Here is a 144,179-nt window from a genome sequence, read left to right as displayed (position 1 = left end):
GTGGGGGAAGGAAAAATAGTGGCTATTAATGTAGGAAAATGTATGACTTTCATAGAAGGTAATAGTAGTCAGTTTAAAGCAGCAAAGCATGTTATGCACAGCATCAATCCTGTATGCGCTGATGGCACAATAAATAGAACAGGCTGAAGGTTCCACCAAACCAGCATTCTAGTGGCCCGGAGGGTGCTATTTTTAGTATCAAGTAGACGTATGGCCTGAAAAGGGCCTGAAATTTCTTTTTTTTGTATCGGCCCAGAGCTCTTAGTAGCCAGCCAAGAACCTTCCCTAGCTAGTTAGAGTGGGAAGAGTATTTATGAAAGGATATTTGGTAGCTCACAGGATTAGGGGAGCCAGCAGAACAGTTTTGGAGCCTATATGCCAAGAACTATACCCAAATTGCCTGCAAGATCGCTCCCACCAGGCACGCTGAACACAGGCCTGAGGCTCAAACTGCTGCTGCAGGACTGAGGCGACCATCAGGACCCCTGTCTGCCTCCTTTGGAAGCTTCACACCTCTCCCCTATCTTTGCCAAAATTGAACTTTTTAAAACATTTTTTAAAAACTAAAGAGTACCCTGGGCAGGTGGCTCGGTTGGTCAGAGCATCGTGCAGATGCGCCGAGGTTGCGGGTCCCATCGCTGGTCAGAGCGCATACAACGAGCAACCCATGCTTGCAGGGCTGTGCCACCAAATCAATGTTTCCCTCTCTCCCCCCCCTTCTGTCTCTAAAATCAACTTAAAAAAATAAAAAATAAAGAATAACACATATGCAAAAAATGCACAAAGCATAAAATAATTACTGTATAGCAAGCTTCCATATAACTACCACTTGGGTCAAGACACAGAAATTTAAAGCACCTAGAGTTTCCTCCCCCTGCAGTCCCTACCTCTCCTCAGAGGCACAGTAGCTCTTCCTGTCCTCCTCTGAGTCAAAAATCTTACATCTGGTTGGAGGAAGCTGGGTCAAAGTTATATATTCGAGTCTCAAGCAAATCTGGGAAAGTGAGTTTTTGACATTATACCAGGGAGATCAGGATTTAAGAGATGGAAATTTCCACCAGTACTGGAAAGGTTTACACAGGTTCGAATAGCCTCACAGTGTGACAAATGGTTGCCATGTTCCCCAATGGGTAAATAAACACACTTTAGGTTCAACCAGCTGCGACTTCCACTTTTGTAGGTCAATGGTGGTTACTGTCAGCAGGTCCTGTGGTTCAACCTGATAGAAAGGCAGTGTCAGTTCACGAGCAGGAAATGAAAAGGCATCTGGAAATGGAGCAAGAATTGCTCAGGAAAGCTGAGAAGCGCTTCAAGCCAGCATCAGTTAGTAATGCGGGGCTTCGAACCTGTGATTTACCGTTGTTGCCCCAGCTTCTCTCAGGGCCAACTTAGAAGTTTGTCGCAGTAAGACAAGTGGCTCTGTGTGTGCACACAGGTGTGTTGTTCAGTAGTGAATGCTGCCAGGAAGTAGCACAGTGGCGATTTCACAGATGTGCTGTGACACTGCAAGACAGGAAATTCAACACCTGGGTAGTTGCCAGAGGAGCTGCAGCTCTGTGTGGGGCGGCCCGCCCTAAAGGCAGGAGGGAGGGCAGCCCTACATTTTATGACAGTTCTAAGTGCCTGTGGTTAAAATGCACACCCTTAATTCAAGGAAATCATCAAATGGCTCAAAGATAGGCTATAATTAGAATCAGCTCAGTGTTGCTTAATAGGGGATAAATAGAAATGACTTAGCTGTCCATTTAAAGGAGATTTGTTAAATAAAGTATTATTTATCCATGCACTGGAATGTTATGTTGTGCCTCATCATGATGTCATGAAGAATATGATCAAAATTGAATGAAATCACATGTATAAATTAAATTTCTCTATTTTATTAGTTACTCAAATATCCAGCAGGATCTCAAGAGGACCCAGTTACTTCTCCTTTCATTCCTCTAGCATCTTGTATGCACAGAAAAAAATAAATCATAAGATAATGATAAAATTATCAATAGTTTCAAACAATCTGTTTTGCCCCCCTTAACCAGAAGTTTCATATCAAATCAATTTTGAGAGTTTGATTTTCCAAAATTACTCTGTCAATTCTCCACTTCACTTCTTTACATTCCTTTTTCCAAAGAGAATACTCCGGCCAAGAACAGAAGGGAAGGTTAGAGGGGGAAATCCAAAATCACACCTTTAGGGTGCATAGGTGATGTGTAAACAACAGGAAATGGGTCTGTTATAGGCAGGCCATCTCTCTGGTGTGTATTTTTCTTGGCAGTCTTGGATTACAGTGTAATCTGAAGCTATATAAATCTGTCACCAACGCTCTTGATGGGAATGTAATTTGTGAGAGTATTATAGATAAAATGCAAGGTACACTCAGGGTTTTATAAATAACAAGATTGCAATCTGGTAGCTAACTTACATTCAGCTGTTCTTATGTGTCAGCACTAGTAAGAGTTTTATATACATGCTCTTATTTAATACTCATTTAATAGGAGTACTATTGTTACTTCATTTTACAGAAAACCAAAGCCAAAGAGTAACTTGCATAGCTCTTGCAGCTAGTAAATGATGGATGTGTATTGAAATTAATTGATAGTGATGATGCAATTTCATTGAGGCAAATCACTTCCTGAAAAAGATGCTGAAATATTTTCAGAAACAGACTTTATATTGCTGCCCTCATTTCTCTTTCTCTTCTCTCTTCTTTCTCATTGTCTTCTCTTATCTCTTCTCGCTTTCCTTGGGGTGAGGTGGGGGGTGCACTACAGGCATTTGATGGTTTCTCACCTGAAAAAAAAATGTGTCCTTAAATCCTCATCTGGAAGTGTGGTGATAGATTGATGATGCCATTGGCGCTGAAAGTTTTAGGAAAATCTTTGGGTTGCTATCTGTGTCTCAACTTTCACTGCATGCCCTCTAATTTCAGCTCTATCCTGGACAGATGGATAGAAGGCTCTTTGCAACAGGCATCATATAATGTAAAAGATACTTTCCTGCCAACGCAGGTCAGTGTGGTGTCTGTCCTCTTCAGCGTACTCCAGCATGCTAATGACTTTCTTTGTAAACAGCTATTGAATTTTGTTCCTGCTAAGCTGCCCCACCCCCCGGAAATAATTTCCTGAATTATATTCTGCTCTGTGGTATTTCACAATGTGCTGATTCTGTACACTGTATCAGACATTTGGACACATCTTAGTGACAGCTTGGTGGATGAGTGCTGGTTATTGTTGAACTTTGCTTCTACTTTACTTGGCTGCCAAGAAACTTTTAGGTCTTACATGCCTAAAATTGTAGTGAATCTGACTGAAGAAATACTTATGTAATGGAAAAGTAGCGAAGTGCCAGGTAATTGTCATTGACAATGTGACAACCACAATGGAGGCTATAAATACTTTAGAAACCACAGGCACATGCTCTTCTGTTTATAGCCTTCAGAAAATAATTATAACACTGAGTAAGGTAGCAGGTCTTAGCAGTGAACAGGAAGAAAGTGGGCTCCTCCTGTCAGTTCTTCCTCCAGTCCACCTGAATGCAGGGGAACTGGGAGCTGCCATGCCGTGGACACATGCATCTTGTTGACTTGAGATTGAAATAGAAGATACTCAGTGTTAAAGCAGCTATTTGAACAAATGCAGTTCTTTTTAAAAAACCCTCACCCAAGGATATGTTCATTGATTTTTGGAGAGAAAGGGAGAGAAAGAGAGAGAAACATTGATCAGTTGCTTCCCATACACAAGCGAGCGGGGACTGAACCCACAACCTTTCGGTGTACAGGATGCTGCTCCAACCAACTGAGCCACCTGACCAGGGCTGAACAAATGCAATCTTAAATCGACCTTAATATGTAACATATTCAGCCCAGCCGGACCAAAATTCGCTAAATTGATATGATTGGTTTTCTATAAGGAACTTCGTACCTAGAATTTACTACAGCTTAAGCAAGTTGAAAAAAATATTTTGTGTTCAACTATTAAAAAGTATGCCAGTACACAGCATCATTTTGACAAGATTCCATTTTTTTGACCTCGATAGACTGAAAGTTATAGTGTTGTCTTCTTAAGGCAGTTTTGAAAATTCCGCCGTTTTGAAGTTGGATTACTAGAAACAACATACTTGATTACCAGAAATATTTCTCCTCTTCTTTATGTGCTTTTTCTCTTTATTCTGACTGAATAAAAGATGACTTATTATGCACACTGTAGTTCAGAATTTATAGTTTTTTTCTTTCTTGGAAAACTTTTAAGTGGTGAACTTATTATTCTGCTTCCTATTCATTTTCACAACATGTGAGCAATTCACAAATAAAATATTTTCTTGAAAGACTCATGGCCTACATGGAATTAAATAACTAAAAATTAAGTATAACTTCTCTGATTTATTTTGTCTGACATTACAAATATATGTGGACCCAATAGTTGCACAAAGCTTGGAACTATACATTTCTATTATTCAGCATCACACTATGACTGGAATTCTCATATGTATTTGTTGTTTCTAAAAGGATATATTTTGCTCCAGCTAACCCATCTTCTCTCAATATCCACATCAACTGTTACCCGATTTCCCTGTATATTTAACTTTTTGAAATTTCTTACTTCTTTTGTCCATAAAATGAAAGCTTTCACAATCATTAATTACTGTAGAATTTGCTTTTGCAGTAATAAACATGCATACATACTGTGGTAAACTTAGAGAATTTCAATATACAGGTGCTCCTCTACTTATGATGGGGTCGACCTCTCGATAAGACCATTATAAGTTGAAAGTATCATAAGGTGAAAAAGCATTTAATGCGACCAACCTACCAAACATCTTAGTTCGGCCTGCCTGCCATGAGCATGCTCAGAACGCTTGCATCGGCCCGCAGTTGGGCAAAACTGTCCTTGGCTGCTGCCCCGCATCATCACAGAGTATTGGGCGGCGTATCGCTAGCCTAGGAAAATATCAAACTCCAAGTTCAGAGTATGGTTTTTACTGAATGCTTCCACACTATCGTAAAGTCGAAAAATCATAAGTTGAACCATCATCATTTAGGGACTGTGTATAAAGTACATAAGGAAATTTGGTACCTCAAGTTACATCTACATATTTTAAAGTGAATATTCAGATATTAACAATACATTGTAATGACCAGTCTTATGTTACTAACATGATTAATCTCATCTGATATGATGGTACCTTTTTCAGTCACCTGGTCATTGATCATATACAGGCTGAGAGGACAGAAATTGTGTTGACATAGTTGTTTGGATTTTTGTCTTTTCAAAAGTCAGGACTAAAGCCAAACAGTAGTTTTTTTGTTTTGTTTTGTTTTTAATTAATTTATTTTTAAGAGAGAGGGGGAAGGAGGGAGAAAGAGTGGGAGAGAAACATCAATGTGTGGTTTCCTATTGAGAGCCATGTTGTGGGGACCTGGCCTACAACCCAGGCACGTGCCCCGATTGGGAAACGTACTGGCGACCCTTTGGTTCACAGGCCGGCACTCAATCCACTGAGCCACACCAGCCAGGGCCAAACAGTAGATTTTGATAAACAGCAAAGGTGAAGATAAAGTTCAACATATTGCTAAGGAGATCTGAAGACTAGAAAACAGTGGATGGGAAATGGAAAGGCTTGTGGAGAGGTGGCTGATAGAGCGATGCAGAGGAATTGAGTACCTAAGTGCCTACAGAGGACATACGAGGGGGACAAGGCACATAGCCTTACGGATTCCTGGACAGATTCAGAGCCTGGAGACACCTGCAGTACTGCAGAAGGTGGTGGTAGCGTGAGAGGCTGACAACAAGAAGAGAGCGCCAAGTACTTATGGGGTGACCATCCCTGGTCTCCACTGGCCCTGCAGTGGGAAACGCTCCTGCCCCCCCCACATCCTTCTCCACCTACCTTCTCCAGGGGATTAGACATTTATTTGCTTGTGTGTGTGTGTGACGTGTAGACAGTAAGACTAAAGAACTGCAAATTCCAGGTATAGCCGAGTAGAGGAGTAAGGAACAAAACTGAAAAAAAAAAACTTTAAAGAGTAGGAAGTTCTCTCTAACCCCCAACACACACACCACCAGCACAAGCAGCCCTTTCCCTTTCCTGCCTTCCGTGGGCCAGGCATACCGCTTTTCTCCTAAAGAGAAGGGTGAGGGTGCACTCTCGGGAGAAAGCATGTTTAGGCACTGACCTTTGCGGGTCCCCAAGTGCAAAAGCCCGTTTGTCAGCCAGCACCTCACAGCAAAGGCAGGCAGTTGACAAGCCCCAGCCTCACGCACAGAGGTAGCACTTAGCTTTTCAGGTCTCTGTCTTAAACGTGAAGAGTCTGGCAAATCTCCCCAGACTTTTGAGGAAAGACTCCATCCAAAACATATTAAAACAGGAAGGACACAAAACCCTTCAGGAGAAAAAGTGACGCAGAGAGCAGAAGAAAACCTGCCTCCCCGCGTGTTACTCGACCTGCTCCCCCCACTGTGTCTTCCCACCGTTACCTGCGGATGGCGTGCTTTCAGATTCCCCTGGAGCGTCCTAGCTCTCTCCCATCATTCCTGACGAGATTCCGTCCTGCCTCGGCATATACCAAAATTCAAGTTAGGCTCAGCTAAACTAGGGATTATTTGTTTTATGACTTTATCATGAAGAAGAAAAGACAAAAACTGGCAGAAGCTTTGAAACTGCAGTCGTTCTTTATAATATAGTCCAGGATCAAATTCCTAGGCACACAGTCTACCCACAGAGGCCGCAAGGGGCGGGCTGTTTCCGTCTCCTAGATGATTATCTTACAAACTTTGAAGTGATTGTGATTTTGTTTGCTCAGCTGTCCCCACTGCTGCCACACGTGCACTGCGGCCGCTGGGCTGAGGGGAGGCTTTTCTCTGGGCCTCAGAGCTCTTTTGGTTAACCTCCGGCTCTCTTGATTGCTAAGTGCTTCGAGAGCTTTGATGCCCCGGTTCCACGATCTCCTCCTCCCTTGAGGACATCCACAGAGCTCCACCATCCTTGGGCCAAGAGCCGCCGGAGGTCCGCCCTGCTAGCTCACCACTCCAAAGGTGAACCGAAGAGTCTGAGTGACGATGTAGGGCCACCTCTCATTATCACGGTCACGAACAGGTCTCTGGAGGCAGCACGCTGGTGGTTGATTCAGAGCTAGACCCCAGAATTCCTGGCCTTGATGCCATTATTCTCTCTACTCCATAAAATAAAGGGGCAAAAGGAGAGTCAAGGAGGCGGGAGACGTACCTAAAGGCAGCGGAATAGCACAGTTCTGGCTGAAAAGGGCAGTGAATCCAGAGGGAGCCTGAAGGGCTTCTGGTTTTAGGATTGGTGGGCAGATTCCTGCTGTGAGGATGAAAGGTGCCACCAGGAGCCTGAGGACTTGTCTGAAGATTGTCTCACAAGCCACAGCCTCTTCTGACCCACAGCCCATTTCTCACGGCTAGACATAACTTCTGGGCAAGGAGGGTGATCCAGAAGGAGAGCTCACTTCTCTAGGAACCATGAGCTTGGATTTGCAACTTCTTCTTCTTATATTTTTTTCATCCTCACCTGAGGACATGTCTATTGATTTTAAAGAAGTGGAAAGGGTAATAGAGAGGGGGAAGAGAAACGTTAATGTGAGAGAGAAACATTGTCCCCTGCCGGGGACAGAACTGCAACCTAGGTAGGTGTCCTGACCCAGGATCAAATCCACGACTTTTTGGTCTGTGGAAGATGTACCAACCAACCAACTGAGCTATACCAGCCAGAGCTGGCACTTCTTCTTTATCACTGTTATCAGCTGCCAGGTTTCCCCAAGCAGAGCTGTGGCTTCAGAGACACAGAGATCCATGAAGCAAAGAAGCCAGGACTGCAATGAGCCATCCTCCCAGGCAGGCAGGAGAGGGAGGAGGGGCCTGTAAAGGAGAAGGTGCAGCCATAGGGAGGCAGGACTTGACCAAGCACTGTGCTGTGGCAAACTAAGAACCTCAAAAACTAGAGTCAAACATGCCAAATGCTGCAGAAATCAGAGGTGAGGACTGTGGAAGCTTAGAAAAGGTTGTTCTTTCAAAGAAGTAGTTTGTTGTGCTGGAAGAATATTCTGATTGCAAAGAAAGAAGTGAGGTGGGGATTGGAGGGGCAGCAAGAATTTACTACTATAAGAGCCTGGTGTTGAAAGGAAGTAGAGAGACATTTAAGAAGGGTTGACAGATAACCTTGGTGTGCTTACCAATGACAGTTCAGTGTATGATATTTGATATATATGACACATGGCCTGGGAAAGCTTGTCCCTTTGAGGAAAGGTTTTAGAGAAAAACCTTCAAGATTGGGGAAGAAGTCTCTGCTGGTCTACTTACAAAAGGTGGGACACCAAGTGCACTATTTCGTGTAGAGCTGCTCTTGCAATATCCACACCTGAGGCTCGGCCAAAGGACCGAGCTTTGAGAGGGACAGCCACACTCTTCTCCCCGGGGGCTGCAGCCCCCGCCCCCTTCTCCCTCCCTTCCTTCAGGCCATCAGTACATCTCTACCTTCAAGGCCCAGGGGTGCAAGAGGCACATTACCTAGACCGCCTCCTCTCCGCTCATGCTGCAGAGGGTCTGGGAGAGAGCAGGGACTCTTTGGTAACCCTCCTTATTTTAGGCTTGTCTACCCTTTAGCAGGGGATTGGCACCTGCTCTTTTATTTCCATAAAGGAATAAATAAATTAAAACTTGCAATGACATTTCTGAAAGGTTAACAACTCCTGATATAAATCCTATAAGGGGTGGTCTGTGATGGAATGGCCAGGGTAGGGAGGAGAAGAGGTGAAGGGAGAGCTGAGGGTTGGTTTCTCAGCTCTTGTAAGGTCTTAGAATTGAAGTGAGACTGGAATTGAACTCTCCACTGGCAGAGGCCTCTGAATTCTCTGCCTTGGGAATGTGCTTCAGTTTCTATAGCAACCTATGCTTTGTGTCTTCAGGTGGGCCCAGCAAGGCATAGAAATGTCCCTGTGAAAACACTCTGCTGAGATTTGATCTTCCACAGACGGAAACTGGAAGAAACTAGACGGCTCTGCCAGCGGTGGAAATTTCCAGATGTTTGACATGGGCTGTCTTTCGCTGTCCAATTTGATAGGTGCCACCAACAGTACAAGCAGAACTGAAGCCTTCTGGGTAGAGACTCAGGCCTGTTTTTTTTCCTTAGGCAGGGCACCCTGTCTTATTCAGGTCTTCCAACCCAAGCATAGCCCAAGCATCACTGGTTAGCCTGATGATGATGAGGAGGAGGAGGAGGAGGAGGAGGAGCAGGAGGGGGATGCTGCTGCTCATAATGAGAACTTGACCGTGTGTCAGGCACTGTCCCGAGAGCTTTGCAAATATTGCCTCACTGCACCCTTCCACAGCCCAACGGGATAGCAGCACTGTCATTTCCATTCCGTGGCCATAAAAGGGGCGGTGGTAAAAGTAGGCCTCCACCACTTACATTAGCTATATGTCAGCTTATGTTAACATGGCATCTGCTCTGCTCAGTAACTCTGCCAGATGCTGGAGACCAGAGGAATGTGTGCAATGTGTTATAGGTGGTATGATGCGCATGGGGTCGTGTGCGGGTGTTGTAGCGGTTGAGCGCAAGCTTTCTTATGGGAATCCCTGGGTTAGACTCCTGACCCCACCCCCTTGGGTAGCTGACTTAACTTTTCTGTGCGTCTCTGTCTTCATCTGAATCAAGGAAATAATAGTGCTTTCCTCATAGGAGAGTTGGGAGGATGAAGGGAAACAATCAGTGTATAGCATTTAGCACAGCACACAGTAAATTCACTAGATATCAGTCATTATAACCACAGTTCAAGTAAACTATGCATTTGTTAGAAAGACACCACGGAGTTAGTGGTCTCCAGGACCTTGGGAGATAAGAAGGTGGAACATTCTGGACATGCCTTGAAAACCAAGAACTGAAACATAATTAATTCAGAGTGGTTGTAGTGTGCATCTCTTGTTTTTGCCTGCACCGCACATACTCTCTCTTCCTCTGCTGAAACGACCCAGCTTTACTTTGGGAAATGGGTCTTCCCAGTTCTGTGGGGTTCTGACCTGGTTCCTCCCCATCAGGCTACATGGGCTCTTTTCCGTTTCCCTCCTGATTTTCTGAGCTCCTGGGATGGCAGCTGGGCTGCTGACAGTCCTCTTCCCCGAGCTATGAGGAGAGCCTGCTCGAGGCGGCAAAGCGAGTCAGAGCTCTGAGGAGGTCATTCGCACCTCTGCCTCCAGATGTGCCCGAACCTGGATGCACACCAGGTGCCCCTGACTTGCGATTTTGATAGTCCTCTTTTTCCCTTAACCTATTTGAACTCAGTTTCCATCTTCGTAATTCAAAGGATACTCCAGATATAGTTATAAATCTGTTTGAATATATCCCTAAGTCCTAGGTAGAGTGCAATTTTATGTTTTATTACTTACAGAATATTTTTGTATGCACACAGCTTACAAAAAGGTAATAATAATTCCACCTATCCCTGATCTCTCTGCCAGCCGGACACAAGGTTGATTAGGTTAAGTAATTTGTTCAAGGAATAAAAAAGTAGAGGTGGGACTCAAACTCAAGTGTTCTGGCTGTAAAAGCTATGATTTTTCTACTATGCCAAGCTTCCACTTCACCAGTGGTAAAATTGTTTCCATCTGAATGAATTTTTGACATTATTACAATATAAAAGCCAGTGAATAAATAGATTAATTTAGCAAAATTCATTTTAAATGTCTTTTGTGGATTATTCTTTTTGAGAATGACAATTGGAAGTGGTGCTTTCTATTGTACTACTCAAGTCCAACCTGCCTACCCGTGCATCACACAAGCCTTGGTTCCAAGGGAAGAGCTTGATTTCCTCTTCTGGGAAACATGAAATTAATACGTAGTTTACAGTTACCTCTGTGTGACGTAAACTATGAGGAAATGGGGCTGAGAGTGGCCTTTACCTTCAAGTAGCTTGGTCTCCAGTGGGGAAGATACAAATGCAGTGAACTGAATCTCTTGCAAGCCAGTTAGATTTGTGCTGCTAGTCAGTACAAACAAAGGGCTGTAGCCACAGAGGAAGTTCCAAGTATTGGTGGGAATGGGTCCATCAGGGAAGAAAGGCTTCCTGGAAGGGAAGTATTGAGCAATGTCTTGAAGCATGAAAGAATTCCTCAGAAGAATGTATACTCAGGTGATCTAAGAGGTTTACAAAGCTGGATCCTAGAACACTCTATGGTTTCATTGTTGGCCAGCTACCTGCAGGCATTGGGCTGGGAGCCTGGAATGCAACAGGGATATAGATGAAGTCCCCCCGCCCCCCGCCGCCCCCGTCACAGCGCTTATAGTTGGGTGGAGAGGACCAGCAAGGGGATACAGTAAAAGGCAGTGGGAGTAAAACTTGAGCGAATGCAGGGTGCTGGGAGCACACAGCAATGGCCCTGTCTTCCAGGTCAGTCCTGGATACTTGTGGTAAGATGACTCGTTTAGGGAATGAATAGCAGGTGGTTTGCTGGAGCGTTTCTACAGGGGCTGGAAGCAGGAGTTGAAGTGAGAGCCTATGTAGGGACCAGATGGAGACAGGAGAACTCAGGGAGGAGCTGGGATTGTCCCTAACCCCACCCTCTGTCACTGACGTTAGGTAAATGTGAAGGACTCCCTTCCAGTAGCATGGATTAGGGGCTTGTAACAGAGAACTCTAGTTGTTTCTCTAGCTCTCATTATTTAATCCTTCCTTCCTCAGCTCATCCTCACAAAGAGTTTCCGCCTCCTTCTACCTTATTTGTTACACACAGGCCCAAACCGGCATTCCTTACCTGTGAATAACATCACAGGAATGGCCCCCTGGAGATGGCAAAGCAAATATCTTTCCTCTACCCCAGCCCCATGGCATTTCTTCCCTTTTCTCTGAGCCCCCTGTGGAAGACAGGGATTAAGAAGTACAAAAACTAGTCATGGGAATGTCAAGCACAGCATAGGGAATATAATCAATAATATTGAGATAACTATGTACGGTGCCAGGTGAGTACTAGACTTATGGGGAATCACCTCCTAGTTATAGAAATGTCTAACCTTTAGCTTATATACCTGAAACTAATATTAAATATTGAATGTCAACTGTAGTTGAAAAATAAAAACAAACTTTACAAAAGAAATTGTTAAGCTATTTACACCAAATAGGATTTGTTTATTCTCCTGTGCAAATTAAAATTAAAATGGGATTAAAAGAAATTAATGCCACTGCTACATCAAGAAGGAAACCATATTCCTCCTTTGTCTCACGTAGGAAAAGGCCTGCTGTGTGTCGGCTGTAGTGTTTGAGATTTACCACTAGGTGGCAGAAGGGGATAAAAGTTTTCCTCAAAAGGACCCTTGTCAGGTGGCGTTTTAGACCTACCTTCCTGGTTCTCTTCTAGCTTTGCCTCTCCCGGTTAGTTTCAGGCTCTCAGGAGAGGTTTGGGAGGAAAATACGGTGCAATCTTTGAGACAGAACGGTCGTCTAGGTCAATGATTCTCAAACTGTGGTTCTCAGATTCCTGGGGGTCACTGAGACCCTTTCAGGACGACCATGAAGTCAAACTCTTTTTGGACTAATACAAAGACATTATTTGTCTTTTCCCATGGTTAATATAGCTGCACCAATGGTACAAAAACATGGTGGTTTAAACTGCTGACATCTTAGCGTGAAGCAAGATGCTGGCACCAAACTATCGGTAGTATTCTTCACCATCGCACATTTGTAATAAAAATAAAATAAAATGCCAGTTTCACCTAAGAATGTCTTTGATCAAGCAGTACAATTATTCATTTTACTAAATCTCAATCCTTTGATGGGGGGCTCAAATGTTGGAGAAATTTTATTCAGGTAATAGTTAATAAGCTTAGCAATCAATGCATGTAAAAAGCTATTGTCCCGGGGTGGGGTGGAGGGATGGGGAGAAAAGGCATACAACTGTAATTGAATAACAATAAAAATTTTTTAAAAAAAGCTATTGTCCCAGGAACTGAAGGGATGACCCACCCTGACCAGGAGACCATAAGCAGCTCCACCTTTGTGCCTCAGGAGAGCTGCAAGCAATTCAAGGTGGTATCTGAGCCACTGTACTCCAGGATAAGACACCCACCACCCAGGGCACAGATAAAGAGACCATTGCCCAGGGAATGAATGAAAGAATGCTGCAGCCTTTTATCTGATTGACTTTTTCCCTGAATTCCAAACTGCTTACCTATACTTTCCTTCTCCTCATAAGAAGGGTTGGTTTGAAATGGAATTTAAGATGGTGTGTTAGGGTTCAAACCTGCCATCTTCTAAGGTCGCTGGCCATCTGAATAAAGTGCCCATAAAGATTCAACCCCTGTCTCTGCTTATTGGGTCCGGTAGGTGACAGGCAGCAGGAAAAGTGGCTTTCCTGGTTTCACCTTGAATTCATGTCCTTTTAATGTTTAGTGAGACAAAGTCGAAGTACAAGAAAAGCAGTTCTGCATATCAAAGTAGGATGGTTGTCTTGGAGAAAAACATTTGTACAACTTCAACAAGATTCCCTTTCATGAACACTTAAAGAAAAAAACACAGTCTGGCAAACAAATTATAGTTTCTCATACTCCAGGTGTTTGGCAGATATTTATTCAAAAGTAAGGTGAGCTAATCCCTTTGAGAAAAACAACACTATTTCTGCCAATAATAAATTTTGAGCTTTCTAGTGAAAATGAGAAATTTGGAAAACTTGGATCTAGCACAGTGAGCTTCACAAGTTTTCTATACTTGAAACTTTCTGATAAATTTGGTGGTAACATTAATGAATTTGATATATTTGAATATTGTATGATGAAATGTGTCAAAAATCTGATTTGCATAACCCATTGAATCCTGAGTAAAAGATCTATTCAAAGCGCAAGAAAGATCAATATATTTTAATGTAACAGAATACAAAAAGTTCATCAATGTGGTTTCAGATTCCATGTTGTTACTAATCTTTAAGAAACTAATATTAGTAGTTTGGTATTGTACCAATAGTTGCAAGCTTATCTGAAACACCTCACCCTTTTCCAGCTACTTATCCATGTGAGGCTGGATTTTCTTCACATGCTTCTAACCACCAACTCTACCATGTTGGAGGAAGTGAATGTCTTGATTTGTCCCCCTTGTCCTTTAACTACCGCAGATAAACATGCCTTCCTCCTTTGTCTACAAAGTCTTCTTTAGAAAATAAGATCTTGACCAAGATAATCTCACTTGGCTGTTTATGCTTTGCCAACAGCAATCTGATCCTATCCCCTTGTATTATAAATATTTTGCAGTTTACAAACACCATATGGCCCACTCATATACCCTAAGGAAGATGAGGTTGAAAGGGTATTTACCCACAGCCATACTAACTCTGGCTTTTGGATTCAAGGTCATTTGCAGCCCCATTACACCATTGTCTTTGGTAAGCATTTCTCCTCTTGAGCGGTTAGAGGAGGGAGGGAAGAAATTGGAGACCAATCAATTCTGCATTTTGTAAAGACCTAATCTGTGTCGATTAGGCAGGACTGACAAGGGTGAGCTTCTTGTTTGTGGTGGTAATGGTCCCAACTATACCCAAATTCTCCTCTTGAGCGGTTAGAGGAGGGAGGGAAGAAATTGGAGACCAATCAATTCTGCATTTTGTAAAGACCTAATCTGTGTCGATTAGGCAGGACTGACAAGGGTGAGCTTCTTGTTTGTGGTGGTAATGGTCCCAACTATACCCAAATTCAGATTCTTCATTCAAGTGGCAGGGAGCCCTGGAAATAGGGAGAAAATCCAATTTGCTTCAGAATGAAAGGCAGTGCTCCTGCCAGTTGAACCCTCAAGGGGGCACTAGAGGGTTTAATCTGTCTGTGCAAGTGAAGTGGCCTGATACTGGCCGTGGGGTAGGCGGCTCTCTTCTAAATTTCAGTATCTTCACTTCATCCATTGTTACATCTTTGCTTCAAGTATAAGCAGAGCCGCAGAATAACCTCAAGTGAGGGAAGCTAGGAATACAGTCAAAAGGATGATTTCTTCAGAAACCAAGAGTAGTTTATGTAATCTGTCATCAGCGCCTCTTCCGTTTATTCTGTTTTCCTCCTTTAGACAACTCCTCTCTACACTTGGCAACTTTAGCAATATTTACATTTGTATGGCCCCTCTCAGTTTTCAAAGTATTTACACAATCATTAGGAGACAGGACAGTGAGAAGCTAGGAAAATTCCTTGGCAAGTGGAATAGGGAAACTGAGACAGACAGCTGAAACAATGGCAGAGCAAACTATAGCCAGGTGCAGATGGTCATCAGGGCTGAGGAGCCCTGAGTGCCTGGCAGGGGGCAAAACTGGGGAAACAAGGACCTCAACCCCATGGTAACCTTTCCTCCCCTGGCCTTTCCTCCCTGGAGATAACATCTAGGCCTCAGTGGCATTTCACTCCAGGCCCAAAAAAGCAGCAAAACTGGGCAGGTGATGCCATGACCCCTGCAAGGAATAAAGACCCACTCCCCACCTGCCCTGGAATGGAACAATCAGTGGAGACCACCATCCTAAAAGAGCACACCTGGAGAACTAATTAATATTCTACTGAAAGCCTCCTTTGAGGTCTCCCTTAAGATTCCGGCCTGCGAGAGAGAGATAAAAACCCTTAAGACAAAGGACCCAGAATGCACTCTCCCTCAGGGGAGCAGCCCGTGCCATTCCTTTCCCTCCTTCTTCCCCCACTTCTTTCCCCACAGGCACGTGTCTCCTAAATCCTCAGGCAATGGGCAGCTGGCAGTTTGTCCCAGGCTAATCCCCTGAACCTGTCCCTAAGGCCCCCTTTTCTCTGACTTCCCAGTGAGCTAAGGCAGCCCTGCCCAGGCTGTCCCATTGCTTCTTCCATGCTAAGCCCTTCCTTGTCTTACTATCCCCAGTTTTAATAAATGTACCCTCATAGTTCCCTGGACTCATGTTGTGAAATCTTTCCTACAGGAAGTCAAGAACCCACTTGCTACAGGCTGGCCCTAGGCAGACCTGCTCAGGGCCAGGTCCCTGTCCAGTAACAATTATGTTCCATGAACTTGAGAACAGAGCCTTACCTCTGTGAGGAAAGTCAGCTAGGTGTTATTGGCCTGTGGTGCCTTGGTTTTAAAATAATATACAAGATCACTCTAGACTTGCCTGGACAATAAGCTGGTAGGATGAGGAGGAACTACCCCAATGTAGCTTCCCACAGGCCCAGCACCACCTCCCACTTAGAGAAGAGAAAGCGCCAGAACCCAACATTCCCCAGTATTTCCGATTCACTCAGATCAGGGTGGGGCCTGAGAATGAGCATGTCTATCAAATTCTCAACAGATGCACGAATTGGCAGTTACAAAATAGTCACAGAGATGTAGCATACAGCATAGGGAATGTAGTCAGTGATGTTGTGGTGGCTATGTACAGCGCCAGGTCGGTGCTGGGGATGTTGGGGGAGCACTCTGTGAAGCGTATAATTGTCTGCCACCGTACTGTACACCTGAGACCAACACAAAGTAATGTTGAAGGTGAACTGTTATTGAAAACAAATTCCCAATGGCCTGGGGACTACACTCGGACAACCACTGCTTGAACTCACACCACATAGGTTTGGGGAGTTGGTTTACACCCTTGTTGCTATGTGGGTGGCAGCCATGTTTGTGAAAGAAGCCATCTTTTTTTAAAAGATTTTATTTATTTATTTTTAGAGAGAGGGGAAGGGAGGGAGAAAGAGAGGGAGATAAACATCAATGTGTGGTTGCCTCTCCCACGCCCCCTACTGGGAACCTGGCCTGAAATCCAGGCATGTGCCCTGTCTGGGAAATGAGCCCGTGACCCTTTGGTTCACAGACTAGCGCTCAATCCACTGAACCACACCAGCCAGGACTGAAAGAACCCATCTTTTATGAATAGCCCTTTTTACTGATGAGGAAGATGAATAGGGATTGTTATTTGTCCAAGGTCACATTGATAAAAATTTGGTATTCTGAAGTAGACCCAAGACCTTCTGATTCCTAATCAAAGGTAGTTCCTAAAACCATTGGCCTGGTATAACTTTATAGCAGACAGAGATGACTGGTAATTATTACTCAGTGATCAATAAATATATGTCTAGTTGGACTTTCTGCCAAGCATGATCTAAGAAAATAGCAAAGGAAAAATAATCCTCCCTGTTTTTACTCATGGCACATTGTAAGAGATAAAAATGTCCTTTGGTACAATTAGGAAGATCAGGCCTGGACACATGTAAAATACTTAATTTCAGCTCTTTAAAATCACATGTCTAAATGCTGTTGGATATCCAAAGATACTTATTTTAACCCAATTTAATACAATTTTTTTTATGTTTACTCTGAGCAAATAACTCTGCTGAGCTGTAAACGAGAACTGGTCATTGTCTTAAAGAAATGTATCATCTAGTGGGAAGAAGCAGAATGTTCATAGTTAATGGCAGTGTTACCGCAGGTGGAGAGCAGCGTCTACTAGAGCAGAGGCCCGCAGTACACAGTCCAGGGAGACGAGGTGGGGAACAGCCTTCACTTAGGAGAGTTAATGAAGGATTTGTGGAGGCAGTGGCATCTAAACTGCTTCTAGAAGGTAGGAGCATGTTGCCTGGTAAACCAAGAGGAAGTATCTTCTAGGCAGAAAAAACTGCCCAGGAAAAGATACAAGTAAACACAGGGCTTGCGTGGGGAGCAGCTGCTTTTCCACGTGGTCTGGGAAGAACACATGAGTGCAATGTGAGGTACAGCGGGAATATCATCGGGAACAGCCAAGAACTATTGAACAGTTCTGAGCCAGGAGAGATGAGCTCAGATGTGTGCTGCCGAGGAGGTGGCTGTGGCAGGCAGCTGTATGAAGGACAAGTGAAAGGGATGGGAAGAGACTAGTGAGGAGGACACTTTGGAAGTTGACATGAGTGAGAGAATGGGTGTTGAGTCTTTCACAGAAAATCTGTTTTTGAACGTGGTTTCACTTACCTCTCTGACTCCAGCAAAATACAACTGTCTTTGAGCTTTAATTTTCTCACCTGTGAAGAGGGAGGGTAGATGTCAGCTAATGTCAGAAATCCCCAACATTCTGGGATGCTGAGACCCTATTTGCCCTCTGCTAGAAATCTACTTCTGGATGGCTTAGGTAAATTTTTCATACTTTAACTTTGCTAAAATTAAGTGTGGTTCCAGTTAAAATCACAAGGTGAAATAAGATGCAATTGGAGGTCCCATAGATCTGGCCATACTCTGGGGTAGAGAAGAAAAGATAAAATTCTTGTGTTAGAAGGTATTCAAACCTGCCTTATTAGACTTATTTCAACTATACCAACTTTTCAAGCATGGTGGATTTGCAATAGAGAATATTTTATCTTGCTGAGTTCACAAACTCATGGGATGGGAAGCATGATTTCAGCTTTAAAGATGTGGTAAATTACTTAGGTTACTTATAAACACAAGGGTTTACATCAGGGGTAGAGGTCAGTCAGACTTCATGACTATAACTGGAAATCTTAGGGAATAGATGAGTCATATAACCCATCACTTCAACCGGAAAGTGAATGTATCCTACTGTTAGAGATCATCTCAAAGTGCTGTGTGAAATCCAGGGGAGCTGGCAGAACTCTCGGCCCACCCCATGTACGGGGTGTGATGGTCTAGCACAGACTCCAGCCAGAATACCGAATATTGCCTTTTGTTCTTTCCTAGGGGGTGGAAGGATATGGAAAACAATGCTCTGGCCATGGAGAAGATTCAAGGGAATAAAAATGAGTCATCACTGGCCGCCAGGAAACACCAGGAGTTCTCTAAATGGAATAAAGTCCTCCTGTACCTTGGGTGGGAGGAGAGGGACGGAGGGGAAACAGCAGCTGGCAGGGAAGGCACAGCTGGAGAAAGGGCCGATGCAGCCGGACAGGCTCACGACTGTGGGGCAGGAACAGACCCGAAGGGATGTAGCTTATCCTGGTTTCCTGTGGGTCCCTTAGGGAGATTTTTTTTTCCTGAGCTGCCCTTGTGATTTCCTAATCAACTGCCCCAGCCTCCACCCTCCACCCTATGCAGTGTCATCTGCATGAAAATGTAGAGAATGTGACCAACTATTCACGGGGATCCAAAGGGCTCTGTGAATTATGAGGCTGCCTGTGCAGCCTGCTACACAAAGGGCCTGGCGCAAGCTGCAGCCCTACGGCCCTAGGCAAGAAAGGCCTGAGGTCAAGAGACATCTGGAGTCGCTTCCAGGCCTTGAAGCAGGGATTTGGGGGAATTTCAGGCACATCCTGCTGCTTGCTGGAGCTGGGACATGGGGTTTGAGTTGGATTCTTTCTTGCTTTCTTGTGCTCCATTAATTAATTGCTTTTTTTTTTTTTTAGCATCCTATATCTCTCCGTTTACTTGGGTATTTAGTATTTCTAGAGAAAGTCTTTTTAAAAAAAACTTTCTTAGTAAGGACATTTTCAAACAGACAGAAAATTGACAGGATAGTATGATAGTTTGAAGAGCATAACTGTAGGACTATCACATACAATAAAATCAGCAATTGTTAACGTCACATAATACCCAGTGTTCTGCTTTCTCCAGTTGTCTGAATATGTCTTTTATAAAGTTGGTTTGAGTGGCGGTCTCAGATATGTGTTTGTTTTTCCAACATTACCAAGGAATTCTCCAGTTCTCAGCAGACATTGAATGGGAATCTTACACTTTCCACTCAACCTGACACTATCTTTCTGGAAACAGCATCAGATCCCACAGGGTAAGGGCTCAGTCCCACAAGACTGCCCCAATTCAGATGCCAATTGCAAGTCCAGGTTGTTACCTGCGCTCCGGACTGTCTATAGATTGGAGGTTTCTACCACTCCCTCTTCAGGTTGGATTAATTTGCCAGAGCGGGTGATAGAACTCAGAGAAATGTTTCGTTTTGTTTACCAGTTTATTGTGAGGGATACAGATGATGAACAGCCCAATGCAGAGATATGTAAGGCAGGGTCCAGATAGCCCCAAAAGCAGGAGCTTCTGTCCCAGTGGAACTGGAGTGCACCACCCTGCAACAGGGTGCAGCCAAGAGGAGGACCTCAAATAGGGATTTGTAATGGGGTCCAGAACTCAAGGTGTCCAGGAAATATTAGAAAAATATATCTAGGATGTCCTCACCCCCACAAGCCTGAGCTGGGGGAAGGGACACATGGAGCAGGGCCATTCAGAGCTATTTTGTATAGCAACAGCTTTGCAGCTAACCCCTGGCATGGTCATTTAACATATCTATGACCTTTGACTGGTTTCATAGGTATGTTAAATACCTGTGGCTATGCTTTGAGCCAGGGGGATGGGAGTGACTTGCACCCAAGACATAACTGGGAAGCAACTCCCCCTGGTTACAGGGCCTGCGTGAGAGCTTGGAGATGATTGGCTCTACACCATGGGGCCACACCTGCCCAGACTTACTATGGCAGCGCAGTAAAGCTGGAAGAATACGGGGATGCTGGCAGGTGTAACTGATTGTAGGAGGAGTCAGAAATGGGGCTGCAGAGGAAGACTGGCGCTGGGATTTAAACCTAGGCATGGCAGTCATAGAGAGAGAGGACCACGAGGTTTTGGGGGAGAAGGGAGAGGACCACGAGGCTTTGGCGGAGTGAAGAGAGAACCATGAGGCTTTTCCAGAGAAGGGGGAGAGGATCACACAGCTTTCACAGAGTGAATAGGAGAGGACCACGCGGTTTGGGGGGAGAAGAGAGAGGACCATGTGATTCGTGGGGAGAAGAGAGAGGACCACTTGGTTTTGGAGTGCTCCTTTTTGCCACGCAGATTAGGCAGGAGAGACTTTGTCGGGAAGAAAAGGGGAGAAAGGACTCTTGCTGATGGGCCGTGAGAAGGTGCCACATGGCTTTGGATTAACTGGAGATTTTGGCAACCACACAGCTGATGGTGCCGGGAGCCTGAATCACGGACTTCTATTTCTTTTTCTGAGATACAGTACCCCCGACTGGGCAGAGGGAGAGGGAAGGACTGTGCATCTGTGGGTATTCTAAAGGACTTTAGTATCTTATTGAAGACATTAAGTCATTACTCTAAATCTGTGTAACTTAAATAATTTCTTTCCTTTTCACCAGTCTCTGGCATTGAGAGACGTCTTTCCTCTGGCTGCTGGCATTGAGAACCTAGTAGGTGTGTGTGTATGGGGGGGAACCCCCAGAGAGAGAAAGGGGGGATCCTTTCCATAATAGTATATTGGGACCCCACCCCCCGTTGGCTCTGTAACAACCCTCCTGACGTAGGGATGTTTTCACTGGTCTGAAAACTTACCAATTTTTGTTGTTCAAGAGTCTTTATAAAACTTAATTTGTAGCCCAACCTCCCCTCCCCTGTCCCTTTCCCAGAGCTGGGTGGGTGTGGCTGAAAGTTCCAACCCCCTAATCACTAGGTCTTCCTGGTGACCATCCCCATCCTAGGGCTACCTACAGGCCCCCACGGTAAGTCACCTCATTTAGCATAAACTCAGTTATGCTCTAAAATGTTTCCTTAGAATGATAAAAGATACAAGCATCCAGGAAATTCCAACAGTTTTAGGAGCTCTGTGTCTGTAACCATGGACAAAGACCAAGTAGTGTATTTCTTACTATGCCGCAGAATATAAACAGGATCTACACTCAACACACTCTTTTTTTTTCATGACATTTATTTGTAGATGAAATTAGGTCATAAGTTTCCATAGAATTTCCCACATTCTAGATTTGGTTTTAATGCATCTGTGGGTGAAAAAGAGGCCTCATACTAAACCTGACAAGCTCAGGGGAGGCCTGCTTGGTGGGCCTTACAAACCCAGAGACAGAAAGTAACCACATAGAATGGTCTGGACCTAAAAATTCCGAAGTAAAAGTAGGTCAAAGTGGGTAGTCACGTCCTCAGCCTGTAGCTTCCTTGACAAAGGTCAGTCTTTACCGTGGGTGAGATTGTCTATTGTCTCTTTGCAGCTAAGATAACATACCTTTCGAATGTAAGTCTTGTGCAGACCCCTCAGGGCACACCCACTCCGCCAGGGCATGGACCACAGAGCCCCTCGTTGTTCTCTTGCTCCCCACATACCATCTCCATGTGCTATAAGTATTAATTATTAACTATCCTATACCCACCAATGTAAAAGAAGAATGTGTCTCTCTGTTTTACCTTTTATCCAACCCCAGAGATTTCCCCACTTTGCTCCCTCCCGCCCCCTTAATCTACACCAATGGATTTCATGTAATCCTCCTTTCACCTCCTTCTTTCAGTCTGATGTATAAAATGAGCTACAAAACTGTTCTTCTCCAGAACATTTTCTCAACCCGTGGTCTTATTGGTTCAAATAAATGCATACAAATCCTCTACCGGCTTAGACCTTTCTTACATCGACACATCCTTGTGATATTTTTTCAAGAATCAATAGTTTCTTTTAATTGGGAAAAGGTATTTAGAGATTACCTTGTAGATAGAAGTGACATTCTTTGCTACCCAACTGTCTTCGTTTTTGGATTTCTCAGAGTAAACAGTGAAGAAATATACCTTTGAAAAGGAGAAAGACTGAGTTCCTATTGATATTTCCAATTTATGATTACAGAATTTTAACTTCATTTATTTGGTTTTATATTTGTATCTTGTTTTTTCCTGTGCTAACCAACTTGACTTCTATGATGATAACAATTACTTATTAGTTGTAGTTTGCAACATTACAGAATGTGGGTTGAGATTTCTTTGCAACAATTATATGGAGGCAATGTCTCTTATGCTTCTGAAGATATAGTTCCTTTCTACACTGATGTTTTCTTTTATTCCCTTTATTATTTCTGTTTTCATGGTTCAGATTTTCTTAAATATCTAGTGAAATTTTGGCTGTTGCTTCAAAAATAAGAGATACTAAATCATAGTATTACTGATATTAGTAAGGTTTACTAAGGGAATAAAATCAAAGAAGCTAAATGAAAACCCCATAATCTCCCATATGAAAAGTAAGTATCAGTATGAACTATTCACCTAAAGATAAAAGGCCAAAGTGAGAGGCCATGAGCATTTATTTGAGATCTAAATGAATAGCTCTTTGGGAAGGACTGATTCAGGCAGAAACCCAAATAGTGCTCCAATTAGGAGGTGAAGGCAAGGGGTATGGGAAAGGGAAGGGGAACAATTATGTAAATAGAAAAGATTGCTATAGGTACAGATAAGCTAACATAGTAATGCTAATTCTAAAGAATGCCTTTAATTTTCAGCTTGTGGTCATAATGTCTGCTTTCCTGTTAGCTTTGCCAAGAGTCGTTTTGAGTACAATGCTGCTTTAGGCCCAGTCGAAGGTTACTTTGCCCAGTTTTAACATCCCAAAGGTTTGAGGAGTAAGACATGCAAGGCAGTTCCTTTGGAATGGCAGCTCCAACTCCATTTTGAGATGGCTTCATTTATATTATTTTTATACAGAACTCATTTTTTCTCTTAAAATAAATAAAAAATACATATTCCATTACTCTGCCCCTTGAAAAGGCCTAGATATAATGACAAACCAGTAGTAATAAGCACAGCAAACATTTAGGTTGTGGTATCTACTTACATTCCTCACTAAGAGAAACTGGAACTTTCTGGAAAAATGCCTGATTCCAAGTCTAGGGCAAGAAATTAAAGAGTAAGTCTGGGACATTGTCTTCTGTCAAAGAAGAAACGAGGAATCCTTTCCAAACAAATGGGGTCACATCAAAAGCCACAAAAGCCAACGTTGAGGCTCCCATGGACCAGAGATGAGGAAAGTTGAGCATGAAAAGAATTAGAATATGTCAGATACCTAAAGATTCATAAATTTATTCATTTTTTAAAAAAATATTTCATTAGTTGTCTTTGGAGATTGCCTAGGCACCAACTCATTTCTTAAAAATGTATTGAAAAGGAAAATATTAAGAATTTGTCCTGCCTTTTTGTATGTACTGTATGTCAGGATAACCAAATTGTTGATGAGGAAAAGTACTTTATAGAAGAATTCCAACCAGTACACGCAGAAGGAATGAGAGAATTTTAAAAATCATTCTGTAGCACCTACTGAAATAATGAATCTAGGCAACAGCAATCAGTGTTTGATGAAACTGTTAGGTTAAAAGCCAATGAAGAACTTTGTAATTGAACTATTCGACTGCTGTCACTGGAGCCTACCGATCAATCTTGTTACCTTTATAACAACTGAACTAGGTGACCATGTCTACAATAGAAAAAGCCCAACACACCACAGGAAGTATTCTTGCCTAAAAAAATTAAACCTGAATCTTATCAAGTCAGTAGATTTAGCTATCTCTAAATAGGCAGAGTTTTTTTTTAAAGATTTTATTTATTTATTTTTAGAGAGAGGGGAAGGGAGGGAGAAAGAGAGAAAGAGAAACATCAGTGTGTGGTTGCCTCTCACGCACCCCCCACTGGGGACCTGGCCCACAACCCAGGCATGTGCCCTGACTGGGAATCGAAAGGAACCAGCTACACTTCGGTTCTCAGACCGTGTAAATAAGCAGAGTTTTAAAGACAACAGAAAAAAAAAATCTTGGTAAACATAAAATAAGGAAAAAAAGGATACTGGATGTTTCCAAAAGAAAATTTAAACGAACACAATAATCTGGTGAGCTACCCAGCTCCTTCACAGAGCTCCGGTTCTCCCTACACTGTCACTAGCAGGGCTAACTACCCCTCTTCCACATGACTCCGGTAACACACAAATATTTGATTTTTGTGACTCTTTTTTTTATGGCTATTTTCCTCCTGCTTGAATTTGTAATGCCACCTACTCCATGCCATGATAAAAACCTCATGATCAATACGATGTACAGGACTCCGGTTTGCTTTATGTAGTTGACACCAGATTTATGTTTCCGGACGTCACTAAAGGGGGAATTGCACAGGGAAGCCCTGTCTGAACCCCAGTGCCGGTGGGGCTTTGCTCGATCCTCCTAAGCCGGGTTGGTTCTTCTCCACTGGCAGGTCCTGGCGTTGCCACTGAATTCCTGACAGCAAATCGGGGACTCGTTTTTCTCCCCAGCCTATTACCCACCATCCACTTACTACAGTGACTATAAGCAGAAATTTTTTTTTTTTTTGGTTTTTAAAAACTAGCCTATTTCACAACACAGCTAACAACTAGCTTGATTCAAGAATTAAACCTCTCCCAGTACAGACTTCTCCTTCTCCTGAGAGGCAAGGGCTGGGAGGAAACAAATGAGCCTTGTGCTCTGCCCTCAAGGTCAGTAGATTGAATGTGGCCTTGTGTGCGTTGTGAATGTACAGTACATGACATCATGCATATTCAGTGGGCTTTTCCAACCGCCCATCTCACAAATGACCAAAATCTCTCTTTTTCGAGGAGCACTCATCTTTGCCTTCTGAGATGATTTTACTATCCTGGGACTTTTACCTTTTTTTTCTGTCTTAACCATGATTCTTCTTCTTCTTCCTGACTTGCTCCTTCTTCTTTCTTCTCCTCCTTTCCTCTGCTCTTCTTTTTTCTTCTTTTCTCTCCTTTCCTTCCCCCCTGTCTGCCCTGTTCTCTCCTCCCTTCCCTTTTCCCTCCACTCCTTTCCCCATCCTTTCTCCCTCTTGCCCTCTCCAGTCTGCCTGTATAAAACTAATAAAGATGTCTGACCTCAGCAATTCATTTCAGGTGGATAAATGGAAGCTTTGTATATCACTTTCACCAAGTTCCAATCCTGCCTCTCCACCAGACTACTAAACACTTGTATTTGGATATCCCATTATGAAATCTAAAGTAAAATTTACAGTCTCCCCAAAAGACCCTCCCTCCCGTTTTCTTTGACGTTGTGAACAACGTTTGGTCTCCAAGCTGCCCAGACTTGGAGCCTCATAGCTATCTCTTGTTCTTTCACTCTGTGAGTCAGGCAATGAATTCTGTTCTTTCAGTCTTTAAAATGCATCCTCCCCCCTCCCCCCCTCTCCACTTCTACCATCACCAGGTAGTCTGGGCCTTGTCATGCTGAATTATATAGACCCCTTATGCTCTTCCACCTTCTACTCATTTTTGTCCTTGGGTCCCCAAGACCCACTGCTCCCTACCCCCAGATGATTCTCACTTGAACACTGCTTAACTCATGTCACATCTAAAACCTTGGGGAAATGTCTAACGAAACCTTCTCTTCAGCAGTCCAAGTCGTCAGGCTGGCATTTGACTTTTCCTACTCATTTCTACCAGATCTGTTCACCCTTCTTTCCATCCAGATTCTGTATATACAATACTTATTTCCTGACCAAATCTCACCTTGTACTTTTATTCTCATTTAAGATGCCACACTGCTTCTTCTCCAATGTCTATGACCTGTCTATTCTGTCGGTCCACACAAAACCCTCTGCCTTCAGAAAGGATTTATGGAGGAAATGACTGATGTTTGGTTTTGCTTTAAAATAATCCCATGGGCAGTGGAAAAAAACAAAACAAAACATGACTTGGCCGTGTGTTGATGTGTTAGGTATACAGGGGTTCATTATCCTATTCTCTCTACTTTTTTATATGTTTGAAGTCTTCATTATTAAAAAATTTAAATGAAAAATGAAACATGGATACGAACCTGGTATTCTATACCAGCAGGACTTAGCAACTGGCAGATTCCAGCAGAATGGCAAGTCGGTCGTGAGGAGGGTTGGTGGAAAAGAGGTGGCTGATGGCCATGTAATTTCCTATAACATTAAATCCTACAGGATTTGTGGCTATTCTTTTATTGCATATGGAATATTCCTAGCCCTCCAGAGTATTTGTTGGATGAATTTATTGAATGAATAGACGATCTATAAATCAAGGTAGGCCTGCCAACAATGTGCAAATCCACTCTGTAAAAGAAAATGGCCATGTTTCCCTCGGGCTCCGAATTGTATCGCAGCATGCCACCAAACCGCAGGTAAAGGCACCAGGCAGCCCGCCTATTTGGAAGGTTGGCATTATGTTCTCTTTCTTCACGTGTGAATAAAACAGAGAACAAAGGAGTCTCTGCACTCTGGGGCTTATGTAGTAGAGGAGACACAGACAAGAATACCCATGGTCTAGAGAGATAATGCAGAGTGAGACCCTTAGAGCCACAGGAGCACAGAAGAGGCACTGCTGACCCTGGAGCCCCAGAAGGGCTTTGCAGAGCTGAAACCTGAGGCATAAGAAGGGGTCGGCCTTGTGAAAAGAAAAGAAAAAACTCTTTCTAGCAGAAAAAAAGAAAAGCTTGGAGAAGAGAGGAAGAGATGAAAGAATTTTGCCATGGATGAGTCACAGAACAAAGAGGATGGGGTGGGGTGGTTGTGGTGTGTCAAGAGAAACTGGACAAAAATGCAGGGACCAGGTCCTGTAGGGCCTTGTAGGTCACTTTAGAAAATGTGAACCTTGTATAAAGAGCTCAGAAAAGACATTCCGAAGTTTTGGAGCAGTCGGAGGGAGTCACTGGATTTTGCATTTCAGATAGTTTCGTCACTCTGAAAGTGCAGTGGACAGATACAAGGGTGGGGAGTAGACCCCGAAGAAAGGAACAAGAGTTCGACACGGCAATCATTTTAGGAGATTAGGGTGTCCACCTGTGCGTAGAGTGGGAGTGCAGACATTTTAGGGTGCATGGTGAACCCCACCTTCGAAGTAGAAAATGAGGAAATGGAGTAGGTATCTATTTGTTTGGACCTTCCTCACCCATGCAAGTTTTTTCCCAAATTTTTTATTTGGGAAAGTAAAGAAATGTCTCTAAAATGTTCATACTATCTAGGAAGCACCCAGTTTAGGAATGGCTTGCAATGAGAAGCAGGGGAGGGACTGGTGGCCTGAGGGTAAGGAAACTGGGTTCTGGTCTTTAAGGCCTGTTTAGATTGTTCCACTAACTTTGTTGTATCACGTAAGTTCCTCCACTTCTTTTCTTCATTGTCTCCATTTGTGGAGGTTGATTTTCTTAAATACTCCATATGTCTTGGCCGTGGGCTTATTTTTGTGGTTGAGAGATTCCCTGTTGGATTCTCCGCCACATCTGTCACATGGTCGGCTTGGGATAGAAGCAAGAGTTGCCCTTGTAACTTGCCTTCTGCCCTGCTTTCAGTAAGAGGAAGGACAGGCTGTCATCTGGCAGTGTACCTTGCTGGTTGGTCTCTTAGATGTTGGTACTCACCATTCCCTCCTAAGGTCACATGAGCTACCTGCTGCCCTGTCTCTGACCTGATGGAGCCTGGAGGCAAACATCCTACCATTGCTGCCTGGCTGCTGTTGCTATGGTATCTACACTCTGTCTGCTGCCCTGGACTCCTTTCTGCTGCAGGTTTACAGAGCCTCCAGGTGTACATTCCCATAGTCCGCTCCCACCTCTCAGATGGGTCTGGACTACAGATATTCAATCCAACCTTCTCAAATTTCATTTTTTTTAAGTTATTTATAACCAAACTCTTTTAAAAAAGGCTTTACTTATTTAGTTTTAGAGAGATGGGAAGGGAAGGAAATAAACATGGATGTCTGAGAGATACATCAACCGATCGCCTCTCACATGCCCCGAATCAAGGACCTGGCTCACAGCCCAGGCATGGCCCTGACCAGGAATTGAACCTGCAACCCTTTGATTCGCAGGTGGGCGCTCAATCCATTGAGCCACACCAGCCAGGGCCAAACTCTTAATCTAGTTTTTAAGCACAACAATTTCTAAGATTTTCTTTTTGAAATGAAAGTCTTAGTTCTCACTAAACCATCCAGGTATCTCAGAAGCCAACCCCGAGATGGTCATTGGGATTAGTGTTTATTCCTTCATCTTTGCTGTTAAGAAGAGGACTGACAGTCTGCTTGGGGAGCAGGGAGAATTTATTTTCTCAATGCTGACTTCTTCTTAATACTTGAGTGGGAAGTTAGAAGTTTGAATCCAAAAGAATATCCTTAGGTTGTTGGGAAATGGGTCAGTCAACATCAGAAACACACTCAGTGTCAGAAAGAAAGACTTCTGCTTGCTTTTTGGAGTTTGGAATTATATAATCCCCAGGTGAGTGAATTTCAAGCCCCTGGTTCTGGCAGAGCTGCCTCCTCTGGGCTGAGAAGCACTTTAGTTTGGGCAGCTGGAGAATTTATGGACCCCTGTGTCCAATCCAACTGAGCAGGAGAGGAGCCAGCCCCGTACACAACCTGGTCAGGCTACAGCTGGGAAGGAGGGATTCCCTGAGGGGAGGGTCAGCCGGAGGGGCTGACTCGTTTGTACAGAGAGTATTTGAAGGGCTCTGGAATTCTCCTTAGGTCTTGGTGGTGAAATGAAATTGGGCTTTGATCCTCTGCGCAGAGGCAGACCCTGTTGAAAGACATTCCAATCAGAGGCTACTCTCTGTTTCATGGGTAAGAATTGCAAAGTCCAGAAAAAGAAAAAAGAAACCTTTTAAAGTTCTCTTTAGCGGAAGTGTATCTGTCTATTGAGATACAAGGTACATGGGATTTAATAACTTGGTTAAGAAATCATTGCTTTATTTCCAAGAAGCTGTGTAAAAAGATTCAGGACCACTTGAACATTTTCTAAAATGTGAATGTGTGTGGCCTGCACAGGGGTGAGGGTGAGTAGGTGGAGGTGGGTGACTGGACAGAAGGGGTTAACCTCGGTGCTTAAGTGTCAGAGCCCTCAGTTAGAGTCCCCTTCCAGGACCCTCACTGTATTCTCCTGATCAGATCACAGGGCATTCAAAGGCATTTTGGAAAAAAAGAAAGGGTGGGGGTGTATTTTGAGATCTGGCTAACAGGATGCTAAAGTAAAGACACAGTGAATCTAATCTGAGTTCAGTGTAATATATTTATATACTTTGCAGGCACTTCTGGTACAGTTATTCTCGCTGTTTGAATATAGGAATGGCTTTCAAGAATGCTCTTTTAAAAAATTGATATATAACTCGTATACCATTTAACTGACCTTTTTAAGGAAACAATTCAGTGACTTTAGTATATGCACAAGGTTGACCATCACAACTACCTAATTCTGGAATATTTTTGTCCGCCCCAAAAGAAACCCCATTCCCTCCCCCAGAGCACCCACAGACACGAGCCAGTTTCTAACCTTATAATCCTCTCCCACTCTATTTTCTGTCTTCATGAATTTTCTTATTCTGGATATTGTATATAAATGGAATCATATGTGTGCCTTCTGTGTTGGCTTTTTTCACTTTATATGTTTTTAAGGTTCATCCATGTTGTAGCATGAATTGGTACTTGATTCCCTTTTATGGCTGAAATATTCCCTTTTATTCTCCATTCATCAGCAGATGGGCATTTGGGTTTGTGTGTGGAATGATCTTCCTAACCAGTGTGCTAACTCTTCCAACCTGAAGGGACAAGGCCAGTGGGAGTACCGTGCTATGGGCATGGCCCAGGGTGCCTGGTGCCAGAAGTGAAAGGGTTGTGGGAGAAACAGGTTTGAAGTACATGGAGTCGGAAGTTACCACGCTAAAGGAAACCTATTTATTCTCTCTATAGAGAATGACATTACAAAAGTGTCAAATAGAGAGACCACCTAAACTATTGGGGCCAAAAAATATAAAAAACATATTAGAGAGGTGTGTCAGGTAGTCAGTTAATTAGCATACCTTACTTTTCTGGATTTGGCATATGTTTGGTAATTATCAATTTTTTTAAAATTTGTGATTTGTGGTTTATTTTCTCATTTTAAATAAATACTTTTTGATCTAATTTTATATTTATAATTTTGCCTTTTTTCCTTAAAGGAGGCCTCCCAAATCATTCATTCATATATATATATGTATGTGCTACAAGCCCCTGAAAACCAGGATCCACTCTGCCCTAGGGCAACACTTTCAACCCACTTTCTCTGCCATATACTTAGAGCTTGTGTGAAGGATTTTCTCCAGGGAATTATACAGTCAGCTGCTGATTTCATTGTTTTCCACCCTTTTCTTTCTCAGCTCTGGAGCACTTTCAGGAGAAACTAGCTCATGAAACACCTTCATTAAATGTGCAGTATCTTGAAGAGTCACTGTGTTTTAATATTGTTCAGCAAATATTCTCCTCTCCTCTCCTTGGAGGCGGAGTCTATGTCCCTCTTTTTCAGGCAGTAGGCTTCACCATGTGACTCATTCTGGCCAATGAGATGTGGACAAAGACACCCAGTTGACAGTTCCAGCACGAGCTTCAGGAGCTTTGCAGGTTATCTCATTAGATCACGCTCCAGAAGCCTGTGGTCCATTAGCGTGCATCCCGGAAGAAGACATGCAGGAGACACCTGCCTCCTGAAAGCCCGTATTCAGCTTGAAGAGGAGTCACTGCTGCTGATCTGCAGACCAAGAGTGAGCAACCAACATTTGTTATTGTGAGCCACTGAGAAGGGGGGGTGCTCTGAAACATAACAGTTGCAACAGGAGCTCATACAGTTGCATATTCCCAGTCTGAACAGAAGAGCTAACATCATCTATCTTGCAGGAGACAGCTGAGCTTAGTCTCAAAACGCAAACTTTCAAGATCTCTGACAGCAGTCCAACATATCACCTTTCCAGGTTCCCACTTGAGCATGCTTCCACCTTTCAAGGAAATCCATTTGTGGGTTAAGGTCACATCTCCTTTTCCCCTCCTCCCTTCAGCCATGATTTTATAATTAATAATGTTCCCATCTGAAGTAAGCAATGTAAAGAAATAAAATCAATAACATTAAAATGATAAAATACATGAAGGAGATATATCAGTAAAATATTTTAAGATAAAATTGTTAAACAATCAGGTAAGCTACAAGAGATCACACAGTAAGCCTGTCCAAAAAAAGGAGGTTAGAATGGCAGTGGAGAAGAGAGCGTAGCAAGAACTGCCTATGGGGCTGAGCAACCCTACTGAGCAACCCTTGGGCCTCACCATCCTGGAGCAGAGGAGGTAAACTGGTGGTGTGCTGGAGGAGCTGATTGCATGCATCTCTTCTTGACTGAATTCACTGAAATCAGTTATGGTGTGAGTATTTACACCGTAAAAATCAGCAAATGCTATAAATCAGGGCTCTTATCCTCAGAGAACTGGTTGTTGAATGTTTATCAGTACATCGCTGAGACAAACCATATACTCTTTGAGGGAAAGATCTAGGGACTGTCAAGAAGTCCTGGCAGAAGTTCAAAAGCATACAAATCCTTCCCAAATCACTTCACCTCACTCCCCCTGCCCTGCCCACCACAGTGCCCCAGGACTCTCAGAAAACCCACCTCCCAAACACTGGCTTGTTATGCCCAAGCAGGAAGTCCCCCAGGGTCAATTAGGCCTGAAAACGGGGTACATTCTCAAGGAGAGCAAAAGAATGAATGAAAACTTGACTTCTGCCATGCACAGGGCATGCTACCTCTAAGCACAAAGTGAAACTTGAACTGTCCCTTTGAACTTACAAGGAAAATATAAAGGAAATTAAAAAGGCCTTTAATGGCACTTGAACATGTAGAAGAGCAAATCTAACTTCCTTTATACTTTTTCTGTAACATCTGCAGCTCTGTCTTGAGTAGAATTGCAGATGGTCTTTTGTAACTTTTTTTTTTTTTTGGTCTGGAGAAACAGCTCAGCTTTCAAAGTAGAATTATTAAAATAATTCTGGGTAAGATGTAAAATCTTCCACTTTTCCCAAGCCATCAATTCTTTCTGCATCTTCATAAATTCTCCAGCTTAGCTATTTCCCTCCCTCCCCTCCTTGGCTGCACTCTTACAATAACGTGGCTTCAAGGGATGTGATTCCTTCTGACTGGTTTCTATGGGTCAAAAAGGCAAGGAGTTGGAGAAAAAGAGCGAGAGTGACAAGCAGCTCCAACGAAATGACATACTATTTTACTGTCTACACAGTTGTCATTTTTTATGCTGGTGTCTTCCAGTCTTCTATCTATGAATGACCTCCTGGTGCTGCCTGTAACATCCCTTTAAGAACAATTAAAGCTTCATTAAATGGCTATAATATGTAGAAAGGAAAAAAAAAAGCTCCTGAGCATTTTTTTAGGAGATTAACTCTGTATTTTGGTGAAAAATAGTGCATCGATACTTCCATTATAAAAGCATCTGTGCATATTAAAGAAACCTTAATGGACATGTAGAAGACAATAGGAATCCCCCAGAGTCCCCTCACCCAGCCTCGGTGGCCGTTTCCGTCTAACATCTATTTGTGTGTGTGTGCTTATTCAGATACACAGCAGAAGATGCGCATGGGTAACCTCTGGTCCAAAAAAAGTCTGGCATGTTTTATTTGGCCCATGCAATATATTTATAATTTAAATTAGACTTTAGCATGTAAAAATAAAATCCAGATTTAAAAGTTTTCTGGAAAAATTGAACCTGCATTCCCAAATGACGGGAGCTGCAGAGAGGCTGTCGCCCTCAGAAGGGGCAGGTGCCTGCCAACGGAAAAGCTGTTCCAACACAGTTTTTTAAAAAAATGTGTTTATGTTGTCCATTTGGCTGAAGTAGGTATTTTAACTTTGATGCCCTTGATGTGGAGTTTGGGGGCTTTTTTTTAAAGTATTTTATTTATTTTTAGAGAGCGTGGAAGGGAGGGAGAAAGAGAGGTAGGGATATATCAATGTGTTTGCCTCTCACGCTCCCCACACTGTAGACCTGGCCCGCAACCCAGGCATGTGCCCTAGACTGGGAATCCAACTGGCGACCCTTTGGTTTGCAGGCCTGCGCTCAATCCACTGAGCCACACCAGCCAGGGCAGGGCTTTTAAATAATTGCACTCATTTTGTATATGCGATGTTATGCTCAGCCCTTTTCTTTAAGCAGTATATCATTAATCTTTCTATATGTTTTCTCCAGTGTACATACAATTGTGCATATAAAGTGCATACACATAGACAGAGGAAAGTATTATTTGGAATATTTCCTTCCAAATTCTTTAATGCAAAAATTCTTTTTAATAGTGAGAATCATACTGTAATACAGCTTTTACTTGTCCTTGTATTATAAATACCTTCACCACTTATTAGCTACATGCAGCTTAGTTGACCAAGTCTTCCCCCCAGCGTTGAATATTTAGGTTTTCCTTTTGCTGTCATAATGAATATTTTTGTGCTGAAACCTTTTGTACTATTATTATGGAAGATTCTTCTGCTAGGACATATTCCTAGAAATGGGCTATGCAGATAAAGGAACAAGCAACCTTAAGGCTCTTGGTAGGTGTTGTCAGATTGTAACCGGATGGGGCTATCCAGTGTTCTGATTGACACATGCACCCGCATTACGTGAGGATGTTTCCTGACACCTTTCATCGCATTAAATGTGATAGACATTACTGATTTGATACAGAAACATAGTACCGCTGGTTTTAATTTGCATTCTTCTCCTCCTCAAGAACCTAAGTTTGTCTTTTGAAAAGAGAAGAACACCAAGGACAGAGAACCCCTAATTGCAAAGGGCAGCTGTGGGCCAGCTGCAGCAATGAAGGGGAGGCAAGGGTTAAAGGCAGAAACCCAGAAATCCCCAGTGGAGGCAGAAGCTAGGAGCAGGGGCAGGATGAAGACAGGGTGAGGCAAAGGAGTGGAGGCCAGGAGAATCAGCTCTGGGAAAACCAGAAAGGTTTAGGCAAATGTCTATGGCCCATACCTCAGAGCTAAAGCCCATAAGAGCTAAATCCAAAGAAAACTGACTTTTCGTCTTCTAGTGTGTTATGTTTTCAGGTCCAAAGTCATAATGAGGCTGGTCATCTAGGGACCACTTTAAGTTTTCCACCACAGGTAATTTTTCCATTTCTTTATCCTTCTCTCCAATTTATCCTACCAGTTTAAAATCCCTCTTGAAAAAGGATTTGTCCAGAACCTACTGCCCTGAATCCAAATCATTTATTTAACTCACAGAAGCATGTAACCAAACTAGAAACCAAGTATTACCACTGACCTGGATTGGGGAGCCCGAATGAAAATCGCCTGAGACAGGGAGGAGAAGCCAGTGTGGCCAATGAGACTTCAGAGCCAAGGGCAACATGGGGAGTGGCTGGTGCTCACTGCCTGGAGCTATTTATTATTAAAACAGAATCAAAAATCTTTTCATATTTTTTTTCTGTGAATGTTTCATAAAGCCAAAGTTTGAAGGGAAAAGGGAAATATGAAAATATGAAACCTCATATGAATAAATAAACATACTTAGCTACAGCAATCTGTAATCAAACCTGAAGGGATCAGTTGTTTCTAGATTTAATTTGAACTTTATTTCATTAAAGGTATTTTTATTAGTTTCCTCCTCCGGGCTTTAGGATTGGACTCTAGTGATCTTACTGCCTAGAATACTGGGAGGGAGAAGCATGAAAGTTATAGTTGTTCCTAGCTCACAATATATTCATGTAAGTGTTGATCTCTACACTACAGCTAACACAACGTGACAAATCTAGCCTGTTTTTATACAGTCTGTGAGCTAAGAATGGCTTTTAGATGTTTAAGTAGTCAGAAAAGAAATCAAAAGAAAAATATTTTGTGACATGTAAAAATTATATGAAATTCAAATTTTTGTGTCCATAAATTAAGCTGCTTTGGAACATAGTTGTCCCTGTTTGCTTATTATGTATTGTCTACAGCTGTTTGCTTTCTCCTCCTCCTCCTCCTCTGCCTCCTTCTCCTTCTTTTTGCCATAGTGGCTGAACTGAGTAGTTGCAACAGAGGCTGTAAGCCTGTAAAACCTAAAATATTTACTCTCAAGCCCTTTACAGAAAGAGCTTGCTGACTCCTGCTGGATTGTATTTACATATATAGCCTTACCCAATTTTATACCCTCGCCGAGGGCTTCTACCGATAGTGGAAGATAAGAGAGATGTCCTATAGGACTTGAAATCAAGTATTGACCATCTGCTGGCCAAATTTGTAGATGCCACTGAATCAGGCAGGATGAGGAGGGAGTTGTTAATCTAGTGTCAGAAAAAGAATCAAAGACAAATAAGATAAATGATTGTGTTGAAATGGGCATTTAAGATCTAAATGAAATGCTACAAATCCAAAATGAGGAAAGCCTGAGGGAGAGTATGGCATTAACGTTCTGAATAATGTTGGCCCAATTGTAGTGTGAAAGAACATCACTCTCTCAAGAGAAGTGAACACGGACAAGCTTTTGCATGGAAAGTGCTCAAATCAGCTGTTGTATTTAAGCTCAGGAATAAAGCAGCAGCTCGGATACTGTAGAGGCAGGGCTGGGTGTGAAACAGAAGGCTTGGTCTTTAATGGTGGCCTTGCCACTTACTAGCCATGGGTTTGGATCTATCTAAGCCTCCTTATCTGATTAACGGAAACAATATCTCCCTAAATAATTCTTGAAGGAATTAAATAAGGTAACACTGAAAGAGCTTTGCAAACTCTAAAACGCAGACAGATGCGAGACAATGTTATTGCTAGAGAGCCAGGCTGCAACGATGACTATTCTGGAGGACCGAAGCATATTCCGTACAGTGGCAGGGTTTGTGCACTCACAAGGGGTGGCAGCCAAGTGGGCCAGTGGGGGCTTGCCACGCTGCTCTGACTGAGGCTGAGCTGGTCAGGAAAAGGAGCATTCTTTTTCTCATACTGAGGCATCTCCTGCCTATCCAAACATGCACTGACCCAGAGGAGGTATCTTTCCACATTCATTCTTATAAAGGTGCTGTTTAGGTTTCCCGTATTTACATGTCAATATACAGCAGCAGCACATATTTCAACAGCAGTCAAGGGATGAGGCTAGATAGTTGTCTTCCTCAGAAGAGATAGGATATTTGCTGAATTTGCCACAAAGAAGGTCTCAACCCAGCAAAGAGAAGCTTTCTGTTGATCTAAGTGAGGTCCAGCATTAGACCACGTGAGGCAAGAACAGGACATCTATCTTTGCAAACTCTTGCAAAATAGAAAACCTAAGGGTCCACCTTCTAAATGTCCTCCTAACGCTCCCAGTTCTCTGATTCTCACGTTATCCTGAGACTGGAAACCACGGAGACCGCGCAATGGCTTCCCTATGCTCCACTCACCAGAAAATAAAATGGTTTCTTTTTCCTAATTAAATCTGTATTTATCAAACACCAAACTGTGCTGCATGGTGATGACAAATGAGGAGAAAAACATACAGGGAATGTTTGAAACATTTTGGAGTCTTTACAAATATCTTATGTCCTATGCATATATCTTACTTATATTTTCCCTGACATTTACTGATGAATTAATTCAACTTTTTAACCTAGTTTGTAAGAAATGATTCCCATATGGTGATGCTTCCTCTGCATTTGCAAGAAACTCAGCTGATCAGTGAGCATTATATGTCTGTAGCAATATAGGCATCGGCAGCAATAATAGTGCCTGCTCTGAGGCAGGAATTGATATAAAAGCAAACAGGTAAGCTGTTGGCCTGAGCCAGATGTAACTTTGAATGATCCCAGCATGCTGATCTCTCTTTCACTTTTGGAAATCCTATGTAAATTGTAGCTAAACTCTTCTGGGATAAAATAATGGCTTCCTTCTCAGAAATACTTTATGCAGAGGATGCTGTGCTTTCAACATGTATTTTTGCAAAGCAATGACCCTGTCATCTGCACCGTAGAGGGCCATCTGATTTTTTCAGCGATGGCAAATGTCCCACGAAACAAATACTGTTTAAAATGCGTTCAGTGACTGAAGGGGTGCTTGAAAACTTTTAATATGGAGGAGTTGACATTATATATGCCTTTCTCCACTATTGAATATTTTAGACCAACTCTGTGAGATGCAGACAGCTATGGCCCTTGTTTAACAGATGAGGAAATACAGCTGGAAAGAAGTTAAATGTTGGAGTCAGGCTCACACAAGAAGTTAGTAGCTAAATCAGGTTAAACCCATTACTCTGGGTTGGGCCCTCTTTGGGCTACCCTCACTGAATAACAAGGAGAAAAAAGAGACTTATTTGGAAACTATTCTGAAGACAAATAAGCCCACACCTCCAGGTCACATTGGATGTTCGCTGTACTGATTCAATCAACCTCCTGGCCATTGCATTTTCTTTTTTTTTAAATTAATTTTTTTGGATGACATTGGTTAATAAAATTATATAGGTTTTAAGTATTTAATTCTATAATATATCATCTGTGTATTGTATTATGCATTTTCTAATATTACATGGTTCAAAAATTATTTTCAGGGGTCTTATGAGTGAAACATAGAAGAAGATAGAAAGATCTTGACTTAATTTTAGTTATTCTTCATTTCTCTAGATTTAAACCTCTGTTATTTTCATTCCATCATCAGCCAGCAAAAGTCCCATTCATACTGAATGCCTGCCCTTGGGAAATTTATAATTGTGTCAGGGAGTCAGATCATACATATTCAAAGTGGAAAATGTAAGTGTAATCGCAGTGTGTCAAGCCGGCAAACACGACAGTGGTCCCAGTAGTAGACATGTGAGTCTTGATGGCAGCTGACCATAAAAAGTCCAATCTCTTCCAAAGCTTTTTCCCCAAAATAAATCTCGGAATTTCCAGAGATGCTTACTGTGCCCAAGGCCCAGTTTTGGTTATTGAAGCAACAATGGGTGACAAAGCCCCATTTCTGAGCTGCTGGTTCTGACAGCCCCCAGAGGTGTCTCTGCTGACAGTGGAGTATTGCTGGCCCTGCGTGACCCCTGCTGGGGCCGTGCATGTGGCCACCACCAGGAGACCAGCTGACTGTTCCTTCCAGTGTCAGAATGCTCAATATTGTTCTCCATCTCTGTAGTGGAAAAAAAACACAAGCCTATTTGTTCAATAAATTTTTATTGAGCAACTACTGTATACCAGAAACTACTACATTTAGGTACTAAGGGCACAGCAGTGAACAAAACAAAGTCCCTTTTCTCATGAAATTTGTATTTTTAGTAGAGGAGAGAGAAAATAAACAAGCACACAATTTTGTCAAAACAAACTCCTAAAGAAGCAGTTTCGCACAAGGCCCTCAGTGTCTTTTTGATGCAGCGTCAGCACTACAGGGCAGATGAAGGCAGGCCCTCTGTCTATTTGAAATTATCCTCATGCGACAATTACAAACATCAAAAGAACATTGGGACCCATTTTGCATTCAATTTTCAGTCATCCTGGGCCTAATCAGGAGAATAAGTGTCAAAAGATTGGCTTGATGAGTTTTAATTAAACAAGTGGTTTTTATCCCCTTCATTGATCAATTGTTTTGTCTTTTTTAATGTATTTACCCAGGTATAATAAAAGGCATTAAATAGTATTATCAGACTCCATATTGACTGGCCAGTAAATAGTCTAGGGAATTTTTATTATTTGGGACTATTTTAGCCAACAAATGTATACTAGCTTTGTGAGTAACTCAAGTTTCTGTTTTTTATTTGATATTGGGGCCATTGTCAGAGAAAATTATAGATCATACATTACAGCTCAAGAATCCTTGTGTAAACCAATGAAATTTACTGTATTGGACAACTCTTGGTCAGTTACTTTACAAACCTCTCAATAAAATGTGAACAAATGGAAGAATGGTTTTGAATACTATGAACTGAATTACTGAAATACTAGGAAAGACTGAATTACTATGGGCAAGACCAGATCACACTTTGGTATGGTAAGGACAAGAAAACTGTTTCATTATTCAAGAATAGACTCAAGGATATCCATTGAGGTGCAGTTTAATGAGGAACTGTTTAATAGGTACTAACCACAGTCTGATCTTCATTGGTCTAATTGTGGAGGAAAAAAATCCCAGGGAGAGTTAAAAAAAATCATGCAATGATTCCTGAATAGCTTTGTAGGACAACAATTGGACCAGTTTGCATAATTAGTCACATGTCTCCCTATTTTCTGATGACCTTTGGTCCCTTTGAAGCTCTAAAAAATATCAGTTACAGCAGCTAATTGGTTGGTGCCTAGAATCCCATTAAAGCATACAGATGTGCCACAGTTTAAAATATATATATATATATGTATTAGTGAGTGTTGAGGCTTTATATCAAATTTAAAATTTAGAAAATGTAGTAGTTACTGATATTCTTTGAAAAAGGCAAATTTAGGTCAGAGAATTTTACAGACAGTAAATAGCTAAGAAGAGAGCAAAAGAGATTAACATAAAAGGAAAGAGATAAAGAAGAAAGAGACAAGCGATACATCTTCAGTCCAGTGACAAGCCCTTTGACCCAGTCATAGGTGTTCATTCAAAGGTACAGAAAGGAGACTGTCCCCTTTTTCATCCATGTAGGGTTGGGAAGGAAGCTGATGACTTCCAGAAGCCGTTTACTCCTGGAGGCCTCTGGGGAGCCTTGAGTCAGATGCGCAGCGGTCTAGACTGTGGGCACCAGGTGGAGGACCCTGAGTGTTCACCAGCAGGCATGCGCTTATGATGTGTGTCTTGGAACTTAAGAACAGTATTTTTGTTGAAAAGTACTGAAAAAGACCCTTTTGTGTGTAGTTTTAAGGCTGATTTTCCCTGGAGTCTGTTTGAATGTATTTGGTCTTCTACATCTATGTCATGGGGTGGTGAATTCAGCCATGTACCTTTTGGAATTTCAACTCACATCTGTTGGACCTATGACTACAGGCCAACCTGATCATATCTGGCAAAACCAGGATGTTCCAAATGGCATCTGTGAGACAAACAGTCAAGGCAAGTCTCACACGGCTTTCGCTCCCACTACAATGGAAAGCCGAGATAGTTTTCATTGGTAAAATGCCATCAGCTCATTTTATGTTCTTAAGAGTTTCAGAAATAGCATATAAATGACACATTTTAAAAAATGTTTCCTTAGCTACTTTAACTATAAAGTGAGATTTTAAAAAGATCATCCCAGTTTTCCTGGATTATGATAATTATAGATAAGGCAAGATTTAATTACCTATTGAGTCTCTCAGGTGAATTTTTTCCCACCCAGAGTTTTCTAAAGTCTGCACGAATTGGACCTGGCCACTATCACTTGGGCTATTTTTCGTGCCTGTGTATAAAAGCCTGTAGATGTGGTTTGGAAAGACATCCAAGGATGTGAAAAAAATTTCAAGTAGTCAGTATCTTTTCTTGCTAGTGGAGTAAATCGTTATATTTGCATAAGTCCATTTTATTCAGAAATAGGATTGAACAACTGTCTTTTAATGATAATAACGTCACTAAGGGTTATTTGTTTTGTTTAATAGTTGACTGATATATTTTCCAACTTTAGTGTATGTGCTGCCGAAGCAAGCACTGATATATTTTCTTTTAGAATGGGTTTCAGTCTTAATTACTGAGATTTTCTTTAGATGTTGGATTGTTCCAATATGTAGATATTAATTTCCTTTTTAAAAATTTGATTAGGATGTCCCAAGAAGTTAGAAAAACCCCGTTTTAAAATTAACATGTCGAAATCATGAAAAATGACATTAACAGTGTTCTTAGACTTGTCTTAATTGGAGAATATCCATGTCAGAGCTATCCGAGCAGAATGAGCGATGGTAACAGCGTAGTTAGAATATGTTATTTATACAGCACAGAATATGCATTGACTATTCTTAATACGTGAGCAATTATCAAATAATATAACATTCAGGTTGACATCAGGGTTGAGCACCAGTCTTTCAGTAGCTCTTGTATGTGATGAAGTTCACTTATATTAGGAAGGGAAAGTAGAGTTACTGGGTCCAATCAGAGCAGCACATAACCAGACAGCACAGAAAGTTTATAAATGATAATCAACTGACCTAAAGCGTTGGTTATTATTGGACTGCCTCCAGCAGATAAACAAGGTAAATAAGCTTTAGATGAGGGGTTGAGAAAAATATAAGCAATGGGCTTATGATAAGCCTGTAGGGTTGAATAAGTACCATTACAATATAACTTTGCCCTTAATGCACAAAGCATGAGAAAGAGTTAGCATAAGTCATAATGTCCACAGTAAGGTTAGTCTAGTTTTTGCTTAAGTAAGGAAAAGGCTCATTTGACTTCTGGATCCAAAAAGTGGGCACTGACGCAATTACTTCAGACACTAGTATAGTTGCTAGAAGTAATTAAAAAATGAAGAACATGAAACATATCTTATTATTTTTAGTATCACTCCTTTCATTAGGTGAGGAGCTAAATCTTCTTTGGTACCCAGGGACCATCTGGAAAGCCTTTTACTTTAGATGTAAAAGAATCTTAACTTAAATTTGAGTTTGGGGTTTAAATTTAGGAAAGACCAGAAGTATTTCTATGTATCAGGTGATGCTGTAAGATGATTTAGAGTGGAAAAGGTCTGCAGCCAAGGAAATGAGGAAAATATTGCTGTTGCACAGGCCTGTGGTGATGAAGGGCTGTCCTCGAGAATGGAAAGGAAGAAACAGATCTGCAGCAGCAGATGAAGTGAGAACTGGCCGGACTTAGGATTGCCTGGGAGAGAAGGCACAGGGGAAGCCAAGGGTGATGGGTAGCTTTTGATCCTGTGTCACAGGGATTAAGAAGGAGATGCCAGAGTTGGTAGTATGGTGGAGCTGAAGTTAAAAAAAAAAAAGCAAGGAAAAAAGTAAGCGTAACCTTGTGAAAGAGGGGATAAAAGGAAAGGTATACGTGCTTTCATTCATTTGATACATCACTTTATTCCACAAGGGTCTGAAATCATTTATAAAATTACATAGAATATAAGTACACGAGGGAATTGGTAGATGAGACAAATAGGCTCAGGAGATATCAAATCCAGATGTGGTATTAGCACATAGGTTTGTATACCATAGACACTGCACTGCATGTTACTAGGGTGATGGTGTAACTTTGGCTCCAAACTTCTTAATGACCTGTGCAGGCCCAGCGGCACTACCAGAAGAGGATTCCGGCATCCATAAAAATGAATCTGCTGTTTGGTAAGAGCACAGCTTTTCATGATACACTTGAATATTTTCTCGTTCACAGAAAAAAGATGCAGTGATGCAATGGGTGATGTATTCTCCTGTCTAATCCCTTCAGGGATTTCAGTGGAGCAAATGCGTTAATATATGAATGCTGCCAGCCTTTCCCTCTACCCTGCTCTTTAAATAGTGTTTTGGGTTTGCTCACTCAGTTTCTTCTCTTCCTTCACCACTTAGACAGTTTTGGCTTTGCAGACTTTTTCCCCCTGGATTTTGTTGCTGACTAATTGAGAGGAAAAGGAGAGGAATGGGAAGCCAAGATATGTGTGAAGTAAGGTTGGGGGAGGACCCTTACAGAGTTTTTGGAGGAGAGGTTGGTTTGGAGGAGCCATGAGGCATGAGCGGAGCACAAGGAGAATACAATGGTTTTAAGAAGCATTGCTGTTGATTATGTATCTCCTCCAGAATGTCTGAAAAATATTAATCAGGATGGTTTTATTTTGAAATCTTAGTTTGGTTGTTGGAGGATTTTTTCCCAATGCATGCTGGCACCATTCAGAGACTGTGTCATTATGGATAAAGGAGGGGGCAGCCAGGAGAGATGCGGACCTGTATTGCTGCATGCTAGCCTCTTGCTCTGTGCTAGACTCCATCAGTACTGAGCATAGGAGCTGAGCGCCCAGCTTCCTCTCTGATGGTTACACTGAGAGTACAGGTGATCTTGAAACACTGGAACACAGACCAACTTAAGACTTGGTCCACTTGGAGTTGCAAACTAAGAGGTAATGCAGTGGTGTGTGTTCACTAAATACAGTTGTTTCAATAGAAACAAAACAAAACAAGAAGTCTCAAGAAATGGCCAACTTGAAGTTGGTTCCTATGTCAATATGTGAATACCTACTTTCTTAAGAAAACTCCAAGAAGAGGTATAAACCAGATCCACACTCTGCATGGTTGAAATTGTCCCAGCAGTACATTCAATGATAAGACATTTCTTTGTGAAGGCTGCAAAGACCGAGTTTTCCTAGCCTCTCCTTCCCATGCCTCCAGCCCCGCTCAAAGAAGAGTCTGGCTTTTGCTAATTAGTTTCTTTCCTCCTCCCCTGTTTCCTAAGCTAGGTCGTGTTTTTGGTAGACCAGTTCTTCTGAGGTTCATGATGAAGAACTGGGGTGGTGAAGGACAATGGGTAGGACAAGTCAGGAATTTTCTGGATTGGGAGTTGAGAGGTTCTGTAGAAACTGTAGGGTTTGATAGTGGAACAAAGGTGGCATTTTTTTCTGGAAGTTTTATTTGTTACTTTTTTTTTAAACTTTATTGAGGTATAACATACCTCATACATATAGTAAACTCCACATATTTAATTCATACTATTTGGTACATTTTGCTATATGTAGGCACCCATGAAATTATTATCACAATCAAAATAATAAATTTATAGATGAGATTTTCAAAATATGTTGCTGTGAACTGTGTATCACCTTTACTATGTTTAAAAAACACAAGTTAAGAACTTGCATTATTTTGAAATTACTTTTTGGTTGCTGGGCTATGTTTCCTTGACTTGGACTCCACTCAGATTCTGGGCCATTGCTTCAGTAGGGTTACATACAACACAGAATTTAGATGGTGGTTCCTTTAATAGTCTTCAGTTGAAAATGTAACTACAAATGTAATGTTAAGGCTGGAGGGTGACTTGGGAGAGGGAAGGAAGCATAACAGTACAGCCACGGTTGCTGGGAAGGCTGCTTGAGCCAAGGGCAAAGCCTCTCATCCCCAGTAGAATGATGAATTATGTTCCATTTGGCAAGCTCCATTCTTAAAACTGAGCTTTGGATAAATCTTGGACTACAAAGTTGAAAGTTGTAATATTTAGCAAAAACTTGGAGTGGAGATTTCTGGGTTCCTAATGTAAACCATATTGAAATGCTTTGGCAATCAATGAAGCTGAGATAAAAAACTGTGATCCTCTTCCTGAAATTGAGTAGCCTGATCAGTTGTCTGTACAGATGGCTTCCCATCGCTGGGTGGCAGAACCAAAACCATCCTCAGGAGACAAGCCTAGGTCTATTGTAATTTACAGATGACTGTAGGACGCCGGAGATCTGAGGCTCGGAACATGTTAGGCTGAAAAATTATGAGGAAGATAATATTATTTTCCCACAAAAGTCATAGGGAAATCTAAATAAAATTCCCATGGAACTTCTGATTTTAAGCAGTGTACCTTTCTATTTGCTCTTCAACATAAATTAATTGTAAATTGTACCCACAGGTAAACCATTTAATTTGACTTGCTGTAATCAGGAGACTTTCAACTGCAAGTAACAGAGAACCTGACTCAACTGGCCCAAACAATAAAGGATTTATTATCCTATATAAAAAACGCACAGCTCCAAAGTTGTTAGTTTAGTGACTAAAAGACATCATCAAGGATCCAGGGTCTTTCTAGCTTCCTATTATGCCTTGTTAGGGTATCAGCCTCATCTTCAGGCTGGCCCTTATCCTATCACAAGAGGGCTGCAGAACTGCCAAGCATTCTAGTCTAACTCAACAACATCCGGTGGCAATGAATTCATTCCTCACCACGTTTACATTGTTTAAGACCAGGTGTATTTCCCAAAGTCCCTCAGTTGGGGCCCTTCCCATCTCACAGCCAGAATGGTAGCATGAATCTATGCCTAAATGAATCACTGGCTAGCTGAAAGGGAACACCTTGAGAGACTCAGACAAATCGGGACCTAAAAGTGAGCCACTGGGGGCTCCCGAGACAAAAATCAGGATTTTGCTAACAAGGAAGAAGAGGGCGCAGCCACATCTGTCATGAGGAATTATGATTATATCTGACTGAATATTGGAAACATATGCCAAAGTTGATTATTTTCATTAAGATTCATTTTTAAGCCATTGTTTCCGGCAAAAATTTATTAGCAAGGATAATAATCTATAAAGCCCAGTCCTAGTACATTGCAGTAAAACCATATTCTTTGCATAGAGAATATGTGTTTAAATTCTTAATTGCAGCCATTTAGTCATTAAAATTCAAGTTCAAAAGAAGCAGGCATAGAACAATTCTCTTTGTAGCTCCACACATGGTTAGCTGATCAATTAGAAGATCAGTCCTATCAACCCTGACCCTCAGGAGCTAGTAAAAGTTTCCTAGGTTTATAATTACCTGGAGGCTCAGTATTCAGGTTAATGACTATAGAATCACAGGTCAAAGAAAGGTCAATAACAACTACAAATAACTTTTGTCATTCCTGTCTTTATAAGGAAACAGAGCAGAATAAATGGCAATAGCAGTTGTATCAGACACCAGCATCGGGACTTACCTGGTCTGGTTCAGGCCCCCTGTGGGAGCAGCACTGGTGTGGGCTCAGACAAACATTGTACAACTGCACTCTGACGGGGCCCCACCTTCTCTACATGCTGTACCCCTCCTGTCTCCAGCCCCATAGCTTCTCTGTTGAGGCTGAAGTGTGGCACAGACCCCTATTCGGTACTCACATATACAACCAGAAAATGCAGAAGGCAGTAATGCTCCATGGGGCAAACTTCTGGCCAACAGAAAAAGGGAACTGGTGGATAAATTCTTCCTCCTTTACCCTTGCCCGAGACACAGTTTGTATCATGGCTGTTTAAAGGACAGTGCCAACAATATCAAGGCATCAGTTGAATTTAATGACAGAAAACTCTATCAAGTATCCTTATATTGCTCTCCTTCCTTCCTGCCTTACTCTCCTTATCTCTCATGCCTGCTGCCTGAGACTGCACTCCCTAATAAAACAGCAACATATAAAGCTTCAGGCTCTGCTTGCTGGGGAACTCAGGTTAAAACCTACCTGCTCCTTGTGTAAAATAAAGGGATGAGAAGCCTAGGATTATCATTAATAATGGAGAAAACTGACAAAATTTAAAGGAGACAGTTATTTAATACATTTAATAAATAAAAATACAATTTGGGAGGGAGAAAACTGCCCTGTTTACAATAGGATAAGCTAAACTCAGGATCCTTCTAGGAAGAGAGAGATTTAGGAGGATGGAATATGTTCTATTCCTCCTTTTAGCTGTTGCACCTGCTTTATGCTAACTGAACAGTAGACACCCACTTGACACTTGTTGAGTGAAGGAAGGAGAGGAAGTGACCAAGGTATTTTAAGTGGTGAGGGGGATGTATGGTTAGAGAGCAATTTGAAGGCAGAGTAAAAGGAAGAAGGCATTGTGCTCACCTCTGCCTGGTTGGTTCTATGATGTTGAGAAAAATCACATTATGTCTCTGATCTCTAGAGCCTCACCTCTAACAAGGAGATGACATCTTATCTACCTGAAGGTAAGATGTAGGCCAGGTAGGTACCTTGAGTACTCATTATTTCTGAGTGTCAGTGATCTTGATTTCTTCTCTGTAGAATGAGAGTGTTGAATGACATTATCTTTACTGAATTTAGTCATTCTTAACATGCTATGACTTGGAAGTTCTCTAGGCTTTCGGAGAAGTATTGGGCAGGGGGCAGAATATAAAGAGAACTGGGTGAGTGGGAAAAGCCTACTAGCCCAGTCTCAGTGTTGAATGTTGGATGAGGGCACAATTAGCACTCAGCTAAGGTCGTTGGAACCCAGCTGAGCCAGGCAGCTTGAGACTGAAAAAAGTCAAGGGCTGGAGAGACCCAGACAGTCAATATGTCTGGGAGAACTATGAAGCCAAACCTTGGGGCTCCAGCCTCTGCATGGGGAGAAGTGAATGCAGAAAGAGGTTGGTGTTCATAGAAAATGTAAGGGGAGGGGTATTGCTATGTGGGAATTTGGTTCAAGGTTAGCCTGAAGAAATAGAATTCAGAAAGTCAGTTTAGAGAAGGAGAGTTAAAGTTTAAGGTCTTGGAGGTGAAAATTGCAGTCACTGTGTGGACTGGGAAAATTGCACTTGGAAGTAAGTAAAAAAAACAAAAAAACAAAAAAACTGAGCTCTAAACACAGCCAATCAATGAGCTGTGCAATCTCAGAAAAAGGATTTCACCTCTTGGAGTCCTGTCAGTGGAAAAAAGTGCAATTCAATGGTCCTGGCTGTCTTTCAGATTCCACAGTAGTGGGGCAGTGGTGGTATAACTCATGGTAGGGTTGTGCGAGGGAAACCCTGTGTAAGAATCAAGAGGCAGCTGTCCATATAAAAATCCTGATGTACCCTGCTATGGAGCGCATAAATGCGCATGTGCTCCTGCCAGTCTGTCTAGCAAAAGGATGAGGCGGATGGTGGAGACAAAGAGGAAGTGATACTGTTTACAAAGTTGACATCAAGGAAAAAGGTGTGTGGAGAATTTGAGAATTTCCGGAATCGTTCCCTGGAGCTCATAAGCACATTTTCCACCTACATGACGTGGAGTTACGTGATCGACAACTTGATTCTACCGGTGAAGCCGCGTTGCAGAAAGAGTCCGTGAAGGAAGTTCTGGGGAAGTGCCACCTGCTGGGCCAGGCCACGGAAACTAAAGCAGTCAACATTCCAGGGACGCCTTCTGATCTCTTTAATGTCTTCCTGGTGGAAATGCCCTTAGCTCCATTCTTTCAAGACGGCATGTCTGAAAATACCCTAGGTGAACTGAGTATTGAAATACTGTACAAGTATTACGGCACAAGTGTTACCTGGAGGCATTCTCTAAATTCTGTAGGAATCATGATGGTTTCACAGCAGAAATTATGGGTCCCATTCTTGAGTTTGAGGCTGATAGATGTGATTTCATCATCACTCTTAACTCCTTAGGCACGGAACTGAGCAAAGATGACCAGAGGCCCTCTACTGGTCCCACGGGGCTGCACCTGTTGGTCCAAGTAGAAGACTGCCACCAGATGAAGAGAGTAGGGAGCCACTATGGAGTATGCAAGCCTTTGAGGTTGTGGGTGATGGCAGTGGGGGAAAGTCATTGGAGGATGTGTTTTATGAGCATAAGGTGGAAATGATGTGCTGGCACTCAACAGGTAGTTCCAGGGTGGCTTGTTTTATGCTTACACAAAGTTGAAGGAACAAGAAATGAGGCACACTGTGTGGACTGCAGAATGAATCTCCTGAAGACACCCAACTAAAATTGACAGCTACATTCCTATTCTACAACCCAGCATGGGGCCTTAGAGACAGAAAATCATAAATGTGAGGAGGATGCTATTGAGGAAAATAAAAGGAATTGTGTTAGATTATCTAGGTTGTACAGAAGGAAGCCACACGGCCCCCTTGTGAATCGCAGACCCACTGGAAGCACAGAAAACCAGCCCTGAAACAAAGCTCTCATTCCCCCAGCTCCCCGCAACACACAGCCTTAAATCTTCTACATTTATGTCTCACTCTTCACTGAGCCTTGAGCATGAATTTTAATTAACCCTTTGGAACTTTCCCTACTGTTATTTTGTTGTGTTAAAAATCAAATCTAATAAAAGTATTTTACTCTTACTTTAAAAAAAAAAAAAGGAAGTGATAGAACTTCCCAGGAACATTGAAGGATCTGCAAGGAGCCATTTTTTCCATTTTCTTCCTTCACCAGCTTATGGGGTGTGGCTTCCGGGGCTCCACCAGCGCACTTACGTCATGTTTATGCTCTCCTTTTCCGGCCCCACCCCTGCATGCCCTGGCAACAGAGCAAAAAATTAGTGAATGGCCCTTCACCCAACTTCCCAAATGGACTGCCTTGAGCCACTGCAGCGGGCCTCTCCCAAGGGCATCCATTGGAGGGTGACCAGCTACTCCCTTAATGATGAGGGAACTGAGGATGAGGCTTGGGAGGGACAGGGAATCCAGCCCTGTGGCTGGCTGGGCCATTCCTACAGTATGGCAAGGGGACCTTAGGCCCAAGACCTCTTCACATGGCTCCAAACCACAGAGCTTTATATTTTGGATATTTCTTTCTCTGAGCTCTATTCATTTGGATATTTTGAAGAATTTTACATGCTCAGTTTTTAAGCTACCTTTTTTTTTTTTTTTAAACAAAAAGGATGAAAGTCTAATAGTCTGGAGAGGAAGATCTTGTTGGCATTGCTTCAAGTTCTTTTCTCGGGGGGAGGCCAGCTGTGGAGGCAGGGCGGGGTGGGTTCATGAAGGTTGTAGCATGTTCTGGTCTGGGGCCCGATATTGTTGAAAATGCTCAGAGAAGATTCAGAGTACTTAGATGTTTGGCTTTAAAACTGTCTTTGTTTAGATGTTCATATCTGTTTAAATATGTTCTCAAACAGACACAATAAATGAACTTAAATATAATATTTTCCATGAAACAAGTTTTTTTCTACCTTAGGCTGACATGTTCACTCTAAAATCACATCCATGTTTAATATGTAAGTGTGAAAAATAAGTGTAATATATAGGATCCAGCTGAGTTTCAAAATACTCTAGACATTGTACTATAATAGTAACAACCACTTTCAGCTACTATTTGAGGTTGGGTCCCAGGTCCTATTCTAAGTGCTTCATATACTTTATATCAATATTTTCAACAGTCTTTAAATGATGTGTTATTATCCCCATCTTAAGGGCAAGGAACCAGAGACTCACAGCTCAAGGAGCTTGCCTAGGGCAGACTAACAGGCGTCGGAGTTTATGTTTGTATCCAAACCTAGATTTGTTTGACTTTAAAGCCTGATCCCCATCAGTGGTGTGTTGGTGAATGTTCACAACCAGCTCTCTGGTGGGGGAGGGGAAGACTGCTTTATAGTGTTTGCCAATTTACTGTAGTGTAAATATTCCCAACGTGGCTGATTTCAAGCTACCAACTTGACCTCACTGAACAAAGTTGAGAACACACAAAATCCACTCTTGCTGGTATCAGCTGCCTCCAGCACACCATAGCTTACCTTGTATATTATGTTGTCATTAAATACATTTCGGAGTCTGGGGTAAACTTGGTCACTCACCATTGAGTAGCAAGGACCATGGTCTTTCCACTCTTTGTATTCATGTACACTTATTCTTATAGGGTTCCTTCTTGGAACACTGCTGCTGAGTGCATGATGCGGCCAAGCACTGCCCTAAAGGTTTCACATGCATTTTCTCACCTGATTTTCCCTACAGCCATTTTGAGGAGACTACTCTCGTGTTCCTTATTTCACAAAGCAAGGGAAGAGGGGCTCAGAGAGTTGAAGTCACTTGGTGAATGCCACACAGCTCACAAGTGAGTGGGGTGTGGGTAGCCTAACACTAGACCTGAGTCTGTGAATCCCATAGACAGTGAACTTTTCAGGAGGCACTGGGGAAATAAATAAGATGCTGGAGAGAAGTAATGTTAGCCAAGTAAGATTGGACATAGATGAAGTTTTATCTATATAATGCCAAAAAAAGGTATCAGTCACTTGCCTCTGGATGATAACAAACATCAGAATGATTAGCTGTGCTTTTAATATTTTAAACGTGGATAATTGGGGAAAAGCAACTGTGGTACAATGAAAAGAATATGGAGGAATCGAAGGGTCTGGGTCGAGTCTGCTCTCAGGCAATGGACTGCTGCATGATCTTGGATGTGTCCCTAGGCCCTTTCTAGCTTTGACCATCTCATCTCCAAAATGGTTGAATAGGCACCAACCAAGACCATTTAAGTGAATGGTATTTAGGACCCAAATGTTTGTATAATATTGAGTTTTGGGGTTGAACAGACACAGATGAACAATAGAACTTCTTTTTGTTCACAGTCTAAACTTTCAGGGAAAATGTTAAAAAATTAAGAATTAGCTCCGCTACTGTGTAATTTACAGTTTGATAATAAAAAATGATACACAATTGTTTAATCTTTAGTTTTATGGAACTAAAAAGTTGTGAATTTAGGGATGAATATTTGGAATCAATCCTCTCCAGGAGGACTTGGTCTAGTCATTTTATTCAGTTTCTTAGATGTCTGGTTCTTGATGATTTTAAGGTTAGGGTAGAAAACCACCTGAATGCAGATGAACTAAACTATCCTTCTTAGGCTTGTCTCTCTAAACTCACTTTGCGTGGAGATGGCAGATGCATCTAGCCACAGGCTTATGAAAGTTTTCTCATACAGGCAAATCACAAGCAGTACTAAGACTTGATGCCTAAGGAATTAAACCCTCTACATTCTCCTTTGACCAGAAGGAATGTTGAGAAATAAAGTATGGCTCTGTTTCCCCATGGATGTGATAAAGTCTGAGACTTGCAAAAGAGCTTAAGTAGTACAACTTGTGTAAGAAGAATTCTTTGGGTGCAGTTAGTATAAACAAAGGGTCCTTGGCACGAACAGAGAACTAAGCAGCTGCAAGAGATTTGCTTAGAAAACCAAAAGATTAAATACTCTTAGGAGAGAGAGGAAATACCCACTAAATTCTCTATTTCCTTTTTTCTTTCCTACTTCTGTATAGCGCTTCTAAGATTAAATATGCCTATCTGTGGCTAAAAAGTCCAAAAGAATTATCTACTTAAGAATAACCATATTGTCAACATTTTTTCTTTATCTTCTTAAATTTAAGCAAGCATACGGATATAAAGTTAAGTCACAAGAAGTAAATTATTTACATCCTTTTGCCAGCATATATGCCATGAGATCATCAATAAAAGGGCATTGATAATAATTTAACCCCCATGAGAATATCATGAGTTAGTGGGAGTCATTAATGCAGAAAAGAATTGGCTTGAAATGAAATAATTAAAAGCACATACCAGAATCAGTTTATTACAGAAAAACCCTGGTCTTGCTATTTCTTGTGATTCAGCAGATACCCATATGCCAAGTTTCTTAAGACATAAACATGAAATTAATTGGACCTTTTTTCATATTTCCACACCATTCAACTGGTCACATTTCTGTAAAGTAGTCCTCATTGCTGCTGCAACAAAATCAGTTCAAAGCTGGGAAATGTGCAATATGTACTTTCATCAGAGAGTTTGTACAACTTTAGAATTTTACTAAAATGCTAGAAATACAATTGCTATTATGTTGAAACATATGGAATTGTCAAAATATGACCTTTTATCTAAAAACCAAATTTCTGTTTTATTAAAAAAACTGTAATTCAGTAGATAACTGAATAAAACACAATTGAATACCATGACATGGAAGTCTATCCAAAATTATTGTTAAGTGATAAAAGCAAGTTTTCAAACACTTTGTATAAAATGCCACAACTTTTACACCTGTTTAAATACTACACATATTAGCATATACATGGGAAATATATGGAGGCATATACACTAAGCTGTTAACAGTAGTTCTAACTGGAAAGTAAAATTATTGAAGGTTAAGTTTTATATTCAATATAACACATTTCTGTAACATTTTAATTTTTATAAAAGCATATCTCACATTTGAAATCAGATAAAGGCTTTTAAAAAATCTATATATATAGGTGGCAAATAAAAACATGAAAAGATGCTAAACATCATTGATAATTAGAGAAATACAAATTAAAATCCATACTTAGAAAAATACAAATTAAAGCCCATAATGAGCTACCAAAACACATCTGTCATAATGACTTAAGTAAAAAAAATAGTGGCAACATCAGCGCTGGAGAGGACACAGAAAACCCAGATGATGGTGTGATGACGATGGTGATGATGATGATCACAGTGGTTGTTAAACCCAGATCATTTATATACTGCTGGTCGGAATACAATGGTACAACCACCGGGGAAAACAGTTTGGCAGTTTCTCATACAGTTAAAAGTACACTTAACATATGACCCAGCATTTCCACTCCTAGGACAAGAGAAAGAAAACTTACTTTCACACAGACGCCTGTACATGAATATTTGTAGCTGCTTTATTCATAATCCTCAACATCTGGAAACAGCTCAATGTCCTTCAACTGTAAGTGGATAAATACACTGTGGTTCACCCACAAAACACTACTGCTCAGCAGTAAAAAGGAACAAACCATGATACATACAACATAGATGAATCGCAAATGCGTTGGTTCCCATGACATTCAGGAAAAGGCCCGACTCCGGAGTTGGAGAACAGATTAATGGTACTCAGGGATTAGGGGTGGGGTGAAGAAAGTGGAGGCAATGGTTTAGAGTGAAGGAACTGTTCTGTGTCTTGATTATGGTGGTTGTTATACAGCTCTAAGCATTTGTCAAAACTTATAGACCCATACACCAAAAGAGTGAATTTCACTGGGTGTACATTTTGAAGGAAGTTTAAAAATATAGTATTGGAAATAATATTTAATTAATGTTTTATTAAAATAAAATCTTCAGAAGTCTTGATGTATCCCATAATTTTGTGGGTAGAATTAAGACAAAGAAACTGCTTTTAAATTGACAAAGGTGGCTGCCAAGTATAAGTGAACCATGACATTCTTCCTACTTGTGGAAAGACTGGGAGTTCAGAGCCAGCGCTCACACACTCTTTATACAGATGCCAACTGTCTGAAGTGTAGATCAACACGCCGTCTCTTGTGAGTGGACTACGCAGTTTGTGGATGATGCCCATTAAGTCTTTAACATCAGGCAGCTCCCCCTTCACACCTGAGGGCTGCTTTTCCTTACCTATCAGTTAATCAGATGGAAAGGATTGTTTGATCACGGTTGTCTTAAATCCCTATGCTCCTCTTCCTTTTATTAAAACCCCGAGTAAAGAAGGCCCTTGAGGGTCAGAGGAGCAAGGTTCTCTCTCCTCTCTCCTCTAACTGCATAGCAGTTGGGGCTCCAAAACATGAACTTGAACACTTAGGTGGGCTGCCTGAGAAAAATCTCATTAGCATTTAGCAGGGTATTTGGCAAAGAAAAGCAGTGTTTTCAATTATATTTTATTCTTGAAGTTTGTCTTATGAAGGGGCAATTGAAAAAAAAAACAAAACAGGAAAAAGAAGGAGGAGGAGAAGGAGAAAACAACAACATAACAAAATCTGGGACCTGAAGCTGGAAGACAGCTTTTTTTGGTCAGGTCCATTTTCTAGCTCAGCTAAGAAATGACGCCTACCCTATTCATACGGGTTACTAATGAGCCAGGCTTGACAAATTTGGGTTTGTAAATAGAAGAGGCTGAAACAGATTGTTCTGTGTAAATAAGTCTGTAAAGTGGTGCCCTAAGTAATAGTGTTGATGTACCAGATGTCCTTAGTGAAGTGACCACGTTACGTAACGGCATGCCCAAGAGTCTAAACTGAAGGAAGATCCCCCGTGGCTTGTCTATCATTTTCTTTCCCTTCTTTTAATAGGATAGCCTTTCCCTCTGTCAGAAATAACATCGGGGAGCTAGCCTGATGCTTATTTGATTCTGTCTGTTGTTGTTTACTGTGGCTGCCAGATGCTTCACGTAGGGGCTAAAAGGTCTTTTCAACCCAAACTCTCAAGATAATGCTGCCACAGCTAAGCCAAGTGTACAAGGACATACTTAGCCCTTCCTATATTCTTTGTCTTTGAAGAGATAATAGCCAAAAAGCTCAGGGCAGAGTGTGTCACTAGTGCTTTGAACTGATCTGAGAGAGGGTGCTTCCTCTCATCGTTTCTGTTTATCCCTGGCATGACATACAATGGAAAGGACTAGAACTGTGGTTCAATGATCCTGAGCCTGGGAACTTGGAGACTCCGTGCTGGTGTTATGATGCTTGAAGGTGTGACTGAATCTTTCTGAGTCAGGGTTTGTCACACGAAAGCCAGGGGATTAAATTACAGAGTTTCTCAGGCCCCTTCAGGTTCCAAAAGGCCATGAGTCTATGAAATAAGGGGAAAAATGTATGAAACCCAACTAGGTTAAATCGGTAACAGAGCTCGAGTTTACATAATGCTCAGGATTCTTGCTGAATCATTAAACTCACCTGTTTATCAGTACGCTGCTCATTCAGTATGCAGAATAAAAATTAAAGAAGTAGCAAGGGGACAAATGACACTATTAAAGGAGGGCAGTTTAGAAAGATGGGGCTGTTTCTCAAGCTTTAGGGCACATAGCATAACGATGTTAAATAGTCAGGGTTGTGAGTCAGCCTGCCACATTTGAATTGCAGTCTTACTAACTGGTACCTGTGTATCCTTAGCTGAATTTCTTTCTCTAGGCCTCAGTTCCTCAGGTGATAATAATATTATCAGAGATAATATTGGGTTGGCCAAAAAGTTTGTATAGTTTTTTTTTCATCAAATAAGACACATTTTTCACTCTCACCAATGACTTTATTGATTTGGATATGTTGAGTATGTTGGCTATCTCCTGCATGGTGGAACATTGATTGTTCTCAGTTAATGCCTTAATTTGATCACTACTGATTTGAACTGGTCTACCCAACCTTGGAGCATCGTCCAGCATGAAATTTTGCAAACCACTTTTGACACATATGATAAGTCACAGCACCCTCTCCATACACTACACAAATCTCTTTTTTGCATTTCAGTTGCATTTTTACCTTTCTTGAAGTAATAAAGCATAATACGCCAAGAACGTTGCGTATTTTCTGCCATCTTCACTATTAAAATGGGTACACAAAAATTCACCAATTTTGATAAGTTTTTTAAAAAAATGCATGCTGATATGACAGCTGTCATAATACAATCTACCAAAATTGTTTTGAATGAAGTTAAAGACAATTAAGCGCTACTAGAGCCATCTTATGGAAAAAAATCAAATGAACTTTTTGGCCAACCCAATATTATTCACCTCAAAGAGTTGCTATGAGGATTTAAAGGAATACGCATGCTTGTCTGTGCCATGAAACATTTGATACTTCAGTGCTGCTACTACTGCATGTAGTATAGAGTGGACAGAGCTGGGGAGAAGGGACAGCTGTGGTGGAGTGACTAGGTACCAGACGCGACAGCCAAAGTCTACGGTTTTAGTTCAGGATAACACTGAAATACAGAATGTTCCCACAAAAAAATTCCACAGTGCAAATTACATCAGGCACATACTGCCTCTCACTAGCTGTGTGACTCTCGCAGGGTATTGGAAGGAGCTGCATGAGGTAATACATGTGAAATCATGCATTGTAAACCACAATGCCCCTGCAAATGTAAGGATTGTTATGAGCTAGTAAAATTATGAAGAAAACCTATGACAGTTTTTCTAAAATGAGATATTCATTCTTCTGACGTGCTGAAAGACTTTGCACTTTTCTTGATGACTCAGTTATCTTCATGAACGTCTATTACTGACAAATAAAACATACCTGTCTGTAGCACTTTGCCATTTTAACCTGCTTTCATGTACATGTAACCTCTTTCATTCCCACGACCTAAAATGCGCGTAGGGTCTGTCCCCATCCCGATCCTGTTCTTAGTTCTAATCAGTGTCTCCACAGCTGCCACGGTCTGGCTTATTATCCCACTTCTCTTTACTCACAGTTATTGTTTGAAGCATATGTAAGAATAGTAGCAAATACTCACCTTAAATGCTGGGTCAAGGAAGAATTTGAGCAAGAAAAGAGCATGTTCAGGTATTTTGAAAAACTTACTTAGCATCAGTTCAACTCAGATAGACTGGAACTCACAGATGAGGACAGATTAGAATGTCATTCAACACGAAGGAAAGGTGGTAAGAGTGATGGCAGGGAGGATGGGAAGGAGCCAAAAGACTAAAGAGACCAGGAGATAAGGAAGTAAATCTTTTGAATGTTTAAATTCGTTCAATAAGTATTTATCAAACATTCGCCATGTGTCAAGTATTGCACAAGGGGCCGGGGGCACACATCAGTCAGACAAAGATCTTGCTCTCTGTGTATTTATGGTCTGTGGCATTTGTCCTGTATCAGTGAGATGGGAAAGTGGGGAGTCAAATAGAGGTGACTGGGGTTTCCAGCTTGAGTGTCTGGGGAAATGATGTAATTGAATAGCAAAGAGAGTCAGGAGGGGGACTGGATAGGTGTGAAAAGTGACACATTCAGTGCTCAGCACAATGGACTTGGAGCATTGATATCTAATTAAAATGCTTTTCTAAATGAAATGAGCTCTGGATTTAACACGTGGGCCATGTGGCTGGCAGCAGGTGACCCGTGTGGGGCTGTACGGTTTCTCAGTGCCTGTTGAAAGGCACGCCCCGGTTGGACTAGAGACACTTCTTCACGGCCCCAAGTTGTAGGGGCCATTTTTCTTCTAAGCTTATATGAGAAAACACATTCAAATAGATAATATCTTTGAATATAGTTTTATAGAAAGATAATAAAATGTATATCAAGTTGACCTATCTCATAAAGACCTTCTATAAAAGTTGAAAGCATAAGATTAAATGTTAATTCAGTCAAGGAATTTTTTTGGAGGCAGTAAGATAAAATAATCCAAGTACATGTATTTCTGATGATATAACTTAATGTAGGGATAGAATATAGAGAATGTGTCCTATCAGCTGTGTTTCAAACATCACCTGCATCTAGGAAACTATTGCCAAGGGCTGGATTTTGATTAATTCCTGATTAAATTCTCTGCCTGATACCTGACAGTGTAATATTCAGTATGACTCATCAAAGAAAGCTCTGGAGGCCAGAGATGTACACTAATAGAGTTGACCTGCTATTGGGAAATTTAGAAGCCTTACTTTTTTATTCTGTCCCAGGCCAGCAATCATTCCACTTCCTCATAGAAGTGGCCACAGAGATGGTAAGATCATTTTCTTTTGCTTCAAAGGTATATTGAATCTCCTGAGACTCTTAAAGGATTAGTTTAAAACTTACTGCTCTGTACCATAATCTCTAGAAGAGACCATTTTATCTTGAGAAAAGTACTGAAAGTAGGTTGAAACAGTCAGTCACTTATAAACAGGTTTTTCTTGGGTCAAAGTGACTAGCATAAGCTATTTAGAAGGTGTCTGCAGCAGTGGCTTTTAACCTTGGCTATATTTTGAATCCTCTTGGAAACTTTCAGATAGACTGATACCCGAGTCTGATCCCAGGGGTTCTGTTTTAACTGGTCTTTGAGAGTTTAAAAATTTCCCCGGTGATTTGGATGGGTAGCTATTGTTGAGGACCACTGCAGTAAGACCACATCCCAGATGTCCTTGCCAACATAAGCCAGCTGAAAAATTAATGTCCAAATGAGGTGACCTGTTAGAGATTCTTATTTAAAGTCCATGCTAGCTTGGTCCTTTCATTGGCTACACTTGCTGTCACCTGTCTTAGAGTTTGTCCAGAGATGGAGCTGTTTCTGAGGTCTGCTCCAGCTTTTTGCTGATAAAACCATGCCATGGAAATGTACCATGTCGGCCGTGGAAATGTACCCTAGCCAATTCATGGAATGTCTTCATCAGGTTACATGTATCTGCTAAGAGAAAAAAAGAGAGAAGGGGCAGCCATGAGACATAGCCCCATAGCCCACTTTGCATCCTTTGGAATTTGAGAGCTTGTTCTTATCCACGCTAATCTTAGTAGTCATTTTACAACATGAGAAAACATGAGGAGTGTCTGATATGGACATTCTACTGCTTAGGGCTCTATCAATATATTAATGGAATCAATAAGACGGAGGAGATTTTGTAGCCTTCACATGTTGGTCTTTTCTTAATTTATTTGTTGTTGTTTTGTTGTTATTTCTGATGTTCATGTTTGAGGGCTTACTGGCTCATTTTGGTGCTCACAGTCATTCTGGATGGTGTATGGACCAAGTTCCTGTCAACAGATGCAGGAAACACAAGTCCGCTTGTGTTTGATGTGGCCCTTGGGGCCATCGGATCCTAGCTCAACTACTTACTAATAGCTGCTGTAGCCTGAGCACGTCAGTTAAGTTCTCAGAATCTCATTTTCCTTATCTTGTAGTGTTGTTGCAGGGATTATAAATAATATATTACAGTGTCTGCTGCATAATAAATGCTCAATAAACTATAGGTATTATTATCTCCAAATCTAGATTGCAAACTCCTTAAGGGTCATGTTTTCTCTACCAAGTTTAGACATTTGTAATTCTCAAGCATACATGAGATGGTGCTCAAAAAAGATAACGTGATTCCAACTTTATGAATGATAGGGAACATTAGAACTAGTTACCTACGCGGGCTTGCAGAATTAGAGGTACAGTTTACAGCCATGCCACTGAGCAATGTGACTGGTCCACCAGAGAATCAGACCCACAGTCCCAGGAGGTTAAAGCCTGGTCCTGGAGTCAGATTGCCTGAATTCTTGACCAGTTGCTTTATCTCTCTCAGCTCAGTTTCTTTATCTATAATCCGGACATGTTCGATAGATTAATGAAATAACATACATACAATTCTTTTTCTTTTTAACGATTTTATTTATTTTTAGAGAGGTGAAGGGAGGGAGAAAGAGAGGGAGAGAAACATCAATATGTGGTTGCCTCTCACATGTTCCCTATTGGGGACCTGGCCCGCAACCCAGGCACATGCCCTAGACTGGGAATCGAACCGGCCACCCTTTGGTTTGCAGGCTGGCATTCAATCTACTGAGCCACATCAGCCAGGGCTATTCTTAACGAGAATATTATAAAGGTCCAATTAAAGTTTGCTATTATTATTTTTGGCTTTATTAGCATTGTTCTGATTCGTGCACTAACTTCTAGAGAAAGCGACAGTGGCCAGCACGTTACACGCAACAGAAACAAGGTGACTTAATTGGGTAAGAAGCACAGGATGTCTAGGAAAAAAGTACAGATGAAGCCAAGGACAACAGCCTTTGGAAACACAGCCACAGTCACTACCCGATGGAGACAGCACACGCTGAGGTCACTCTTGGGCATTCACTCAATTCAGCTGAATTGACCAGCCTTTATTTATTCAACATTGTGTTAGATAGCTGTGGGAGTCTTACAGGAAGTGAAAAGTAGAACCTTTGAGGAACTCAGAGTCTGAGTGGGGAGCGAAGTCTTCCCTCCCCACTCAGCCTCCATTGTGAAGACAAGTCAGCACTTAAGTATATAACATTGTGAGGACAATGGAGACTGATGTTGCATACTTAAGTGCTGACTTGCCGGTTCAGCCTGTGCTTGCGTAGTACTTAGAAGAGGACAGAGAGCAATACTGGCCTGTCTACACCATTCTTTCTAGAGGAAAATAATGCTATTAATAATAAGTCCTTCAACTATAATTAAGAGTGAAGGCATCTTATCTACCAACATAAAAGCCACACCTTTTAATTTTTATTTTTCCAGAAACAATCCAGAACATAACTAACCTGTGAAGAATCAGGAAGTGGAGTTTTTTAGGACAAAGTACAGGAGATACAAAAAATTTCTTTACAAACTTTTCCCAATTTAAATAAAAAATGGTCCATTATAGAGCCCAGAAAGCTGTGCCAGGTACTGTGCTAGACCCATGAGATTTAGAATGAAAAAGATACAGTTCTGCCCTCGAGGGTGGGTTCACATTTTTGTGGTCCTGGGGGATGATCAAGGCCTGTCTCTTCCTATGCCTGGGCTTGTAGTAAAAACAGTCCGCAACAGAGATGCTGACTAGATAACGGTGCAAAGCAAAAGAGAAGACAAAAGTGTGCCGCTACACGAAAACTACCCCTGAGGCCTCCTAACCAGTTGGAGGGACAGATAATAAGAAAGACCATTTCCATGTACTTGGCGAGAAGCTAAGACGGGGCCGTGCTCAGGAGTTACAGCTACTCAGAGGAGACGTTCTCTGCCGGGACTCAGGGAGGCTGCCGCAGTGATGTGCTGTCTGAAATGAACATTGACGAGAATGAAGGATCGTCAGGAGTTGGGCTTGGGGTTCCAGGCAAGGAACAGTGGAAACCTAGAAACACTGGAGTCAAATTACTTGCGTGGATGGGGAACTACATACAGTTCAGTACTGCTAAAGGTGTGAGGAGGGAAGGACAGGAAATGACAGAGGCCAACCATCAAGGCCTTTATAGCACTGCTGGGCAGCTTAAATTTCACCCTAAAGGCAAGGGAGCTCCACCAAAGGGTCCTAGGAGCATATGATGGTCAGGTGTGTATATTAGACACATGCAGAGAAAGGATTTAGCAAAGTATCAATTAGGATTGAGTACTGTTTCATGGACCAGTGGCTTAAGCCAATAGAAGGTTTTCTCACCTAATAAGAAGTCTGGCTCTCACTGGTGTGGCTCAGTGGATTGTGTGCTGGCCTGTGAACCAAAGAGTTGCTGGTTCAATTCCTGGTCTAGGGCAGAAGCCTGGGTTGTGGGCTGGGTCTCCAGTGGGGGGCGTGCAAGAGGCAACTATACATTGATGTTTCTCTCCCTTTCTCTCTCCTCCCTTTTCCTCTCTAAAAATAAATAAAAATAAAATCTTAAAAATAAAAAAAAGAAGTCTGGAGGTAGGCATTTACTCACTGGCTGAGACACTCATCTCCTTTCTTTTTGCTGTGCGGTGTCTTTCTCCTCACAGTTGTCACCTCATGCTCAGAAGGTTGATGTCTGAACACAAAACATCACGTCCATATTTAAGGCACCAAGAATGGTGAAAAATTTAATTATTCCCTTTAACAAGTAATGTGAAAGATCTCCCAGAAACCACCAGCCTTTCATCAGATGGCTGGCAGTTAAGTCAGGACTATTACTAGACGGCCTCCTCTCACTGCAAGAGAAGCTGAGCAAGCAACCATCTTGTCACTTCTAGAGTAGATTTCTGTCAGGCAGAAGGAGGTTGGGAATAAGTGTTGGTAGCTAACTTACCCAACACTTGATAATAAAGAAGGAGTGGGTGTTATTGCCATTAATTGAAACAAAAGCCTCGGAAATTCTGAGTAGTGCGTGTAGTTCTCCTAGATGTGGGTTTGAAGTATAATCCCAAGGGGATGTTCATCAGGGAGTTGGATATAAATCAAAAACTCAAGTGCAGGCTTAGGGCTTGGGATATATTTGGAGGTCATTAGAATGTAGCTGAGATGTAGGGGGGATGCCCTACATTCTAATGACCTCCAAATATATCCTGAGCACTACTCACAGTTTCTGAGGAATACGTGGCTTTTCATATCCCTAACATAATTTCGGTTTAGCCCAAGTTTGTGGAGAAGTGCTAATTTACACAACTATGTTTTTCGACATGCTCACACACCCACCCTGGAATTTAAAGGATAGTAAAGTTATGCAAAGAATCACTGTGTGCAATGAGAACCAGAACTTTTTCTGCCAAGCCCACCTCCAATACAAACATATACACACACAAGTCAGTGCTATACATAGAACTTGCTCTTAAATACCCACATCTATTTCACACTGTGGAGCAAATGTGTTTTCATTCTCTTGGTTAAAATAACAGGAACTGTCACCACACTGGAAGGCTTGGAATTTAATACAGAAATGTAACCACACAAAAATTACAACTGTGGAGACTCTCATTGAGGTCTATTGGGAAGGTGTCAGGTACCTTCCCTGGCTTGGGATAAAAATCCTGCATCTAAATAATCTTACATCTCAAGCAGGACTCAGATCTACTGTGAAGACCCAGTCCAAGAGGACTTAACCTTCAGCCTGAAAGGGGCCTCTGCCTCTTTAGCCAGTCTGGCCGGTCACGGAAATTCTACTCTGGTACTGTGAATACAAGCGAAGTATTTCTTCAGTATTTACTTTGACCAGTGGAATAGCTATGACAAATTTTTTCTTTTCCCCAAGACACATAGTGACATTTTAAAGGAGAAACCACTCATTTGGTGCCATAGAGTTTTTTAAAATGTTAGAATAAGAGCTCAAAGGAATGTCTACTCAAGCACAGCTGCCCAAAGCCTCATATTTCAAGGAGAATTCAGCCACTTTATGCAGACAGGGAGCCAGGACTGCTCACTTCAGCCTTTTCCCTGGTGGGTCTACTTTGTAGTCAGCATCAGATTCAAAACTAGTAACATCTTGGTTCAAGGGCCCTTTTTTCCTGTTTTCCATGCTATCTGGCAGCATTGATTTCCCCCCCTATATTTCCCGGATCATGTGCTCTTTAAGGTTAGGGGTCACATCTTGTACTCGGTTATTTCTTGCAGAGTTCTGTCTGTCATGGTAAACCTGCAGGAAATAGTTATTAGACGAATTAATGAAAGAATGGAGAGCAGTGGTAGGTGAGTTGCTAGGCAGCCTGGTAAAGAGGATTAGAAAACTCAGGTCAGGTTAGCAGGAAAGGTGCTGCAGGGGAAAGAATGTTTCACCCAGACAGCAGACATGGATCCTAGCCCCAGGTTGGCTTGCTTGCTTTCACTCATTCAACAAACATTTTCTTAAGCTTCTTCCAATGAGCCAGGCAGGCATGGCTACAAACCATAAATAAGACAATGTCCCTGCCCTCAAAGCGTGGTGGCGATAAGAGGCACTTATGACAATCAGGGATTATAGAGATATGTGTGATTGGAGATGTGATAATGGCCAGCACAGGGCACACTGTACAGGAAGAAGGGGATTCTAAGTCAGACTGTGGTTTCCAGAAAAGTTTACTGTGGGAAAAGTATTTTGATTCAGGTCTTAAAGGATGAGTGAGTGTTGATTAGATGAGATTGATTGGGAACAGCATCACAGGTAGAGGGACTTGTATGTGAGCATGTTCCAAACCAACTGAGAACTAAAGTCTCAGTTGAAAGATTTGCCATGGCTAGAGCTGAAGTTAGAGAGGTGGGAGAGAACTACCTTCCCAAGGGCCTTGTGCCAATATGATTTAGTGCTTAAGACCAGAGGTTTAGAAATCAGACAGAACTCAGTTCAAACCTCAGCTCTGGTACTTACTAGCCATATAACAATAACTGACTTTTTTTTTTTTTTTGACCCCTCTAAGTCTTAGTTACCTTAGCATAGTGTCTAGCTGTATCACTTATTTATTCCTGCATAACACATTACTCCAAACCATAACAGCTTGAAACCATACACATTTACTAAATTCTGTTTCCGTGGGTCTGGAATCTGGGCCCTACTTATTGGGGTCCTCTGCTTCAGAGTCCCTCACAAGGCTGCAATCAAAGTGTCAGCCACAGCTAAGGTGTCATCTCAAGACATGACAGGGGAAGGATTCACTTCCGAGCTCACTTACATGTTTGTTGGCAGAATACAGAGCTTTGCTGGCTGTTGGCTAGAGGTTGCCTCAGTTCCTTGCCATGCTGGCCCTCCCAACATAACAGGTTCCTTCATCAAAGCCACTAAGAGAGAGTCTGCTGCTATCAAGATAGATGTAGCAGAGTCACTGGAGTGACTTCTCATCACTATTACCACCTTGTGTGGGGTAGAAGTCTCTAGGCCAGCCCGCACTCCAGGGGAGGGGCTTATCCAAGGAAATGAACACCAGGAAATGAGGATCATTGGAGGCCACCTTAGGGTGTGCCTGACCCTCTAGCCTAGAGCTTCTTACAATTAACTACATGTTAGCTATTGAGTTCAATTGAGAGTTGGAAAACCTGGAGAGCCAGTGAGGGGTTTCATATTAAGGAGTAACTTTGGGTGACTACGGGCAAGTAAAGTCACCTCATATCTTTGAGCCTTCATTTCCTGAGTGCAATAAAAATACCTAACCCCCAAAGGAACAAGGATGTATGTGTACAAGCACAAATACATTTGTAACACCAAATGTACAATTCTTCACCCTCTGTGGAAGCAAACTGCTTTGGGCCAATTTTCCATTTTGTGTTGATTCTGTGAATCTCACAGTCTGACATCTTCAAAGTTTTTAGGGCTTGGCCTCGTGGGCCCAGGAAGATTTGTACAACTGGAATAAACTTCCACACACACAAAATTGATCTTTTGAGAGTCCCTTTAGACCAGGGGTGTCAAACTCATTTTCAGCGGCGGCCCCATCAGCCTTGCCGTTGCCTTCAAAGGGCCAAAAATAACTTTAGGACTGTATAAGTGTAACTACTCCTTAACTGTTAAGGAGTTGAAATTGCATTCCGCCCTTTGAAGGCAACCGCGAGGCTGATGGGGCCGCCGCTGAAAATGAGTTTGACACCCCTGATGTAGACAATTCCCAAGGTTTGCTTTTTACCTTCTTTTTAAATATCTTTGCTTCCAAGGACCCCAAGAGGGACTGAAGAGAGAAAACAGACTATCTGGGGAATTTCAAGCTCTTGATAATAAAATGGTAATAAAATCTTGTCCGACTCCTGGTGCTTCGCAGAGGGAATGTTTACGGTGGATGAGTTCCCTCACACCCTCGCAGCCGGTTCGTGCGGGTTTCCAGTCCCGCTCTGCGGCTCGGGTTCTACCGCGGTGTCCGCGGGCAAGGGCAGCTCCAACGCCTGTAGGCAGCGCGTGAGAGGCCCACGGTCCCCCTCCCCGCAGCTCTTCCACCAGGTCTGCTCGGTGCCCCAACCGGATGCCTCATCCTACGCCCCAAACGGAGCCGATCGCACAGATTCGCTTTTCCTGTTCTTCCCGGGTGCGGTTTTTCCCTGGGGAAGGTGAACAGCGCTCTGGACCCCGACGGAACTTTGGAGTCGGCCCCTCTGGCTTCCTGCAAAGACGCGCTCCTCTACGGGGCGTCTCTGGGTGGAGAGGAGCGGTCGAGGAAGGTCCGACTGCGACGAGCTCCCTTTGCTTCTCGGCCGGAGAAGCTGGCTTCGAGGACAAGGGGTGCCTGGGTACCCCTCGCCCTGCCAGCCGCGCGGGGGGCGCTGCTGCACACACGCCGCCGCGGGGTCCCGGCTGCACGCCGAGGCCAGCTCCTCGCGGCGCTGCAGCCTTCGGAACCCGCCCGCCTTTTGATCCCGGGGGCGGGGCTCGAGGGACGGACCGGACGGGAGGAGGGAGTGCCCGCGGGAGGGCTCCCGGAGCGGAGGCGTAGGAGAAGCAGCGGCTCCGGGAATTCCCGGCCAGGGGCTTTTACCTCTCCAGGGGTAAAAGCCGGCCCGCTTCCGCGACCCCTGCCTTAGAAAACTTGTAACGAGAACCAGATGTGGCGGCTGCTGTCGAACTTTCTCAGAGCCGGTGATTGGTTCCCGGCGTAGGGCCTCAGCCAGTCAGCGCGCTGGGAGGGCCCGGAGGCCCGCCCCACCCCGGCACCCGCGGGTGTCCAGGTTGGAGGCTCGGGCTGAGCCGCTAGTGGGCTGGCGGGCCAGGACGCACTGTGTTGCGGGGCAGCCCGGCGACCGAGCGAGCATGCAAGGGGACCAGGCAGCTGGGCTGCGGGCGCTGTTGGAGCTACTGCAGCCGTTGCTGCTGCTACGACTGCTGTCCCAGGCCGCGGCGCTGCAGCCAGGCGAGCTCTTCCCCTATGGGCAATTCCAGGGGGACCAGCTCCTGGATGAAGGCGACGACGAAAGCTCAGCCGCAGTGAAGCTGGCGAGTCCCTTGCGCTTCTACGATGCCCAGTTCAGCTACCTCTACGTAAGTTCGTCCCCCTCTGGGTGCGGGACTCGGCAGATTTCTCGCAGCTTCTTCCCAGGGGCCCATGTAGTGTGGATCTCCCCGAACCCCTGTCTTCGGAGGAGAGGAAATAGTGCACACGCTTTGCTGTCCCGGAGCGCCCCTGGGGTGGGACCTGGCTTTGCAGCGATACTGCTGCCGAACCCGCTGCTTTTCCTTACCTCGAGTGAGAGAGCAAGAACTGTTCGCGGCCACGCAAGCGTTCCAGGCAGAAAAGAAGGTAGGGTTGCTATGGCAGCCAGGGGGGTTTGCAGTTACGGCAGTGAGAAGGCTGTGCACGTCTGTAGAGCTGGCGTGCTCCCTCCTGGTCCTGAAAGTTTTCTCTAGGTTGTGCGGAATGTGAGAAAATGTGCGAACGAGTTTTAGGGCTCGTGGATCTATTGCGTCGTGCTATAGGGCAGGAGAGGGCAGGTGGGACACGGGCTGAAGTTGGTCTTGTCGCACTGAACCAGGAGTTGGCCTACCAGGCTATGGGGCTGGGAGATCTTCATGCCCGGAGCCTCCATGAGAGACAGGGTGGGCGCACGGGTCTAGACCTGTGGTGGCCGCCCTTGGGCTCCTAGCAGAGTAAGCGACCGCCAGTCAGCTTTTGTCCCCCTCCTGTCTCAGGTGGGCACCAACGGCATCATCTCCACCCAGGACTTCCCCAGGGAGACCCAGTATGTGGACGATGGTTTCCCCACGGACTTCCCGGCCATCGCTCCCTTTCTGGCCGACATCGACACGAGCCAGGGCAAGGGCAGGATCCTCTACCGGGAGGACACGGGTCCAAAAGTGCTGGGCCTGGCCGCCCGCTACGTGCGCGCAGGCTTCCCGCGCGCGGCAGCCTCTGACTTCACCCCCACCCACGCCTTCTTGGCCACCTGGGAGAAGGTGGGCGCCTACGAGGAGGTCAGGTTCGGGACACCTCCCTCGGGAGAGGTAAGTGACAAGGGATGCTTGGCTGCTGAGCCAGTTGAGGGATGGCTTGAATTCTGGGCTGGGACCCAGAGACTGGCTTGGAGCCACTTTTTCTGAGTCTGCTCTTGGGCTGAACCTGATGTATCCTTTGATGGCACCAGGGCTGAAATGGCTTGGAAGTGAAGCCTTCAGGCTTCCACTGAGGATCTGAGAGGTGGTGTCTTTTAGCAAGGAGAAGTGCTTAGGGATGACAGGGCCCCAGTGCAGATGCCATGCGGAAGGCCCTCGGAACACAAGGCGGTTTGCTGTTTGGTTGTTTATTTTTAGAATCACCTCTAAGTATACAAGAATTATTTCTGATTATATGTTCATTGAAAGAGAAAAGCAAATACAAGCAATTTATAAAAGAACAACCTCTCATTTTCCTACCACTCAAAGATGACCACTGTTAAACATTTTCCTGTGTATATTCCAGAGGTTTTTTTCCCTATCAGTATCTGTGTTTATGTCATTTTGTGTTAACAGTGGGTTCACAGTGCACATACTGTTTTGTAGCCTACTTTTCCCCCACTAAATAGTATATTGTGAATATGTTTCAATAAATCTATTCAATAAATCTATTTATTATTGAATCTATTATTGAATAAATCTATTCAATAAATATGTTTCAGTAAACCTATTTCTACAACATTATTTATAAAGTCTGCATAATATTCCAACCCGTGGATTTACCGCTGTGTCCAGTGGTTATTAATATTATTTCCAATTTTTCATCATTATAAATAATTTCGTGAAGCACTTTTGAAGCTGAATCTTTGTGCATGTCCTCAGTTGACATTCCAGGATTTGGAATTGGTGGGCCAGAGGGATGCACTTTTTATAAGGTTCTTGATAGCTGTTGCCAGCTTGCCCTCCAGGTCTACATGCCCCCTAATTTATAGGAGACTGTCTTCAATTTGTTTTATAGTCTCTACTTGAGAAAAGACCCAAGCTCCCAGTCTTTAGGCTTTTGCAACATTGCAAGTACTCCAAATGGACATCAGGTGGGGCCCAAGTGGCTTGGCAACTGGTACACTGCCTCATTCCTGGAGTAAATAGGACTTCCCCCCATGAAATTAGACCTGACTCTAAAGTGTCATAGTCCAAGGGCTGATAATGCTCACAACTTATCTCTATTTTAACTCATCACAGTGTTTCTTAGCTACAGAAAGATGGCACATCTCCTCCCTAAGAGATTAAGTGGCTTGCCCACTCTCACTGAGTAGTTCAAGATGGTAGCCATTCTGTTAGAGAAATATTTCCTGAAGGCTGTATTGAGCAAAGAAGATTTAGACATAAAAATTGATTGAAATTATGATTATTTTTGTCATTCAATTTTTTTGGTCAGGCAACATCTAGTTTTATTTATTATTTTTGTAAAAATGCATGGTTTGACATTGCAATCATTCAATTCAACAGAATACATTCAATTCAAAAAGATATACTGAGCGCCTCCTTTGGTCAACGCACTGGGCTAGGTGGAGAGCTGCAGAAAGTTGTATCAGGTAAAGCCCCCGCCATTAGGTTGCATTCATTCATTTATTTTTGCTTATACATTTAAAAAACCTTTAAAATTAAGTATGACACACCTATAGTCAAAAATTTAGAGAAGAAAATAAACACTATTTGTAATTTCACTAACCAGAGGTCACCACGGCTAATAGTTTACTTTCTTCCAGTCTTCTTTTCTAAGCCCATGTCTGACATGTGGCATATTCGTATATGTGTGTGTGAGTAATTTACATTTAAACACAGCTGAGATTTATTCATCCAACAAACCTTTTTTGCACACTTACTGTATGTCAGGGCTGATGTAGACTCCCTGAAAGCACGTACTCTTTACTCCCAAGGACCTCGAAGCTTAATAGGGACATTGGTTATTGTTCAATATGGTAACTATAGTAGCATTTTGCCTTAAGAAGACTAACTCTCCCCTTCCCTGGTTAGGGGACTCAACTGGGGAAGGTTTCAGTGATAAGGCAGCTTTGAATCTGAGTTAAGCAGAGTGGAACATTCCCTAAAGAAGGACAGCATATGACACATCACCCATGTGTCATAAGGTAGAATGTGCTTGGGGCATTACGTGTGGTCCATGTTACTGAAGAGGAAGGGTGGTGGGACAAGAGGCTGGAAAGGCCCTGGAGTGGGACAGATCATGCTGTGCTAAGAGTTTGGACTCAACTTTTTGGCAGTAGGCAGCCTTTGAAGGATTTAAAGCAGGAGATCGATAGTGTTTGTTAAGACTGCTCTTTCTAGCTGTATTGAGAGGTAAGGGCACAAAGGAAAGACTGACTACTTAGACACAATGATATAGGTTGTTTATTTAAGCTACCTTGTTAATTCTGATAATAATATTTTATCATACTGTCTCCCCACAACAATCCTACAAGGTAAGTACCACCTGACTTCTTCTTTACATTTGACAGATAACAGCAAGAAATTAAAGCCGTTGCCCAAAATTCTGCTCTCAGTGAGGCAAAAGTAGGTTTAGAATACAGATTTCTTGATTCTTAGCTTTTTTTCTTTTATTGCTTTTACCCAGACTTTTTTCATGCAAGACCCATTTCCCTGGCACATGTGATGAAGGAAGACACAACAATAATTGTGCGTTTTCCTCAGACTTCCAGTAAATAAGGCTGGAGTTTTAGTGTCTTGATGTGATCTTGGTACCAGAAGAGTCCTTGGAACCGTATTGCATTCAGAGGAAGAATGAACTAGGAATGAAATCTGCTGCCAAGGACACTGTTGAATCCAATTAGTATTCCAATACTCTGGAGAGAATCAGCTGTTTCCGTCTCACTTTTTCAACACAGAATAGAGAGACAAAGCTGAGTGAGATGAATAAGGGAGAGGAGTAGTTGCGCAGAAGCTCTGGGGTGATGAAATCGCGCTAGAGCTTAAGTTCCAATTTTGTCAGGGCTCATATGAAACTGAAAATTACAATACAGACGTGACTTTGTTAACTATTTTTTTCAATTTCATCTGTAGTGTGGGAATAATGCTTCTCTTGAGCAACTTACCAGGTGGTTAAGATACTAAAGATACTAAATACTAAAGACAATAAAGGTACTAAATAAACATACTAAAGATACTAAAGCTAAATGACAATAAAGATACTAAAAACATTTTGAAAGAAAAAGTATTGATGAAAGGTTATCCAGTGATTTTGGAAACAATGACTCAGTCCCAACCTTAGTTTCCTAAGCTGTGAAGTGGAGTAGCAATGCCTACCTTACAGGATTGTTAACTAAGGTGATGTTTTCACACAGCTACTGCAGTCCCTTAGACCTAGTTGGTGTGATGCTCATCCAACCCATGTTCCCCTCCACTGGCTCGATGGGACCAGGTTCTGGTTCTTTTATTTCTCTATCTTTTAAGGATGCTGTGATGCAAGTCCTTTATATAAGGACTCTTAAAATACAAGGTTTTCCAAAGCACAGTTCCCGTCTAGGCTTTTTTGGGTGGGGAATGCAGGAGGATTTGTAGACTCCATCTCTCTTCCACTTTTCTAATTAAAATCAATCTTCAGACATTGCCATATGCTGAGTTGGCTTCAGGGTTTGTTTCATTTAGAAAGGAGATAAGGATTCTGTTAAAGAGAGAATGTTTTTTCAATTACCCGTGTTGAAGGGTGTTGTGAATACTTCAAAGAGCTCTGTGACTTGAGTTCTTGTTCTAATGGTTCTATGGAGGTAGGTTTTGGCAAGTAATCTACTTTGCTTGAAGGAGTTCTACGTGGCTTTCTTAAACCTTGGCATATTAAGCTTATGTTGCAAAGTTACTGGAAACTTGAAAATATCAGAGGAATGGCATCTTTACCACTTAACAATTTCAGTTATCCTTTCCCTCTGTGAATATTCATGATGGCTGTGACAGGATGTGACAGGTGATATTGCAGAGATGTCAAGATGTAACTGTACCTAAAAATATGAACAAATAGTGTTTATCAATTGAGTTAATCTGAGATTCCTCAAGCTGTCATAGGTAGTTGACAGAGCAAAGAAGTCACGGTATTGATATTCAAAGAACTTATTTATGGGAGACATAAAGAGGGCTAGTGTTCCTTCAGCTGTGTTTTTTGGGGGAGGGGAGTATTGTTGGGTTGTTGTTTGAGGGATGGGGTTTATAGAGGACTGGTCACACAGATCTGTGTGGTATGGGGAATGTTTTGTTGACCTAAAGTTAAGTAGTGCTGAAAGAATGGATCTTGATGATGAGGCAGCAGGAGAGACCGATCTGGGTTAGGGTGTGGGAGAAGGCTGCTGGGAGAGCTGAGGCTGCAGAGTGGATGAGGGAGTCATGGGGCAGTAACGTAAGAGGAGCCAAAGGTTGCCCAGTGGAGGCCTCAGTGCAGGGACGGAGGCACGTTGACTTGCTTAAAAAGGATGACAGTCATTGAGAGAGGGCATTGGATCCACAGAGAGAATGAGAGGTAAAAGCAGGACTCTGCTGTAGCGTTTTGACTTCTGGGGCTGACGTCCAGAAGAGGGGAGGTCTGCAGTCTACCTGAAAGAGTTTAACCAGAGTCTGAGATGCAGCTGTAAACACAGACACAATGAGACATGTAAGGAAACTGGTTAAAGAAATGCTGAAGTTTTGCCAAAGACTAAGGGTCAGGAAGGATGTGATAGTACCGAGCACTTATTTTAGAGTTTTGGGCAGGATTTATAGGGTTTAGGACGGAAAATGAACGAGGGAAAATCATGCATGTGACAGTATCATGCGGTAATGGAAGATGGAGAATTATACTGAGGCATGGAGGGTAGTGTTGACACCAAACACTGGGGGCCAGAAGTCAGCGATGCTGCAACTGTAGAATGCCTGTGACCCCAAGAAAGAAAGAAAAGAAAACCTGATGACCCCTCAGGAGTCCACCCTACTCATTAATTTTCACTGTAATTTTTGTAAGCCACTATAGGCAAATCCCTTTGGGACAGGGATGGCACTGTTCTGATTTTTTGCTAGATGACTGAAAGTAGTTAAATGGGTTGCAAAAGTTAGAAACTCAAAGATGGGCATGTTTTATGTCCATCAGCTCAGCTCTGCCCTGTGTCAAGGCAATATTGACTGGTGACATCCTATACCTGGAAGGGAGTTAGACTCCTGCCTGCTTTCTGCTGAGAGCTCTGGCTTTTCTCTCTTTCTGATAACAGGATGACGGAAGCCTTGAAGCTCAGCAGTCACTGGCCCTGATTTTCTGGTGCTGCTTCTCTGCCCGTGGAGGCCCCTCTCTCCTCTCTGGGGTCCTGGAGGAGTTGGGAACCTGTGACCCTTTTGTAGGGTTTGGCAGCCCATCTGAAGGTTTCCCCTCGGAGACAGAGCATGTGGGGTTCTTGCAAAGGCTTGTCTCTAGGAATGTGAAGACCTTTCCGGTCTGGAAACCAGTCAAGAGTGCTTGTGGGGAGGGGCAGCCCTTTAGGACTTGGGAAGGCCACTCTTTAGCAATCAGATGTAGAGTTTTACAGAACTGAGAACTTTCAGGGTGATCATTTGTGTGTGGGTGGTTTCTAAGTAGACAAACTTTTGGCCAGTACTTTGGGATCCTAAATTTTATTTTAAATTCTTCTTTTATTTGCCTTTATTTAAATACTTGCCACCTATAATAAGTGCTTATCTCAGGGATGGCTTGTAAATACATTGAATAAATTTTTATTGAAATGAATTTGTTGACTGAAAGAATGAATGAAATTAAGTGCTAAATGCCCAGACCCCAGTAAAAAAGTCAGACACTCCTCTTTCCAGCTCTGTTTACTTTTCCTCACCCCTCCTCCCTCATCCCCTTCAATTCCTTCACAATCTATAGGCCCTCCTTATCTCACAGAATTTCTCTAAACTTAGAACCAGGATTCTTCCTATCTCTGTTGTGGGCAATCGATGTCAGGAGCTTTGAAAGCTAAGCCTTTAGAAACATTCTTTCTCCTCCCTTGAGTACTTTTCTTTCCCTAGTTGAACTTTATTTATTTCTGACTAATGTAAAACTCAGAAGTTATTTAATCCACATTAATTGATGATGTAGAATATACGATGTATAGACATGTTGCAGAACAGTCTTTGTTTATATTTGACAGAAGTTCAGGCTTCCCAGCTTTGAGAAATTCAAGAAAACATGTTTTGTCTTTTTTTGTTGTTGTTGAAAAACTCAAGCTTTGCTGATGAAACAATGAACAACTACGACGATAACAACAAATATGCTAGGCCCTCTCCCCCGACCCCTGCAAGTTTGTGAACTTAAAGAAAAGCAAAGAGCAAATCCAAACGAGGTGACCTTTTCAATGTTAGAGGCTGCAAGAAAGGTTGTGTATAATTTTGGTTTTTCTTGGAAAGCATTTAAAAACCTGTGTGTTTTTGTTCGATAAGCAAAACCTCAAAACTGTACTTAGAAATTAAACATTTGTGGGAAGATTTAACATTAGGAGAGACCTTGAGCACTGTATGGGGAAGGACCCAGGACAGAACAAAATGCAGGGCACATTCCTCGTTTGCTGTTTTGTTTGGCACACTGTGATGTTCTTCTTTGTGCCTAATTTTGACAGTCTAGCAAGATGCGGCAATAACACTGCCTATTAGTAAATAATGTGTCTATGAATCACATTATTTAAAGAGCAGTGGTATTTATAAATACTTCCCAAGTTTCCTACTAAATTGTAAAAGGATTGGGATTTAGTGAGAGAGCTGTTCTCAGAGTCCTCGATATAACATCTTTTTAAGATAATCAAGCACCATTAACAGATCATTTTGGTGGGGTGGGAGGAGATAGCTGGATGTAGATAAAGGCATTGAAAATATGTGAATAAATTGAACTTTAAGGAGTGATTCCATAAGGACCTGCTTAGGTGTTGAGTTTGTGGCTAATTTAATTCCCAGCTGCTCTTTCTGGTCTGCTTTGGCTCCTCCTGTGCTTATTAACATTCCTAGGGCCTCCCTACCCTTGCCCCCACTGCAAGGTGAGGTCTTGGGTACACGTCCTCCTCTGTAGCTTCTATTCCCTCTTTCAGTAACTCTCCTCGAATTCCAGCCTTGGCTGTTTTCCTCTTCTAAGCTGTGAGACCATCCTGGGCACAAGCTCCTTTGCTTCTTCAGCACCAAGCATAATGTCTGGTGCTTAACAGGCACTTGGCTGATTGAATTACTGCACAGACGATCAATAAATGGAGTTTATAAACACATAAACAGCTAACTAGGCAAAATGAGGTAAATGTTAACTAGAAACACTCACAGTAGCATTTGGAGGGTCGGAGGACAGAAATAAGTCTCCGCAGAATCACACAGAGGGGCAGCGCTAGAAGGTGAGGAAGGTTTTAGGCACAGGGAAACATGAGCAAAAGTACGGAAGCATCAGGGTACATGGGACAAGTGGGGAATGTTAAAAAGTCTGATGGACATACAGCAAATCTGAACCTGGGAGGAGAGTAAGGCGGGTTCCACTTCGCTCTGAATGAATGGTGTGCTAAAGAGTGGCTGGAGAGGCCCAGCGGCACAGGACATGGACTCTGATCTGGCTGGACGGCCTGACACCGTGAACTGGCTACCTGACCTTGGACAGATTTGTTAGCCCCCGTGTTTCTCTTTCCTCATTTGTAACTCTGGTGCTGGTATGAAAAGATCGATGGACGAGAAAAGAGAGTGAGGCTGCGAGAACAGTAAGGAGGCCTTTTGATTGGCTAGCACCTAACATCATTCCTGCCCACCATGGGCATTCAGTGAGTAGGCGAATGAGTAAATGATCCAGGTGAGTGCACAGGGCAGAAAACGAGGGCAGTGGCGGTGGGAATGGACAGGGCCAGCTTGCTCCTTGCTCTCAGCTCTGAAAGAGGTTTGGATGGGAGAAGTTTGAAACCTTAAAAGGTATTATTTTCTTAACTCGTGTTTTTACCTATGCATATTTTGACTATTAATCTAAATTGATAAAAGATGATTATAATAACATAGCTCATAAAATTATATTGTAACTTGAAGAGGAAATTTAAAAGGATAGTGTGTATAAAAACAATTTGGAGAAATCCTAAGAAGGAAAACCCTTTGTACTTTGTGATGCTTTGTTTGCATTGTCTTTTTGTTTGTTTGTTTTATTAAGAATATTTCCTTTTTTTTTTTTTTTTCACAGCTGAATACATTCCAGGCAGTTTTGGCATCTGATGAGTCTGATACCTACGCCCTCTTTCTTTATCCTGCCAATGGCCTTCAGTTCTTTGGAACGCGCCCCAAAGAGGCCTATAATGTCCAGCTCAAGCTTCCAGCCCGGGTGGGCTTCTGCCAAGGGGACACTGACGACCCAAAGAGAGAGGGAGCGTATTTCAGCTTAACTAGCACCGAACAATCTGTGAAAAATCTCTACCAGTAAGTACCATAGGGCTTAAGCCCTTTCCTGTTGGAATGTACGGACCCTTAGGAGCTTCCCGAAGTTGAGAGGCCATAAGGCCGTGAAATAATGTCTGGGTGGTTTCCAAGCAAGGCATCAGGTCAAAACCAGGACTAGACTAGACACTGAGAGGAACAAGTTCACCAAATAGAAAAGGTGCTTTATTTCGCTTGCCCTTTTGGCTAACGATACCTGCAACAGAACTGCGTGTCTGTGTGTGTTTGCCGAGCCACTGAGGCTCGCTGTGGAAAACATTGCTCTTGGCACCACATAAAAATACCCAGTAACGTAACTGCCCAGACTGAAGTTTTCCAGGTTAATTATTTCACAGGAGCAGATATTGTGAGTTTAGTCTTTTGGACAGATAACATATTAAAAGTTAAAGGAAGAGTAATGTAATTTGGGAAACAAATAATCGGACTGGTAGATTTTTAGAAATCTCAGGCTTTCTCTGTGGCTTTATCTACTGAAATCGTACTGGTTGGTCGTCCGTGGGGTCACAGGACTGACAGCGCATTCCTCAGTTCCACGAGCGGCTTACTCTGTTCATACAACCCTAAGCCCGTTCCCTTTTTGACATTCCACGTCAAGCCAGTGTAGGGGTTAGCACCTGTTGAAATTTATTGATTTCAGGGCTTTAAAAAAAATTCTTGTTTTTATTTATTTCCTGAATACTGATCTAGAAACTAGATCAGTTTGGCTACTGAGCTTCCCTTCCTGCCTCTCAGTTTCACTCCATTATTCCTGGATATTGAACACGTTACACGTGCGCCTGCCATCTGCTCTGTTCAGCTTCCTGAGAGCCCGCCTTACAACCAAATGTGTTACTCGAGCTAACATTTTTTGAGAGCTTACTATTGGTCAAACATTGTGCTAAACACTTTCTAGAAGCTGTCTTAATTAAAATTCACAAGAATCCTAGGAAGTAAGTTATACTCTTTTTTCAATTTGACAAATGAGCTTAGGAAAGCTACATTGACTACAATCTCAGTTATTACGTGGCAAAGCCAAAATTCAAGCACAGGGCTGGAGCTCGGAACTACTCATTTTATGCTAAAATCTGGTTTTCTTTTCCATTCTTATGATCCATGTTGGGCATCTTGAGGTCTTCACCTAGGCTGCCTTTCATTCTAGACTCTGGAGAAAGCTTAGCTCCTTGCTTTTTCTCCCTGGGTTCCACCCGACTCTTCCACCCTGGAGGCTACGGAGTCTCTGCTCCTCAGATATTATGGAAAACTCACAGGGGGCCAAGCACTCGAAAGACAAAAATGTCTAAGGCACAGGCCCTGCACTAGCAACTTGCCCTCTAGTGGGGTTGACAGACAGACAGATCAACAATTCCAGAGCATTAGAATAAGTGCCAACATCTACACAGGGCCCAGGAGGTGGCGGGGGCCAGAAAGCCTGTAGGAAGAGCAGTTGTGCTTCCCCAGCACAATCATAGAGGCCCCTCAGGCCCTCAGGACACACACACACCCACACACACACGCCCCTTCTTTCATGCCTTCCCTCATTTTTACCTTTGATGCTTCCTGGAAACCTCTGAATCGCTGGATGAGAGCAAAATAGCTGTGGGGCCAAAATGATTAACAGACAGATCTTTCTTTAAGTGTAACCTATACTAAATATTAAAAAATAAAATAAATTATAAATCATGCACAATAATGTGAAGTAAAAGGAAAAATTGCCCTGGCTGGTGTGGCTCAGTGGATTCAGTGCCAGCCTATGAACTGAAAGGTCGCTGGTTCAATTCCCGGTCAGGGCACATGCCTGGGTTGTGGGCCAGGTCCCCAGCTAGGGGTGTGTAAGAGATCGATGTGTCTCATTGCACATTGATGTTTCTCTCCCTCTTTTTCTCCCTCCCTTCCCATCTCTCTAAAAATAAATAAGTATAATATTTAAAAACATGTAAAAATTGCCCAGTATTACTACTTTCAAGAGATAGCTAGTGTTAATAGTCCTTCCAGAATTTTAAGTATATGTAAAAAATTTTAAAAGCCAAAATAGTTCTTTTGCTGTACATGGGGCATTTTCCCATTTATCACTGTCTTATAAACCTCTTTCAGTACAATATCTGTCTATATTATCATTTTAAGGCTATAAAACATGTCCGTATATATCCTATGTCATTCAGACAACTTATCCATGAACATTTGATCTGTTTCTGGTTTTTCCTTTTATAAATACCATTACAGTAAACAGCATAAAATACAGAGTGAGGCAAAAGTAGATTTACAGTTGTGAGTATGTGAGACACACAGTTTGTCTATTCTTGTATTAATATTTATTAATTATCGTACAAGCAAGTGTAAACCTACTTTTCCCTCACCCTGTACATTGCTCAGATTCTCATTTCTTTTAAAAGTAGAATTGCTAAAAAAGGATATATTAAGCCTAACATTTTGATGTGTATTAACATATTGCCCTTCAGAAACTTTGCACCAACTTATATCTTCACTGGTAATGTAGGGCAGTGATCGACAGCGTCTGTTCCCTACAGGCTTCCGTCCTGTGTAATATTGGTGAACTTGATAGGCATAAAATGTTCATAGTTTTACTCTAGTTTCTTTGATTGCTAGTAAATCTGAAGAACTTTTATATGATTAATAGCCATTTATCTGTCTTTTTTGTGACTTATCCGTCCATATCCTTTGCAATTTTCTGTTGGAGTGTTTACAAAGAACTCTTAAAATAAGAAAAAATATGGTTAAGACCTCAGTCCGTGTACAAGATGTGAGTATTTTGATCCACTCATTCATCTTTAAAGTAACTCATGACCTAGAAGTTCAACGTATGTTGAGGGTTGTCAAAGTTATTGGTCTTTTCCTTTATTATTTCAGGTCTTGGTGTTATTCTCAGAAAGGTCTTCTCTACCTCCAAATTATAGAAATGTTCCTCAATTAAATCATCTATCTTATAGTTCATTATTTGAATTTTCAAAAAATGTAGAAAAATGGAGAGTAGCTAAATGAACACCCAAATGCCTGTAATATAGATTCAAGTTGTTGACACTTTGCCATATGCATCAATTCTTTTTTCTTTTTTGCTTCATTGTTTTAAAGTAAGTCACACACGTCATGCCATTCCCTCCTAAACACTTCAGCATACAGCTCTGAAGAATTAAGTTACTTTCCTAGTCAGTGGAATCTCTGTCTTCCTCAATCTTATTTCATCATTATAAGCTCAAAGGTCATCAATTATATAATTCATAGTGTGTTTGCCATAAATCTTCTGAAAATTTAAATGTGAATGCACGCATTTGCATTTTTGAGATTACACTTTTCTGTTTCCTGGAAGACAGAAGTTGCTAAGTACTTATTATGTACAGGGCCCCTGTTAGGCATTTTATGTGATTTTCTAACTTAATCCTCCTAACAACCCCAGGGAGGATGACACTGTCACCTCATTTTGTAGTCTTGTTTTTCCTTTCTAGGAAATACATTCTTTCTATCACTCAGCTTTCCAAATGGCCTTCGATTTTAGGATAAACTCAAATTGGTTATTTTCCCACCAAACGCAGTGACAAAAGCCAAGATAGTGATTTATATTTACTCAGGAGAGTATTTTATTTAGCTTTTATCTGTGATAATTTGTATTTCTCCACTCTTTGAAGCTTTTATAGTTTTTTGTTTCTAACACCAAGCAGAAATTTCACAGCTGCAACACCTCTGATGTGATAATAAGCTCAGCGTCCACACATCTTCAGGGTTCTCTCTTATCTTCCGCAGTGTTCCTTATTTGCTTGCCAAGAAACGCCGGCATTAATTCTCAGAACTTACAACAATACATAGCATATTACACAAAGAATCACAGTTTGGCTTTTTATAGTCCTGTTTCCCTAAGTTAATTATAATAGCAGCAGCAGCAGCCACTGCCATAACAATAACACACACAGGGGGAGAGATGGAGATAGAGATGGGGGATAGAGGGTGAAAGAGATTCATTCTCATAATTGTGTGCAAATATTATTGCTATAGAAACACATATGTATATGATGAGCACTTCCCCAATGAGTGAAGTTCTCTTGTCATTATATGAGTCAATGAATTCTTTACTAACTTATTAGTGCATTAACTCTTATTCCTCATGGACTGACTTTTGAGGAAATCCAATAGCATGGGAGGCTCTGAGTCTGGCATTTTGTACATACACCAGAGGAATACTCAGACTGGTGAATTCAAGCTTGCCAGACCCTTGTTTGTTCGAGTTTTTCCTTGTTTTTAGAAATCTTATACACAGTCGTTCTTTTCAGAGTGTATCATTGGCTTTAAAATAAATGATTATTGGGATATTTGGGAGACTGAATAGCCCATGTTCTTTTCTAGTAGAGTGAGCTCTCCATTTCCAAATATTTCTGAGTACTTCTTACCTATGACCCATGGCATTTTTATTAATCTATTTTCTTATTTTCCCCTTAACTTTGTTCTACACTTGCTCAACATTTTAGACTTGTGCACTTGTATTTCTTTGAATTATTTTTTACATTGACTCACCATTCTCTGTGAGGTAGTTAATTGAACAATCCATATGACTAAACAGTGAAATGTCTTTAACATTCTGTAGAAGAATGATAATTCAGATGCTGACAATAGTGTATTGGTTTTTGGACATAAAATAATTACTATTTCATAGTAATATAATGCCCGAGTATAGAGCATGGGTTTTGATGCTCGTGTTGAGTCCAAGCTCTGTCAATTATTAGGATTAGTTAGCCTCTCGAAACCTATTTTCTCCTCTGTAAAACTGGGCATGGAAACCACCCCTGCCTTGCAGATTGTACTGAAGAATGTTAAGCACTTGGCACATAACTAATTCTTAAAAGCATGTAGTCATCATTATTATTTAAGTGTTTGGCAAAAGTTTTCAGCACACGTTTTCTTAGAAGTAGAAAAAAGATAAAATATTCCCACATTCCCTCTTTGTTTTCAATCAGCCAGATTTTAGATAAAACGTGGATTGTAGAAGAAATTATAACTTGATAGTCTAGCATTCTGTGAAACAGCCTTTGAAAGTGAATTGTTTATATCAAAATTTTAGTACAGTCCTTTTAGTTAACATGTAAGTCTCAGTTGATTTTCTGCACCATTGAAAACTCTGAATCTGATCTTAATAGTCTTTCAGTTTTAAAATAAATTGGTCACCTTTGTAGGAGGGTGGGTGAATGGCCATTTTTGTTAGCATGCACTGTTCCTTGTTGTTTAGACACAGCAACCTGGGGATTCCTGGAGTGTGGGCCTTTCACATCGGCAGCGCCTCTCCTTTGGACAATGTCAGACCCGCAACCGTTGGAGGAGTCCTCTCCAATGCCCGCTCTTCAACATCCCTGGAACAGCCCTTCAGCCATGCTTCAGCCCTGGAAGGCAAGTACAGCGAGCACAATTTGGGTTATTATAGTGAGAATGAGGAGGAGGTTGAATCCAGAGGAGACGTTGAAAGGCCACAGCAGTATCAATGTTTCCTTCCACTCAAAAGCTGATGCTAGGCCTGTAGGACATGGTATCTCTGCTCCAAACTCCGACTTGGCCTCCCCTTGGCATTCAACACCTAGAAAGATGCCATTCTACCCTGAAAGAGAATCTGCCACCTTGGACCCTCAAACCAAAGAGGGCAGGCATGTGAAGGAGATAGATGCCCCAGATATTAGAGGCCCAGTCTTCTAAACAGCCAGGGACTAGCGGCCCAGCTCCGTCAGAGATAGAAGGAAATTCATTGAGTCCTTCCCAGGGAGCCCCACCTCCCTACCTTGAAAACAGAAGTATCTGGCCTGACCCAGACAGAGGGACACTACCGTCAGAAAGGGGTGTTCCTCCAGCCCATCCTGAACAAGAGGTAGTTCTGCCCAATTACTCCGTTCCAGGTCACACAACACCATGGGATCATGGGGGGCACGTGGAAGGGGTGGAAGACGACAACGGTTCCAACATGGGGGGTAAGTGGGTCACACCTGGGTGCTAAGATTCCATTTTTAAAAAGCTGGTTTTGCAGGGAGTCATAATTTTTCTTTCAAGTGAGTATGTGGAAAGTTTAGCAAAAAGATTGGAACTGATTTTTGAAAGCATGTTTCAGGAGATAGAATATCTTTCCTTTGCCAAATACATCTTGGCAGACAAATTCTGTTTGGAATCTCTTGACGATTAATAACGTTTTTAAAAAACGGGCCTCATGAAGTGAGTGGGAAAGGACTGGTTTGCTTGTGCCAGCTGTGCTCTCAAGTGTAATGAAGAATTTCAGTGTGAAAGTTCAGCAAAGGTAAACGTTCTGGGGCTTCGCGCACATTACAGTGATGGAGGGCAGACGACTTTAGCTCCGAGTGGCTAACATTCCAGATTCTTCCTCTGTTATGGGACAACTCTTGTGCTCCCCTTGGTCAGAGCTACTGGGTGGTGTATGGGAAAGGAGACCCACGGGGAAAGAAAATTGCTAACCACCTGTGTCTTGTCGTTTCTGGTTCACGGCCGTGCAGCTGTGGTATTCACCCCCCTGGAGCCTTGTCTTCATTTCATGACTCACTGACCAGAGTGAGGGGCCAGCAGAGAAATGCCGGGCGGAGGCAGTGGTTAATTAATATAGACACGGAGCCCATGTCACCTTCCCGTTCTGGCTGAGACTTGTGCTGTCAGCTCTTTCTTCCCAGGCAGGGATGTAAACATGTGAGTGGGGAACCGACCACAGAGTCATTCCATTTGTCCCAGGGCCAGCTCATCTGACCTCTAATAGGAGGAAAGAGGTCAGAGGTGAAGGCATTCTTCAGGACCTCCTTTTTTTCCTTTCTTCTTCTATTTCCTAGCCCTTCTGTGAGAAAAGAAAAAAGAAAAGAGGGTCTTCTGGGTTCTTCTGCTGTGGAGTTAAATGTACTTGAAGAAGTGTCCGTATTTCAGGAGGGAAGAAACTATTTTGTGACATTGTGTAATGATTAGAAGGTGAGTGTTGGTGTCAGACTTAGGTTGAATCCTGGCTGCCACACTCCTTGCTGGCAACTTTTGTAACCCCCAAGCCTCTGATTGCTCCGACGTTTGTTAAGAGGATTAATGAGATAATGAAGTTCTCAGATTGGTATCTGTACTAGTTGGTTCTTGATAAATGGTGGCTGCTATTATGGAAAACTTACAGCGGCAGGAATGAGATGAGGGATGAGTGGAGAATAAAAGAATGGGCTGATTAAATGGCTGGGCCTTAATTTGTGCCTAAGAGCTACATTTCTGTTAAGTGGAAGATGTGAATTTTATTGGAAGGCTTCATTCCCCCTTGACAATTTCCTGACTTTTCAGCATAAGTTCCATATAGCTAAAGAAAATTTAAAGCTAAGTATCAAAGATTTTTAGCAAAGGAGTTTTGAGGGGAAGATGTATTTCTAAATGGTGTTTTCACTTATAATTTCCTGTTTGGGAAGAGGTTGGATTTCTTAAAGAGTGAAGAGGAAGGGGCTGCAGCCCCTGCTTTGGGCTGGGAGAGGTTGAGATTGCCGGAGTCACGGTGGAGGAGGTTTAGGGAACTGGCCGTGGAGAACGGAGGCGCAGCCATAACCCTCTTCGGGCATGAACTATGGTATTTATCGGCTGCTGCACAGCATCTGTTACAGACATCTTGGAAATGGCAAGATGTGTATGAAAAAGCTGGTTAATACACTGGGACATTTAGAAAAAACATCTAACTAGTATTTTTTGAACCTTGGAGGAAAAAAATCAGCAACCACTATGTTAGAGAGAAGAGAGGGAAACCTTGAAAACTTGAAAGCAGAGAGGGAAACTAGGTGAGCCCCTGTCTGCACCTTAGGTTTTAGGAACACTGTGTGAAGTACAGAACCATGCAGTTGTGAGGTACGTTTGGGGGTGGGGGAATCAGCGAACTTTATTTTCCCAAATGGAAGATTTGCACCCCAGGGATCCAGTGGGCAAAAGTGGACTTCCCCTGGAAAAGCTAGTGGGTAAGGGTAGCAGAAACATAGAATACACCCACTAACCTCCCGGCCATGACCCATCCTGCCTGGCTTTTTCTACCGATGGCGTGAAAGAGTGTAGACTTTGGTGTGAGGTGGACTTAATCTTAAGCTTGATTCCCAGCTCTGCTGTGTGGTTTGGAGTAAGACATGTGTTCTGTTGGGTCACCATTTTCCTCAGTTCCAACATGGAAGAGTTATAAGCCTCATCAAGTCGCTGTGAGCATTGAAACTGGGCATCGGAAGCACCTTGCCCAGTGCATTTTAGTTTCCCCTTTAAGCTTCATAGTAGTCATCTTGCTAAACAAGAAATTAAGTTAAGATTTTGTTAAAGTCCCCCTTGAATACCTCTCTTTTCTCTTTTTATTTTAATTTTTTTCCCTTAGGGACTCTTTTTATAGACATGTCTTTTTGTTGAGAAATCTAGATTCTTTTGAGATCATGTCTATGCCAGGCAAGAATGTCCCAGTCACAAGCTAGTTCTGGCCTCAAGTATGTTATTTGCTTTCTTCTGTTTTCACAGCCACAGACAGCAATAAAATGAGTGTGCAAGCGGCCTCTGGGGGGTCTTGTTTCTCCAGGGAGCACTAGGAGCTTGTTGTCAAACCAGAAAGTTGCCCGAGCACCTGCCACGTGCCGTCTCTGACTGAGGCACTAGTGGGAGGTTTGGCTGGCATGTACGGAGAAGCCCCCCGGGGCTCGAAGAGGGAACGTTGCTGTAGACTGCACTAGCCCAGTCAGTCCTCGGGATTGCCTTGTGTGATGGATGTGGTAGATGCTATTCTCCCTCCCATCATGTAGAGGAGGAAACTGAGGCCTGGAAATACTGAGCGACAGGTCTGAGGAAGAGGCAGACGGAGACGACACAGACGTAAGCTGAGAGGAAATGCAGTGAAGTCAGGGAAGTCACTGTGAAGGAGGAGGGGCTTGGGCCAGGCCTTCAGCTCAGAGTTTGATGTTAGAGAAGGAAAAAGTGGACATAGAGGTTATGAGCATGGAGGTATGGAGGTGAACAAGGAGAGGGAGAGAGAATGTGAGTGAGTGGACGGGGTGGGCGTGAGAGAGGTGCTGCCAGTGAGGGCTACAGTTGACTAGGACAGGGACTGCCTGAATGTGGGGAGCAGAAACGACAGGGGTCTTAGACATTCTCCGACCTGCTGAAGTGGTACTGTGAGGATCTAACCTCAGTCTGCATGGTGAATTAGAAAGGAGAAAGGACGCCTGGCTTTCAGAAAGCTCAGGTATTCACGCTCCATCGTGGGGATTGTCTTGTTTCTCCTTAGAGCACAGGTGGCAAACACAAGGGCCGAGGTTCGAATCCGGCCCTCCACCTTGTTTTATCTGGCCCAGCACCTTGTTTCTACCTGGTGGCAGTGCCGAGCTCTTGCTTAACGGTTAAGGAATAGTTACATTTATACAGTCCTAAAATTACATTCAGCCCTTTGAAGGCAACCTCGAGGCTGATGTGGCCCCCGGTGAAAATGAGTTTGACACCCCTGCCTTAGAGGGTAGTCATGCTGGGAAAGCCCACATGTGAACAGGTTTCCCTGTGGATTCCAGCCCATCTGCACTTGTGGCCTTGGGGAAGGCGGTAGGGGTGCTGCTCATGCAGCTTCTACCCTAGAATGAATTGGAGTAGGCTCTGCTGCCCAATCCAGCCTTCCAGGCAGGAAAGCCTTCTTTTCTCTGGGAGCACCTCCAGGTTGCTGTGGGTCTGTGACCAGGAGGGCCCCCCATACCTGTGAGAACCTGCATGGGAGAGACTGCTGGTATCATGGCCATGGCTGTAAACCCCCTGCCCCAGCCAGGGCTCTAATAACTGTTTGCCCAAACAGCTTCGTTATGCAACAAATGCATACATCAAAAGTAAACGAACATGTAAGATGGAGGAAAAGGCATACCACTGGTTTTTGTTACACATTTGGATGTGGTTTTTCTTACTAGTCTGTCGTTCTGGGAGGTGGGGAAACTTAGCAAACTCCGTACTGCAGTGAAAGTGTGGGTCCTTTTTCTGGAAGTAGCAGTAGAACTTGTTCATCAATAGCCGCTCCAGCTGCCTGGGGCAGCCCCGTGCAGGAAGCCCTGCATCCCCGTTGTATCTCACAATGAACTTGGTCTCTGCCTGGGAGCCTGCCCACCTCCCACGGGGCTGGGCCAAGCCCTGAGCGAAGGAGGGCAGGCCCAGGGCTGAAGACAAGTGCTTAAGTGTTTCTGGAAAAATGAGGATTGAAGGATACATCAGAGCAGGTGCAGAGAAGTTTTCCATTTTTGTGAAAAAAGCCCCAGTTAAGGACAAGGGTCAAGTACTTTGGCAGTGCCTTTGCTCTTCTTTTTCCTCTTATATATCCTCGCCCAATTTTTTTTTCTATTAAGGATATGTGAAGAGTAAAAAAAAAATTCAATGGAAAAAAGAAATGAGATTTAAAAATCCTCTTAAGATTCCTTGAGCAATTACCTACCCTCAGCTAACAAAGCCTTTGCAGACTGAGTTCTTTCAAACCGGGCTAACCGCCGCCCTCCCGCTGTCCCGAGATGCTGGCAGCCCTGTCACTTTGACTCCATGACAGTAGCTCCCGGGCAGAAAGTGGGGTCCCCAGTGGGTCTGGAAGACATCCTGCCCTGTGGGTCAATTCAGCAGAGAAGAAACTACGGAATAAAAACTATTTCTCAAAGTGTGGGCTCCAGTCCACTTGCATCTAATTCAACTGGGGCTCTTGTTTAAAATGTTGATTTCCACACCAGGTCTCTAGCTTCTGAACCAGAATCTGCATATTTATACCGGGTTCCCTGGTGATTCTGAAGCCCACCACACTTGAGTACTACTGGTGTAATGGAAAGAGCATGGGGTTCAGAGCCAGAAGATCATGAAATCTCTATGGACCTCAGTTTTATTATCTGCAAAATGGCAATAATATATCCTTACCAGAAGAGGAAGAAGTGTGTGAAAATACATTAAAAACTATGATGTACAGGGCATATAAATAACCTCTGAAAGAGAAAAAAATATGCCACTTTGTTCTTGGAGATGCTCACTGCACTCTCCTCCAGCTGGAGATTCCACACCTTCGTGTAGTCCAGCACCTTTGCTGGAGGTCAGGGAAGGCACCTGGCCTCTGCACCCCTGGGTTGCCTCCACTAAAGGGTCTTCGTATTGCTTGCTTGTGTCTCTCGGCCTAAGTGGGCCATAAGCACTGAGGTCCCCTTCTCAGCCGGCCAGGAATGAATGGGAGAGCATTCCCTGAAATCCCACCCAGCCCAGGAGCTGCTAATTGGTCAGATGAAATCCAGTAACTGCACATTAATGAGCATTCTGTCGCTCAGAATTGGGAAGCTTGCAATCATCCTGAACACTGCCATCAATGGGGAGTGGCTGAGGTGCAGATTCCTGGGACCCACCCGTAGAGTCTGAGTCGGTAGGCCTGAGGTGTGCTCTGATAGTTTGCACTCTTAACAGGTACCCAGGTGATTCTGATGCAATGCAGAATCCACAGGGACAGATGCAGGGCTCCCTCTGATTTGGCTGAATAGTGGGCCTGCTGAGGGGATGATTCCTTGTCAGAGCTGGTTGGAATTTTCCTGCCTGGAAGATGTGGCTACAGCTGATCTTCCACAAAGGTGCTCCTCTGCAGCCTCCCTGTCTCAGTCAGTGGAATCTCCAGCCTTCCAGCTTCCCACGCCAAGACGTGAACGTCCCTGTGGACTCCTCTTTCTCTCCTCTCCCTCCCCTGTCTTCCCTCTCTGCCACCATTGTCTCTCCTTTCTCTCTCTCTCTCTTTCTCCCTCTCTCATTCTCTCTTCTCTCTCTCCTCTCCTTTTCCTCTCTCCCCACTCTCCTCTCACTCCCCTCCATTTTCTTCTCTGCCCCCCTCTCCCTCCACCCCTTCCAACAGCAAACCCCATCAACTCCACCTTGAAATATTCTAGGCCTGGTCCCTTCTCCTCTTCCCACCAGCACTTCCTACTACCACAGCACTGGCTCATTTCTGAGGTGCCTAAAGGTTCTCGGAGAACTGCTGGATTACCTCTCTGCCTTCTCTCTGTCCTCCCACAGGCCCCACCTGCCCGACAGACCGGCTGTCCCTGCCTCCCCTTTCCTCCCCTCCTCAGGCCTCTGCCTGGAGGCCACCTTCTCCCAATGCCTGAAGTGTACAAGTTCACCTCCCCCCTCTTCTCCTTCCCAGAGTGAAGTGTCTGCCCAGCTCTTGACACAGTCCTCCATACTAGGTAGCTTTCCTGTCCTGTGACTCCTGCCTAGGGAACTGTAAGCTTCAAGACAGGAATAAATTGTGTTTTGTTCCCTCCTGTAGCCCCAGTACCTAGACCAGCACCAGGCCCATAGAGAGTGCTCAATAAATATTTGTTGAATTATTGAATGCATGAAGGAGAATTGCCACAAGCATGTACTTTTCACCTCACAAGCCAACACTGTAAGTGTAAGGGAGCACATCTGTGCATGAAGGCAGGCAGAGGAGGAAAAGGGGTCCCAAAAGGGAGCCTTTTGTCCTCCCTGATTAGGTGTGAACCCACCTTCATGCCCTGGGGTGGCTGTCCTGGGGCTGGAGGGCTGAGCTTGTGTGCTTGGCTGAGTCAGTTCCACCCTGAGGATGCAATATTTCACACACACAGGAAAACCAGTTTTAAAAAGATTCCTAGGCCAACTTACCAATAACTAATTTAACCTATAGTTTGTCTCAGAATAGCCTTCCATGGGAAAGTAACTTATTTTTTGTTGTTAGACAAACGTAGTCTGCATGACAGTCAGCTTAAACTTCTGCACAATTGCATTTGGAAGTTGCTGGCTGCACGGCTGTGCCTCCCTTGTCACCCATATGAAAGCCATGCCTATACCTAGTTTTGTAGTGAAATTAACCTAGTTCTCCATGACTGTGGCCCTCCTCCACCCCACGTCTCTGTTTCATAACCCACTCCTAGGATGGGAATTGCGTTAGAGAACAAGTCTTCACAAGGTAACAAATAGAGGGAATATATTGGGGTGGCCATTACGTTTTTTTCATATGATGGCTCCAGTAGTGTCTTGTTGTCTTTAACTTCATTCTAAACAATTTTGTTAGGTTGTATTGTGACAGCTGTCATATCAATGTGCATTTAAAAAAAACCATCAAAATTGGTGAATTTTTGCACAGACATTTTAATACTGAAGATGGAAGAAACTGTGCAACGGTTTTGGCATATTATGCCTTATGATTTCAAGAAAGGTAAAAAGGCAACTGAAATGCAAAAAAAAAAAAGATTTGTGCAGTGTATCGAGAAGGTGCTGTGACTGGCTGAATGTGTCAGAAGTGGTTTGTGAAATTTCTGGGTACTATTGACATTTTGGCCAAATAATTCTTTGCTGTGGGGCTGTCTTATGCATTGGAAGATGTTTAGCATCACCCCTGGCCTCTACCCACTAGAAGCCAATAGTGGGAGACAGCCGACATACTCAAAATATCCAGATCAATAGTTATTGGTGAAAATGAAAAATGTGTCTTTTATTTTATGGAAAAAACCATATGGACATTTTGGCCAACCCAATAATACAAATCCATTGTTTCCTTAATTTTGGACAGAACAGTGTTAGAGTTTGGTTTTATTTTTACCCAAATTTACCTGTGTGAGATTGCTTTTTTTACTTTGGTGCTCAGAAGTATACTAAGAAAAAACATGATTTCCGACAATGAAATATGAGAAGAGGCTGTCATCCTGATTTTAGAGATGAGGAAACTGAGACAGATACTACATTTTCTTAGTTTCCACAGAGCCACCTGAGCTATGGTGGTGGTCAAGTTCAAGCTTGGGACCCCCTCTGCCCCTGCTCTCCTCCCCCTGCCCTTGTGTTCTAGAGGAGAGTCCTGAGGGTAGCCAGGCCATGAGCTCACTCACAAGTGTCCCAGTCCCTCCAGGTGCCACTTCTTTGCACTTAGTTGTGACTTTGAGCTGGAGAAAACTGAGTCTTTGACACACGCCCAAGTTACATTCATTTCTTTTTACTTAAACTGGTTCCCCCCACCCCTGCCCCTTCTTAAACCAAAGGTAGACAGTGATAACGTAGCATTCCTCACAGGGACTTCTTATTATATTCATCAGTATCCATTCTGTTTTGAATTTTTGTCACTTTTCTGTCTTAAAAGATGTCCAGGGTTATGCCTCATTTTCTATGTTTATCAGACTGGAATTTCTCAGCTCTGTCACCAAGGCCCTGTCCCAAGTCGTGAGTCACCAGCTTCATTCTCACCATGTTCCCGGTCAGATGTTCCCTTTGACTCCAGATGATCTGTCCCGCCAACCCCTCAGCGTGCTGCTTTGTCAAGAATCTGTAAACAGCACGTCAGTACTGTCCAAACGTTAGCGCTGCAGTGGCTACTCTCACTTCTCACCTGTGTTTTTTCCGGGAGCGCTATGATATCCATCCGGGGAGTCTGCACTGCACTCCGCCATCAAGCCTGATTGGTGTCTCAAACCTTCCTTGTTGAAAAGAGCCTCTGCTGACTAACCACAGCCACCTGACCGGATCCTTGACCTAGCTCTCATGATGCATGCCCTTGGCTTCCCCTGGAGGGGTAACAGAGGGTGGCTGTGAAGAATCTGGAGCCAGACGTCCTGGGTCAAATCCCAGCTCTGCCACCTCCTGCCTGTGTGACTTCAGGAAAGTCACTTAACCTGTACCTTAGCCTGTTCATCTACAAAACAGGGGTCAGAATGGTCCCCGGATCTATGGAAATTAAGAGTGAAAGTTCAGAGGATAGCGTGTGGCATATACAAAGCACTATTTCAGTGTTCACTTGGTTTTTCCTTGCTGATCGTCCTTATGGGGGCTGCACTGTGTCCTGTATGGCGCCACATCTTCCCCCTATTGGTTTCTTTGTTTCTGTTCTTTCCTGGAATACTGGCTAAATGTAGATTTTTCATTATCTTCTTTACCCTCTCATTTCCTCCTTTTTAGACCTAGACCTGGGACACAGCTCCTGCCTAGTTTTTCCTAAGATGGGGCGCCTGTCCTCCTCGGCAGCTGGCTCCTCACAGCAGCGTCAGAGCCCAGCACTAGTGTTCTGTGCCATCCCTGTTGGTCAGCATGCTTCTGGGGTCTCCACCCAGCTCCAGCTCCTGGGGATACAGAAGCAGAGGGGTGCACAGCCCTTTGCCTCCTGGTGGCTATGCTTAGGATTGGCACCGTCCCCAGTGTCGGGGAGAAAGCCTCGCTTGCCCATCAGTGCCCGCCCCAGCCCCATCCCACCCATTTGGCCATTTCCTTTATGATCACTGCTGTCTGCTCCAATTCCTCTGTTTCTTGGTAGCCCAAGTGGCCCTCTTTCTTTTTCTTTTTCCTAAGTGAGAGACAGAAGGAACTGGAGCATTGCTTTTCCCCAGGGCTACTATGGCTTCCTGGAAGTGCCGTGATGGTGGCCAGGCTCTGGACCACTGCCTGGGGGTCCTCCTTGTGCCTCACCCATCACAGGAACCCTTGCAAAGGCACAGGGCAAAAAACAGCAGGGTGAATTCCCTGGCATTTCCCCCTTCCCAGCCAGGGTCTCTCCATTACCTTCCCTTAAAGGGGGTTGAGAGGGGGTGTTCTTTAAGGCCCTTCTCTCTGAAAACAAATAATTTTCTGAGTAGTGAGACAAGCTATAGGTTATTCTCTTTAAGTTCAGGGTCACCTAAAAGAAGAGAAGAATAAGTGGTCAGACATAAAATGGGATTGTTTTTTTTGTCTTCTTCTCAGGGGATCATCACTATCAGGTTGAACCAAAATTGCTGATCTTTGGCCAATTTTGACCCACAAGATGGCAGTTTTGTACAGTTCAGACAGCCTAACACATTCTCACTGTGGCTGGCACTCAACCACACATTCTCACTGCTTCGGTGGGCACTCGAAGCAGGGCGGGGCAGCTCATCCTAGTTCACCAACTTGGCAGTGAGACGAGGTGGGAGCAGTTAGCAGCTGTTCTTGCTGCAAAGACCAAGCAAGTTAATTCGCCTGGGTTGAGTGTTATTCCTGTCTCTTAGACATCAAAACCACATGTGTTTATTATTGTACAATCTAAACTGATTTCATGGAGTGGATGCAGTGTCCATGATGAAGCCTGAAGCCGGCAGCACTGATGATGCTGGAATCGCATAGTCCTTTTTAACGCAAATTTGTTTTTCTTTCTGGTCTTCATGCGTGAAGCCTCCAACAAGGAGACCTGTGAACACAACCACAGACGGTGCTCCCAGCACGCCTTCTGCACTGACTACGCCACGGGCTTCTGCTGCCACTGCCAGTCCAGCTTTTTTGGGAATGGGAAGCACTGTCTGCCGGCAGGTGAGGCGTGCTGGCTCGAGGGGCTGGGGCAGCTCTGTGCGTGTTTCTGCCGCTGGCTTGTTTGTAGCCGCCACTGTGAGCTCTGCTTATAGACCTTGTCTCCGCTACTTGAATCAAAGCTCCAGCCACTTGCAGATGTTCAATAAATGTTTGAGGAATGAACAAGTTTGGGCTAATTTCCCAATTTGGGGATTAACCAGAAATGTCTCTTCCTTTCTGCCAGCTCATTAGAGTCAAAGTGGATGGGAGAGAGGGAGGATGGGAGGAAAGAGATTGAAGACAAGTGCATTTCATACTTAGATGGGTAATTGGTCAGTCAGGGAATCGTGAAAATGGCTAACGATTGAGTTTTGGGGGATTGCAGTGGAATTTTTTTCAGTGGGCCATTTCCAGCCTGAGCGACTGTCAAGGTTGACTAGATTTGCTGTTTTCCAGGGGCACCTCTTCGAGTCAATGGGAAAGTGGGTGGCCACCTCCGTGTGGACCATACGCCTGTGACCTTCACTGATGTGGACCTGCATGCTTACATTGTGAGCAATGATGGCAGAGCCTACACGGCCATCAGTCACATCCCACAGCCCGCGGCCCAGGCCCTTCTCCCCCTCACGCCAATTGGAGGCCTGTTTGGCTGGCTCTTTGCTTTAGAGAAACCAGGCTGGAAGAACGGCTTCAGCTTCACAGGTGAGCAGGGCCTCTGAGAGGGCTGACAGTCACCATTGGTCTGGCGGCATTGCTCCTTGGATTTTTAGTCAGTGGAAGAGGGTTTGCTTTTTTCAGGGATCCAGGGCCACAGGTGTGTACTTTTCTGTCTGGAGGTAGTTGGGGATGGTTTGGCCTTGCAGGGCTGTTTTTTAAAGACAGTGATTTCTTCAAAATGGCATCTGCTCCAATTCCTTTGTTTCCTAGTAGCACAAAAGGCCCTCGTGTTTTAATGGGCAGAATAAATGGGAGATGGAAGGGACCGCTGTAGCACTGAGCTACCCTGGTCCATCGTGGCTTCCTCCAAGTTGTCCTGACAAATAGTGTGATTCCATTCAGAGCATTTGTGCCTTCTCACGCCAATTTGTTGAAGCTTGTTTGTCGGACTTTGTTTAAATGAGTTGTTCTGTATAGATCTGTCCCACTGGGATGCAGAAAAGGTAATAACAGGGCACCTGGAGGAGACTCTATGTCATGGGAAAAGGCGTGCCTTTCCTCTTCTCCCACCCCCACCACTCTGGCCTATGAGAGGACGGACCAGTGCTTGTCAGACGTCATCCAGCATACACATCACCAGGGCGCCTCGTGAAAATGCAGAATCTCACTCTGTAGCCCGGGGTGGGTTCTGTGATTCTGTTTTCTTAGCAAGCTCCTGGCAGATGCTCCTGCTGGTGTAGGGACCACCCTCCGATAGCAAGAGTGTAGAGGATAATTTTGGGCTTCTTACCTCCCCACTTGAAAAAGCTTGCTTTCTAGTAAACTTATCCTATTGCACATAAAATGCTGGGAAGAGAGTTCCTCCCCACCTCCAGCTATAGAGCTCAACAGCTGCAATAGGGTCTTGCTCTTGATCAAGGTTTGAATAAAACCTTGACTCAAAAGTACATAAGTAAAATAAAGTGTACCCCGTTACATCTGAATTTCAGATGAACAATGAACAATTTGAATAATTCAGTATAAACATGCCCCACATATTATATGGAACATGCTTATACAAAAAAAACCCATTCATTATTTATCTGAAATGGAAATGCAACAGGGTATCCTGTTTTTGTTTGTTTGTCTGTTTTTGCTAAGTCTGGCACTGTTGGAAAGAAAGGTCAATGATGTCTCCAGGAGTTTATTTCTTACAGAAAACAAGGTCCTACAAAGAGAAATGGTGTGAGGTGTTGGCAGGAAAAACCATACTCTAATAGAAAATTTGGGAAACTGATGTAATCAACAGCTGGCAGCACTTAGTCTTGGATATCGGATGCTGTCCCTCGGCCCCATCTCCATCAGTAGTAGAAATTGGGAGGTGGACGTACGCACAGGTAATTATTACTAGAAGATGCGAGACCGCTTTTTATCCCTGTACTGATTTCCCCCGCTCTAGGTGCTACATTTATCCATGAAATGGAAGTTACTTTCTACCCAGGAAAGGAGAGGGTTCGAATCACTCAGACTGCTGAGGGGCTTGACCCAGAAAACTATCTGAACGTTAAGACCAACATTCAAGGCCAGGTGCCTTACATCCCAGCCAATTTCACAGCCCACATGGCTCCCTATAAGGAGCTTTATCACTACTCAGACTCAGGTATGTGTAACCAGTCTTCACATCTGTAAAATGGGAATAGTACGTGCCTCCCAAGATGGCTATGAGAATGAAATGTTACTACACAGAATGTCCTTAGGCTAGTCTGTGGCACATAAAAGAAGCTCAATATAGTTTTTATTTTTGTTGTTAACATCAAATATACATTGTGTAAACGAGAAGAGTGCCAGCTGCTGTACACGAGAATCTTAATGTTCCTACCCAATCCTTTCAAATAATAATAATGATGATAATATAAATAATGCAACCGATAACAACTTTGTCTTTGGGTATGGGTAGGGATGCTGCAGTCATACATAGTTTTTAACCATCCTGCTCTCTAGGCCATGTCAAACTATTCATCATTGGAATTTACACTCAACCTTTAGCCTTATTTATGTCTGCTTTAAAATCATAGAGAGAGATGCTGCACAGTGTTGTAAAATCAATGCTAGGTTTGGAGTCAGAAGTTAGAAAGCCATATCCTGGATTTACTGCTTAAAATAGGTGAGGAAAATGCCACTCATCTGAGAGCTTATCTGTCTGATTTTTAGAATGAGAATAATAACTCCATTTCTGGGTGCCTTACGTGGTAGAGATGTAGGGAGTGATGTGTTTTGTAAAGCGCCGCCTGAATGCAGGCTACTGCCTCAGTCCCAGCTCTGTCCTGCAACACAGCAGTTTACCTTGAGTTGTGCCTTTCCTTGGCTCTTGCTTCCCCTACTGTGTGAGGACTGCAAGCTGGGCAAGAGATGCAGGGAAGAGAATGGCTGCTGAGACCTGGACTGTACACTGAATAGTGGATGGCCATCCAGACAGCTGGCCTGCACTCCCAACTCCGGGCTCAGGTTGAGAGAAATGACCCCTTCCTTTCCCTGGAACCCTTAGACTTATTCCAGCGCAGGGTGTTGGAAGCTGTCACCTCTGTGTGGTGTAGAGGACGGCCTGGCTAAAATCTTGGGGTGTAGAGGCAGGCCAACCTGAATTTCATTGCCAGTTCTACCACATACCAACCTTGCACCTTAGACTACTTCTTAACCTCTGTAAGGCTCTGTGCCCACAATCGCAGGGCTCGCCTCACAGGCTGTTGTGAGGAGTAAATAAGGCAGCACATGTAGAGCCCTCGGCGCGGCCAGCACATGGTAGCATTTATTGTTCACATAATGACAGGCAATGATTGGACCGCCTCCCTCTCAGCACTTTGGCTTTGTGTCAGCTCAGATTCTTGGGATTGCCTTGCAGGTTTCCCATGTAAACCCAGGAACTTCCCAAAGGAACATGTTCCAGGGATTAGATGAAAAACTATGTGCAGAAAAGTCTACTCTGTGAAAATCTCTGCATATAATATATTGCAAATTTACCACTTTGCCTGTATAATGTGTCTGTTGCAGTTGTGACCTCCACAAGTTCCAGGGACTACTCTCTTACCTTTGGTGCCGTCAACCAAATGTTGTCCTACCACATCGACCAGAACATCACTTACCAGGCATGCAGGCACGGCCCCACACCCCTGGGGATCCCTATCACCCAGCAGCTGAGTGTGGACCGCGTCTTTGCCTTATATGATGATGAAGAAAGGGTGCTTAGGTTTGCTGTAGCCAATCAAATTGGCCCTGTTGAAGGTACAGTTTCCTTTTTTGTTGTTCTTGGGCAAAATTACATGTAACCTTTCTAAATTCCATTTTAAGTAGCCTCAGAATGAGTCACAGAGGTTACTGAAGGTTACTGTGCCAGGCTCTGTGTTATGGGCTGGGTGTAAAGATGAATAAAGCAGGGTCCTGTGCTTGAGGTGGAGAGAGAGGCAGAAGAAATGGAACTTTTAGAACAGTATCCTTGCCAAGCTCAGGAACAGAGCATAATACGTAAGGCTAGTTTTTGCAACGATCATGAGCACCGATTTGTATTGGGATACAACTGGGAACAAGGTGGGGCCAAATTAGGAGCGAGAATGATGCTGACAAGTAATTATGATAATTGTGACAAGTACAGGGTGCTATGAGCTTGGTCTGCAGGTTCGGGGAAGATGTCCCTAAGGACATGACATTTTAGCTAAAACTAAGGAGATGAGAAGGATTTCATCAAATCAAGGTGGGACAAAAATCCGGTGCCTAAAAAAACAAAACAAAATAGAACTGGCATGTATGAAAAACCCACATTTCATCTCATACTTAATGTGGAAAGGCTGGACGCTTTCCCTGTAAGATCAGGAATGAGACACGAATGTCTGCTCTTCTAGTCAACGCTGTATTGTAAGTTCCAGTCAGGGGCTATAAGGCAAGAAAATTAGATAAAGGGCATTGGAAAGGAAGAAGTGAAAGTATCTCTATTCTCATATGGCATGTTCTTATACGTAAAAGATCTAGGGAATTCACATTAAAAAAAAACAAGTTTAGCAAAGTTGTATGATGCAAGACCAATATACAGGAATTGTGTTTCTATATAGCAGCAATGAGCAAACTGAAAAGGAAATTAAGAAAACAATTCCATTTCAAAAAGAATAAATTACTTATGAATAAATTACAAATTTTTAAAAACAAGTGCAATATGTTTATATTGAAATCTATAAAAATTTTTGAAAAAAATTAAAGAGGTGCTAAAGATGGGAAAACAGTCCATGTTCACAAATCGAAAAACTTAATATTGTAAAGATAGCAATGTTTCTTAAATTGAACTATAGATTCAACACAATCCTGTTATCTGGGGTTTTTGGAGAAACTGACAAGCTAATCCTAAAACTCATATGGAAATTTAAGGAACCCACGAGGGCCAAAATCATCTCAAAAAAGAACAACAAAGTTGGAGAATTCATACTTTCTGATTTCAAAACTTAGAGTTATCGAGACTGTGTGGCTTTGGCAGAAGGACGGACATGCAGGTCAATGAAACAGAAGTGGGAGTCCAGAAATACACACTTATATTTACTGTCAATGGGTTTTGACAAGGGTGCCAAAACATTTCGTTGAGGACAGACTAATCTTTTTTTATAAATGGTTCTGGGACAACTACTGGGTATCTGGGTGCAAAAGAATTAAGTTGGACCTCTACACCACACCACGTACAAAGTTAACTCAAAAATGGGTCAAATATCTTAATGTAAGAGCTAAAATTTTAGAAAAAGACATGGGGTGAATTTTTGTGACTTTGAATTTGGCAATAGCTTCTAAGACAATGATACTAAAACCACAAGCAACAAAAGAAAAGATAGATGAATTGGATGTCATCAAAATTAAAAACTTGTGCTTCAGAGGACATTATAAAAAAAGGAAAACATTTGTAAATCATATTAGTAACAAATTTGAATCCAGAATGTGTGAAGAACTCTTACATCTTAATTACTTAAAAAATAACCTAAGTAAAAGATAGGTAAAAATGATGGACAGAGATTTCTCTGAAGAAGATGCGCAAATGTCCAATGAGCACATGAAAAAGTGCTCAATGTCATTAATCATCAGGGAGATGAAAAATCAAATCCACAGTGAGATACTATTTTACATGAATGTGGATGAGTGTAATAACAAAGCAGATAAGTGTTGGTAAGGATGTGGAGAAACTGTAACCCTCATATTTGCTGGTGTGAGTACAAAATGATGTAGCTACTGTGGAAAACAGTCTAGCAATTTCTCTAAAGTTAAACACAAATTTACAATTTGAGCAATTCTAACTCTATCTTTATACTCAAGAGCAATGAAAGCATATCTCCCCACAAAAACTTGTCCATGAATTTCCATAGCAGTTATTCACAATAGCCAGAAGGTGGAGAAAACCCAAATGTCCATCAATTGGTGAATGGAGTTTTTTAAAAAGATTTCATTCATTTACTTTTAGAGAGAGGGGGAGGGTGGGAGAAAGACAGGAAGAGAAACAGCAACTGGTTGCTTCAATGTACTTTACAATATGGATGAACTTTGAAAGATGCTGAGTGAAGGTAACTAGTCATAAAAGACAACATATTGCATGATTCCACTTGTATTAAATGTCTGGAATAGGCAAATCCACAGAGACCGAAGGAGATTAGTGGTTGCCTAGGGCTGAATAAATAATAGGGAGAGAGGGAATTGATGGTTAAAGGGTACAAGGCTTCTTTTTTGGGGGAGTTAAAGTGTTCTAAAATTAATGGTGGTGATGCATGGTTGCAGAATTCTTTGAATATACTAATAACAATTTAATTGCGTGTTTTATTTTTTTTCCAATTTTTAAAGTTTCCATTTGCATGGAGTATACAATTTAGATGGGCAAATTGTATGGTATGTGAATAATATCTTAATTTAAAAAAAAAGTTGTGGGGCAAAAACCATAACTCTAAAGCACTGGTTCTCACACTTTAGTCACCATTAGCCTCACACTTGTAATTCTTGATAAAAATGAAGATAAAAATGTTCTAGGTCCATCAAGGCATCGAAGGACACGAGGAACCTTACGTGCATACAGCTAAGTGAAAGAAGCCAGTCTGGAAAGGCTATGTACTGTATGATTCTAACTATATGACCTTCTAGAAATGGTTAAACCATAGAGACACTAAAACGATCAGTGGTTGCCAGGTGTTCAAGGTGGGGAGGGGAGGAAAGGGATGGATAGGTGGAGAACACAGGATTTTTAGGGTGGTGAAACTTCTGCATGATTCTATGATGGATACCTGTCATTATACATTGGTCAAAACCTACAGAATGCACAACACAAAGAGTGAGCCTAATGTAAACTATGGACTTTAGTTAATAGTGATATTGCGACATTGGTTTACCAGTTACAACAAATGTACCACACTAATGCGAGATATTAATAGGAGGAAACTGCAAACTGGGGCAGGAATGGGGTATACAGTCTGTTCTTTCTGCTCAATTATTTTTGTAAACCTAAAACTGTTTAAAAAAATAAAGTCTATTAAGTTTTTAAAATGTCCTAGGCAAGCCAGAGGATAAGCCTGTGAAGTCAGGAAACTCTATAGATAGGAAATGACATCAGATCAAGGGGACATTTTCATTCTGAAAACCAATAGATGGTGCTTCACCCTAGAACGCAAGAGGCACATGAGGAGAAAGAGAATGTCTCCCTCATTCAGTTTTTTATATTGAGACTGTCGAGCCCAGAATCAGTGCCTTGAAAGGGAATTCGGTAACGGACAGGCGATTCTGTGATGTATGTACCTCTGGAGGGGAGGGCTCCCTGAGCCTCCCCCCTCTCAATATGCAACTGGCACTTGAGCAATACGTCAAGAGATTAAGGTAAGAGGACTAGACTCTTCTAGGACGCAGGACGGACTTGAAATGAGAACCCTGAGCTTGCTGGTTTGGGTGGGAGGTTGGTTTGGTTTTAGGAAACTTGGATGGGGCACAGGCACTGGGTGTCCAAAGATGAGATTATATGGTGAGTTAAGAACATGGAAGTGTCACTTGATTTTAGAGAACATGTACATCAGGAGAGACTTACACAAAAACAACTGGGAAAACATCCTTCACCTTGGAATGTCCAGTCCGGCCCTTGGCTGGGTGTAGGCATTCGATCTGTGAAAACAGCGATTAGCAGAAGGAGCCTCCCAGGCTGCAGAGCCCATTCTGATCCCAGAATCATTTAGGGAAAAGATTGATCTCTGGGTGTGCTTTTCCTACAGACATACCAAATGGGAGAAGTTAAGGGTCAGAGAAAGCCAGCAAACTGGCAGGTAGCAAGTTGCTAATTTGTCTTTAGAATTTTATATGATTTCCCCTTCCACACGAAATCTAATAATAACAATAGTAATAGCAAAGGATGGATTACTTGGTGCCAAGCACTAAGTACCTTCATGAATTAACTCATTTAATTTCTGCAACAACTTCTACCCAGTAGGGGGATTATTACCCCATTTTACAGAGATTGAGGTGCAGCCAGGAAGTTCTTTGCCTGGTCACAGCTAGAAGGTGGAAAGCTGGACTTGAACCTGGGCACTGGCTCCAGAGCCCACTCTCATCTCCTCCTCGTGGCCCTGCTGCTACAGTGGACTCCGCTGGCCTTGGGGCTGCCTCATAATTTAGACCAAATTTTACAAGAGAGTATGTGTATTTTTAACCTTTTATGTTTGCACCCTACATAGGAGAAAATGACAAAAAGAAAACGTATTTTTCTTTCATCTCTCAGTGCATAGCAGTATCTTCTTACAAATTTCTCACTTTTTCCAGAGGGAGTGATTATCTGGTTGGAATGTCTGTGAAACAGCATAGCTGCTCCCCCACCCCCTGATGTGGGAGCTCCCAGCTTCCCAGCAGTTGGGGTTGGGGAGTGCTGTGGTCTTCCCACTCAGGGCTCCCAGCCACCAGCCCGCCCTCACCCTCCCTGAGTGTTTGAGCTTCAGTGCGGGTTGGCTGTCTCCTGCCCTTGCTCCCATTTTGGGGCTCCTTCTGGAGAGCAGAGCAGACTTTGGGCAAAGGGCCCCCGCACTGAAGCTGAACGGGCTGTTCCTTTAAGGAAAATCACTCTTCCCTATTTGATTAAATGAGTAAATTAGTTCCAGATCCACTGTCAGAGAGTCAAGCTGTTTAAGAGGGTGAGAGTGAAAGAGAAAATGTCTTAAGAAGGACACTGCTAGTCTTTGCTTACTATAATAGGAGACAAGCTAGCAAGCCATAGAGAATGAATAGCCATATGGTTTTAGAAATGTACTTTTAAAATAATATTTTTGAAAACCAAATTTAGTAAACAGGGCCCCATGCTGGGAAGGACTTTCGCATTTGGTTGAAAGCTCTGCAGCTGTCTTCTTGAAACTCTTAATAGTTTTTGAACAAGGACTTGAGGCCTCATTTGCACTGGGCTCTGCAAATTTCGTGGCAAGTCCTGCCAGTGAAGTATATTTCAAATCAGTATCATGTAATTATGGACATTCTCCCTCAGTTTCAGGTAGGCCAGTGTATCCTGTCCAAGGCTGCAAGTCAACTTTTGTGCTGCACTTTTTTCTCTTTTTTATGCCTCGCAGGGTGGTAAGCTCTTATATGCTCGCTAATCTTTGCTGGAATGTGCCACGGTGAAAACTTGATGCTGGAAAGCACTGAACAAGAAGGCCAAGCATTAGTATTTGTAAATTAAAACATTTTGAAACTCACATCCCCCTTTGGCTGAGTAGGCCAGGCTCTTTGTACAGAATCTTCTCCTCAAATGTGGAGAAATGATAATGGGGGAGAATCAGGTCTCACATTGGGACGTTAGTGAGGACATGGCCCTGTCGTTAACTGGAACGCATGCTGGGGACTGACCCAGGAACTTGGTCTATACTATTAAGCTAACCCATAACCACAAGCCCAGTGCTGTGCTTATGTCCCGTTTGCCAAGAGATCCAGAGGGAGGGAGGAGGGGCGTCCCAGGATGTCTGCATGGTCTGGGGGGCTAGGCTTACTCTGGCATGCTTAAGTCCATTAGGCTTGACAAGTGCTGGAGCCAATTGTGGGTCTTCGTCTCTTGGCAAAGATGCTGTTGCTCCAGCCAATGTCATTGAGGTGAACCAAGGATAAATCCATGGCCTGCCATATTTTTTTTCCCCAGGCCATAATATGAGAATCAATCTCATGAGAATATTCCACTGCAGGAACACACTGTGGTGTTTCTTATAAAGCAGATGGTAGGAGTTTACCAGAAAGCAGGGGCGTCCCATCAGGGACTCCGCCAAGGCATCCCAGTTCACAGAAAACTGGAAGAATCCTCATGTGGGCAGCGTGGCAAGGCCTGGGGAGCTGGCCAGGCATCCTGAAAGCCTGGCAGGGAGTCCAGTTTATGGGGCAGGTGATAGCAGTGAGCGCTTGGGTCCCCACCAGGAGTTACTTTGGGCAGGGCGCACTTACATGAGGGAAGGCTGGTAAGGAGACGTGGGTGAGATAGAAATGGGAGGGAATGCAGAAGGAGGAGGTACTTGGAAGTTAAAGCAGGAGGTACTGCCGCAGCCCATCTACAGAGGCCAAGATGCTGGTTTCTGCAGAAGTGAAGGAACTGTGAAGAGCGAGGCAGGAGTATACTAAGCTGGATGTCAAGACAGGAATCAGGCGCAGAAATCCAAGTGATCATGACTTAGATGGAGCCTCACTGGTAGCAGAGATGGCTTGATGAAGGGCCTGGGAGATTTGGGTGGGACTCCTGAAATCTTTCGAATCTAAGATGAGAACTAATTCTAGGGATTGAGACAAAGGCAAAACCTCATGTGAGGAGAGAGAAGGTACAGTCACTGGGAGCTGGGTAGGCCTGCCTGCGGGGAATCGCTTTCACACACATTGTGTAGGGTTTTATTATTTCTTTTTAGTAGTTCTGGTGATATAAGCATTATTTATATTCTCATTAGATACATGAGGAATCAGGGATGTAAATGGAAGTGCCCATGGTTAATGGATTCATCCTGTCTGGGTGTTTGGGGCCCGTTCCGACACCATCATCTCTGTGTCCTTGGCTCAGACTAGATAACTTCATGAAGTTCCTTTGGTTGTGTTTGTAACAAAGTGATGGAAAGCGTGGCCTCTGGAGCCAGACTGCCTGGCTTTTTATTCCAGCTCTCCCACCCCCACTCCCGCCCCCACCGGTTCTTCTTGCTGTGTGCCGTTGGGTGGGTTACTTGGCCTCTCTGCACTGCAGGAAAAACGACGATGATGCTGACACAGTCCTCACAGTGCAGTCTCCAGGATTTAATGGGATGGTATGTAAAGGGTTCAGAATAGTGCCTGACATATCTCATACAGTGCTCAATAAGCGCTACTGTTACGTTCTATCTAGAAATAAAATTATTTACAGAAGATTTCAGATGTTCACAGTCATCACTACCTAAGTGGATGGATGCTTCCGTGGCAAGGTAAATCCTAAAAAGTAAATACTGTAAAAATCATTCCTCTTTATTTTTTAAAAGCAAGATTTTCTCATTGGTTGAATTTTGACGTACAGTGAACTTTAGTGAGAACTTTCCCAATTTGGAAGCAGAAATTTGGGGTATCAGTCCTTGCTCTACAGCTTCCTGGCCTTGTGACCTTGGGCAGTTTTTCACTTCTCTTACTTTCCTTATCTGTAAAAATTACTGATAATGGGGATGACAGCCCACCTTATTAAAGAATTACCCTGAGAATCACATGAGATGATAGACCAAAAGCATTTTTAAATAAAGGATGTCCTGTACTGGATATTTTTAGTTCCTGGACACAAGCCTCCTGTAGGCAAGAAAAGGTTAGTTGTATGTAAAGTAGGCAAGAAGAAGCCATTGTGGAATTTAAAACTACGACGCAAATAATCCATCTTAGCTTTGGGAATTAACAATTTAGTGAGGTTGCCACACGGGCCCCCCACACAGACAGTGTGCAGTTATTTCCAGCAACTCTTGGATCTCCCTTCTGTGCCGTTCTCTAACGACAGCCAGATTTTGCTTTCGTTTTTTATTTCTTCTCTCCCCACACAGAAGACTCAGCCCCTGCGCCGGTGAATCCTTGCTATGATGGGACCCACACCTGTGATCCGACCGCTCAGTGTCATCCGGGGACAGGCGCAGACTACACCTGCAAGTGTGCGTCTGGGTACCAGGGAGACGGACGGAGCTGTGCGGGTGAGAGCCGTACTCTGTGTCTTTCATGGAGTCCTCTAGCACTCCGTTCATAAAAGACAAGTGTCTGTCTTCTTAGTGATCTCCATTGATCCACGAGGTTAGCAGCTGTTAATCTAAGACAGTGATTTAAGAAGTAAGGTGTATTCTGGTTAGGTTTGTGAGGACAGTTTGGAGGGGGCAGGGGGACTAGGGTCCATTGGTTGGGTTTGTTTTGAAGCGATTTCAGCTGGTTCCGGGTGTAGGCTCAGAATTAGGGCAATGAGAAGAATGTTGGAGCATGAAAGAATGCACTCTAAGTGGAAGATTTTTAACACATTTTCCAAACAGGTTTTTTGCCAGCTTAATGGATGATAGAAAGGAGAACTATGCTGAGATTGTGCCATCCTTCAATATCTGAGTGGTAAAGGAGCTCTACTCTTGCCTTCAGCATTGTTGTCCCAACCTGTCCCTAAAGGCCCCTGACAGTGGCTGTTAAGCATAAATGCTCCCCCTCCCCTAGGGGTACAAAGAAAGCCCCTCCTTCGGCAGGGAGCTGGAAGTCTTTTCATACTTTCTCTCCTGACACCTGACATCCTGTGAAATAGGGGAGAGTTCTTCTACACAAAAGCTCTAGTTATGCTCTGGCTGGGTGGGTCCCTTGGTTAGAGCGTTGTCTCATGAACCAAAAGGTTACAGGTTCAATTCCCAGTCAGGGCACAGGCCTGGGCTGCAGGTTTGGTTCCTCTGTCAGGGTGCGAGCAAGAAGCTGATCAATGTTTCTGTCTGTCTGTCTGTCTGTCTCCTTCCCCTCCCTGCTCTCTAAAAATCAATAAGCATGTTCTCAGGTGAGGATTAAAAGAAAAGCTCCAGTTACTGCTGAACCCCTCAGCATTTGCACCCCTGAGGGGGCTGTAGCCTGCTCTGAGCAGACCCTGGAAGGCTGACAGGACTCTGGGTTTTCTATCGTGGTGCAAGGTCCTCCAAGGAGGTGTCCCGGACTGCGCTTCAGGGAGCTTTAACCTTCCTGGGTTTTGGGGGGATGAGTTTCTCACTTGTGATGCTTTCAGGCTCTTCAGGGACTTTCTCCCTGTTGGTCATTCATAATAGTTATTGTGTGTCGGTGACTTCAGTGTCTGTGGCAGGACGGCTGCCCTTTGAGGTCTGATCAGAATTCTAGGCCATAGGCTTGAAGAACAGAAGTAATTGGGTAGCTCTGGGGAGTCCCCTCTCAAAAATAATCACAAGAGACTGATCCGTGGGTTCTAGAAATACGCCCTGTGTCTCAGGAACTCCTGCTTCCTGTCATTGCCTGGGTTCCTGTTACCATGAGAAGTGCTTTTAGCACACGTATTATGAATAGCTTTAATTTCCTGCATTTGGCTGGATATTAATTTTCATAGCTTTGGTTTTATAGCCTCTTCCAGGCCCAGGGAACTGGATGGTCACCAGCTTTGCCCAACTGGGAATTTGAACTGTGCTTTAGAAGAGGCAGAGGGCCAATCTCAGGGATAATTAAATATGGCAATACAGAACTCAAGCTCATTAGATTGGAGATAAGGTTTTTGCTGTAATTGTTTTCATTTGGTTTATTTTGGGTTAACTGAGGAGCTAGCCAGGAAACTTTGTTTGTTTCTAGCCTTGCAGATGAATCTGTCACTACATCTGCCTTCGAAGGTGAAAGGAAGTTGAGCATGGGGGCCAGTTGCTCATGTGAGCAGAGCCTTTCTGGGTGGCATTAAACTTGGTCATGTCGGGCAGTCAGGATTTTTTTGGACTTAAGGGAACTAGTTTATATGGACTAACCTCCCCTGAGACTGAGGGTAAGCAGAATGTTAATTTGCTAACTAGAATGTAAGAGATTCTTCTGCTGTGAACAGAAAGTCTGTGTTGGACGTCAGTATGTCTGCTTACTGGCACCTGGGACAGCCCCTTGGTCACAGGAAAGGGGCTGAGAGTGTGGCCACAGCTTCGGTGGCACTGCTGATGCCAGAGGAGATTCCTTCTCGGTCACGGGAGTTTGGGCAAGGAGCCACGTCTGTCCTCAGCCAATTCACGTCAAATGAAGGGCTGGGAGTCTCCAGCTTCCCAGGGCCGCTGTGCCCCTGCCGTGGGCTGTCCCCCACTGCTGCAGTGCGTATCTTCTGGGATTCCTGTTTTTTAAGTCTCACACTGATCCTCCCACCCCAAAATGTGTAATTTCCTGCTTACACGTGCTGAAAACAGTTCTTGGTGTCACTGTGGATGTGACTATTTGCAGTGGAGCCTTGATCCAACCTACACCTGTATCATCCTCTTAACTCTGGAGATTTCCTGTCTTGAAAGACACCTTATCTCAACCGCTGGGCGTTGGTTTTAACAGTTAGACTCTTAGGGAATTTTTTCTTTTTTGCGGGGGTGGGGGACCGCTGTGCCTTGCTATTTTCAGCATGTGCTGACTTCAATAAATAAAAGGAGTATATGTTGGCTTTTGTTTGAAGTTTTAGGATGTTGTAGATTTGAGAAATGGAAATTCACATGGAACCGCATAGAGAATGTGTGTGTGTATGTTTGGGGAGGCAGGGTTCCTGAATTGTTTGTGCTTTACAAGCCTGATAAACTTAGATTTTTTAACGTGTTGTTTCAAAACCTCTGATAATAGTTTTCTTATACTCTTCTATTTCTTCTAAAAATAGAAAGCAAGGAAGATTGCTGATGAACTGGGTACCCTAGACTCTAGTGCTCGGATTAGGCAAGACTTCTCAGATTAGTGCTTCTTAGTTGGAAAAGTACCTGGGGCCTCACGGGGTTTCTCTGCATCTGTAAGTCAGTGCCATTGGGAGATGAAGCCAACGACGAAAGGGAAAAGCTATTGTTACATGTATTTATCCTAGTGTTACTGAATGGAAGTGAATATAATTTACGGTCTAAAGGTTAGTGCCCAGGTAATAACTTCCTGGACTTCACTGTAGATGAAAGCTGCCTGGGAAATACACTGCAGGATCTGTTTTTCGAGTGACCACACACTTGATTTCTACACTGAACACCCTAATGGATTAACTCGGCACACGGCTCCAACCATGTACGGTTGGCTTGCCTTTCGGTGTCGTATTTCTGCTCCTGCCCAAAGGTCTTCTGAAGTTGACCCCTCACTGTTGATCTTCGGTACTAAAGGCCAGGTAGAACACAGACTGAGTGCAGTGAAGTCATGCTGTCCCTCCCCTCCCCACCCTCCCTCTGTCCCTGTTCTGACCTCTGCAGATGTTGATGAATGCTTGGAAAACAGATGTCACCCTTCGGCTACCTGCTACAATACCCCCGGCTCCTTCTCCTGCCGCTGCCAACCTGGCTATCATGGGGATGGACTCCGGTGCACACCTGGTAAGGTTTGGAGTTCAGATTAGGCACCGAGAACTCCCAACTCCTCACTCCTGGGTATAATGCACACCTGTGATTTTGTGCGTATGATACACTGGATTATTATACCCATGCATAACGTGCATCCTTATTTTTCCCATAAAAATTTGGGTACAAAGTATGTTATACATGGCAAAATACAGTATTTTTCTACAGCACTTCAGCCCACTCTCGATTTATCCAGGTCTAAGGCCACAGTTAGTAGATCTTCAGGCTCTGGCTCTTTCCCTCAGTTACCACCAGCTGCTTGGGTTACTGATAGTTCACCAGCTGTTGGCTTTATGGCAGGCCTGGAATGTGACCCATCTGTTGTCCTACCTAGTAGCAGTTCTGGGTAACTGCCCTAGTGATCTGCTTTGCCTTGGTAAGTGCGATTTAGAATAAGTACTGAGCTCAAGTTTACTCAACAGGAGTCACGTGCACTGGTGAGCGGGGAGTAAGCTCCCATAGGACAGCTCTAGAACTTGGGCAGCACGGTGCAATCTCGTGATAGCCACTGACCTTGATTCTCAGACTTAAATTCTGGACTGCAGGGGATGGACAGAGCTTGACTTGTTTTCTCCAGAGTCTCGTGGGGTATTTGGACAGAAGGCACACTTGCTCTTCATTTTATTCAGACAGCAATAGGAGCTGGAGGGCTGAGGGGAGGAGCCGTTTTACAGTATAGTCCGCCTAGGGACTTATCAGGTAAACTGTGAGAATTAGGGAGATATTAGGTAGTTAGTAGCAGAGCTAAAATAAGAAACTAGGACTCCAAAATCCCAGTAATTTGCCATTTTTCCCACATTATGCGGCCTTCCAATTATAGAAGAAAAAACCTCAGACAAGAGACCTTGAGGTTGACTCGTACTACTGTCTGGGTTGCAATGCCTTCTGTCCCTGCTTTGTGTCTCCTCTGCTCCCTCCCTGGAAGACACCACGTCAGGACTGAATACCTGTGAACGTCAGCAGCGCGATGCCCAGGCTCAGCATGCCTACCCTGGCGCCAGGGTCCACATCCCCCAGTGCGATGAGCAGGGCCACTTCCTGCCACTGCAGTGTCATGGCGGCACCGGCTTCTGCTGGTGCGTGAGCCCTGATGGTCACGAAGTCCCTGGTACCCGGACACCACCCGGCTCTAATCCGCCTCACTGCGGGCCACCAGGTGAGCCAATCTGGAAAGAAACCTTGTGCCTGGTTAGGCCTTGGGCTTGTGAAGCAGAATGGCACGGGCTGTGGGGTAGGTTATAATCCCTGCCCACACCATGCAGACTCAGGGCTGAGCACCATCCTCTTCCTCCTAGGACACTTGAATGATGTGCACACCCACATGCACATTCACGTTACAGGGACACAGACACGTGCACATGTGACATATGAGATCACTGCCATGCATTGTACTCCGGCCTCTTACACCCTTGTCTAGTACAGGACTAGAAGTTGAGACTGAGTGTGTAGGCCAGGCTGAGGCCACTGCCCTAGACCTGCTAGGGCAGCTTAGAGATATTAGAGCTAGAGGATCTAGCCAAACTGGCTTTTTGTCCAAAAGAAAAACTGCATTCCCATGTAACTTAATATCACTTAACTTTGCCTTCTGAATTGCAGGAAATTGTCCGAAGGCTGTTTTAATACCATTAGGAAAAAGAAGTATGTCACTGGTGCAGCCAGCTAGTTTGCTCTAAGCTAGCAACCCCAGCCCTCTCTTGCCAGCCCAGCATGTCTGTGGGGGAATCACCCTTGTCCCAGCTGCCTTCAGAAGAGAAGCAGGAACCTGTCTAGTTAGCCCATGTGATCCTAGATGCTGATGACGGGCGGGCCTGTCATCATCTGAGCACTCCCCATCCAGATAGGGCATGGTTACCGAGTGCTCAGTTTGTGCCGACCACAGGTTGCCAAGGCAGGCTTCTGCTCTTTGCTGAACTGTTCAGAGATGGGAAGAACTTAAAAAAAAAAAAAAATACAGAAGAATTTTATCATGAAGCATGTAGGATGGGTATAATGCCACTTTCGCCAAAATAATTTCTGTATCAATGAGCTTGCTATTCAAATATCCACTTTTAGTATTGAAAAGGGTTTCATAAATACTAGCCTTGGCTTTTTATTACCACCAGTTTTGATCCTTTTAATATTAATTGTTGTGGCCAGGACATTAGTGATTCTAAGATTCATATAGATAAAAATTGGTAATGCTTAATCTAGCTGCATACCCTTGTTCCCACAGTGACACTCCGAGTTCCTATTCTCTGTCCCTATTTTTAGGAAAAGATTTTGCATACCCCCGTCTGCCCCCCCGCCCCCAATACAGAGAAACTCATGCCTACTGTTTTAAAAACCATGGTTCTAACTCCAGCTGGGATTTGAAGAAATCAGATGGCTGGGAGTTTCCTTAGGAGTGGTTCAGAATTCTACTGTTTATTATAAGCATGTGTTAGGGGTAGTGATTCAAAAGGGAGCCAGTCGAATAGGAAGCTAATGACTAAAAGAGGGTCATGTTCTTTTGGGCAGACTCCTTCCCATGGCCAAGACTTCCCTCTTGGCTGCCGTGTCCTGCCGTGTCTGACTAGTCTCATCTGCATAATGGGGTCAGCTTGAAGGAGGAAACACTTTCTGCCCATGATTTCAAAATATTTAAAACCTGGCCAACCAGAAACAGAAGAAAAATAATTCCATGGTTGGATTGGGAAGGAGCTTCAAATAGTAAGGAATGAGAGGTTGCCCACGTGCTGAGTGAGGTGTGGCACCCACTTCCCAGAAGCTGACTGCGCTGGGTGTCCTCCTTCCAAACAAAGAGATGTTCCTCATTGGGTGGTCCCCCGAACCAAGAATGGATTCTCTGAATTTGGAATGTGGACCTGCGGCAGTGTTGGGAACTTCTCCAGGGAACAACCCCCCTCTCCTACCCTTGCGATGGACAGCAAGTGTTTGAGGAAGTGGCATTTCCCTCTCTGGGTTCATTGAGACACACCTGGGTAAGGAAGTCAGTCTTCCCTTCTCCTAGAGCTGTGCTTCCCATGGGTCATGAGCCGTTGAAGGGCATCCACTTCCCCCAAATCGGGTGAGTCTTGTAGTTGAGCTAGTTGGGTTTGAGCCCTGAGGATCTTATTCACCATCTCCCTGCCTTCCTAGAGGAATGGTAGGTGCTGGGGCCCAACTGTAGTATTTCCAACTTGGTTCTTTGAAGCTGTTGGAGGTTTTGACCAAAGGAATGACATGAAATGGCTGGGTTTTAAAGGGACTCTTTCTGGCTGCTCGTTGATTTACCTTACCAGTGAGAAGGCTATCATAGTAATCCTGGCATGAGGTGATGGGCCTTCACCAGGATGACAGGGGTGGGTGAGGTGAGAAGTAGATACCCCGAGTGTATTTTGAAGGTACCGCTGACATTTTTTGACATATGGTAAGCAAGAGAAGAAAGGAGTCTAGGATGATCGGATCTGAGCAATGGAAAGATGGAGATGCAATATACTAATAAGGAAAAGTCCCGGGGCCATTTTTGTTAGTTCTCCTCTGAGACTTCTGTTACACATCCAAACGGTGGTATCAAGTAGGTACTTGGCTGGATGATTCTATACACCATAGGCTTTGAGTTGCAGGAAATACAAAGGAAGTACTTTCTATTTCAGTCCTTCAGGTGATCCTACCATAGATGGCTGTAGGAATTATTTTGGCAGTGATGGCAGAGTCCTCCCAGAGAACTGCCATGTGTGAAACAGAGCCGTGGTGGCCCTGTCAAAGCAGCCTGGGAGGATTGCAGGTAGAGAAACTGCCCTGCAAGAGAAGCTATTGGGAGTCTGTTTAACAAGGCAGTGAGCTAGGAGGGAGGGAAGTGGGGGAGCATGCTGGAGAAAGGAGACAGAGCAACATGGTGGCAAGGTGCAGCCCACAGGAAAACGTTCAGGTGTGAGGTAATCCGGGAAGTGTGGCCATACGATTACTAGGAAGTGGAGTGTCACCAACACTGCTTTGCTCCCCTATACCGATGGCAGTAAATTATGCTTTTTCACGCAATATAGTCTTCCAACGGACAGATACCGAGGGCCACAAAGTCAGACATTCATTAATGCTTTCTAAGTCAAACACTAGCCAGTCAGCCACAAGATGACCCTCAGGTGCAAGTCCTAGAGTTTGAAGCAAGTGAGAAAGAATAAATATTGGCTTTAGGCATCATGTTGGCCACTGAGCCCCACAAGTGTTCTGTTAGCAGAGGCTCTGGGCCTGGGCAGAGTGGTCTGTGTGGGCGATCATCCCCCTTCCCAGGGTAAGCCCTGCGCCCCTGATCTAACCTCCTCTTGTTCTTTCCTCCTTTGGTGGGGCCTTGGTGGCAGATCCTTCTGGCCTGGGAAAACAGAGCATCATGACGACCTGCTTCTCCTAGATTCCTGTGGAGAGTATCTTTACTGCTCTGGTCCAGGGCTCAGGGGCTTGGCTGAGGCCTCACTAATGCACACAAGGATGAGGGCCTGGAGGCCAGGCGTGGGGATCTTGAGCTACATGCTGCACTCTGTCCTTGGCTTACAATCAAAGGCTTTTTTTGTCCCATCTGCTCAGCGCCCACCCAGAGGGCCCCGACCGTCTGTGAGCGCTGGAGGGAAAACCTGCTGGAGCACTATGGTGGCACGCCCAGGGACGACCAGTATGTGCCCCAGTGCGACGATCTGGGCCACTTCATCCCCATGCAGTGCCATGGGAAGAGTGACTTCTGCTGGTGTGTGGACAAATACGGCAGAGAGGTGGAGGGCACCCGCTCCCAGACAGGCGTCACCCCTGCATGTAAGCACCCAGGGGCGGCTCTCACTTGCCTCAGCTGCATCTGAGGTTTCTCTGCAGGTAGGCTGTGCGTGAAGATGGGCAAACGAGGGGCCCAACAGATCCAGTGAAAGAAGTCGCTACTGTGCTGTTTGGGTTTATAATCTGATCCACCCAAGATCCCAATTTGGACTTAATGTTTGGTTTTGTCATTAGCAGTTTCTGTAATTGGAACATCTGGAACTCAGTTCAGCATGCAGTTACTCCCCTTCCCCAGCCCAGGGTGAAAGGGGACGCGTGTCGCCCTGGGACCCCAAAGAGAAGCTGACACAACACTGGCCCTGGTTTTTTCCCCTTAAAAAGAAAAAAAACACCAAACTTGCTTTGTTCTGAAGGCAATGTGTTGTTTTCCTCCCTACTAATTGGCAGTGATTTACATAATTGATCCTTGAAAAAAACCTAGAAGTTAGAATTTAAAGGAACATCTGGAGCACATCTGTCTAGGTTTAAGAACTTTTGATGTTTTTGGAGGCTCTGGTCTGTGGGAAAATAACTTTTCTTCTCTCTCCCCACCCACCTGTATTTCCTTTCCTCTCTGCTCCTCACACTGCCCTCCTCTTTCCCATGGCAGGTATACCCACGGTTGCTCCACCCTCGGTGTGGCCCGCGCCCCGGCCTGATGTGACCCCTCCATCTGTGGGCACCTTCCTGCTCTATGCCCAGGGCCAGCAGATTGGCTCCTTGCCCCTCAATGGTACCAGGCTTCAGAAGGACACAGCCAAGACCCTGCTATCACTGCATGTAAAGTGGCTTTCTCCTGTGGGGGCGGAACTGCTCAGGGCTGTACCTGGTGAAGGGCCTGAGATGGAGGGAGGTTCTGAAGGATTTCCGGGCTGGTGTGGCTGTGTTGCTGGGACTCTGACTGACCAAGGCTGCAGCCTCATTGGTTCATGTATGGGGCATTTCAGGGTTGTCAGGATGCTGAGGCAATATGGTGATCCGAGGGAAAACCAACAGACTCTTAGCCCAAGTCCCCAGGGTTCTTTCAATGCCCAGACATTTCCAGAGACCCAGGAATGAAACGACTGGAATAGCTGCAGGCTGTGGTTTCCGTGGTCAGTGGAGCACCCCAAATGGAAATCCTACAATGACTGCCTCATTGTTGCAGCCCTCTCCCCTCCCATTTTGGTTCTTTTCTCAACTTCTCTGGTTCCTTCATAGATGAAGATTTGGGGAGAGTGTGATGCTGGAAAAGGAGTGGATGGCGCTTTCCCTAGGGGATGCTTGCAGCTCCCTGAGCCAGCAGCCTCCCTGTTTTCAAGGCACTCCATTTTGGAGGAGGGATTTCTTCTCTAAAATGAAGAAAAGAGAAGGGATTTCACCAGTGACACTTACAAGGGAACACGGTCTGATCCCATTTCTAAACTTTATGCTCCAGGTACTTGCTGACCTTTGAGAAAGAACAGCAGTGTCCATGTTTACATTTACTTCTGTTGACGCACTAACTGCTTATCTGGTTCCAAAAAAGTTTAGAAGCAGCCAGTGTTCAGAAAAAGATGGGGTTGTTTTTTTTTTTTTTAAGATTTCAGTTTTTGTGTGTGTTTTCTTGGCAAACACTAGCATGCTCTTTTTATAAAAGTTTCAGTAAAAGAGGTTGGAACTCAGAAGTTATCACAAGCTAAACATCCATTTAATCCTAGCCACGTCAAATGGCTTCACTGCCTTTCTGAACCCGGCACTCACGAGGACAGGGTGGTGGTAGAACCGGAACAGAAATGGAGCATGGGCTCTAAGTATGTTTTTGGGAAATTTACTTAAACTGGGACTTTTTCCTCTGAGTAATTTTGAAGTCATTACATGGGCTAATGGATCCCATGACTCCTTGGGTTAACGGAAGCCCATATGATATGTATTCTTGCCTGAGACAGATACTTTTTAGTTTTCAAATAAAATTGTACTTGACCTTCAGACCCCCCCACCCTTCTTATAAACTGTTCACTTTTCCACAGGAGCCAAATCCTGCTTGCACAGTGTTTCTTGTACTGAGTCCTCTCCCAGAGGCGTAAGTGAGGCCAGCCCCAGGCTTTGTTAGGCAAGCAGGAGCTGGCATGACCTCAGGGACAGCCAGACGGCCCCTAGATGTTGGCTTTGCACATCTTCTGGGCTTCTCAGAGCAGGAATCTGGGCTGAAAATTGAATGAAGCAAGTACTATGCAGAGATTTGGAAAGGAACATCACTGACTCAGCATCTTAAACAAGACTTTGCAAGTTATTTAGCAATAAGGGGAGACCTTCCTAGCCAGAAGCTGGGTAACCACCATTTCCCAGTTCCTTAACCCGTCAAACCGTCTTTTACTTAAGAGTACAACCAAAGAACTGCTTTGCAGTGAGAAGCAGAGATGGGGGTAAGGGTGATTGCACCTCACCAAGGGGAAAGATGTCACTCATATCTCAGGGCAGGGGAGAGTAGATTTGATGTTGGCAAATTCTAGAAAGGCTCATTCAAAAAGTACTGGTGACATTTTAAAGTAACAGTTTTTACCCTGTAAAATACTAAGGCCTTACTGCCCTGAGACGAGTATTTGTTTTCTATCACTCAGTGGGCCTTTTTTTCACGAGTTCACTTTTGTTTTTACTGCCAACAATAACAATGCTTATTGAGGGCTTACTGAATATTAATTACTGATTAGGACACTTCATAATCATTTACGGTATTAATTTTTATAGCAGACAAATGAAGTGTAGGTACTGTTATCTTCATTTGAGAAACTAGGAAACCAAGACACAGAAAGCTCAAGTACCACAGTCACTCAGCTACTGAAGTGAAGCTCAGCTGGCTTTGACGCCAAGAAGTCGGCCTCCGTAGCCTACATGTCTAACCACTCAGCTTGGCTGCCCATAAGACTTCAGTGCGGAGTTGTTCGCTGCAGCCACGCATGAGCGAGGCAGCTGAGCATGCACTCAGGGAACGCGAGAGTCCTAATTCTTCCAATTCTGTGTGTTCATCAACACAGGGCTCCATAGTTGTGGGAATTGACTACGATTGCCGGGAGAGGAAGGTATACTGGACAGATGTCGCTGGACGGACGATTAGCCGTGCCAGTCTGGAACCAGGAGCAGAGCCTGAGACAATCATTACCTCAGGTCAGCAGCTTCACCCAAAAGACACAATTTGCATTTCATTTGCTTCTACTAAGTCCAAGATACTTGCCTGGTTTATGCCAAGGTCTCCCCTCTATTTTCTTGTGATGCGGATGGGGATGCGGTTGTTCTTTCTATATATCATTTTTTTTAAGCTGTACAAAAACAGCCTCTCTTTAAACAAACACAGAAGGAATGAACTGTGGGCCCTTTCTATTGTGAATTCAATGGAAAGGGCTCACAGTAAGAATGCAGAATGTGGCCATAGTTGATGTGCCTGGCCCTGTGCTGTGGATGCCTGGGGCCATCAGGTTGGTGGGTCGCAAGAATTTTTAAAACGATAATACCTATTTAGTCAGGGGCACTGACCTCTTTTCCCTTAGATGGTTAAATAAAAAAATGACAATACCCAACACAACAATAGCTGTCCAATGTAAACGAATCAAAATTATACCTTTTTTTGTGGGGTCAGATCGGCAAAAATACAGTTTTTGGTGTGCCGCATAATTTTAGTAGTTGATGTGTGTCATGAGATGGAAAAGGATGAACATCGCTGGTCCAGAGGAAACTAGAGGTGGTAGGAAAAGTAAAAAAAAAGACCTGTTCCTCCATTAACCTGATTCTCCCCACTTAGAGACTCTCAGGATTTTTTTTTTTTTTTTTTAACTGTTCAAACATAAATCCCTGTGCTCCAGTCCTGCCTTTGTTTAATTCCCAGGTCTGATAAGCCCTGAAGGACTTGCCATCGACCACTTTCGTAGAACGATGTACTGGACGGACAGTGGCCTGGATAAGATAGAGCGAGCCAAGCTGGACGGTTCCGGGCGCGAGGCTCTCTTCCACACCGACCTGGTGAACCCCCGAGCCATCGCTGTGGATCCGATCCAAGGGTCAGCTGGGGTTCCCTAATTACCCATTACCTGCAGATCCTGACTTAAAGCGCTTGGAATTTAATGTGGTGTGGGGAGGGTCAGAACAAAAAGCAGAGAAGCTCAAATGCACTAATTTAACAGTATTTATTGAGGATCTACGAGGTGTCAGGCACTGTTCTACTTTTTATCAGATGAAGTATGTCCTGAGGTTAACACTTGAACAGGAATGAAGTGGGTCTCCTTCAGCAACATATTAGGAAGTCAGAGTGTTAAAACCACAGTAGGGTTTATGTCATTAACTGGGAAGAGTAATCAAAACTCACACACCCAGCATTTTCTTTCTCAGGCCTCACTTTCATTGTAGCAAAAATCAAGAAAAAAATGTTCCCTGTCCATAACTGCTAAGGTCATCACCTGGGACATATAACTTGGTCAATGTCTCAGTACTTGTTAGAACCAGGGAGGATTTACACCCTAAACTCTTGCCACACTTAATGGGGCGTCTACCAAATGAAATTCCAGAAAAACCCTTCAAGCAGTAAAGAAAACATTCAGCTTAAATTTCAGCAAAGTATTTTTGACTCAGAAATACTTAGGGAAAAAAGCCTCAAAGATGGTTTTGAAATTTGAGTTCTTCTACACATTGAGGAGTATGTATTTTTCTGTATTCCATTTAATTTATCCACAGCAACTTGTACTGGACAGACTGGAACCGAGAAGCTCCTAAAATTGAAATGTCATCTTTAGATGGAGAAAACAGAAGAATTCTGGTCAATCAAGACATTGGGCTACCCAATGGTTTAACCTTTGACCCCCTGTCCAAACTGCTCTGCTGGGCAGATGCAGGTAATACTACTGATGGAACGCAAACACAACTCTTCATTACAATGGTGCCAACACTCAACAGATTTTACAACAAAACCAAATCCCATCTTTTAAATCTTTTGGCTTAAATTTGTAACAGTACTGCATATATAATCAACCCCTTTGGTATATAAACTTTAGAAGAACACTCTGTAATGAACTTCGTAGGATTTTAGGGTGTACATGTGAATTAGGCAGTTAAGTCAGGGCTAGTATTATGTCCGACTCATTTCTGTACTACATGCCATTCCCCCACATGAGCACTTGGCATACTTTTTAAGTTAAAAAGAAACATTACCCACTGTTGGAATGGACAGACTTAGATAAATGAACAAGAGGTTGTAGGTGGCTTTTTCTTTGGCTAGTATACTAAATTTATAAATGTCTGCTCAGCAGTCAGTATGCTACTATGCCGAGGAAATTCTCTGCAAAGTGATGCGGCAGCATGGTTTCCTTCAGTAGTAAGTTTGGGTTGCCAATACGTACACTAACTTTTTCTGTTGTGATTTCACCATTAGCACAACTGAAAAGATGCTACACCTCTTGCTACAAACTAAAGAATATGAAAAAGGCTGTTCTTGAAGAATTAAAAATCTAGTAAAAGGGACTATAATGCACATGGATCACTATTATAACCCAGTTGTCCAAACAAGTTACATTTCTTTAAAGTATTTGAAATTTAAATCCAGGTTCCGTAAGAAATGTGAAACTTGGAAATTTTTAACTTAGCTATTGCAACATTTTCACAATTGACTTCCTTTGCATTGGAAAATGTGAGCCATGTTGCCACTTTACTTTTTATTCCTACCTAGAAATAGTTTTTTTTAAATTAAGGATTTTCATTAAAATGCACCATTGGCTATTATGGTGCATTTTACAAAGGGCGCATATTTACCCAAATGTTGTAATTTATGATCTAACACACAGGTGGCAAACACAAGGCCTGCGGGCTGAATCTGGCCCCCCACCTTGTTTTATCCGGCCTGGCACCTTGTTTCTACCTAGCGGCAGCGCCGACCTCTCGCTTAACTGTTAAGGAGTAGTTACGTTCATACAGTCCTAAAATTACATTCGGCCCTTTGAAGGCAACCACGAGGCTGATGTGGCCCCCCAGTGAAAATGAGTTTGACACCCCTGATCTAACACCTGAAATTCTATTAGAAAAAAGTTTATTTAACGCCCTACTTTGGGAGAAACTTGGCCAGATTTGTGTAAATGCAATCCTTCCTTCCAAAAAAGGATTAAGAGTTTAAACTCTATTAAAAAAGAGTACTATTAAACAAAAGGACTGGTAATAGAACAAAAAATTTTAGTTTTTAATTTGTATCACTGCAATGGGAATAAAATATCTATTTATTATTCTACCCTTCTTTAAGACAGAATCTACCTGCCACTATTATTTTTTGCAAGTCCCCCCCGCCCCCAAGGTATGGAAGTATCTCACTTGCCCTTTTTGATGTTTTCAAAGGAACGAAAAAACTGGAGTGCACACTACCTGATGGAACTGGACGGCGTGTCATTCAAAACAACCTCAACTACCCCTTCAGCATTGTTAGCTACGCAGATCACTTCTACCACACGGACTGGCGCAGGTGAGCTCGACACACGCTGGATAAGCCTGAAAAGGCAGACTGTTCTGGAGGACACATTTGTTTCACCAAATGTCAGTGGCTTCAGTAATTAAGCCCTATACTGAAGTTTTCATTTTGTTATCTCTTCATTAGGAGATAACATCATTCAAATATTACCCAGATATTCAATGGTGTGCTCACATGAAGCTGAAAAGTGGCAGAGCTATTATGTAATAAACTATCCAAAAAAGAAGTGCTTTAATCTAAATCTGATCTTCAGAGAATAAGACTAGCTAAAGGGCACCATGAAGTATGTTAGTTACATGATTTGATTTTTAAAAATGACATTGTGGAATTATTAGTTGTCTACCAGTTCTCCAAGGAGGAATTGGGAAGCCTTAAACACACACACACACACACACACCACAGGGTTGGCAAAAGTAGGTTTACAGTTGTTTGCATGGAAAAAGACATGCAATGCAGATTGTTTTTTAAAATCTTTTTTTCAAGTATATTTTACTATGCTATTAATTTTCCCAATTTTCCCCCCTTTATTCCCACACTACCCAGCACCCCCAACCTTCCAGCATCTCCCCCTTAGTTCATGTCCAAGGGTTGTACATGTAAGTTCTTTGAATTCTCTTTCCTATACCATTTTTGACCTCTCCCCGCCTATTTTATGCCTACCAGTTATACTGCTTCTTCTCTGTACCTTTTCCTCCCTATTCCTCCCCTCCTGCTCCCCACTGAAAATCCTCCATTTGATGTCCATTTGATTCTGTTCCTGTTCTAGTTGTTTGCTTAGTTTTTGTTTTCATTGTTTTTCTTTAGGTTCAGTTGTAGATAATTGTAAGTTTGTTGTCTTAACTGTCCGTAGTTTTTGGTCTTCTCCAATTTCTTAGATAAGTCCCTTTAACATTTCACATAATAAGGGCTTAGTGATGATGAACTCCTTTAACTTCACTTTATCTGGGAAGCACTTTATCTGCACTTCCATTCTAAATGATAGCTTTGCTGGATAGAGTAATCTTGGATGTAGGTCCTTGCCTTTCATGACTTCAAATACTTCTTTCCAGCCCCTTCTTGCCTGCAACGTTTGAGAAATCATTGATAGTCTTATGGGCGTTCCTTTGTAAGTAACTGTCTCCTTTTCTCTGGCTTCTTTTAGGATTCTCTTTATCTTAATCTTGGGTAACTTAATGATGATGTGCCTTGGTGTGTTCCTCCTTGGGTCCAACTTCTTTGAGACTCTCTGAGCTTCCTGGAAGTCTGTTTCTTTCGCCACATTCAGGAAGTTTTCCTTCATTATTTGTTCAAATAAGTTTTCAATTTCTTGCCCTTCCTCTTCTCCTTCTAGCACCCCTATAATTCGGATATTGGAACGTTTAAAGTTGTCCCAGAGATTCCTAAGTTTCTTTCTTTTTTTTTTTTTTGAATTCTTGTTTCTTCATTCTGTTCTGGTTGGATGTTTCTTTCTTCCTTTTGTTCCAAATCGTTGCTTTGAGTCCTGGTTTCCTTCCTGTCACTGTGGGTTCCCTGAATATTTTGCTTTATTTCACTTTCGGTATCTTACATTTGTTCTTTCATTTTTTGACCAAGCTCAATCAGTTCTGTGAGCATTTTGATTAACAGGGCTTTGAACTCTCCATCAGATAGGTTGGCTATCTCTTCATCTCTTAGCTCTTTCTCGAGTTTTGCTCTGTTCTTTCATTTGGGCCATATTTCTGTCTCCGTGTACCCATTAAGTTGTAAGGGAGCAGGGCCTTAGGTATTCACCCAGGCTGGACAACCCTCATTGTTGCACTGGGGTGCTGCCTGTGGGGGAGGGAACAGTACAGCTCGCCTGCTTGGCTCTAACCCCACTTTCCAGTGATCTCCTGCACACGAGACTGGGAGTTTCTCCCACCGTGGCAACCCCCACTATAGACCCCAGTCTCAGTTTCCCGTTCAGTCAGCCCCATCTGCCAGTCTGCTGCCTCATCACTGCCAGCCCCGCCCGCACGGTCCACCGCCTCACAAGGGTTCTCTCAGCTAGCCCTGCCCGCAAGGTCCACTGCCGCAGGTTCTCTTCATCCGCCCGTCTTACCAGTCTGGTTGGTCTGGGTGATTGTTTCTCGAATTCCTTGGTTGATGCAGTTTGATTTTCTGACACTTCTGGCTGTTTGATTTTAGATTGGTTGTTATCCTCCTTTTGGTTGTTCGAGGAAGCAAAGTGTTTCTACCTATGTCTCCATCTTGGCGGGAACTTCTTAGTTCCAGATTATGATTATTACAATAGCTTTAACTCAAAAGACTGTCACAATGGCACAGTAAACCCACTTCTGCCCACCCCTGTAATAGTGTCTAAATCCTTTACCCAATGCCCTGTAATTTTGATTTAATTGGTCTGGCAAGAGGCCTGGGCATCAGTATTTGTAGATCCTCATGTGATTCTAACATGCAACTAGGGTTGAGAATGCAACTGATTTGGAAGGGTAGTTCTCAAATGTAAGCATGGCATCAGAATCATCTGAGGGCTTGTTAAAATCTACTACTGGGTCCTATCCCAGAATTTCTGATTCAGTAGGTCTGAGGAGGGGCCCAAGAATTCACATTTCTACCAAGTTTCCAGATGATGCTGGTATGAGGACCACTTTAAGGACCTTTGCTATACACAAATCTTCTGAATCAAAATGAGTCAAAACTTATTTCATTGTATTAATTTTTAAAAATGTATACTAGAGGGCTGCAGAGATTTTTCTCTATTGAAATTGATGTTTTCTGTCCAACCTTACATGCCATGACTTTACTCTTCCTTTCTGTTACCAGAGATGGTGTTATATCAGTCAGTAGAGACAGTGGCCAGTTCACTGATGAGTATCTCCCAGAGCAGCGATCTCATCTCTACGGGATAACTGCAGTCTACCCCTACTGCCCAGCAGGTAAACCGACATGCTCAAGCTGATCCTTGGGATCAGCAGGGGATAGGAGGACATATTTGGTAACTGATTACCCTTGGCCAGACACTGGCTGCTACCACTGACATTGCCACCAGTGAGAGAGCTGCTTTGAGCTGGGAAAGTTAATGGCCAACACATACCTAAAGTCTTCCTAGCTTAACTATACACAGAGAAGGTCAGCCTGTTAGGATATTTCCTCTTTAAAAGACTTGCTGTTGCAACTCAGTTATAAAATACTCACCCACTGTCTCTTCCCCCATCTCCCCTTACAGGAAGAAAGTAAATATAGCATTGTAAAGGACTTTCGTTTACAACCAGAATTTGGACCCTAAAGAACATTTACTGCAAATGAAGGTGAAGAAAGTGAAAAAGGAATTGGCTATTAGACATTCTTGCACATAAAAGGAGGACATTTTCAGTGCAAAAAAAAAAGTGTATTTTGTGAAAAGTTTATACCTCAATCTTTACTACTGTAGTTTTAAAAGCAAGTTATTGCAAGTTTTGAAAAGGTAACAGAATTTTAATTATTGCTTATTAAAGCAACTTTTTATAAACATTTATATATTTAAAAGGTCAAATTCATTCAACTAAGAGCCAGTTAGAAATATGTTGACACCCTAGATCTGATTTTTACTATGTGTGGGTTCTTTTAACCAAGAAATTAAAGCACATATGACCAGTATAAAAATAAATTCCTAAAGATTATAAACCTTAACATATGAAGAACTATGAAGAACCGATGGGAAAGAACCAACTTATTTATAGTTTCCCAAACAAAACTTCCATGATTTTTCTTACCTCTGCATCAGTGCATTTCTATTTATATTAAAAGGTGCTACAATGTTTCAATTTGTATTTTCTGATTCTGTAAGTCCCTGTATAGAATAACCCACAGAAAGAACTGCATTTATAAATACCAAAGATGTATCAGTTCTCAAATTTTCTAGATTACACCAATAAAATATTTTAAGTTTTCCTATGACTTTTGAGAATCTGTATTGTTTCTATAACAAAGTTGGGCATTGGCATGTACCTTAATCACAAAGGAAGATGATTAATTATACATAACATAACACAGTCAAAAAAATCTACATTCCCGAACTTTATTAAAGAAAAAGCAATGATGGTAAATCTCTACAACATAGTCAATTTTCTGGGATTCTTCCCTTGAAAATGTAATGTTTGATTTCAAAACACATACCAAGACATACATGGTTCCCAAATGTACTAAGTAGGTGAGAGGCTGAAATCCTAAAATGTTCATCTTCCAACTTTCCCCAGTCTGTGGTCTGTCTTTGGATCAGCAATAATTGCCTGAACAGCTACTATGGCTTCATTAATTTTTGTCTGTAGCTCTCTGAGCTCTTCTATATGTAGCAATCGCAGAATTTGAGCAGCTTCATTAAGAACTGCATCTATTTGTAAGAAACATGGCATTAATCATTAACTTTTGTATTTAAGACCATTTACTCACTCATCTCCCCCCCCCAAATGTTCACCAAGTCTCTAAAAGTCGTTTTAATTAAAACAAAATCACTTACCTCCTGTGTCGAAACCAAGGATATGCTTATCTAAAGCAACAGGCAATCCCTTTTAAAAAAATGGACAAAATGAGACTATAGTTAAGTATCATATTCTTTTCTCATCCAAAACTGAAAAGTGGCTAGCTATTCTGTTACTTTAACCCTTTTAGTCACAGTTGAAAGAAGACTGAGAATTCTCTTTAAATCTGCATTTTGATGTTTCCCCTACTATAACTAGTTAGGAAACAATGGCCTTTAAATGTAGTGGACAGCTAGTTCCATAACCCATGCAATCCTTGCAGACCAGGCCTATAAAACAGCTCCTTTTCTGCTGCAGTGTGGGCACTACTGCAGGGCTGCTTCGCTCAATTTTACTGACAGTAAGCAGCAGTGTAGAAGGCGAATGGAATAGGACTGCTTTCAATATTACTTTCCTCAAGCAGGTTTATTTCTAAACACATTAAAATTTGCCTTTCAGAATTTCACAAATCTAAAAAATATATATTTTTTCAGTCAGTATTACTTATCAATTATTTACATATAATTACACTTTTAATAGTCCATTTTAAGTTACTTTGAATAGTCTAGGAAAATCAATAGAATCTAAAAACCATTTGGCTAACCTTCCAGTCAGCACCTCCATCTAGATATAGTAAAGGTGGTGATTATGATCATGCCAAATTATATGGAGTTCATAAAACTATCAAATAAAAATAAAGACCAGAAGTCTAGACGTTCTGATGATTTAGACTGGTTTAGTCATCAAGACCAACTGGTAATGGTTTAAAAATATTACCAGTAGTTACTATACTTTTAATGCTACAAATACTAATATGTCACTACTCAATTTTTGCCTATTAATGAAAATCTATCTAGGTTCCATCTGCCTCAAAATAGTTAATAATAAACCCATTATACAAGTGTAGAAATAAATGGGTATGGAAATTCAGTGAGTAAAACTACAGAGTAGAACTGTACTGAGTGGCTTTCTATGTTAGTCTGGTACCAGAGGCTCCGTTTTCCCCTTTGTCTGACAAAAGACTACGAAGAGCTATGACTGAAGATGACCACATGCTAGTTATGTACGGTTACAAACAAGAGCACAACTATAAAACTGCACTGTATTGGATTATAGCATTGTATCTTTTGAAGTGACATTAAAACTAAGATTTATGTGGAGCATTGGAAATAAAACTAAGTTTTACTTTGCAAACAACAGCAGTGATTTGGCTATGCCCTTATTTGCACTGCCTTTCAAACCAAAGGCATAGTTTTACTGAATCAATGAATTTATTATGCCAGAACAATTTACTGCCTGTTCTATAATGTGGGAGAAATAGGCTGATCTTTACCCCAATTTCCAGCGGCTGGATTCATGCATAATTAATAAGCCAATAAGAACCTTTAAAAGAAATCGAGTGTCTTTCAGAGGGGACTGTACTTCCCTGGCATTAATAACCTTTTAACACTACTGGGCCTTGCTCAAGACAGGGTCAGAGGAAAAATGACCTTGGGGAATTGGGGGAGGCAAAAAGGACCAGGGTCCAGGGTGGTGGCCGTACCACAGGCACTCACTGCAACATCTACACAGCAGGAAGGGGCATTAGCAGACACCCACCACTGCTGCTAACCCATGCGGACATTCTCTGTACTGCCTCATAGTTAATGAGACTTCAGGGACATTTAAATTTCTGGTACAGTTAATCTAAAAACATTCCAGAATTATTAAGGGAAAAGTTAGGTGCCATGTAGTTTTTCTCATTCTACAAAGCACGATGGAAAGGTAAGTTTCAGTCACCTGTACCCTGAACCTTATACTCTAATAGCCCTTCTATCCCCCCTTCACCTGGGACATCAACTAGCTCATGTAAACCACCACATACGGCCCTCTTCCCCACCCACGGTGAGAGCAGAGGCTCTTGAATCAGATTGCCTAAGCCCAACCAGTTACCAACTACATGACCTGATGCAAGTTATGTGTGTTTTATGCTAGGAAATAGGAAAGATAAATTGAGAAGAGATTTCTCTGAAAAAACAAAAGAGCAAGGATAGGATTTAAGTTGAAAAGAAAATTATTAACAGAGAAGGTGTGTCCTGTTTCCCAGCAATTAGTCAGTCAAAATAACCCAGTACATTTCACATTCAATCCCCTTTCTAAAAGAAGAAAACTATCCTTTCACTGGGCAGATCTAACACAGAATAGGTATCTTAAATAGATACATGCAAAGTTTAAACCCATGACAATATCAGAAGAAACTTTCACTAGTTACTTTAGACTTTATTAAAAACAACAACAACAACACATACCTCTTTTGTTTGATTTGCTTTAGCAATTGCATCCTGTGTCAGGCGCTCCTGGACCAAAATGCGAATTGCCTAAGAAACCCAAAAAATACTGTCTTTAGATTTCATCGGCTGTTTGTCATCTTTTCTTCTGTGTCTAGATAATAAGGACGCCCAGTTTGATTAAGTTAGAACTACCTAGTTCATTAACAACTCATTACAAATAAAAAGCAAAACTGATACTGTACTAAAAGTTCTCACACTTAGTATTTAACGTGGAATGATGCTTAACACAATGTACCACTTTTTGAACAGGTAACTCATGTACGTGGTAAAAAAAAATACGTATTATTTTAAATAAAGAAGGATACATGGTAAAAAGTTGGTCTCCTTCCCATTCAAGCCTCAGCCATCCTTCCAGACGGCAATCATTGTTACCGGGTCCTTAATAAGTTACAAGCACACTGAGGCAAACATGCAACCTCTGACGCAAGGGCAGCACCTCATTCACACTGTCCTTGCTTTTTTCACTTAATTAGAGTAGAATGTTTTCAGATCTTTCATAGAACATAAAGCTTTTTCCATCACCAAAGCATTTTATTATGGCAGACACAAGCGCATGTGGACACCTGCACAAACTCAAAAAAAAAAGATCTTTTAAAGGAATTTTGATGACAATGAGAACTCAAAAGTAAGAGTGAAAACTGGAAAAATATTTTTAATTTTTAAAAAATCCTACTGATTCTAGAGCAAGGGAAGGGAAGCGAGAAAGGGAAAGAAATGTGGGTGTGAGAGAGAAACATCAATTGGTTGCCTCTTGCACATGACCTGACTAGGGACGCAACCTGCAACCCAGGCATGTGCCCAGGACCTGTGACCTTTCAATTTGCAGGATGATGCCTAACCAACTAAGCCACACTGGCCAGGGCTGGGAAATTTTTTTAAATCATAAAGACAAACCAAGTGCTACATTTGAAAAGAATAAACAGATCCTTAACAGTGATTACAAATGTAAACAGTCTGTCAAACAGTTAATATACAGATTCTGATACTTGGCAAAACTATGAAGATGTTTTTCATGTTGCTATGTATTGTCTGATTGCTTCTTAAAATAACTCAAAGCACAATCATGCAGCTAGGATTAGACTTTTATTAGGCTTATGATTATAGCTTTCACTTTTTCCAACTGTGTGTTTAAAGTCTAATGAAAAGTATCCCCCAAATGCTAACACTGTCTACTTCTCCTCCCAGTTTATTATTAAAGCTGATGTCAAAACTATAAAACTGTTCCAAGCAATTTACGTAAAAGCGCAAGTAAGGAACAAGCTTTCTGAAAGAGCTAAATTTCACTAAAAACAATTTTTTGTCTCTTAGCATCCAATGTGATTTGAGAAAATCCAAATTGACATTCATATTCAGTATACAGAATTATAATAATCTAATAAGAGAACAGTCTTTTCCTTGGTGTAACTGCCATTTGATATATAACAGTTCTAAAAGGTACAATGAATTATGGCTTAATCTCTTGTGGGCAGAGTGAAATTATTTAATTTACTGCAAAGTAGTTTAAAAGTAATTTATATGCACAAGATGTAGATTTTTATGAGAAACTAAAATTTTAATTTCTCATACAAGTCAGTAATTTCCAAGTCTGGCATCTTAAGTACCACTCCCCTTCTCCTGACCCAACGCACTATCACGATTACTTAATATGAATCTGCAGCATGAGCGTCTTTTTCCTCCCAGAAGCAGGAGACCTCTCTCAGACCACTGGGTGGTTCGCTGCCCCAAGTGGAGGTATGAACTGAAGGCCCATCTCCGATGGGTGACTTGGAAGGCAAAACATTCATTCTCCTCTCAAAGAGATTTTGGAGTATGTTTTTTTCACCAAATTCACCATTACTAATTTAGCATTATTACTCTCTTAATGAATACAAAGCAGAATCTTTAAAAGGACTGATTAACCATAAATGAGGTGATACAGGAAAAAGAATGAACCACAAGGTCAGATTTTAATGCCTACATTAAAATCCTGGCTCTGTCATTTTTTGTCATCTTGCATACTTATTCTCTTTAAGTCTGTTTCTTCCTATGTATTTTAAAAAGACAAATATTACCATCCACCTCTAGGACTGTTGGGAGGATTGAATGAAAGCATCTTTGCAAATGGATTTAAGCACAGTGGCAGCAGGCACAGAGTAAACACTCTTTGAAATTAGTTGTTATTAGATCATCTAAAACAGGTGAAATCTGCTTTACGTCCCACATTCCTCCACATTTTAGTCATTCAGCCATAAATTTAAATATCAAAAATAGTAAATTTTTTGAAAATGAAGTTTAAAAAATATACCCAGTTTCTGTCAGGAATCAAGAATATGAAGCTCACCTTAAGCATTACCAGGTAGTCATCGTGACGCTGTATCTGAAGGAGGTTAGCCAAAGCCATTACACCGGCCTTAAAATCAGGATTATTTACTAGGAAAGATTAAAATGGAAACTCAGAGCTCTGCAAACATATAATTAGGCACATATGTAAACATGTAAACTTTACAAAAAGCATTTTGAATTTTCCAGTAACAAATGCCAATTTTTAAAACTGGGGCTGACAGCAGTGCAGGGGTATCAACAACTAGGTAAAGATGAGATCAATAGTTTTCTTATTAATCAGCCAAACTGAACAATTCAATAAATGAATAAATTAAGTCACATTAGGTTTGCCCTATAACTTTTTCTGCAAGGCCCATTTATGCAGCACTTTTAATTAACATTTCTTCCCAAGGCTATAAACTTTAATACACAGATCCCGTCAAGGGACAGTTTTCCCAAAACCTTTTCTCTAAGCAGCAGCTCTTGAGTGTCCAAGTAGCTTATTAGTTCATAAGGATAATTCAAGTTATAGGTCACAATCAATCAGTGAAAGAATTATTTAACATATTATTATAATATAAGTAATTAGACCTTTTATACTTTTAAAAGGAGACTTATTAAGACAGCTGGGACTTTAATGAAAAATTTTACCACTTTCTCACAGTGTCACATTAGATTAGAAAAACATGTTATGTACCCAAGAAGGCAAAGTCATCACCATGATTAAATACAAATCTAGACCTCCACATTGCTATGAGAAGAGCAAAGAAGAGCATTTTAATATTCAGATATTCAAGTACCAGGAGAGAAAAAGCACATTGTAACTGACAGTGAAAAACATCACGGAGAATAAAATATCCTTGCAAATGCTGCCTGCACGAAGCAGAATACCAGGTAAACCCACACCATTCTGGTAGTAGAAAACATTTAAGGAACCAAAAATGTTTATCATTTTTATGAATTTACAAAGGGGATCTGTTCTAAGACCCCCAGTGGATGCCTAAAACTGGGATAGTACTGAATCCTATATAAATTATGTTTTTTTTTCCTATATATACACATCTTTTAACTTCAAAGAAGCACTTTAGGGCTTCTCTTTGGCATATCCAAATTGCCAGCAACAAGCCTCTTGTGTTTTGGGGCCATTAAGTAAAACAAGGGTTACTTGAACACAAGCACTGGGGTACCATGCCGGTCAATCTGATACCCCAACCAGCTACCAAGTGATTAGAGAGCAGGGTATGCTGAACAAAGGCTTTATTCACGGACCAGGCAGGATGGTGCAAGACTTCATCATGCTACTCAGAATGATGCACTGTTTAAAACAAATTGTTTATTTAATATCTTTGGGTAGCAGTGACCACCGGTAACTGAAAGCATGGTAAGCAAAACTGTGGATAAGGGGGTCTACTGTACTTACCATCCAAGTTGATCAATGGCTCTGCATTTTTAGCTACATTGTCAGCGTTTTTTGTATTATCAGATACTGAGTCCTTGTATTTTTCAGCTGTAAAAATAGGCAAAAATGCAATTTGTAAAACTGCAACTTAAGGTAAAACAAATATTGCTTTACTGAATTTGAACCAAACTGGTTATAAGACCACTCATCCAATTAAAAGTATTTTGCTATTAAAAAATCCAACAAAAGCAATGTGATTATAGGTTTCTAATTAAGCTAAAATGATTCATGAATACCTTACACAACTATTTTTTCATTAACATCTTTAAAAGTAATACATTTCAAATGTTACCTATATGTTAGCACAGAAAATGTGCTTTTACAGCTTCTTCTGATAGAACAGGAAGATGGTAAATCTAGTTACATGAGATTAAATGCAAACTCACTAGAAAGTTTCTTCCAAAATCTTTGGAGTACTGTACAGAACCCAAAATCTTTGCTTTCTAAAAAATCAGCACTCCAGCCCTGACTGGTGTGGCTCGGTTGGGCATCGTTCTACAAAGCAAAAGGTCACTGGTTTGATTCCCGGTCAGGGCATATGCCTGGGTTGTGGTTTCAGTCCCCAGTCAGGGTGCATGTGAGAGGCAACTGATCAATGTTTCTCTATCACATGGATGTTTCTCCCCCTCTCTCTAAAAGTAATACAATCTTTAAAACAAGTCAGCACAAAAAATAATTCAGCATCATATACAAACCTCAACCTATTTCATGGAGACTTGAAAGCCAGAATTCCAAAAGTAGAGTTTATAATTTTTATTTGAAAAATATTTAAGAATACACAACACTTAAGATCTAAAATGCCATGGATGGCTATAATGCTTGTATGATTTGCTAATGAGACAAGAGAGAAAACAAGAGTGTTAAAATTTAAACCACACAGGAGTTAGCTTAAAGGAGCTCCCACTGGCCAAATCAGGAACAGTCTAAATATCAAAATACAATACACCATGACAAAAAAGATTATGACCTATTGAGTAAAGTAAGAATCCACACATCCACACTGATTTAAATAAACAAAGTGGAAAGATAGGAAAGTTCTTTCTTAAGGTAGAAAGCCAACAAATGTAGAAAGAATGATGGAATTAGAAAAACATCATTTGGCAATCATTAACTACCTAATTGACTCAGATGAGAACAATTAAAGGACCGCTAAAGCTCGGGGGAAAGTCTGAGGAGCAAAAGCTTAGTGACATCACCTCAAAGTATCTTCCAACAATAGATGCATTTATTTCAAAGGGGAAATAATAACTTCAGAATGAAGAAACCCTAACCAAGCAATCAGAGTAACAGCACCAGTCATCACACCTATCAATGACACATGCCTCCGGATACCATGCATTTAAAAGAACACAACATCAGCTCTGTGTGATTCCTAACAGAAGCACAAAACCTAAATCCAATCAGGAGGAAACACCTGACTGAGGATCACTGTATAAAACGTACGTCCGTGTCCTGAAGCACGAAGACTGAGGAACTTCTCTGGGTTACAGGAGACTAAAGAGACAACAACGGAGTGCAACACAGGACCAAGGACTGCCCTTTTGTTTTGGTATAAAGAATATTATTGAGATAATTGGTAAAATGTGAGTAACAGCTATAGAGAAGAGTATTGAATCAAAGTTAATTTCCTGATTTTGGTAACTGTCTTGTGGTTATGTACATTTATGAAATGTGCATTAAAATACTTATGGGTAAAAAGATTATCACGTAAAATTTAGTATCAAATGGCTTAGAAAAAATTATGTACGCATTATGTGGAGAGAAGGACAAGGCAAATAAATGTTAATATTTGTGAAATATGGGTATAAGAAAATTCTTTGTACTATTCTTACAATTTTTATGTAAATCTGAAATTACATCAAAAAAGTTAAGATAAAAAGTCAGATTTTAATCACTTTAACTGACAAGCTATCAAAATGCTATAAAAATATGAAAACACAATAAAAACTCACAATGGTTTCATCAAAGAATGAACTTTTAAATAACTTAAAGTCAAGACCGCCAACATGTAAATGTAAAACCACAAAAAAACAACAGTGCCTTCTACTGAGAAGAGACAGTATTACTACTTTAGCCCTTTTCCCAAAGTCTGTTCTTACAACTCTGAACTTTAAGACTACTCAAAAACTTGTTTTCTAGTTTAAACTGTTAATGTACTTCTGATATAATTTACTTTTCAACTATAATTCAACTAAAATTTCAAATAAAATTCAACTATAAATTTCAATTATCAAAAATTTATTTTAGATACAACCTCAGTCTATTTATCTTATTAATTTAAAAATACCATGCTGTTACTGAGAAATAATTGCAGTTTAGAAGTACAGTCAGTTGTAGGGATATATGATCATATGGTGTCCACAGTTACTGGTACCTAGGTAACCTAAGTTGAAATTATAAAAATGGGACAAATGGAATAAATAAAAGAAATAAATTTGAGATGTGACTAAAATTTCATTTGGGAATAGCAGAGAGACCACAATAAAGACTTTCCTAAAGGTTGTAAAATTCAACTAATGTGACCACGGCTTATGATTGTAACACTTATGCATAAGTATTTTCTTTTTAAACTACAATTCAAGAAAGAAAAAAGCCTGGAGCTTTTCTTAACATTTCTGCCATAAGGTTTTTGAAATATGTCTGAAAGGTGGCTGATGCTCCATATTAGAATATGTGAACATTCATATACTACATTCGACAAATATCTCCTAAAGTTGGTAAACTCATCTATCATACGCAAGAAAACTGTACCAGGTACTCTGCAGACAGAACCATGACCTCCCACTCCTCGCCAAAGAGGCCCATGTTGCCAATCCCTGCGAACTGTGAATGTTTACCTTACATGCAAAAGGGACTTGGCAGATGTGATACTAAATTAAGAACCCTGAAATGGGAGGATTACCCTGGATTATCCAGGTAGGCCCAATGTAATCACAGTACCCTGATAAGAGGGAGGCAGGATAATACTCACAGATGGAAATAGAGTGACAATGGAAATAGAGTCACAGAAAGGCTAAATATGCTAAACTGTTAGATTTAAAGAACCAGGGGAAAAGTCAAGGAATACAGGTAACCTCCAGAAGGTGAAAAAGATGAAGAAATGGATCTTCCCCTAGAAACTCCAAAAGAACCTGTCAACAACCTGACCTTTAAGCCCAGTAAGACAGATGTTGGACTTCTGATCTCCAAGACTATAAAATAGTAAGTCCATGAGTTTGTGGTAATTTGTTACAACAGTAACAGGAAACTAATACAGATATCACGTAAAAAACAAAATTGAGCATGAGCTTGTAATTTAGTGGGGGCAAATAAGACACTAGCAAAATGGAAAGCAGTGAATGACTTAAAACATGGAGTTAAAAGCTCTGAAAGTTCAGAAGGAAATGCTTGGTATTTGTGCTGGATCGTAAAAGGATGAACAGGATTTAGATGTGTAAAGAATAGAGTGAAATGGCACATTACTAGAAGAGAAATGTAAGCCAAGAAATCAAGGGAAGAAAAAAAGAGATATAAATGGGAACCAGCATTATTCTAGTTTGGCTGGGATATCAAGTATATGAATACTGGCCAAGGAGCCTGGTGTTCCTTTTGTGGAAACTGAAAAAGCAATAACTATAATAGGAGGTGCTTTTGGAAACCAAGCATAGCATTCGAAAACAGATTTATGTTTCAAAAAGTTAGCTTGATAGGCCCTGCTGATGAAAACATACAATGATGCTAAAAGACCAAGTATGAAAGATACTACAATAATCTCTGCAGAAAGTGACAAGGGGCTGAAACAGTGATATACTGGGACTGGGGAAAAGGTACAACAGACATGGGAAAAGATAGATGGAAGCTGGATGGGAAGAAAAGAGGGAAGTCAAAGAAACCAAAAAGGCTTCAAAAGCAATTAAGAGAACTGGAATTGAGAGTCCCATAACAGAGAACAACAGAAAATGCAGAGGATGAAGGTAACATAAGATAATCGGATCTTGCATTTACAGGTTAGCAGGCTTTTCCAAATGACATGGTCTAATGAGAGGAAACATGTTTACTGCAAAACTTTTTTCACTACAGATACTAATATTCAAAAGCTTCCAATAATACAAGTATCTGTAATAAAATGACATTACACATAAGTAATAAATATACTTTGGTCTATAGCATGTACTGGCATTAGACATATGTTTCAGTCTCTTGTGAAATTCCCTGCTGCAATCAACATTCTGAAATCCTATCAATTCTGGGATACTAACAACAATTTAAATTGAAAGCCTAAGGTGCAGACTATGAAAGATGGCGAATTTACCAAAGTTAACACTACTTTGTGAGAAGACATCCAATTAGCCTTCTTCAGAAGACATCATTTCTAAATTCTAAATAAAAAAAAACAAAACAAAACCCTGAATACCAATGAAAGACAGTGCTTTTAATTTTTTATGATAATAAAAAGACTCTAATTTTAGCAAAGAAAATTCTTTCCCCGATAATTTGGGAGTTGGTGGAGGGGGTGAGTACTAGACACAAAAGAATGGTTCCCAAAAAAGTAAGTTCTTAAATAGATGCTGAACAGGAACATGAGGATATACAAAACTTAAAATGAACCAAAAGCACAGGACAAAGAAACACTATCTGACATTTCCTACAGTTTTACACTCCCTCCCCAACTTTTCTCTCCTCTCTTTAAAACGCACTTCCCCCCCAACAAAACATACCATTATCTCCATATTCAAGTCTAACAGCTAAACCAAGAAGCCAGTCAATTGCTTCTTGTCGATCTTGAATCTTGAAAGGACAGTTAACATCGGTGAGATACTGTGGGGGGGAAAATTCAGTTTCATTATTACTATAAAGTCACAGAATCAAAAAATGGTCAAGTTGAAAGATACCTTAGTTTGGACCTCAAACAATTTCTTACAACATTTAAGTGTACCACCTTAAGTGAAGTATTTCCATCATGCTTTTTGGAATACTTCTTCTGCAGATTCCAGGCAGGGCACCACTGATATAGAATTACTTCCTCATTTTTTAGATAACTGAGGCCTAGAGAGGTCAACACTTGCCAAGTCACATGACATAGATCTGGGACCTGATTCTGATTTCAGGTCTCAATACACATAGAGTAGCTAAATTTTAAAAAACTGTAAAAATATGGATACACTATTAAAGCAATTATCATCTTAACCTTAACTATTATACTATGGAAATGCCACGGAAGATAGTAAGTTATGTAACATACATGTAACAGTGTAAGCAAACATTTTAAGTGGCAGAAACTGTATATCAAAATTAGTATTATCCTTCAAGTGAGTCTCTTAGGAGCTTAAAAGCTAATTCCAGCAACAATGCTATTACTCAGAACTTAGGGAGCTCCATTTTGGGGATAATTAATCAGCACTTTCAAGCCATAACTCACTTTCTAACCAAACAATTTATTCCCTGGCTTTAAAAAACAGAACAAAACAAAACACCTCATTCACAAGATTTGGTCATGATCTAGAAAGGAAATTTACCTTCAAAATTAAAAAACTGTCATATTAACATATTCAAAAGATGTCCCATGATCTAAACACAATTTCAAAAGTTACAAATATGCTTTAAACAATGACATCACTCCAAAGAGACCATGTGAAGGACAGTATCTATCTGGATGTGTAAGTTCCAATACATCTATCTTTAAGTCATCCTACTTTGTTACTTTTGGGCGTTTTTCTCAAAATTTTTCTACGTAGCAGTCTCCCATTACCCACAGAGAGTATATTCCAAGACTCTCAGTGGATGCCTGAAATCTGACGCCAAACCCTATGTATACTACGTTTTACCCTATACATACATACCTATGATATAATGTATAAATTAGGTAACGTAAGAGGTTAACAATAATAAAGCAGAACAATTGTAATATACTATAATAAAAATTATGTGAATGTGGTCTCTCTCTCAAAATCTTGTATTGTACTTACCCCTTCTCGTGATGATGTGAAATGACACAATGCCTATATGAAATGAAGTGAGATGAGTAACATAGGCATTATGACGTAGAGTTAGGCCATCACTGACCTTCTGTCAATACAGGTTACTTAAACACAAGTACTGTGATATTGTGGCATCTGACCTGATAACCGAGATGGCAAGTGAGTAGTGTAGACAACGAGGATACACTGGGAAATGGGATGATTCGCCTCCGGAAAAGGGTGGGACATCGTGACACTTCACCATGATACTCAGAATAGTGCATAACTTAAAATTAATGAATTATTTCTGGAATATTCCATTTAATATTTTCAGACAGTGGTTGACAGCAGATAATTAAAACCTCAAAAACAGAACCCACAGAAAAGGGGGGATTACTGTATCCTCCAAATACCCTTCTACACATGGAACTTTGTATATAGTCTTATACACATGAACTGGCCGTAAGAAAGATGTGATATAAACAAATGTAAAATCCTGATAATGTATTTCAAAATTTTTGGAAGCTTATAAATTTTCAAAATACTTTTTAAGAGCAAGGAGAAATAATCTAGGAGTAGCAATAAAGGCAGTAGAGGCAGTGGAATAAACATATAGCATTTACTGTGGGCCAGGCACTCTGTAAACAGGTATATTATAATCACCGATTAACAACACACACCACCCCTATGATGTAGGTACCATTGTTATTCCCATTTACTGATGAGAACACTGAGACACAGAAAGGTCAATAAACTTGCCCACAGTCATAGAGCTAGTGTGTAACTTATACAATCCCCTAATTTGTAAAATCTCTGAGTCTAAGGAGAAAGTTAGGTACCTAGTCACTTTGCTCCAGCAAATGAAAAACTCAGTCTTTTTCATATTTTTTAAAGGGAAATACCTTACTCATTAAAGTAAGAGAGCCAATAAAAATGTTTAATGTAAGTAATGATATTGTATAATGTGATTTTTATTCCAATTTGGAAACAATTCTTTTTCTGCAAAGGCATTATTAAATTTAAACTAAGTCCATGTAAAAATTATTCTAGCTATAAAAATAAGATAGACTATAGGTTTAATTTTATAGAAAAAAATCATTTAAAAAATAATTTTATATAAGGCCTTTTAGGATTATTTCTGATGTACACAAGGGACATGTGTGTATATTAAATATAATTGTAAACAAGACAATCTTCATTTTCAAGCACACAGATATCTTATTTTAATATATGTATTATCGCTACAATTTTAGTCTAATGAAAAAATTGTTATTTTGGTCATTTTTACCATTTATAGAATATATATATCTCACTGTTTAAGGAACCTCACAGTGTTTCCGGATACAAATATTTCTAATACTGAAAGCTTGGTAGGAAGAGAGAATATAATTTACTCTAAAAGCAAAAGAAAGTCAAATCCTGAAATCCAGCTCTTCTAACACTGATCATTACTTTTACTTTAAAATAACAAAGTAAATTTTAAGCTTGTCTGTCTTCATATAACTTTTAGAGAAGCTCTCTGTACTTTTATTTTACTTTCTAATTCATTACCTTTTCAAAGAACTTGGGCCAGTCACTGCTGTGGATGTTTCTTAAATTACCTCTGTCTTCAATCTTGTAGTGTCTGATTTTCTGGTCTTCAAGCCAAACAATAAAGTTTCTAAATTCTGTTTCATCTGCAACAAAAGTACCAAATAAATTACTAAAGAAGCACTTCCTTTGCACAAACAAATGGTCTTGTGAAATTTTTTAAAACTCCAAAATAAGAAGTTAATTGAGCTGCTCAAAGGAGCAGTTGAAAGTGCAGACTGTGGATCAACAAATTAAAAATGTCCTGGCCTAAATTCAAACTCTGGTTCCAGACACTTGATGGTTGTACAAACTTGGGCTAATCACCTACATTTTCTGTACCTCAAATTCTTGAGTTACAAAATGGGGTTAATAATAGGACTTATTTATAGGGTTGTTATGAAGATTAAATGAAATAAGATTACAAACAGTGTTTGGCAGATAGTTTTGGCTACGTGTTGTTATTCCAGTCCTTTGGAGAGTGGGATGGGGCATGGTTAAATTTATAGCAAAATAATAAAGTACAAAAATTAAGTAACACAACAGAAAGACACTATTGTTACTGTTGCATCACATTAAGTGCACACATGCGAAGGTACATGTTTCGTTTACTCCTTCCATACGCTTTTGAGGCAATAGCTCCCTTTCACAGATGAGAAAAACTGAGGCCCAAAGATTCAAATCCCGATCTATGCTCTATCGCCACTCACCCTTTTTTGTTATGTAGAAGGCAAAGTAGAAAAACAAGATTCTAAAAATTGATATGCTTCTACAGAAGGTCAACAAAACACTATCATCCTGCTTAGAAATTGTTTTTTCACTTTCAAATTCAAGCTCCCATTATAAGTCCTGAGAACGGTACAACGGTCTGAGTATCCCTGACTGTACCTGGATCACTTTCAAACTTACTTTCTACTACAGACTAAGAAGAACCCTGGAAGGAAATATGCAGTGGTGGATAGTAGGTAAGTATCAGTGGGTAGCAAGGTCAATACTTTAAAAAAAATTAATGCTATAAAATCCCAAACACTTCTGTATTTACAATTCAACCACCCCGTTCATCTGCTATCAACTTTTTTGCACGACCCACGCAAGCTCATTAGCCCGTTACTATACCGCTTACTCCGACAGTGTCGGTCCGTGGCTTCATAATGTAGGGTCTTGATCTCAAACTGCTAGGTGGTTTTTGAGTGCCTCCCACTTCCCTCATTAGCTCCTGGCGGCCAGTGAACTACTCTTCAAACTACTCAGCGTCTTCCTCAGTTTCCAAGCCTCCGCTAGCCCATAGCAGGTGCTCAAAGTATTGCCCAATTAATCGGAAGAGGAAAGTTAGAAAGCGAATACTCTCCTCTAATGTGCTCCGGGGCTGGGAGTGGGGCGGTGGATCTCTGGAGTTTAGCAAGTACGGATAGAGAGGGTGCTGAGGCAGGAGTGGGTGAGGGGGCTCCGATGCCCGGGTCTGGCCGGAGTCGGGGTAGGGGAGGAGGAAGAGGAGAGGCGGTGGAAAACAGAGGTGCTTGGAGGCCAGGAGTAGAGCAGGGCATGGAGCCCCCGGGGTAGACAAGGCCTCGGAGGATCCGGGTAGGGAGCCCCCGTGGGGGGCGCTGAGAGCCCGGCGCCCAGCGGGAGCCGCGGCGCACGGCCGGCCTGGGACTACCAGCTCACCTTTGCAGTTGAAGCCGGCAGGGTTGTGGTAGTCGAGAGCCGTCAGCTTCCGTCGGAACATGACCCCAACCTCTCGTTCTGGTCCCCCGTGCTTCAACCGGGAGAAGAGAGACGAGCAGAGGCCGGAGGCGCAGGAACCGGCGACGCGGCGAGAGGGCGGGCAGGTGCCTGCACGCTCCGAAATGACGGTGGCCTCCACCAATCGTGGCTTAGGAAAGGCGGCGGCCGGCGAATGTCCACCAATCGTAACTTCGGCTGGAGAGGCGGAGCCACGTCGGGGCACGTCTACGCTCAAATAAACTTTATTGTCAGCTTCCAACTTGTACAATAGGCAGAAAGCCTCAGAGAAGCCAGTTTTCTTAAGTTTTCCTCGCCTCCTTCATAGCATGCAGGGAATAGTATATGTAGAATTTCTACTATCGGCCATACCGCTCATTGGGTCATAGAATTAATTACTCTTTAGTATTTTCAGTGTATTCATTCATTCACTGAATGCCTCCTACATAATAGGTGCTCATCTAATACTGCTAATACAAAGACTTTTAGCAAGGTCCCTTTAAGACTACTTGGGAGTGATCCACAGGTAAACGTACAACCATAATACTATGTGATAGTGTGAACATCACCAGCTCTATATGTTGCATTTCAACAGCTTATAATTAAACACTGTTTTAGCATTTGTGGGTCATACAAATGAGTGAGATATTTTCACGAGGTTTAAGTACACTAGCAAAATAGACATTTAAATAGAAACTTATAATCTAGAGTTAGAAAGTGATAAATTATGGGAAGTACCAAGTGTACTATCAGAATACAGCTTTAAGGAGGCACTATGAGACAACGATTTTCCTAATAAGATGCTTACAGACTGAATCAAGAAAACCAGCTTCAACAGCATCTTGCCTTAAAATTTGATCACTACTGTCTTGTATGCTAGTTTTATAATTAATGAAATACTAGACAAAAAAAAATAAACCTGTCATGGGAGGGAAACTAATAAAGCAATTGCTTACATGCAATTGTAGATAATATATATTTTTAAACGGGAGAAAAGCAGCTCATAAAATTTATTTTCTGGAATTGACCCTTTAATGCAAAAAATTAAGTTGTTTGCTTCTGACCTCGTCTTTCTATTTCAGAACCCTAAGTGGTCGGCTCCTTGAAACTGTCTCTGGTCATCAGCCCTGGCCACTCTCAGCTGTGTGGGAAAGTTAGAAGAGGATTCAGACCAGACACACAGAATGCTGAAGGGACCTACCAGTCTTGAGGAGGGGATAAAGCTAGTTTAGAAAAAGATATTACAGACTATGAACATTCAACCTCTTTTAGTATTAAAAATAACTGCCTTTGTCTCACTTGTTCTGCATTTGAAGAAGTCCTTTGGCCCATCTTGAATGAAGTGTTGACAAGAAGTGAATCTTAGACAATTCCATTTCTGAAGAATATGCATTTGAAGAAGGGGAAACAACCTTTTATTATCAAATGTCCTGAGCTCCAATCTGATGGTTGATCAGAGGTATTATAGGTCATTAATCATCTGTGTAATTATTTAACAAAATTACCGGTAAGTGTTGTCTGCATGCCAAGCAGTCTTCGAGACACTTTGGATGGATCTGTTAACTTATACACAAAAAGTTCTGTCCTTGGAGAGCTTGCCACCTGGCGAGGGACAACAAACAATATAATTATAAGCAAGTAAGTTATTTAGTATTTTAGAAGGTGAAAAGTGCTGGGGGAAAGTCATAACAACATAAAAGGAATAAGGAGTGGGACAATGGGAAATGATGCAGGTTGCAAGTTTTAGACTGGATGGTCAGATTAGGTCTCATTGAGAAACTGAAATGCTGAGACTTTAAGGAAGTAAGGGAGTTAGCCACATAAATAAATGGGGGTAGACAGTTCCAGAGAGAGCACTCAGTGCAAACAAGAGATAAGAATGGTTTATATATTTTTAAATAGCTGAAAAATCAAAAGAAGAATATTTCATGACACATGGCAATTTTATGAAATTCAAATTTCAGTATCCATAAATAAAGTAGTATTGGAACACAGCCATGCCCACTTGCTCACTAGCTGCTTTGTAGCTCACTGGTGCTACAAGGGCAGAAAGGAATAGTTGCAACAGAGACCATTTGGACCACAAACACTAAATACAGGACTTCAGAAAAACAGTGGTGGCAATTTCACCATTATTACCAGGCCAGCACAGTATCAAGCAAGTCAACAAATCAGAGATACAGGTGGTTCTTTAAAGGTTATTTTCACAAATCACAACATTTTTAAAAGTCCTGGCAGTTCTACTAGCCCCCTTTGTTTAAGTTGTTTTTCCAAAGATAATGAACAGAACAAGTTGGTAACACTTAAGAATATACACAAAAGTTTCTATATCACAGAGAAAAGCAAGCTCGATGTCCTAATGAGTCTTACCAATTTAACTCTCCATTAAATCAGATCTTTAAAAAAAAAAAAGCTGTAAATGCAAACAGAAGCTACATCTTTGGAGCTTCTTGGAAAGAGAACAGCTCCTTCATCTCTTTCTGAGACTTTTTGTTAATTATTAAGACAACAACTCTTCTTGTTCTTCTTGCTCTTGTTCTTCTTCTTTTTCTTCTTCTTGTTCTTCTTTTAGGTCAGGCTCTGGAATTTTATGATTTAACATTAAAAGTAAAAAGCAGGCCAGTAGAGCTCAATTTTAATAGTAAAAATGGAATAGGAATCTCCTTAGTCATACCAGAAGCATGAAGCACTCACCTTCCATACTTGATACTGCAGGGGGAAAACTTGCCTGACATTGAAAACAACACAGAGAAAACACACCCAAAATGTCTCACAAGGGCCAAATCTAGCTGCTCAGATAAGTGAACCAATAAATTCCTTTTGGTGCTTGAGCCAGGTTGGGTTGGGGCTCTATCACTTACAACTACATTAGTCCTTACATGAGGACAGATTCCAAAGAGAGTTAAAGAAAATGATCCACAGAGATGGTGGCATTCGACATGGCTGAGAAGGAAATAATGGTTTCAAGGTGACCTCAGGAATATCACACATCGGAGATGTGAAGTACAGTGGATGCAGATATAAAACCAGGAGCCATGGTAGAAGGAGCCAGATGAAGCTGAAGAATCAAGTTCAGCACCTGTTGAATTTGAGATGATGGTAGATGTAGTGTATCACATGAAGGAAACCAGAATATGTCACCCCAAAATATGCCTCTTTGACATAAAAGTTATTTTCAGCTGAAGGCAATTAAGAAGAAACAAACCCAGAAAAAAAATCCCCCTTTTTGCCTAAAGGCAGGAGGTAAATATTCATTTTAATGGAGACAGTCTCTTAGAAGATCAGAGATTTAATAGAGGAATCTGCAAAACAAACTTTACTTTGTTAGTTTCCTCCCATATATTTACATTCCCATAGTTTGTGTGCCCTGGAAGATGAAAACTGCTTTGTCCTATATGATTCCACTTATATGCGGTACCTAGAGTAGTCAAACTCACAGAGACAGAAGTAGAATGTTGGTTGCCAGGAGCTGGAGTGAGGGGGAGAAGGAGGTGTTACTGTTTAAAGGGTACATAGTTTCTGTGCTGCCAGATGGAGACTTCTGGAAATGGACGGTGGTGATGGCTGCATAACAATGTGAATGTACTAATACCATAAACTGTGTACTTAAAAAATGGTTAAGATGTTAAATTTTATGCTATGTGTATTTTACCACAGTAAGAAATTTTTTTAAAAAACTGCTTTGTCCTGTCATTTCTCTACACGTGTATTGTTCTTTGTTGAAGATGCTATATAAGGGAATTTTTAGCCTCCATTCTGTGTCTCCCATGTGTTCTGCGTACATGCCTTAATAAACTGTTTTTCTTTTGTTACTCTTTTTCTTACAGGGATCTCAGCCAAGAACTCGGGAGTATAGGGAAACTTATATTTCCTCTTCTACACCTGTAAACACTCCTGAGATTTAGGAATGAGCTTGAGTGACTGGTCCAGACAAGAGATGCCAACTGAGGGGTCATCAGCCTAAAGTTGTAGTTGAAACTTACATGTAGAATGAGCTCCCTGAGAAACCATGGAAAGACCTCACCTTTACGGAGTTTATGGCCAAACAGGGAGACAGAAAACAGTAGCAACAAGGCAAAGGAAGTAGAGAAGAACAGAAAGGAGCTGCTTTAGACAGGGTGATCAAAGGAGGCCTCTTAGAAGCAGGTGACATTCAGAGTGAGTCATAAATGATGTCCAGATGAGAAAGAGAGCAGAGAAACTAGCAAAAGTAGAAAGGTTTTTTTTGGCAGAAAGGGTGTGATAGGGTGGAACTGAAGGCAGACCAGAATGGTGGGAGGGCAATGGGCAAGGTGCGTGGGCAGGTGCATGTTAAATGAGGAGGAAGTGATGGTAGAAGAAGGGTTGGTGACAAAGTTTCTCTCCAAAATCAATCTCTAGCCAGGCTCCTCTGAGCCCTCTTCTCAACTCAGTCTCAATCTTGATCTCTAAAGACTTGAACCACTAACACAGTGTTAAGCCTGCATCCCTAAGATAACTCTAGCCCCCGTGAAAGTGTCTGCCTGAGAAAACGCAAGGCTGTCCAAAAAATGTACTGTTTGTCCAAGCCATCGCTTGAGGATAGGGCCTGTCTCTTGTCTCTAAGGGAAGACAAAATCCTGACTTTGAGAGTTGCTAGCGCACAGACACAGCTGGCCTGACCTCATTTATACTGACTAGCCCTTTGTAACTTCTCACTTCCCTAACTGCACTAAGCCCTCGTTTGCCCTCCTCCCTACTCCTTGATTTGCCCTTAAAATTCACCTGTATGAATCCAGGTTGAGTTCAGCTTACGATGGACTCTTTTTTCTACTGCAATAGTTATTACTGATTAAAATCTGTTCTTCCCACTTTACTTCCCACTTCACTGTGTCTTTGACACAGGTCAGCAGGGCCTTAAAGATCATGGCAAAAAGTCTGGGTTTTATTCTAAGTGTAACAAAAAGCTATTGAAGATTTTAAACAGGTTCTGACAAGCAGTGACTTTGGTTTTCAGATCCTTCTGGCTACTGTGTGAAGAACAGAATGTAGCTGGTAAAGAGGAAGCTGGGAAGCCAGTTGGGAGGTTGCTGCAGTGGTTAGGTGAGTGACTACTTACACTACCTCGAATATTGTAATGTATATGAGAGGGATTAGCTGTTGTAAAGCACCTTTTAGTCTCTTTCAGCCACTGCTGTGGGTGATTGAGAGTCACCCCTGAGCACTATTCACCTTCCTATTTTCCATTTATTGCTGGGCATTGCTGGAAGAGCTTTATAACCATTTGGGTAATTTTTCAATAATAGAAAAATGAATTCTAAGGCTAAGAGAAGGAGCCCATTATTCTTTTTTAAAGATTTTATTTATTTTTAAAGAGAGGAGAAGGGAGAAAGAGAGGGAAACATCAATGTGTGGTTTTCTCCTGTGTGCCCCCTTCTGGGGACCTGGCCTGCAACCCAGGCATCAAACCCGTGACCCTCTGGTGTGAAGGCTGGCACTAGATTCACTCAGCCACACCAGTCAGGGCAGGAGCCCATTACAAGAAAGGGAGAGAGATAGCTGCCATCAGTCAGAGCACATATTTCCCAGCTCTCCCATTGTGACTCTTAATTCCAGTAGATTTTCATATTTTCCAGTGAGATGCTGGCACCCATTCTTCTCCTAGGCTCAGGAAAACATGATAGTTTCCTTATATGCTTTTTCTTTTAAGAAGCTCCCTAAAAAAATCATTGTAAAGCCCTGACCAGTGTGGCTGGGCATCTTCCCTCAAAATGAAAGGCTGCGGGTTCAA

At 42.3% G+C, this 144,179-nt stretch overlaps 2 protein-coding genes, 1 long non-coding RNA gene and 1 pseudogene across 5 annotated transcripts in view; 2 read left to right on the top strand and 2 right to left on the bottom strand.

Moving 5' to 3' along the window:
* Positions 1-6,537, bottom strand: part of LOC123480439 (uncharacterized) — a 15,010-nt gene extending 8,473 nt beyond the window's left edge. Inside the window, exon 1 of the long non-coding RNA XR_006656454.2 lies at positions 6,468-6,537. This is a non-coding gene — a long non-coding RNA (uncharacterized lncRNA). The remainder of the gene's footprint in view (positions 1-6,467) is intronic.
* A 1,422-nt stretch (positions 6,538-7,959) lies between these two features.
* On the top strand, positions 7,960-48,718 carry LOC112310989 (V-type proton ATPase subunit d 2 pseudogene; annotated as a pseudogene).
* A 17,456-nt stretch (positions 48,719-66,174) lies between these two features.
* Positions 66,175-122,513, top strand: NID2 (nidogen 2). 3 transcript variants are annotated; one of them, XM_045201627.2, is made up of 19 exons: positions 66,175-66,711; positions 67,360-67,671; positions 75,794-76,026; positions 81,251-81,408; positions 92,152-92,286; positions 92,722-92,967; positions 94,361-94,561; positions 95,950-96,180; positions 103,944-104,087; positions 107,304-107,423; positions 108,373-108,603; positions 111,987-112,208; positions 112,816-112,985; positions 115,199-115,328; positions 116,044-116,215; positions 116,886-117,043; positions 118,530-118,653; positions 121,441-121,553; positions 121,844-122,513. In XM_045201627.2, the coding sequence occupies exons 1-19, from the start codon at positions 66,484-66,486 to the stop codon at positions 121,852-121,854; spliced, it is 3,339 nt and encodes a 1,112-aa protein (XP_045057562.2). In that variant the 5' UTR covers positions 66,175-66,483; the 3' UTR covers positions 121,855-122,513. The 3 variants fall into 3 exon arrangements, with proteins under 3 accessions (XP_045057562.2, XP_053784327.1, XP_045057563.2); XM_053928352.1 differs by lacking the exon at positions 111,987-112,208; XM_045201628.3 differs by lacking the exons at positions 66,175-66,711; positions 67,360-67,671 and adding an exon at positions 74,956-75,418.
* A 145-nt stretch (positions 122,514-122,658) lies between these two features.
* Positions 122,659-138,596, bottom strand: RTRAF (RNA transcription, translation and transport factor). The gene is made up of 8 exons (XM_024568206.3): positions 138,374-138,596; positions 136,691-136,815; positions 133,901-134,000; positions 129,165-129,251; positions 127,764-127,852; positions 125,402-125,470; positions 123,113-123,161; positions 122,659-122,986 (listed from the first exon to the last, which is right to left on the bottom strand). Exons 1-8 carry the CDS (start codon positions 138,432-138,434, stop codon positions 122,832-122,834), a joined length of 735 nt encoding a protein of 244 aa, XP_024423974.2. The 5' UTR covers positions 138,435-138,596; the 3' UTR covers positions 122,659-122,831.
* Positions 138,597-144,179: the final 5,583 nt, after the last annotated feature.

The sequence above is a fragment of the Desmodus rotundus genome, chromosome 7 (genome assembly GCF_022682495.2).
Source record: "Desmodus rotundus isolate HL8 chromosome 7, HLdesRot8A.1, whole genome shotgun sequence".
Taxonomy (NCBI): domain Eukaryota; kingdom Metazoa; phylum Chordata; class Mammalia; order Chiroptera; family Phyllostomidae; genus Desmodus; species Desmodus rotundus.
The sequence above is the reverse complement of the archived record's forward strand: the minus strand, read 5'-3'. Positions and strand labels throughout refer to the sequence as shown.

Bases quoted from the DNA above. Each gene is read 5' to 3' on its own strand.
- NID2 (XM_045201627.2), top strand. From the start codon at position 66,484: ATGCAAGGGGACCAGGCAGCTGGGCTGCGGGCGCTGTTGGAGCTACTG. The intron at 92,287-92,721 runs GTGAGGCGTGCT...GCTGTTTTCCAG, and splicing joins GAAGCACTGTCTGCCGGCAG to GGGCACCTCTTCGAGTCAAT. The intron at 112,209-112,815 runs GTAAGCACCCAG...TTCCCATGGCAG, and splicing joins GACAGGCGTCACCCCTGCAT to GTATACCCACGGTTGCTCCA.
- RTRAF (XM_024568206.3), bottom strand. From the start codon at position 138,434: ATGTTCCGACGGAAGCTGACGGCTCTCGACTACCACAACCCTGCCGGC. The intron at 134,001-136,690 runs GTAATGAATTAG...TCCCCCCCACAG, and splicing joins GGCCCAAGTTCTTTGAAAAG to TATCTCACCGATGTTAACTG. The intron at 122,987-123,112 runs GTAAGTGATTTT...TCTTACAAATAG, and splicing joins CCTTGGTTTCGACACAGGAG to ATGCAGTTCTTAATGAAGCT.